At 43.4% G+C, this 128,238-nt stretch overlaps 1 protein-coding gene across 10 annotated transcripts; it reads left to right on the top strand.

The window, feature by feature from the left end:
- The first annotated feature begins 24,487 nt into the window (after positions 1-24,487).
- Positions 24,488-99,909, top strand: DICER1 (dicer 1, ribonuclease III). Of its 10 annotated transcripts, XM_061395229.1 has the most exons (30): positions 24,489-24,578; positions 47,216-47,279; positions 48,320-48,420; positions 48,934-48,961; positions 52,474-52,662; positions 53,470-53,632; positions 54,610-54,740; positions 56,460-56,594; positions 57,043-57,203; positions 59,353-59,521; positions 60,809-61,281; positions 68,746-68,878; positions 70,143-70,385; positions 70,920-71,071; positions 73,647-73,779; positions 74,445-74,520; positions 75,198-75,337; positions 77,203-77,382; positions 77,618-77,831; positions 78,033-78,186; positions 79,637-79,819; positions 80,084-80,189; positions 80,694-80,869; positions 81,830-82,613; positions 85,362-85,517; positions 88,539-89,427; positions 91,105-91,373; positions 94,682-94,844; positions 94,951-95,026; positions 95,352-99,909. In XM_061395229.1, exons 5-30 carry the CDS (start codon positions 52,519-52,521, stop codon positions 95,515-95,517), a joined length of 5,769 nt encoding a protein of 1,922 aa, XP_061251213.1. In that variant the 5' UTR covers positions 24,489-24,578; positions 47,216-47,279; positions 48,320-48,420; positions 48,934-48,961; positions 52,474-52,518; the 3' UTR covers positions 95,518-99,909. The 10 variants fall into 10 exon arrangements, 9 of the variants coding, with proteins under 9 accessions (XP_061251215.1, XP_061251213.1, XP_061251212.1 ...); XM_061395228.1 differs by lacking the exon at positions 48,934-48,961; XM_061395230.1 differs by lacking the exons at positions 24,489-24,578; positions 48,934-48,961 and adding an exon at positions 41,913-42,188.
- Positions 99,910-128,238: the final 28,329 nt, after the last annotated feature.

Raw genomic sequence — 128,238 nt, 5'->3', positions numbered from 1 at the left:
CAGGTGAGACAGACATAAACGAAATAGGTAAAGTATATAGCATGTCAGATACCTATCAAGATGTGATGCAAGAAAGATCAGGTCAGGAGCATTGGTTTGGAGGTAGATGGGGAGGTGATAAAGTGTTAATAGTCAGGGAGGCCTCGTTGAGAGGGAGACATTAGACCAAAGACTTGCAGAAGATGCAAGGACAACTCGCTTGAATAACTGGGAAAGAGCTTTCCAAGCGAAGGGAAAAGCAGGCGCAAAGGCACCGTGGTGGGTCATGGCTGGTGTTTTTAGGGGACGCCCAAGAGCCTGGCATCGCTAAGCACAGGTGATGGAGGCGGGAGAGAAGCAGTAGAGGGGTTCACTGGGGCGGGGCGGGTAGGGCCGTGCTGGGTGTTTTAAGGACTTTGGCCTTCACCCTGAGTGACCTGGACTTCCTGGAGGATTCTGAGCACATGTTGAGCCAGGCTCACCCTGGCCGCCGTGAGGGGAATAGACTTGGGAACAAGGGCAGAACCCGGAGGCCAGCTGGGAGGCCATGGCGACAATGCAGGAAAGAGGATGGTGGTGCAGACCAAGATGGGGGCCCTGGGAGTGAGGAGCGGTGATGAGCTCTGTCTGTATTATCAGAGCAGACTCTTTGGGTTTGCTTATGGATTGGGTGTAGGGTGTGAGAGAAAGGGAGGATCTAGAAGAGCTCTAAGGGGACTTCTCTGGTGGTTCAGTGGCTAAGACTGCTCTCCCAATGCAGGGGGCCTGGGTTCATCCCTGGTTGGGGAACTAGATCCCATATGCCACAGCTAAGACCCTGCACAGCCAAATAATATATATTTTTTTCTTTTTGGTAAAAAAGAAAGGCTCTAAGTTTTGATCCGAGCAGCGGGAAGGGTGGAGGCGCTCTGGGCTGAGATGGGGGAGTCGTGGGGGGAGGAGGTTTGGAGTGGAATGAGCACACTAAGCTGAGATGCTGGGTACATGTCTCCTTGCCCTCTCCTTGCACAAGTGTGCCAACCCTGGGATGGCCCAGCCCCGATAGCCCTTAGCTGCTCTGCTGCTGCATCACGTTAGAGGCTTGGGAATCTCTGATGGGTTTTGGGAGCCCAGGTCCCCAGTGCATCAGGAGGCTACTCCCTCAAGCCAGTCCCTCTGTCCTTCCCTTCCCTCCTCTTCCCCTGTTTCTTCATGTGTTTAATCTTTTCAACACAGAAGAAACCTTCCTTGACATGTGTGGAGGCTGCTCCTGCTTGAATGGAGAAACAGGGTGGAAACACATCAAACTAACTGAACCACATTAAAAAGGGGGGTGGGAGGGTAACATGATAGCAAGGGAGACCACGCACTTGGATTGCTGAAGCCTGAAACCAGCTGCGTGCGATCACGTTTGAACCTGGGGGCTTGAGTTTTCATTTGGACAAGGTGGTGATACTGCTAAGTGCTCAAAGAAAGATGGGGGTGACATTTTTCTTTCCAGGATTGCCTTAACATTTAGCTTGGGTTTCAGCTGCCTCTGACAGAAAACCCACAAAAAACAATGGTTTAAACATGATGGAGGGTTTTAGTCTTGTCTCTCTTGAGAGAGGCCATTGATCTGGGTTGGTTTTACAGCTTCAGCTGCTCCTGCTGCCCCGAGTGTTCTTTTAGCTGCGTCGTACCCAAACCACTGAACTCGTCTGCATGGTCCACGATGGCATCTGTCCATCCAGAGCATGCGTCCGTGTCCTCTGTGGCGAAATGGAAAGAGAGGAGAACTGGGCTGCCCCCTCCTATAAGACTTCCCGGGAAGAACCACACAACACGTCAGCTTTCATCCCATTGTTCAGCTGCCAGGGAGGCAGGAAGCGGGTCCTTCGGCTGAATGCTCTGCTCAGTTAATTGCCAACAGGAAGAGACTGTAGGTCGGAACGGGCAACTAGCAGCGTCGGTGACACTTGGCCCAGTCCTGGTGGTCAGATTGGGCCGGATGTGGGCAGTTTCTTCATTAAACAGTCTTGTACAGAGGGCCTACTGAGTTTCATGGGGGCTCAGCATCACTGCTAAAGACAGGACTGAGATCAAATCCATCCTCGGAAATGGCTCGTGGAGGAGCTAGAGAGGCGAGCAATGCTTATGGAGTCCAGCTACCATTTCTTGAGCTCTCGCCCAGGTGCTGGACTAGGGCCTCACTGAATGATCATAAAACTCTCAAAACATCTCTCACGTCCCGCCCATGAGAAGAGGTAGGAAAAAATGAATGTGGGGAAAATGAGTTCCTTCACGTGCTGCCCAGCAGAGTTAGAATAAGAACCTGGGGCCACCAGACTTTCCCCATCATATCAGCCTGCCTTCTGTGGCCCTGAAAGGGACCCTTGAGAGAAAGTGACCCCCCCAGGAGAATGTGGACTGGGGCACAGGGTCCACGGCTGCTCCCAGACAGAGCTCACAGAGGCTCAGGGGGAGAGAGAAATCACCCATTCCGATCTGAGACCCACGTCCTGCCGTGGGGAGGAAAACAATAGGGGAGCTTCCCTGGGCACTCTGAATCAGGGGTCACCTCTCCCAGGGACCCTAAGCAAGTCTCAAGTCTCCCAGGCCTCAGTTCCTTCAAATGTGGAATAAAAATAATAACAACCCCAATGTGAGGCCTGAAATGACCTACTGTCTGTGAAAATACCCAAGAAATAACCCTAAATAAATGTTTATGGTTTTATCAAGAGAGCATCCTCCTTCCTTCCTCTCTTAAACAACAGAATCCTAAAGGTTCAATTATTGATTTCTTTAAGAACTCAGCCCGCTCCTACCCAGTATTTATCATCAGCAGACTCTTTGGTGCCATTGCCGTAATCCTCGTGATGTTCCGACAGCCTCGAATGTTCTAAATGGAGCAGCATTTCTAGACTACAGCTCTCTCTGGCCCTGGGCAGCAATGTCCCAACCACTGAGATTTGGCATGAAGGGACAGAATTAATTACCATGAGAGCTGCGCCTCTGCCGACAAAATCCTTGTGTTAGGTCAGTCCTACTGGGTTATAGCGGCCCATCTGTAGTAACCACACACACACACACACACACACAAACCTAAAGTCTGAGTATAGTATTTAATCTCATTCCTGTCGATTGATTGTCTATTCGGGGGTGGGGAGATAGGCCTTCTGTACAAGACTGTTCAATGAAGAAACTGCCCATATCCAGCCCAACCTGACAACCAAGCCTGGGCCAAGTGTCACTAAAAGATCAGATCACGTTGCTGGGCAGTCACTAAGTTGTGTCCGACTCTGCGATGCTGTGGACTGCAGCACACCAGGCTCCTCTGTCCTTCACCATCTCCCAGAGTTTGCTCAAACTCATGTCCATTGAGTGGGTGATGCTATCTAACCATCTCATCCTCTGTTGTCCCCTTCTCCTCCTGCCTTTATTCTTTCCCAGCATTAGGGTCTTTTCCAATGAGTTGGCTCTTTGCATCAGGTGGCCAGAGTGTTGGAGCTTCAGCTTCAGCATCAGTCCTTCCAATGAACATTCAGGGTTGACTTCCTTTAGGATTGACTGGTTTGATCACATAGGTGCCATTTTATGGGAAATTACTGACTACGAAGTATTAGCTCAGTCTCTGGAGACTCTGGGAGGGTCCCAGACGACACCCCTTGCAGGAAGGTGCACTTACAGATGGAGATTGGGTAGGAGTGTGGACAGGAGCCCTGCCCATCTGAGCAGAGTTCCCTAAATCAGAATCTATGGGGAGAAACTCTAGGCTTTCCCAAGGTATCTGGATGAAGGGCCTTTTAAAAAAATGTATTTATTTCTAGTCTCTTATAGACCGAGTTTTGTAAAATACATTACACATTAAGTACCTCAGAAGTGATATTAAAAATGACATGAATAATACAACCGAGCCATGTGGCTTTTGGGGTCTTAGTTCCCCACCAGGGATTGAACTCAGGCTCTTGGCAGTGAAAGCCCAGAGTCTTAACCACTGGACCACCAGGGGATTTCCCCTAATTTTTTATAATCAAATGTAATAGACATAAAATTGTCCTGTAACATCCCTCAAAGATGAATTTACTTCTTTGAGGCTCAGGGACCTACAAGAAGCCAGAGACAAACCCCTGAGTAGCATTGCCTGAACCCAGCTGCACCTCCAACTTTCTAAAAGGAAATGATCATCTTTGTCTTAACGCAACCACAGTAATTTTTCATTAATAGGCACTGCTTATCTAAACTTCTGGGTCACAGCTGACTGGTTTATTTTCTAATAATTTTCCATTTCCTTGTAAGGAGAATAAGGCCCTCACAGATATGTGGTCTAATTTTGTTTTGCGGGTATCTCACCAAGTTTCATAAAGGCATGTGGTATTTCTTATTTGACTGATACAGCTGGACTGAGAAAGGTCATCCGAGTTGATGAGGCAGGCGGGAGAAGAGGCAGCCCCACTGGATCACACACTTGAAGTGGCCGTCAGAACCAGCCCAGCCCCAGCAGGGCTGCCCAGAGCTGCCCATCCACTGCGGGAAATGGATGACGAAAGACTCACGGCAGTTTCATCCCAACAAGCCTTACTGGGTTTGGTTCTGAGCCTCCACTGAATTCAGGTCTGGCAAGCAGGCTTGTCCACCACTAGAAGAATTACACCTGCCAGGGCAAGACACTGCCCAGGGCCTGTGGTTATCAGAGATGTGGGAGATTTTGTCCCAACTGTCACCCTTGGGATCCAGGTGAATGCCTGGCTTCAGTAAGCCTGCATCCTCCAGCATCGTCAAAACACCAGACACGACCAAATCAGGTTTCTCCCGTCCTCTTAAACACTCAGGGATTCCCTGGACACCAGTTGGGAAGGGGGTCAAATTCCAAAATGTCCTGTGTACAGCAGGTGAAACGGTAGCTGGCATTGCACTCCAGGGACCAATGAAATCTGTAACCAGAGACAGACAGACCATTTCATAGATGCTATGGGAAAATATTTAGTTTTTCTAAATCTATCCAAAAATGGTATCTTTCACTTTTACCATCTATGTGATAAGTAGGATAAAAATCCAGGCTGCCTTCCCCTAGCACATTCTGTAACTCATGTTTCAAGGTCATTAGTAGTGGTAGTGTTAGTTGCTCGGTCATGTCCGACTCTTTGTGACCCCATGGACTGTAGCCTGCCAGGTTCCTCTGTCCACGGAATTCTCCAGGCAAGAAGACTGGAGTGGGTTGCCATTCCCTTCTCCGGGGAATTGAACCTGGGTCTCCTGCATCACAGGTAGATTCTTTACCGTTTGAGTTACAGGGAAGCTCTTCTTCAAGATGACTGCTGCTGCTAAGTCGCTTCAGTCGTGTCCGACTCTGTGTGACCCCATAGATGGCAGCCCACCAGGCTCTGCTGTCCCTGGCACTCTCCAGGCAAGAACACCGGAGTGGGTTGCCATTGCCTCCTCCATTGTGTGAAAGTGAAAAGTGAAAGTGAGGTCGCTCAATCGCGCCCGACCCGTAGCGACACCATGGACTGCAGCCCACCAGGCTTCTCCATCCATGGGACTTTCCAGGCAAGAGTACTGGAGTGGCTTGCCATTGCCTTCTCGACTACTAGGAGCTAATTCATTGGGTCCATGGCCTGATAGGTGTGGTCTTCACATCAGTTAGGGATTACATTCAGCTGCATGTTACAGAACTCTGACTTTGATGCTTTCACCTTCCAGGGTTCGTTTTTCACACCGGACATTGAAGCAGGTGGTCCCAAGGTATAGTGGCTCCATGATACCACCACAGGCTCAGATTTCTCCCGTCTTCTGTTCTGCCGTCTTAGCATGGTCTCTTCTGGTCATGAGATGGCCTCTGCAGCCCCAGCCTCACATTCCTGTGCTAGGAAGGTAGAAGGAAACTACACAGAGAATATAAAATAGTTCCCATAGACGTTCATGTAAGAACCATTGACCAACACTGTGAAACAGGAAGCCCTGTGCTGCAAGGGAGGTTGGGAAATGTAGTTCTGTAGCTAGGAATTTTGCTGCCCCATGAGAAAGAAAAATCTGTTGTTAAAAAGGGAAGAATGAATCCTGGGGAGGCAGCCAGTCCTATCTACTCCAGCCTCCTCTTCTCCATCTTGGGAAGTGGATTTAGCTTGTTGTTTTCCCAATGGAACAGCTGATAAAAATGACCATTATTTAAATATCTATTATATATATACATACATATATATATCTTTCAGAAAAAAAAAAAAAAAACTTTTGTCTGTTTATGTCTGATTTTTCTTTAGAATTTTTGGTCTTCTACTGCTCAATTAAAAAAATTTTTTTTTTTTTACCTCATCCCACAGTATTGTGGAACCCTAGTTCCCTAAGGAGGGATTGAACCCATGTCCCCTGCATTGGAAGGCAGAGTCTTAACCACTGGCTCACCAAGAAAGTCCCTAAGTATCTATTATAAACCAGAAAGTTTGTCAGACCCTTTATGTTCATTTTCTCCTTCAACCTTCACAATAATAACCTCGGAGGTAACTTATTATCATTTCCATTTTATAGACAAAGAAACAAATGGAGGCTGAGAAATATCAAGTACCTCATCCAAGGTGGGACACAGGAAACTGATAACAAAATCTAAATTTTAATCCTCAGGTCTCTGTCCCTAAAATCTAACTTTCCACTGTAGCTCAACATACATCTTAATGGTTGTCTCAGAGGAAGGGCTCAGCATCTTTTGTATCCTGGCTGTTTTCCTCTGCTGCCTGTCTCATGGGTTAATCTCACTAATATTAATATAAATAATCTGGTACCCAGTCTCAGATGGACACTTGCATTATTTTGGTTTCCACAGACATTTTTGTAGCAAAACTCCTATAAATACAAGTGCTAAAAAGTTCACCTGTCTCTTGGAGTCCAGTGAAACCTGAGTCTTAAGTAAATTGATCAGTCAAGAGTCTTAGTTCCAAGCAAGAGAGATTTATTCTGGATGATTAAGGAGAAATAAGTTAATGAAGATGATAGGGACAGAGTAGTTAATAATGCTGGGGAGGGGGCAGAAATGGTGTTGTTTGTTCATTCAATTTGTATAATTAGCTATAAACTCTTCCAAAGTAAACTAAATAAGTAAATAAAAGGACATGGACTTGTTCATAGAATTGTTGGGAAAGGTAGAGAACCAGATTTGGGAGGCTAAAGCTTGGTGAACAATACCCAAATCCGATGAGAAAATCCTACGGGGGGTCCTGTCCCACCAAGTCCTGGGGAAAGGCGCAAGGGCCCACCTTGTCTCTCTTCTCTCCTCTCCTTTCTCTCCCCTCTCCTCATCTCCCTCACCGCCTGTTCAACACCAAGACCTCAGCTTTGCAAGCCCCCACCACGGCTGCCTCTCTCAAAGCCAGATAGCCCCATCACCACCAAGCCAGCAACACAAGAGCCTCTTTTCTCACTTTGCCCACTTCCAAATCAATTTTACATGGATGTGCCCATGTACTAGCTTCAATCTGAGTTCTCATTCTTATAGTGGGAGGCAGGACTCTAAAGGCAGGAATTTCCCTAGGTGTAGAAAGACCATTCAAAAGATGATGGATCTGTAACATAAGGGATCCTTGCAGTGACTGAAATTTTCTGTATCTTAACATGTTAATGCTAATATCCTGGTTGTGATCCTGCACCACAGGTGTGCAGGATGTTACCATTGGGAGAAACTGAGTTAAGGGTACAAAGGACCTCTCTGTATTACATCTTACAACCGCATGTGAACCTATAATTATCTCAAAATAAAAGTTTAACTGTAAAAGACATTAAGAGAATGAAGACAAGCCATAGACTGGGGGGAAAATGTTTGAAAAACATATCTGATAAAGGATTTGTATGCAAAATATACAAAGAACTCTTCATATTTAGTAAGAAAAAAACTCAATTGAAACTAAAAAAAAAAAAAGATCAGAATGGACCCCACAAATGAAGATGTATAGATGGCAAATAAGCACATGAAAAGATGCTCAACATCATATGTCATAGTGAATTGCAAATTAGAACAACATGAGATGCCATATATACCTTTTAGAGTGGCTGAGATCCAGAACACTGGCATCACCAAACGCTGGCAAGGATGTGGAGCAACAGGAATGCTCGTTTGTTCTGGTGGGAATGCAAAATAGTGCAGCCACTTTGAAAGACTGTATGGCAGTCTCTTACAAAATTAAACATAGTCTTACCATAAGATCCCAAAATCATGCTTCTTGGTACTTACCCAAGTGAGCTGAAAACTCATGTTCACCAAAAAAAAAAAAAAAATAGCACCTGTTCATGAATGCTTATAGCAGCCTTATTCATAATTGCCCAAACTTGGAAGCAACCAAGATGTCCTTCGAGAGGTGAATGGATGAAGGAACTGTGGCACATCTAGTCAATGAAATATTATTTAGCAGTATATAGACATGAGTGGGAATTCCCTGGTGGTCCAGTAGTTAGGACTCTGCACTTTCACTGCGGAGAGCCTGAGTTCAATCACCAGTTGAGGAACTAAGATTCCAAGATCCCACAAACCAAGAGGCATGAACAAATAGGGAAGAAATGAGCTATCAAGTCATGAAAATATAGGGAGGATTCTTAAATGCATATTGCTAAGTGAAAGATGCCAGAGTAAATAGGCCACATACTGTATGATTCCAACTACTATTTGACATTCTGAAAAAGGCAAAACTACAGAGACAGTAAAAATATCAGTGGTTCCCAGGGTTCACGGGGAAGGGTGGGAGGGATGAATAGAGGGAATATGGGATTTTTAGGGCAGTGAAATTATTCTGCACAATACTGTAATGGTGAATATCTGACAATATACATTTATCAAGACCCTCTGAATTATACAACACAAAGAGCGAACCTAATATAAACTATGGTTCCTGGACTGTAACAAATGGAAGCAAGATGTCAATAGCAGGGGAAACTGTGGAAGAAAGTAGGGTATATGGAAACTCTTTGTACTTGTCCCTCAATTTTTCCTTAACCCAAGACCTGTACTACAAAATAAAGTTTACTAATTTTTAAAAAAGTTTAATTACAAAAAAGACAAGGGACGGCCATGATTATAACAGGAGTTATTACAGAATTACCTAGAGAGGTTAGAGGGGTTCAGCATTAGAGGCTTAGACAATCTAAACGATCGAGCCACATAGGAGAAAGCATGAATTGTAAATAAATATCCAGGTGGAAATTATTTAATACTACTTTAAGCACAGTAAATGAACAGAATGTAAATAAAGGTACTTTTTCACACTTGCTAAACTAGCATACAACTTCAAATATGCCCTGGTGCTCACCAGGCTCTGAGGAATGTGACACGATAATACCTAACCAGTGGCGGTTAGGTAGGTTCTGGAGAAACACCTCTGCTTGTCAGTAGTGAGCAAAGGCCATACAGATAGACGCTCATGCCCTTTAACCAGAAAATTCTAGAAGTTTATTTTAAAGAATGATTCCTGAGGACCTATCTCAACAGAAGTTAAAAATCTATTGTGGCATATTACTACTCAGGAAAAATGACCTAGTCTCTTTAAAAAATTGATGGCATTTAAAAAAGCAGGTGTTGGAGAGATGTTACAGAATACAGGAGACATAAGATATAACACCCAAATGCAGTGTATGGAGTTTGGACTCCATTTGAATGAACAACTATAAAAAGCCTGTGGGTATTTTTTGGATATTGTTGTTGCTATTGTTATTTAGTTTCTCAGTTGTGTCTGGCTCTTTGCAACCCCATGGACTGTAGTCTGCCAGACTACCGGGTCCTATAGTAGGACCTATCCATGGGATTTTGTGGGAAAGATTACTGGAGTGGGTTGCCATTTCCTCCTCCAGGAGATCTTCCCCACCCAGGATAGAACCCACCTCTCCTTGTCTCCTGCATTTCAGGTGGATTCTTTACCACTGAGCCACAGGGGAAATTTTTAGTATGGACTGGAAATTAGGTGATATTAACAAACTATTAGTATTGTTCTGTATAAAAATGGCAGACAATTAGATTTTTAAAAGTCAGCATCAGAGAGCATTGTGAAGTATTTATGGATAAGATGTCATGCTAAAAATAACCCAGCTTTTATGTATGTGCACAGTTGGCCTTCTGTATCTGCAGACTGAACCAAATGTAGGCTGAGTTCCATCTGGGGTTGGTTGAATCCACAGATGCAGAATCCATGGATACAAAGGACCACTGCACTACACCATTTATACAAGGGATTTGAGCATCTGTGAATTTTTGTATCCATGGGCGTCCTAGAACCAATCCCCGGCAGATACCACAGACTGTATTTTACCACAATTTTTTTGTTGTTGTTGTTTTTAAACCGGCGGGGGGCGGCGGGAAGTGCAGGCTGTGGGGAAGTGAGCAGTATGAAGCAAGGATGGCTAATGTGGCTAATGGTTGGAGATGCTTGATGGGTACATTGAAATTCATTATACAATTTTATATGCTTGAAAATTTCCATAATAAAAAGTTCTAAAGCATCATATTGTGGCAGGATACTAGCAGTACCTTACTATCTGTTGCAGATATTTAGCTCAGCATGTCGCCTCCTAGCAAAGATGATTTCCCAGCCTTCCTTGCAACTGCATGCATCCTTTGCTGTTATCAACATCCTTTACCAGTGGTGCATTTGTTACAGCTAATGAACCTACACTGACACATTATGATTACCCAAGTCCATAGCTTAGGAATTAAGGTTTATCTCTGGCATTTAATAATGTCTATTACTTGTTCCGATTACTTTTGATCGTAGTACCATTTTCAGGGAAACTCTTGAATAACATTTTAAACCAGTTTTTAGGTAGCAAGGATAAAGAGGGCAAAGTGAATCCCATGGCTTTTAATTTACTTAATCAAAAAGAACTGACAGCTGCTGAAATGTTAATAATTTCACATGATATATGAAATACAGAGTCGATCACAGTGGAAATATATAGCTCCATCTACTGTAAATACTTTGAATTGGATATCCCTGAGTTTTGTACTCGATGGATCCTAGGTTGTTTTCATGATGAATTTAGGAGTTTTGTAAGTGATGTCGTGCTCGGAGCATTTTGCAGGACTCTGAGTGATATAATGAACAGGAGGAGGCAGCCCTCAGGAACACTGAGCAGTGGAACAGCGTTCAGGCAGCCTCCAGCCCCAGCTGACATTTGGTGACCTATTGAGCCTGTGTTACCCAAGAAAGGCTGAGGTTTGAGCATATAAAGGGAGCTACACTGCTTTCCCTCAAGCCACAGTCATCGGGATGGGCTGAAACAAAATGACCCTTGAGAGGGGAAAGGATTTTTGGAAAGTGTTGGAGAGATGGGAGGGAAATGGCAGTCCAAGGGTGAGGGTAAGGTAAGGTCATGATATTCCCTGGCTGACCAGCATTTGAGGGTAACAGAAGGACATGGTCAGAGGTGATTGTTGCATGTGGGGTCAGGTCAGTCATTCACAGCAGTTATGCCCAGCATGGACCAGACAGTACGTTCTGAACTGAGAGAACACCCAAGCAACCACTGTCGAGTAGAGTAAAAAGAAATTCCCTGTAACCTGTAATAAGTGCTAGAATAAAAGTATATTCGATGTGCCTTGAAGGGAGGGAGAAGGAAGACCTTCAGTCTGTTTCAGGAACAGGGGTTGAGCAGAGTTGGCTTTAGGTCTCAGAATGGGGTGACCTCACAAAGGAGGAGACAGTTGAGACAGACACTGAAGAACAGGAGGCTTTCAAAGCGCACAGGAAGAGAGGAAGGGCATTTCGGGCAAGAGGAACAGCATGAACTACTGCACAGAGGTGTGAAATTTCATCGTGCGTTGAAACAGGAAATAGGGTCGGCTTCTTGGCTGAAACTTAGTAAGACGGTGGGGCAAGAAGGACTGAGAACATAAGTAGGGACAAGCTTCTCCAGGACCTTGAACTCCAGGCTGAAAAGTGTGCAGACACTGGGGAGCATTGAGAGCGTCGAACAAGGCAGAGACGAGGAAACAGTCATCTGGACGCAAAGCAGAGGGTAGATTGTAGCCAGTTAAGACTAGAGGTCAGAGATGCTGGTTAGGAAGCTACTGTAAGGAGTTCAGAAGAGAAACAGAGAATCAGAACCAGGGCAGGGGTGTATAAGAAGGACAAGACAGAATCTCGGAGGGAGTTCAAGTTCACCTCGGAAATGGGTGGCACTGGGCCACGGACTGGACTTGAGTGACAAACAGGACATACAGCGGAGCGGCCAGGCATCTGATTACCATCCCCCTGTTGGCACAGTAAGTGACACATAAAAAGTGTTCTATGCATGAAATCTGTTGTTATTGCCTCTATTATTACTATTCTTATTTATCTCAAATACTACGTCATCTCTTGTTGATTTTTTTCAGATACTGACCTTCATAGCTATTCTGTAGGAAAGTTACATAATTGGGTTTCCTCATATAGAACAAAATACGACCCATAGAATCACAGAGATCATTGGTTTTATTGTGTGTAAGGTCATTAAACCTTAAATCAGAGCTTTTGTATCTTAGTCTGTTCAGTGTTGTCCCATAAAGCAACTGCAAAGCATTGGGGAATTAACTCCACCTAGTCTGCCTTCATCTCCTGCCCTCATGCTGGACGGAGAACTCCCCAAGGTGAGACCCTAGATCTTACTTGCCATTGTCTCCCCAGTCTTTAGGAGAACATTAGAATATGGCCAGTGCTCCAAAGACCTTTGTTGAAGAGGGAATAAATAAATGTATGGATGGATGATTGGAACAATTTAAAAAATTATATCTTAAAAAAAACCCTTCTTTTGGATTAAGTGTAATGTGTATCATCTTTGAAATTGGTCAAATGACCAGCCAAAGGGAGGACTAGAATGAATCCTTGACAGATGCTTAGACACGGTGGACTCGACTCTACAGTGAACAAAGGCCAGTCAGCTGGCCACCCAGAAGTAGCTCAAGTAAAGCCACCCACATACCCCATCTCCATAGTGAGATTCATCAAAGAGGGCAGGTTTCAGCCCAAATAATTTGGATTCATTGCCCAATATTGCTCAGATTTTCTGCAGACGTCACAGACTTTTTGTATTGGGATATTGATTCTTCTACCAGAACAAAACCCAAAATGCCAGTGGTTCAAACAGTACACAAGGGTATGTTTAGGCTCTTACTGCTGGCTCCAATATACTGTATATTGAGATTCCAGGTTTTTTCCATCTTGAAGTTCTGTCACCGTCAATGCTCAGCTTCTATCATCTCATTGAAAAAATGACAGATCTGGTCCCCCACCACTGTATGCCCCACCTGATTCCTGTCCCAAAAAGGGGCAAAAGAGGAGGTATGTATCAGGCTCACGCCTTACGGTCCGAACCGTAAGGCAGTGCTCCCTGACCTTTTTGGCACCATGGACCACTTTCCTGGAAAACAGTTTTTCCACAGACTGGGGCAGGGGGATGGCTTGGGGCCTATTCAATTTATTGTGCAGTTTTTAAAAATTATCATTACATCAGTTCCCTCTCAGATCACCAGGCGTTAGATCCTGGAGACTGGGGACTCCTGCCTTAAGGCATAACCAAGAAGTTGCACACATTATTTCTGTTCACATCTCATGAATCAAAACCTGATCACATGGCCACAAGTGGCTTCCAGCAATGCTGGGAAGTGAAGAATTTAGCTTCCCTAAAATTTCTATCAGTCTAGAGGAGGACTCCTTAACCTTTCCCATGCTATCGGCACCTTTGTCCATCTGATGAAACTGCTTCACAGAATTCTCAAGCAAAATTTTAATTTAAAAAGTTTAAAATACTTAAAAATAATTATGGGGGCTTTGCGGTGGTCCAGTGGTTAAGATCCACCTGCCATTGCAGGGGACATGGGTTTGGTACCCGCTCCAGGAAGATGCCGTGGGACAACTATGCCTAAGCATCACAACTGCAGAAGCCCACGTGCCTAGAACCTGTGCTCTACAACAAGAGGAGCCCCTCCTCTCTGCAACTGGAGGAAGTCCGCGTGCAGCAAAGAAGACCCAGCAGAGCCAAAAATAAAATAAGGAAATAAATCTTAAATAAATAATTGTAAGAATAGTTGCAACCATGATTATTATTGCAAGAATAACAAATATAGCAGCTGGTCTAAATCACTACTATAACTCCAAAGTTAAGATGAGCATAAGCAAAATTTCAAGGTCTCTGCCATCATAATGTGATATAAAAATATCTGTGATTCCTTCTGGTAACAAAGTTACATACAGTATGAATCCTACTATGACCATCACTTACATTCACAATTGAAGGAAATGCTGAATTTCAGTTAGAGGGCAGTCAAGACAAAGATGTGATTTTTTTCCTCAGCCTGATGCATGGACACCCTGAATTCTATTTAAAGGCTTTTGGGGGTCTATGTGCCTAGTTTAAACCCTGCCCCCCTTCAATAGAAGAAGAGAATGGAGACTGAGTAGCATTAACAGTGCCGGTTACATGCCCCATTGCAGTAGATGCTCAGGCTTTGTGATCGGTACTCTGTGTTAATCATGGTTCAATGAAGAAATAGACTCTTTGCCACCCCATGGACTGTAGCCCGCCAGGCTCCTCTGTCCATGGGATTCTCCAGGCAAGAATACTGGAGTGGGTTGCCACGCCCTTCTCCCAGGGACCTTGCCAACCCAAGGATAGAACCCAGGTCTCCCCCATTGCAGGCAGATTCTTTACTGTCTGAGTCACCAGGGAAGCCCGAAGAAACAGAAAGCACAGAGAAATTTGAAAGGGAAATTTTAATATAAAGAATTATTAAATGAAGCAGGCTTTGGTGTCATGAGAGATTGATGAGTAAGAAGAGATGCTAAAGAACACAGGAACTGCAGATAAAAAAAAAAGGCTGAGAGCTGATATCTGGAAATTGTCAGAGGGCAGGGCAGGCTTCCTGAATGGCCGAGCAGTTGCTGCAGTGTCACGCTGGGGGAACTTGTTGGAAATTCATCTGCTAGATGCTTGGGAAAGCTGCTCTTGGAGTGGTTCCTCCTGGAGGCACTATAAAACCCCCAGTGGGAGATGGCGGGTGCAGGACGCCAGGGACTGCTGACCACTGGGTCCTGAAGAAGCCAGGCTCTGGGGAAGACACGCACACTGAGAAGGAAGCCAGAATGTGTCCCCCTAAATAGGCCACTTTGGCAAATTGATTGTTTTGAATTAAAGGCATGTGAGAAACAGCAAATACTAGGACACTCTGACCCTCTTCTTGCTTCCTGAAAGGAGATAAATCTCCAGTGTGAAAGGTACCCTCCCCGGATGAGGAGGAAAGAAGACCTTCTTATCAGCACAGAGATAGCACCAGAGGAATCTGCAAATGAACCTCAGTCCCTTTCTTTCCTCCCATGTATTTTATTTACTTTCCCACCTTCCAAGTTTGCCTTCCTTGGGAGCCTGAAGCTGCTCTCCTTTGTCCTGTCATTTCTCTACAAATTATTTTTTATTGAAGTTGTCGAATCTCTGGAATTCTAAATCACAATCTGAGTTACTTTTGGTTTAATCGTCTCCCACATGACGCGTGTTGCACATTTTAACTGTTTTTCTCTGCTAATCTGCCTTTTAGTACAAGGGTGTCAGCCAAGAACTCAGAAAAGTAAAAAGAACATTATTCTTCCTTCCCTACAGCTGCAAGGCGGGGCCCTGGGGGAGCTGGGAACTGGATGCTAGGAGACCTGCCTGCCCTGGGGTAACTGGAGAGATGCTCTAAGCTGGATGGCTTGTCAACAGTCCTTGTTGGATCACTAATTTGAAAGTTTCCTCCAGATTCCAGCCTTGTTTGCTCCCAGTCTATGGTTCTGAGCCTCTGCCCAAGTTCTTGGTTTGTCTCCTGGTTCTCTAAGCAAAGGTTCAAAAACAGCCCTGAATCCTGCCGACTGGGCTAGAACTTGAATACTTTGCTCAGCCTTTTCTATCTCATTTCCTGGAGCCCCAAACTATTATCCAAATATCCTCACTTATCAGTTGGATCCTAATCAATCTAGAAAATTATGTGAGGTCATAATGCTGTCTGAGAACCTCATCAGATACTGGGCCCCATCCTGTAACTGATTAAGTCCTCTTGGATCAAGCCCAGGCCTGTCAACGTCTTTTGGATCCTGGGAATCTCTCTGACTCCAGTTTACAGGTGCTCTGTGTGCACGCCAAGTCACTTCAATCACATCTGACTCGTTGTGACCCTATGGACTGTAGCGTGCCAGGCAACTCTGTCCATGGGATTCTCCAGGCAAGAATACTGGAGAGGGTTGCCATACACTCCTCCAGGGGATCTTCCCGACCCAGGGATTGAATTGGTGTACTACTTTGCAGGTGGATTCTTTACCACTGAGCCGCTAGAGGAGGCTTCCCCGGCCTCCTTTTATAAAGGCACTAATATTGTTCACGAGGACTCCGCCCTCATGACCTAATAACCCCCAAAGGTCCACCTCCTAAATACCAGCAACTTGGATTTCAACGTACAAATTTTGGGGGACACAAATGTTCAGATCACAGCAGGGAGCTACCCTGGTAGCATTTTTATTCTGATTTGCTTTGCTCATGTCACATGGGGAAGATGTCAGAACTGCATGGAAGAAAATTTGTGAGAATGAGAACTAAGAGGAAAAACCATAGTAAATTTAATTTGTCTAAGAAAATGGTTTGGAAGAGAGGATGAATGATAAAGTTACTAAAAATCAATTTTAAAATCTGTAGTTCTGTTTAACCACATTAAAAATAAATCTGGGCGAGCTTGGTTTTGTAATTCTAAGGTCCTTTAGAAAATCATTTATCAGAAGTACTAACACTGCATGAATGTGGTTTACTAAGTAATAATTCAATATAAATTAAGATTACATGTTTCCAAATGAAAAAGAGCGGAAGCTGAGATATAGGAAAACTGTTTTATTCCAGCTGGTGGGGAAAGTCAATCCAATATTGTGACACTGATATGAGTATCACATGCTGTAATCTTTCTGTTGTTTTATTTTTCCCTGTGGGATTGAAAAGATACTGAAACTCCGTAGGAGAATTATTTTGGGTACTGGGAAAAGCAGAAAGTGGTTTTAGATAACTTCTGGTAAAAGATTGCATACTCTGAAGGTCAACGTTCTTTAGCTGTAAATTAAAACAGTCCTCAGGGGTTCAATACTGATGTGAAGGCAAAAACATCACTGAAGTAAATGCCAACTCCCCCCAAAAAAGATGACAAGAAATAGTTAGTTAATTTCACTGAAGTCAAAAGAGAGGCATGATATAACTATGATCTGGGACAATGAAAAAGATATTGAAGGTGCCCAACTGGTATATTTTTTCCATTTTATTCTAGCTGAAGATGCTGTTTGAGTAGGTTAAGATTTGTGTTTTGCTGTTTTAAGTATTTTGTTAAACACAAAGCAAAATAACAATAAAAGTTTAACCCTGTGACAAAGACTGTTAATCACAGTTAACAAAGCTCTGCTGCCTGGCAGTGTGTTATCCTAACTGCACCTTCAACTTTCTAGAAAATAGAGTCTTGGTTACTTTGAAACCACAATGGAGAATAAAACACTCACATTTTACCTTCCAAATATCTCTAATTCAGCTTCACCTCACTCCCACAAAGCCTAAACTCATCAAAGCCACCACATCTCTTACACTATTGTGAACAAACACTTCAGTTGTGCTCTTCTACATTTCCTACACTCGGGGAAATTAACTTTAAAATGTGAGTCTGGGGCGGCAGGAGGGAAGCTCAAGAGGGAGGGGACACATGTATAGTTACGGCTGATTCATGTTGTTGTACGGCAGAAACCAACAGAACATTGTAGAACAATTATCCTTCAATTAACATTTAAAAAAAAATTTAAATCTGATCATATCACCTTTGATTCAAAAACTTTTCTACAGTTTCTATAAAGCAGTAAATCCTTAAATAAAACACACACCCTTTTGCGTCCTGGTGCCATTTTTCTCTCTCTCATCTCTGGCTCTCTGTTTGGGTCAGTACTGGACTTTCAGATCCTTGAATGGGCCATATCTCTTTGCCTCTAGGTTTCGGGTATACTGTTCCTTCTACCTGGACTGCTCCCTATCCTTTACCTGGCTACCAGTATTCCAGTTTCCTGGTGTCTTTTGGTGATCAATTCCCTCCTCCTCATCTTTTGCCCCCATCAACCACAGATTTCATTTCTTTCCCTCTAGTTTTGCCTTTTCCAGAATGTCACATAAACAGGATTCTACAGGATGTAACCTTTTGTCTGGCTTCTTTCACTTGGCGTAATTCTTTTGAGATTGAACAGTGCTGTTGCATGTATCAGTAGCTCTTTCCCTTTTTATTGTTGCATAGTATTTCATTCTCGGGATGAACCACAATCTGTTTCCTTATTCACCAACTGAGAGGCATTTGGGTCATTTCCAGTTTTTGGCTACTGTGAAAAAGGTTGCTATAAACATTCACACAGAAGTCTTTACGTGGACATTTGTTTTTCATTTCTTTAAGGTAAACAGCTAGGGAATGAGATTCTCAAGTTATATGGAAAGCATATATTTAACTTTATAAGAAACGGCCATACTGTCTTCCAAAGTGGTTATTTGCATTCCCATCAGTAATGTATGAGAGTTCCATTAATAATTGTCCTGTATTCTCATAGACACAGGAGATGTGGGTTCGAGCTGTAGGTTGGGAAGAACCCCTGGAGGAGGAAACGGCAACCTACTCTAGTGTTTTTGCCTGGAAAATTCTATGACCAGAGGAGCCTGGCAGGCTGCAGTCCACACGGTCAGCCAGCAGTCGGATATTACGCATTAGTCAGTCTTTTTAGCCACAAGGCTATTTTTTTTTTTTAGCCATTCTAGTAGGTATGCAGTGTAGTTTTAACCTGCATTTTTCTAAGGACTAATGATGTTGAGAACCTTTTTATGTTTTTGCTATCTGTATATTTCCACAGGTAATGCTTATGTTCAAACATTTTGCCCATTTTTTTTAGTTGGGTTGTATTCATTATTGAGTTGTAAGAATTCTTTATATATGCTGCATGCAAATAATTTATCAGATATATATTTCAGAAACATCTTTCCCAGTATGTGCTTGTCTTTCATTTTCTTACCAATGTCTTCCAAAGGGCAGAAATTTAAATGATCAATTTTAAAATTAGGGAGTCTAACTTATCAATTTAAAAGATTTTCTGGTTCATAGTTTTTGTTTTTTTTTTTTTCGTATCAAACAAACCTTGACTTAACCCAGTGTTACAAAGATTTTCTCCCATGGTTTGTTCTAGAAATCTTACACTTTGAGGTTTTAAGTCGATGATATATTTGCATACCTCCTTCTCCTTACAGAAAACAGTACAATGGGAAAGACTAGAAATCTCTTCAAGATAATTAGAGATACCAAGGGAACATTTTATGCAAAGGTGGGCACAATAAAGGACAGAAACTGTATGGACCTAACAGAAGCAGAAGATATTAAGAAGCGGTGGCAAGAATACACAGAAGACCTATACAAAAAAGATCTTAATGACTCAGATAATCACGACTGTGTGATCACTGACCTAGAGCCAGACATCCTGGAATGTGAAGTCAAGTCGGCCTTAGGAAGCATCACTACGAACAAAGCTAGTGAGGTGATGGAATTCCAGTTGAGCTATTTCAAATCCTAAAAGAGGATGCTGTGAAAGTGCTGCACTCAATATGCCAGCAAATTTGGAAAACTCAGCAGTGGCCACAGGACTGGAAAAGGGCAGTTTTCATTCCAATCCCAAAGAAAGGCAATGCCAAAGAATGCTCAAACTACTGCACAATTACACTCATCTCATATGCTAGTAAGTGATGCTTAAAATTCTCCAAGCCAGGCTTCAACAATACATGAACCGTGAACTTCCAGATATTCAAGCTGGTTTTAGAAAAGGCAGAGGAACCAGAGATCAAATTGCCAACATCTGCTGGATCATCAAAAAGGCAAGAGAGCTCCAGAAAAATATTGATTTCTGCTTAAGCCTTTGACTATGTGGATCACAATAAACTGTGGAAAGTCCTGAAAGAGATGGGTTAATACCAGATCACCTGACCTGCCTCATGAGAAATCTGTATGCAGGTCAGGAAGCAACAGTTAGAACTGGATATGGAACAACTGACTGGTTCCAAATAGGAAAAGGAGTATGTCAAGGCTGCATATTGTCATCCTGCTTATTTAACTTATATGCAGAGTACATCATGAGAAATGCTGGGCTGGATGAAGCACAGCTGGAATCAAGATTGCCAGGAGAAATATCAATAACCTCAGATATGCAGATGACACCACCCTTATGGCAGAAAGTGAAGAACTAAAGAGCCTCTTGATGAAAGTGAAAGAGGAGAATGAAAAAGTTAGCTTAAAGCTCAACATTCAGAAAACTAAGATCATGGGATCTGGTCCCATCACTTCACGGCAAATAGATGGAGAAACAGTGGAAACAGTGGCAGACTTTATCACTGCAGATGGTGACTGCAGCCATGAAATTAAAAAATGTTTACTCCTTGGAAGGAAAGTTATGACCAACCTAGACAGCATATTCAAAAGTAGAGACATTACTTTGCCAACAAAAGTCCATCTAGCCAAAGCTATGGTTTTTCCAGTATCATGTATGGATGTGAGAGTTGGACTATAAAGAAAGCTGAGTGCTAAAGAAGTAATGCTCTTGAACTCTGGTGTTGGAGAAGACTTTTGAGAATCACTTGGACTGCAAAAGGAGATCAAATCAGTCAATTCTAAAGGAAATCAGTCCTGACTAGTCATTAGAAGGACTGATGCTGAAGCTGAAGCTCCAATACTTTGGCCACCTGATGTGAAGAACTGGCTCATTTGAAAAGACTCTGATACTGGGAAAGATTGAAGGCAGGAGGAGAAGGGGACGACAGAAAATGAAATGGTTGGATGGCATCACTGACTCAATGGACATGAGTTTGAGTAGGCTCCAGGAGTTGGTGATGGACCAGGAAGCCTCGCGTGCTGCAGTCTGTGGGGTCTGAAAGAGTAGGATATGACTGAGTGACTGAGCTGAGCATTTGTTGTTGTTCAGTCAGCCAAGTGACCCAAGTGGGGTCACTGTTTGTGACCCCACAAACTGCAGCATGCCAGGCTTCCCTGTCTTTCTAGTATCTCCCAGGGAGGCCTGGTGTGCTGCAGTCCTTGGGGTCACAAAGAGTCAGACACGACTGAGCGACTAAACTGAACTGAACTTATGTCTATATATTGAAACCTTTGAATTCACATCAGTACTTCCAATTCCTATCCAATCTGTCAAGCTTTCTTGCTATTCCCCTTTCTGTATCTTAATCCCCTTCTCCAACAGTGAGAAATCTGGCTCCCCTCATCCTTTACATAGTATTCCTTTGGGAAGTCCTCTCGTACATGATAAGTCACCTGACTTTGCAGGACCGATTCCCCCACCTTCCTTGCTGGGCTCTGATCCCGACTCTGAGCTGACTTCCTAGCTGAATATAGGGATGCCTATATTCTCCTATGAAGGTGGAAAAGCAGGGAGATCAGTCAGGAGAGTGAGATGCACAGATGAGACAGAGACACAGAAAATTAACCACAGAATAAACACACAGAAAGTAACTTCTGGGTCCCTGAAAGCTTTCCAACTCCTGGATCTAGTCTTTTGCTAAGATGTAGCTGAATGCCTGCTCTGGGCTTTTGTAACAAGTTCCTGTATGCTTCTGATAAATTCTCCCCCTTTTAAACTATTTCAGGTTGGTTTCTTTACATGCAAACATAGAATCTTAAACAAAGGTATATTTATATCCTGGCTTGTTCTACAGAATATGAAACAAATTGTGGAAATAATCAGGGCAAAGGGAAAATAAAAAATTAGCCCACAGAAAATGCATACCACATGGTACTATACTATTGCTTACTGTGGGCTGAAATATTAGCTCTGAGATTTCTAGTGATGCAAACAAAGTGCGAAACACTATCCCTTGTAAGATTTTATGTCTCCAGATTTAAAACAAACCAGCAATTGGAGCATGAATAGATAGACCAATGGAACAAAACACAGAATCTAGAAGTGAACTCTTCAGCAAATGGCTGATAAATGGCAAACTCTGTAGCCATCTGGGAAAAAAAGTATTTTGATTCATACCTTATCCCATATACTCAATCAATTATAAATGGATCAGTGTTCAATTACAAAAGACTGGAAGTCTAAATGTCCATCAATAGAGGACTGGTTAAATTATGTGCATATCCCTGCAATAAAATGTTATGGAGATTTGAAAAAAAATAGCAAGGAGTTCTGTATCTATTGCTATAGACGTATATTCTTGATACATTGTTACAAAAAGCAAGGTAAGAGTTAGTGTATGGCACACTATCATTTTTGTAAATGAGGAATGTCTTGGCTTCTACTGTATAAAAAAATCATCTGGGAGAATGTGCAAGGAACAGTGCTTACCTGTTTGGAGCACGGGGACGGGTGTGGGAGAGTCTTTTTACTGTATACCTGTTTATGCTTTCTACTGAATGAACCATATATGTAATACTCTTTTTAAAAGTTAAAAAAAAAAAAAACCCTGATGAAAATCAGACAAACCTGGTGAAGGAGAAGCTCAGCTAGTCTTGACAGACTGAGAGGACAATAGGAGAGAATGAAAATTTTACCTGCCCACAAATTTCCACTATTAGTGAACCCCAGTGCCTATCCCTACCCAGAGATGTCATTCTTCTTACTAAGGATCATCTCCAAAAAGGCTTTACTGAGCAACCTGGGGAGGCCTTCTGCCTATAGTGCAATATAAATGCTTGATACATATAAGAAAATTATTTCTATGGAGACCTGACAAAGAGTGTTCTACTTCCTAATTTTGCCCATGAACATTCTATGTTTATGTGAAACATCTTGCCAACTGACAGTATATATAACGATCAAAATGTGAGCACTGTAGTACCAGCCCTGAAGCCAGATCCCCAGGGTTCAAATCTAAGTTGTTCACTTATTGGCAGCTTACTTGCTAGAGGTTATGAATTTCTGTCCTCTGTTATTATAAAATGGAGGGCAAGCAACAGCATCTGCTTTACAGGATCCACATGAAAATCAAAGCTTACAACAGCCTGTCCAATAGCAACATAATGCTAGCCACAAAAGACATTAAATACTTCCTAGAATTCAAATTAAAAAAAACCCCAATATTTATCCCAATATGTCAAAAACATTATTGCTTTAACATGTAATGAATATAACAAATAGTAGTGTGGTTTCATATTCTTTTTTGGTAAGGAAAACATACATCTGATTTTCAGGTCTCCTATCTCAGTTAAGACTGTGCTGTGCTTAGTCGCTCAGCCGTGTTCGACTCCTGTGACCCCATGGACTGTATGTAGCCTGCCAGGCCCCTCTGTCTACGGGGATTCTCTAGGCAAGAGTACTAGAATACTAGCGGGTTGCCATGCCCTTCTCCAGGGGGATCTTCCCAATTCACGAATCGAACCCCGGTCTCCCAAATTGCAGGCAGATTCTTTACCGTCTGAGCCACCAGGGAAACCCCCAATCAACACTAGCCGTATTTTAAATGGTCGACAGCCCTCTTTGCATCAGCGCAGCCCTAGACGTGTCTAGCACACGGTAGGTGCTGTGTGCTCTTAGCAGAAGCATGGTTGCGGTTATGCTACCTCTTTTGGAGTAAACCAGTCTATCAGGTGAGCCATCTGGAAGACATGCATATTTTGGAATAAACTAATGCGATTTTCTTTTAGCCAGTCACTTACTGGACCTCCATAATAATTCACAGCTACAAGATAAAGTGCAAGGTTCCGATCTATTCAAATAAACTATTTACATAAGTGGGGCCGCTGCCCTCATCTCATTTTCTGGTCATCCTAGTTCCGGGTTGGGGATGGGGTGGGTTGGGGGAAGGAGGTGGGGTTAATTGTCTTCCCTAATACGGAGGGCCCTGGACCACTAACCCTGGGGAAATGCAGGCGAGTGGGACGGTCCTTTAAAAAGGGGATGGGGCGGTGAAAAAGAGCGCCGAGCTCTCGGGAGAACAATTAACGGCCAAGGCGAAGGGCCACGTTTAGGGGGCGGTCCGTGCCAGAAGGGGCAACCATGAAGGCGGACGAATTCCGAGCGCCAGCAGAATTCTCGCCGAGCCAAGCGAGCGTCCGCAGGCCGGGCGTGCAGGCACCGGGCGGGCGGCGAAGCTGCCTGGCCTCCGCGCGGGCCCGCTGAACGTCCACGTCCAGCCCCGGCTCCTCCGGGCCGCAAACACCGCCAGGGGCCTCTGCCGCTCGCGTCCACTGTCTCCCGGCTCCTGAGTGGCTGGGGGGCCGGGATTAACCTTTCACCGCCGCGCGCTGTCCAATCACAGGCTCGCTCTCATGCCGGCGCGGGGCGAGCGGGGGAGAGCGGGGGCGCGGGCGCCGGGGAGATTCTCCAAGCCGCCGTGCGCCGTTGCCGCGGGGCCGTGCGCGGGCCGCGAGCGAGCCGGGCGCTGCGCAGTCTCCGCAGGCGCCGGCGGGAGGGGTCGAGGCTCGGAGGCGCGGCGCGGCGCGGGCTGCTCCAGGCCCCAGGTTGGATGGAGTGACCTGACAGCGGGGACGAGGCGACGGCGAGCGGGAGGACATGGCGGCGGCGGCGGCGGCGCCGGGCGGCACCGGGAGGCCTGGGCTGTGACGCGCGCGCCGGAGCGGGGGTCCGATGGTTCTCGAAGGCCCGCGGCGCCCCGTGCTGCAGGTGAGGGGGGCTTCCCCCGCCGCGGAGCCGCTTTTGTGTCCCGGGAGTGGGGGGCGGAGCGGGGAGCGTCTCCGCGCGCCGCCGAGGCCCGCGTGGGCTCCGGACTCCGGTGGGGAGACCGGCGCGGGGCATATGGCGCGGCCTCCTCGCAAGGTCCTGGGCGGGGCGGGTCCCCGCGCCGCCGGGCTCGGCGCAGCCCCGACTCGCTGGCGTGCGTCCTGACTCGGCGCTTCCCGGGGACTTTGTGCGCGGGGTCGCCTGGGCACCGGGTGGGCACGTTGGCGCCTCCGCACCCTGAGTGGAGCGCGCGGGGGGGTCCTCGCCGCTCACTCACCCACCCCCGGCCCGCGGAGAGCTGGGCTTTGACAGGTCCGGCTGCGCGCACCAGGGTGGCGTGGGGTCCGCCGCCGCCGCGTCTCGGGAGCATCCCCGGGAGGCTGCGCGGTGGCCGGCGCTGGCCTCCTGGGTGGACACCTTCGAGGGGGCCGGGAGGGAAGGCAGGCTGGGCCCTCCTGCGCTGGCAGGAAAGCGCGAGCCTTCGGGGGCGCGCCCGGGCGAGGATTGTTCGTGTCTATTGGCAGGTGACCAGCTCTCTGGGTCCCCAGGGGGCGGGTGGCCGAGGCCATCTTTTCGCCCCTCCTCTCCGATTTTTTTTTTTTTTTTGGTGCCAGCACGCCCCTGGACCCTTGCAAAGCGAGGCTTTGGCAAAGGGTTTTTCAATCCTTGGCAAATCAGTGTATGTTTTAAGTTAGCACTGCAGATTTTTTTGGGGGGGGGGTGGGGTGGGGGTAGACTTTTCAGAAAAGCTGAGTTCCTCCAGGGTTTTGCCCGCAGTGTAGAGCTAGCAGACCACTTAATGTGTCTTTTTAATGGCCTGAAGATTTGCAAAGACAGATGAGTGAAGGAGTATTTACTGTAGAGTGTTCAGTCCATGCTTTTGTGGAGAAAGTCATGCTTACAGGGACACCTTATTTACCCAGATGATCAGTTTTAAGTATTGAGGTGACTATATTTACAAATATTCAGCTGATGAAAGAGTTTTAATTTGAAGTCTTTGCTTTTTTGGTGCTTTGGATTTTGCTGCTGCTGCTGCTTACTCGCTACAGTCATGTCCAACTCTTGTGCGACCCTATGCTATGGATTGTATGTAGCCTGTCAGGCTTCTCTCTCTGTCCATGGGATTCTCCAGGCAAGAGTACTGGGGCGGGTTGCCATGCCCTCCTCCAGGGTGTCTTCCCAACCCAGGGAGCGAACCCGGGTCTCCTGCATTGCAGGCAGATTCTTTATCTCTGAGCCACCAGGGAAGCCCCTTGGATTTTTCTGGATCTTCACAATCCTGATGTTCAGTTCTCTTCCTGTTGCTTGGTTTTCATGTGCAGCAGTGAATGGAAATGGGCACAGATTAGAAATAAAGTAACGGGGGGAAAGAAAAATAAAAAATATATATAGAATGTGTCTTAGTAAAGGTTAACTACATTGAAAATATATTGGTATAAACATTACATTTTCTAAATAAAAATACACATTTTAGCCAAGGGCTCCAATAATTTATTAGAGGATGGATGGTACAGATTCTGAATAAGGGCGCTAGTGAATAGTAATTTTAGTATTAATATCTTTGGGAACTAGGTGGGCATAATCAGTTTATTTTGCAAAACTTGTTAGTAGCTCTCTGTGGCAAATCATATTACATGTAATATATGCTGTATATACTTAGATATAATTTTTCAAATTTTCATTGTGGGACATATTTTGTAATACTGTAGATTAGAAGCGCTACAAAGAGTGCTTTTAATATGATCACTGTGAACATTTCATGGATTTATTCAGGGCATCAAAATGCTGTTTTAAGAAAAGATGTACACATTGAATTTGGGGAGAAAAGACCTTTTTCCTACAATTATTATAATAAGGGTTTGCTTTACCTTTTATGCTGTCATCTCATCATGAAAGGTTAAGTTCTGTCTACTGTGCCATACCTGTGGCACTGTGAATGAGTTGTCAAGCATGGTGGTTTTGCCATTTCTGAATGTTATTGGCTTGGTTTTAGAAAACATTTTATTTTGGTGTGGCTCAAATGATTCCTATTTGATAGTGATTTTGTGGCCGTGTATAGTGGGTTGTACTTTTAGTGTAGTGCTGCCTTTGAGGAAGGGTGACTTTTTGACATTGAGAGATTTATACCCTGCCACTGTCTGATGTATGAGATGCTTGTTTCGTTTGAGAAAGTAGGTATTTCTTTGACATTCTCTCACTTGTGACCTTAGCATCCTGTGGTCATTACTTGTGGCTAAAGAGCAAAGGGAAACATTTATTAATAAGTTCCTGGTAATATATGCCAAGATATTTCAGGTTCTTTTATCTATGTTCTTATTGAATCCACACTGTGACCCTGAGACAGATTTAATATTGTCTTATTGTGTGTACATGCAAGGAAGCTAAGACTCAGAGAGCTGTGAATCTAGAAGTGGCAGAGCTAGCACTGAGTCATGGCTTGATTTCCGAATCTTTGCATGTGGGCTCTTTTCCCAACATTACATTGCTGTTCCAAGTGAATTTTAGGGGAACAACCTGCATAAGTTGCAGGTAAGCCCTTAATTAGTACTTGTTAAAAGAATGAAACTCTTGTCTTAAATGTTCATGGGGCCTTTGATTATCTGAGTAAGATTCTTTCCCCCTTTTTTTTTTTTTGTCGTAAAATACAACAGAACATACCGTTTTAACCACTTTTGATTGTACAGTTCTGTGGCCTTAAGTACATTCACATTGTTTTGCTCCCATCACCACCAGTCCATCTCCAGAACTTTCTCATCTTCCTCAACTGAAACTGTACCCATTAAACACTAACTCCCCATTCCACCCTCCTCCCAGGCCCAGGCAACCACCATTTTCTTTTCTGTCTCTGAATCTCCTGCTCACGGATATGTAGGTATGTGTCTGCTTATCCATTAATCCCCCCATGGACTCTTGGGTTGTTTGTATCTTTTGGCCTTGTGAGCGATGCTCCTATGAACAAATAGCAAAAAATATTTGTACAAAGGTGAACAAATACCTGTTGGAACCCCAGCTTCTTCTTCTTTGGAGTATCTCCCCAAAAGCGGTCCAGTTGTTTCTTGATCATCAGCACGTTTGACTCAGAACTTACTGCTGAGTTTTCTCAGGGTTGTTCAGACGGTTATACTGTATTACAAATAGGAACTGTTTATTAATAAAGACTTTAATTTTCTTGAAACCCAGGATTTACTAATTTTTATGATCTCAGTTCCTACCAGCATTTGGCAGGTAACTGCATTCATTCAGTTGGTCCATCATGGAGCTCTGTTGGATGGCAAAGGAAGGTACCGCTCAGGTCCATGTTTAACTTGCATAAATATTAAGTTGGAGCTGAGTGACTTGTCCTTGTGCTCTGCATTTTGGATATTCCAGCGTTCAGCTCATTTTCAAAGCCCGATGGGTGTATGTGTTTTATTATTTGCCTACTATGAGAAAGGATTTGAGGTGGTCTTATAATAGATGTTTGAGAGGACAGTGAAAATAATGGTGAAGGTTGAAGGAGGGGTAGGGTGTGGAGGGAGCTGGAGAGAATTAGAAGAGAAGCTTACGACAAGGATAATTAGTGTCTGCATGTCACTAAAGGTTTTCATTTTTTAAATATTAATAAAAGAAAAAGAGGAAGCAGGACTAATTATAGTTGATATTGATTAATGAAAGGAAGTATACCAGTTAAGCAGGAAAAAGCAACCTTTTCTCTTGTATGATGAATACGCATCTGAATTCTTATGTAAAATGACATTAACAATATGTAGAGAAAACTTTTTACATTTTACAAATGATAGAGAAATATTTCTCACATGCCATTTTAGAGAAACTGGATAAAGGCCTCAGGCATAATGGAAAAGCTTTAGTAATGTAGATATAGACATTCTGGTGATTTGATTCACTAGAGTTTAGTTAATTTATCCTTCAGACGATATCCCTAGTAGGTCAGTTGTGTTGTTCAGGCTTTTGACAGATGTTGAATAATAATTCATTCACAAATGTACTCTTTTCCGGATTATATAGGCAGTCAGGATTTTCAGGATTCTGTCTGCCAGTCTTCAGGAATGTGTGTTGGTCTCAAAAGTAGGATTGCTTGTGTGGAGGTATATACTCTGTGAATGAATACAGAGAGAAAAGCCTTATTTTTGAGGTTCCAGTTTAGCTCTTTCAAATCCTGAAAGGTGATGCTGTGAAAGTGCTGCACTCAATATGCCAGCAAATTTGGAAAACTCAGCAGTGGCCACAGGACTGGAAAAGGGCAGTTTTCATTCCAACCCCAAAGAAAGGCAATGCCAAAGAATGCTCAAACTACCACACAATTGTACTCATCTCACACTCTAGTAAAGTAATGCTCAAAATTCTCCAAGCCAGGCTTCAGCAATATATTGCGAACCGTGAACTTCCTGATGTTCAAGCTGGTTTTAGAAAAGGCAGAGGAATCAGAGATCAAATTGCCAACATCCGCTGGATCATGGAAAAAGCAAGAGAGTTCCAGAAAAACATCTATTTCTGCTTTATTGACTATGCCAAAGCCTTTGACTGTGTGGATCACAATAAACTGTGGAAAATTATGAAAGAGATGGGAATACCAGACCACCTGACCTGCCTCTTGAGAAATCTGTATGTAGGTCAGGAAGCAACAGTTAGAACTGGACATGGAACAACAGACTGGTTCCAAATAGGAAAAGGAGTACGTCAAGGCTGTATATTGTCACCCTGTTTATTTAACTTCTATGCAGAGTACATCATGAGAAACACTGGACTGGAAGAAACACAAGCTGGAATCAAGATTGCCGGGAGAAATATCAATCACCTCAGATATGCAGATGACACCACCCTTATGGCAGAAAGTGAAGAGGAACTAAAAAGCCTCTTGATGAAAGTGAAAAGTGGAGAGTGAAAAAGTTGGCTTAAAGCTCAACAGGCATCTGGTCCCATCACTTCATGGGAAATAGATGGGGAAACAGTGGAAACAGTGTCAGACTTTATTTTTTTGGGCTCCAAAATCACTGCAGATGGTGACTGCAGCCATGAAATTAAAAGACGCTTACTCCTTGGAAGGAAAGTTATGACCAACCTATATAGCATATTCAAAAGCAGAGACATTACTTTGCCAACAAAGGTTCATCTAGTCAAGCCTATGGTTTTTCCTGTGGTCACGTATGGATGTGAGAGTTGGACTGTGAAGAAGGCTGAGCGCCAAAGAATTGATGCTTTTGAACTGTGGTGTTGGAGAAGACTCTTGAGAGTCCCTTGGACTGCAAGGAGATCCAACCAGTCCATCCTAAAGGAGATCAGCCCTGGGATTTCTTTGGAAGGAATGATGCTAAAGCTGAAACTCCAGTACTTTGGCCACCTCATGCGAAGAGTTGGCTCATTGGAATAGACTCTGATGCTGGGAGGGATTGGGGGCAGGAGGAGAAGGGGACGACAGAGGATGAGATGGCTGGATGGCATCACTGACTCGATGGACGTGAGTCTGGGTGAACTCCGGGAGTTGGTGATGGACAGGGAGGCCTGGTGTCTGCAATTCATGGGGTCGCAGAGTCAGACACAACTGAGCGACTGAACTGAACTGATGAAATTGAAATTTTCAGTCATGTAAGAAATTTTTTTAAATTTTTAAAAATTTTGAGTACAAATTGTTTTCCTATTTTCCCTAAAATCGTCACTGAATTGGTGGTTCTTTTTAAGTATGCAAGGCTGCTATCCATTTTAAGTAGGTGACTAAGAAGATGCCCCAAGAAAACTTGTCTGAGGATGTCAGTAAGAGTAACTAGATTCAAGACATGGAAGACTTGAATTTTGGCCTTAGTATTCTGATTTTTGAAGCTCATGGTAACATTAAGTGTCATGCTCTGTTAAATGTACTATCCTTTCAAACAAATAGAATTGTAAGGATAGTAAGGGTAGAACAGAACGGTGCTGACATAAACAAGGTGCTCAGATTTGCCAAGTGAATAAATTAGTTTATTTTATATTAGTTTTTAAAAGACTTAGAAGCTAACAGTTCTATGTAAAGTAATAGTGCTTAAATCAATACTGTTCTGATTTTGGACAGATCATGCTGCCTGGTTCTTCAGGTGAGGACACATGATCAGGTGTATGGAAGCATTATGGACAGAGAGAATTAAGAATTTCATAGAAGAAAATCGCTATTAAATTGGGAGTTTTCCTGGTGGTGTAGGCTTTCTTATTGCTGAAGCTGGCTAACCTGATAGTTGTCGTGGTGGTTCTTTTTTAGGTGACAGCTCAGTGTGTGCAATAAAGTAGGAATTTAGAAAACATTTGGAAATTCTCTTGGGGATTAGAACATGTCAGCGAACCAGAATTTTAAAATAAAGTGTTTAAAGAGCTCAGATAATGAGAGAAGGATCTCAGTTTAAGAGCTGATCTTTGACATGATGTAGAAAGGTTCTTTGATTAAGGAGTTAGGTCAGTAATCCTATTTGAAGGGAAAGAGAAAGGCAGTGGCAGAGACTTTTTTAAGAGGGTAAGTTTAACATGATGAGCCGGAGTTTTAAGTGGTATCTCCTCGTGCCTGTCCCGCTGCTTGGCCGTCACTCAAGAGTAGCTCCTATTAGTTGTATTTTCAGCTATTTTCCTTTTGCAAAATTAAATATATTAATATTTTATCAAAGCATTATAAGAATGTTTAAGAGCAAGTCTTTGGTGTCAGAGGGGTTCAAATTCTGCTTCCTTCAGTTTATCCATGAGGAGCACAGGGTGTCTGGTAGTCTTTCTGAGTCAGCTCCCTCATCTGAAATCCGGTCTTGATAGTAGTACCTATTTCTTGAGATTGTAAGGAAAAATTGAGTTTCTTAAACCTTTAGCCCAGTTCTAGCCCACAACCAGCATAAAATTTAGCTGATATTGCTTCCAATATGTACATTAGAGGAAATCTGTTCTTAATGTGATTTGATTATGTTGTGATTTCTCCCCAAATTTTTGAATATTGAGATGTATGTTTAGTTTTATAATGGAAGATGAAAAAGAAAAAGGGCTTGAGAGCAGTATTTCACAGATAAGTCTTCTGTGTGAGGGCTTCTCTGTGGCTCAGCTGGTAAAGAGTCCGCCTGCAATGTGGGAGACCTAGCTTTGATCCCTGGGTTGGGAAGATCCCCTGGAGGATAGAAAGGCTACCCACTCCAGTATTCTGGCCTGGAGAATTCCGTGGACTGTAGTTCATGGGGTCACAAAGAATTGGATAAGACTGAGTGACTTTCACTTCATTCTACGTGAGGCTTGTCTGTAGTGGATCAGATGGTTCAGCTTAGTTGGGTCCCTGTAGTAGTGATACCAAGCGTAACAGAGCCAATTGCTAACTTTCCTACATAACCGTCGTTCCTCTGTTATGTATGAATAAGTGCATTATCCTTGAATCTATATTTTGAAGCAGCGTAAACTTTTTATGTATGTCATGTGTACTTGATATAGCCCTGTGGGTCTTATTCTTTGGAGATTCCTGATTTGACAAAAGATATGAATCTTATCCCCAGAAAAAGTGTACATGTGCATATTCAGAATTTTATGTACATTCGTAGGAGGTACAGGGACCCCTGTGGGACCCCATCCATGGATGCCAATTTAAACTATATGTACACAAATAAAGAGAAGTAGTTGGTTAACCAGGGAACAACACAGTTCCAGAAAACTGAGGCAGACATGATCAGTGGGATGAATGAACAGTGTAAAACAATGAGTGGTTAGGAAACCTGTGTCCTAGTTTGGCTTTACTTCTAAATAACTAGATGTGTCTTTAAGGGCAGGTCGCCTGGCCTTTCTATACTTAGTTTTGGTTTTCTCACTTTTAAACAGAGAACATTTGTAAGTCTCCAAGTCTTGTGGTTGGTAATCTTTGAAGCACTCATGTAATTCAGAGACTTCTCCGTTTCAAGCTGAATCTAGATTAAATGTGAGACCTGGAAAAGAGAGGCTGCATTTGTTAAGAAGCGTGGAGGTCAAATGTAGCGACCGTAAGAAAGTAGTGGTGGAATCATGAGATGTTCTGAGCGGGAAACTTAAGGTGAAAACCTCGGGAAGTAAAGCTTAGAAAGTAGATCAGGTCGGATATTGCCTTAGGATGGCAGAATCTTTCAGAGAGAATTGAGTCTTTTCATCTTTTATCTCTGCGTCTAGTACAGCTTTGTTGTTGTTCAGTCGCTCAGTCGTGTCCGACTCTTTGTGACCCCATAGACTGTAGCCCACCAGGCTTCCCTGTCCTTCACCATCTCGCGGAGCTTGCTCAAACTCATATCCATGATTTGGTGATGCCATCCAACCATCTCATCCTCTGTCATCCCCTTCTCCTCCTGCCAGCATTCTTGCCATGAACTGTATGAGAGGTACAGCTTAGTAAATGATTATTAATGAATGAGAATCTGATAGGAGCTGTTTAACTTTTGATCTGATCCTTATGATGAAGAGCAAGCAGCCCACTGAGAGGCCTCTGATACTATGAATGAGGAAAAATATTTGATAGGCACTCTTTTATTTTAATTTTGAAAGCTTATTAAATTTTGCATATAACACAATACTGGGATTACCTGCCTTTGTCCATAGACTTGTATATTGTATAGCTGAACATTAAAAAGAAAAAAAAAAAACCTAATTTAAAAATCTTTATATGTACCTATCACATATAATAAACCCAGGTAATTTATTTGTGTTAGATCAAACATAATTTTGGTGTTTGGAGGAAAATGCATAATCTTGTTGGTATATGAACAAATAATAGAATAATCTAAATTAGACATTTAAATGCAGTGTGTATATTCTACTGGAGTTAAGGCAAGCTATAATTTCCAAATGCTATTAGTACCTAAAAAGAGTAATTCTTTATTGCTTATGTAATATACGGACTTCAGTTTCCAGCTCTTATTCAATAAAATATATGAAATGAAGCATTGTTAGAGGGTGCTTTCTTTTGGGGATAATTTGTTAAAAAATAGTTTTCATTGACATATGACAGAGTTCTGATGAAGAATACTATTATTATTTATAATCAGTCTTTATAAATCTCTACCTTTTTTGTTGCCGAACATTAGGAGAATTCGGGGTAGCTTTTTACATATGAGTTGGGTCCATATTTTGGCCAGGAGTAGGGAAATAAATAATTTTCCTAAGGCCTCAATAGCACGCATACACTTAAACACATACATGCATGTGTGAAGTCTGTCTTGCCTTAGCAGCAAATGCTCTGGCAAAATGCTTACCTGTGTTGTCTGTGCTGAGTGGTGAAAAAGTTACATAGTACATTGCAGTTTCCATAATATTAATTTGTCTAATTATTTCACTATGTCTGAACCCCCTTTATGTTAATCATCTCTCTTAAAGTAGCACTTATTTATTCCACTGGAGAAGTCATTAGGTAGCGTTTGTATCAAGGAGTAAATCATGTTTAGTCTTCAGCTAAATGTGATAAAGATACTGAAAAAAATGGTGAGATACAGTCTGTTTGTGTATTTATTGAGTACCTATGTTCCTAGACTAGAAAGGCCAGGAGAACTATCCATGGACAGGGCTGATTTAAGCTGTTACAGCTTTACAATTAAAACAGTATTTACTTATCTGTGTTTGTGCAGATTCAGTTAAAAATAAAATATCCATTGGGCATCTGTTAATCTTAAATTGGGTCCATTCTTTTTCAACCCCCTGGAGAGATCAAAAAAAACATATCCACATAGATACTTTGATTGGTAAGTCCGTGTAAACTGACACTTCCTTTGAGACCATGGTGTTTTGTATATTGTGGAAATAAAAGCTTGGAGTCAACCAAATTCTAAGTAGAATCCCACCTCTCCTATTAGTCAAATAGTCTTGGGCAAGTTATTTCAAATCCTTGTAAAGTGGAGTTAATTCTTGTCTTAGTGTTGCTTTGTGGATTAGACCAGATGAGAGACTGTAAATGCTTAATAAAAGTAAATTTTCTCATTTTCCTTCTTTACTCTGAAACTGTACTTACCATGGTAAATGAAGACTTTATTACACATTGTATTGAGGATTGTTTACTTCTCCTTGAAAATTAGCTTTAAGTGAAATCACTTTCAGTTGTGACACAGGAAAGCACGTGAATCACAAGGACACACAAAGTGAACGTGCTTGTAACCAGTGCCCAGATGAAGGAACACGTATGACCCGTACTTTATAAGGTTTTGTTTTATATTGTATTTTGTAAGGTTTCTAAATGGCCCCTCTCAGGCACTTCCCTCTCCCCTCACCAGCCTCTTCCAAAAAAGAGCAAACATCATTCTGACTTAATTACTTTTCCTTATTTTTAACTTTCTATCATGGAAATTATATGGTAAGATTTTGTGTTCAGTTTCTTTTTTTTTACTCAAGAGTTTAAATGTGTGAGTCATTCTCTGTTGCATCATCAAGTTACAGCATTTAATCACGTGATACGTCAGTATTGTCTATTTTATTGTTTTTAAATTTAATTAATTTATGGCTGTGCTGGGTCTTCATTGCTGTGTGGGCTACTCTAGTTAACTTGCATGGGCTTCTCATTGTGCTGGCCTTTCTTCATTTGTTCAAGAAGATCGTGCTTGTGCCTGAACTTGGATTGGTTCTGGTTATAGGGATTATATGTGTTGCATTTCCTAAGGCCTCTTTAGCATCACACATTTAAACACGTATGCATGTATGAAGTCTGTCTTGCCTTAGCAGCAAATGCTCTAGCAAAATGCTTACCTGTGTTGTCTATACTGAGTGCCGAAAAAGTTTTTTAACTGTGTTTTAACTGAAGCTGTTGACTTTGTGACACCAGACTGAAGATTGGGGAGCGGATAGCAGGGGATGGTGCGTGTGAAGGCTCTGAGCTGGGAAGGAGCTTGACGGAGGGTCTGAGTCCTGTGACCAGCAGGAGCTGGGGGAGCTAGCCCGGCCAGTGGGGGAGAGGGAGGGGCAGGTCGCCACAGCAAGGGTTTTAGATGTTATCCTAAGCTCAGAGGGGCTCCACTGAAGGCTTTGAGCTGTCTCCCTGTCCTGGTTTGATTCATCACGTTTCCCCTACCTGACAGATCCGTCTTCTGCTCTTAGTGGTGGATACCCTGTGTCAGTCACTTCGTCTGCTTGCCATTCAGGCAGTTTACTGAGGGGATCCCTTGGAGATGCCGGACGTTTATCTTTGCAGTCGCGTGTAAGCAGGTCCTTATTGGGTGTCCTCGCAGCTTCCCTCGTGTTCAAACAGTATAGGATTATAAACATGAGCTTGAGGATACGGTAGCTGCCGGTTTTGTCTTTTGGTCCAGGGTGGGTAACTGCCTGTTTTTTTTTAAAGAGGAGAACGAAAATCCCGAAAGATGAGAGCAGTTGTAGTTTCGGTTCTTGCTCTTCTTCCCATTCCCTATAGTCCCAAGATTTGTAAACCCCGTAGCTTGCTCTTGATTGACCTCCAGGGAGGGTCAGAGGGCTCAGAGAGCCTTCTCGAGTGTGGCTCCTGCAGTCTCTCACCGCCTCTCCCAGTATGTGCAGTTTTTTTTCCCCACATCAAACATCTTAACCTGTTGTTTTTTTTTTAATTTAATTGGCATCGTTGACTTAGCTAATAATTAAATGTTTGTGTTGTGAATTATGCAGGGGAGAAGGAGTGAGCCAAGGGGTTGCCATCTGTGTCGGTCCTGTTATAGAAATGAGACTCAGTGAGAGAGGAGTTACTTACCTGCAGTCTTAGAGCTAACAGATGGGTTCATTCACCACCCTGTCTTTGGAGCCTGTTTCCTTTCCTGTCTTATCTGGATTTTTCCTGTAATATGATGTATATTGGGTTTAATTGTAACATAATCGGGTGAAATAAAAGTTCCTACCTTGTGTGTGTTTGCGCGCTCAGTCATGTCCGACTCTGTGGCTGCATGGACTGTAGCCCGCCAGGCCTCTCTGTCCACGGTATTAATATTTCCCAGGCAAGAATCCTGGAGTGGGTTGCCATTCCCTTCTCCAGGGGATCGTCGCAGCCCAGGGATCGAACACACGTCTCTTGGGTCTCCTTCATTGGCAGGCGGACTCTTTACCACTGAGCCACCAGGAAAGGAAAGCCCCTTAGGAGACTGCATTTATTCTGATGCTGCGTTTCTTTCTTGAAACATCTCTGGAATTCTGGTAAGGGAAATCGTGTGTGTGTGTTGGGTGGTGGTCTTTTGTTTTTTTAAAAAATTGCATTTAGCAGTAGCAGATCTTCAGCTTTCTTTTTAGATCAATTGTACTTAAGGAATTTTGGGGAAGGCTCCATTGAAAGCCAAGTGAGGATCTCCAAGTGGAAATATGCTACAGGCAGGCAGGGATAGTGAATTGGCGCTGGAGATGGGGTGACCTATGCTGTGGTTCATCCGTGGTTAGAGTGAGTGGGTGGGTGGTTCCTGGGATAAGGGATTGCAGTGCTCCAGCAGGGATGGTTCCAGGCAAACCAGTATGTGTAAAGGCAGTGATTGCAGCCAGGAGAAGGAGGGTCCCCTCTAAAGGAAAGAGGCAAGCGAGGAGTCTCTTGCCTTGTGTTTAGATGTTCTTGTCAGCGGGCCTTGATAGAGGCTCAGGCCGAGATTAAGTCGGTGACAACCCTTGGTGTGTAGTGAGACTCAAAAGGCTCACGGGATGAGCTTCTGACCCTGTAGAGCTGCGTATAAGGCCCTTCATGCTCTTGCTCCTGCTCACGTGCGACGGTCTTGCCGTTCCCCTGCGGCCGCACACTGTGCCACGCGGCTTGTGGTTCCGCCGTCGCCTCGCCTGTTCAGGTGCTTCTGCGCATGCTGTCCGCTGGTCCCCACGATGCCTGTGTGGGCTTCTCCCCGAGCAGTGCCCTTCCCGCACGTTCTTCAAAACTCAACTCAGGTTCTCATATCCTATAGGATACAAGTCTGCCTTAGGGATGTTTTGCTTAATAAATATTTGTTGAATGAGTGAACAAATAATTTAAGGGTCAGAAGGTACGATGAGAGTTTTGCTTGTGTTCTTAAGTGGGGAAGACTGAATACTACTTTTTATACTGTTCTGAGATAAAATCAGACGTGTTCCGTTTTTCTGTGTTCTTCTAGTAGTCAAACATATAGGTCAGTATTTAGCAGAGTTTTGTTTTTGACTTTTATGTTTCAAAATAGTTTTCAAATCTATGAGTTGTAGCAGTCGTATAAAGAATCCCCTATTGTTGGCCTTCGTTTTGCTAGTAGCTATCATCTTAGGCGGGGGCGGAGGGGACAGAGAGTCCCACTTGTGTCTGCCGTCTCTGTTGCCTTAGTGCCAGGTTGGCACATTCAGGGCTGGCATCTTCTGATCCTCCTTCATCCCCCAAACGTCCGCTGTAGCAGTTTCCTTTCCCTGATACAAGACTCGGTACAGGAACGTACACTGTGTTCAGTTGTCCTGTCTCTTTTCTCTTTTAATCTGGAATAGTTCCTCAGTTTTTTTGTTTCTTTTTTTTTTGTGATAGTGACATTTTTGAAGAGCATAAGCCAGCTGCTATGTAAAATGAGCCTCAGATTTTGTTTTCATGTTTGCTCAGGATTACATTCAGGTTTTGCACTTCTGACAAATGATATTTCTTTTCTCAGTTCATCACATTAGGAGGTACATATTGTCAGTTTGTCCCAATATTGGTGGTATTAACTTTGTCCCTTGAGTTAAGGAGGTATTATTTGTCAGGTTTAAGCATCCAAGCAGCAGTGAACAAAACCCCCTCATTTTTACCATGTCTTCTAGCCACCTTCCCTGGTGGCTCAGATGGTAAAGAATCTGCCTGCAGTGCTGGAGACCTGGATTTGATCCCTGTGTCAGGAAGATCCCCTGGAGAAGGGAATGGCTAGAGAATTCCATGGACAGGGGCCTGGGGGTCTATAGTGCGTGGGATCACAAAGACTCAGACATGACTGAGTGACTAACACTTTCACTTTTCCAGTGTAAAAATAACAGTTTTTCATTTGAATTCAGTTCAGTTCAGTCACTCAGTCATGTCCGACTCTTTGTGACCCCATGAACCACAGCACGCCAGGCCTCCCTGTCCATCACCAACTCCTGTGGTCCGCCCAAACCCATGTCCATTGAGTCGGTGATGCCATCCAACCATCTCATCCTCTGTTGTCCCCTTCTCCTCCTGCCCTCAATTTTTCCCAGCATCAGGGTCTTTTCAAATGAGTCAGCTCTTTGCATCAGGTGGCCAAAGTATTGGAGTTTCAGCTTCAGCATCAGTCCTTCCAATGAATATTCAGGACTGATTTCCTCTAGGATGGACTTGTTGGATCTCCTTGCAGTCCAAGGGACTCTCAAGAGTCTTCTCCAACACCACAGTTCAAAAGCATCAATTCTTTGGCGCTCAGCCTTCCTTATAGTCCAACTCTCACATCCATACAGGACCACTGGAAAAACTATAGCTTTGACTAGATGAACCTTTGTTGACAAAGTAATGTCTATGTTTTTTAATATGCTGTCTAGGTTGGTCATAACTTTTCTTCCAAGGAGCAAGCGTCTTTTAATTTCATGGCTGCAGTCATCATCTGCAGTGATTTTGGAGCCCAGAAAAATAAAGTCTGACACTGTGTCCACTGTTTCCCCATCTATTTTGCCATGAAATGATGGGATTGGATGCTATGATCTTAGTTTTCTGAATGTTGAGCTTTAAGCCAACTTTTTCACTCTCCTCTTTCACTTTCATCAAGAGGCTCTTTAGTTCCTCTTCACTTTCTGCCATAAGGGTGGTGTCATCTGCATATCTGAGGTTATTGATATTTCTCCCAGAAATCTTGATTCCAGCTTGTGCTTCCTCCAGCCCAGCGTTTCTCATGATGTACTCTGCATATAAGTTAAATAAGCAGGGAGACAATATACAGCCTTGACGTACTCCTTTCCAATCTGGAACCAGTCTGTTGTTCCATGTCCAGTTCTAACTGTTGCTTCATGACCTGCATATAGGTTTCTCAAGAGGCAGGTCAGGTGGTCTGGTATTCCCATCTCTTTCAGAATTTTCCACAGTTTATTGTGATCCACACAGTCAAAGGCTTTGGCATAGTCAATAAAGCAGAAATAGATGTTTTTCTGGAACTCTCTTGTTTTTTCATTTGAATTAGTAGGTAGTATATACAGACAGACTTTGAAACTTTCACCCAATAGATTTGTCATCCTTTAATGATTCTTAATGAAAAGACTGTATGTTGTCACCCTGCTTATTTAACTTATATGCAGAGTAATCATGCAAAATGCCAGGCTGGATGAATCACAAGCTGGAATCAAGATTGCCAGGGAAAATATAAATAACCTCAGATATGCAGATGATACCACTGTAATGGCAGAAAGTGAAGACGAATTAAAGAACCTCTTGATGAGGGTGAAAGAGCAGAGGGAAAAAGCAGGCTTAAAACTCAACAACAAAAAAAAACTTAGATAAGCTCATCTGGTCACATCAGTTCAGTTCAGTCACTAAGTCCGACTCTTTGCGACCCCATGGACTGTAGCATACCAAGCCTCCCTGTCCATCACCAACTCCTGGAGTTTACTCAAACTCATGTCCATTGAGGTGGTGATGCCATCCAGTCATCTCATCCTCTGTTGTCCCCTTCTCCTCTAGCTTTCAGTCTTTCCCAACATCAGGGTCTTTTTTCAAATGAGTCAGTTCTTTGCATCAGGTGGCCAGAGTATTGGAGTTGCAGCTTCACCATCAGTCCTTCCAATGAATATTCAGGACTGATTTCCTTTAGGATGGACTGGTTGGATCTTCTTACAGTCCACGGGACTCTCAAGAGTCTTCTCCAACACTATAGTTCAAAAGCATCAATTCTTGAGCACTCAGCTTTCTTTATGGTCCAACTCTCACATCCATACATGACTACTGGAAAACCATAGCTTTGACTAGACGGAGCTTTGTTGGCAAAGTAATGTCTCTGCTTTTTAATATGCTGTCTAAGGTGGTCATAACTTTTCTTACAAGGAGCAAGCGTCTTTTAATTTTGTGGCTGCAGTGATTTTGGAGCCCCAAAAAATAAAGTCTGTTACTGTTTCCATTGCTTCCCCATCTATTTGCCATGAAATGATGGGCCCAGATGCCATGATCTTCGTTTTTTGAATGTTGAGTTTTAAGCCAACTTTTTCACTCTCCTCTTTCACTTTCATCAAGAGGCTTTGGTTCCATTACTTCAGGGCAAATAGAAGGAGAAAAAGTGGAAGGCAGTGGTTTTTGCAGTAGCTTTGTACAGATGTAAGAGTTGGACCGTAAAGAAGGCTGAGTGCCAAAGAATTGATGGTTTCAAATTGTGGTGCTGGAGAAGACTCTTGAGAGTTCCTTGGACTGCAAGGAGATCAAACTGGTCAATCCCAAAGGAAATCAACCCTGAATATTCATTGGAAGAACTTGGTGAAGCTGAATCTCTAATACCTCGGCCACCTGAGGTGAAGAGCTGACTCATTGGAAAAGACCCTGATACTGGGAAAGACTGAAGGCAAATGAGAAGGGGGTGGCAGAGGGTGAGATGGTTAGTTAGCATCACTCACTCAATGGATGTAAATTTGAGCGAACTCCAGGAGGTAGTGGAGGACACAAGAGTCTGGCGTGCTGCAGTCCACGGGGTCGCAGAGTCGGACATGACATAGTAAGTGCACAGCAACAGTGGTTCTTGTCTCAGTTACTAACGTGATGGTTAAAAGTGGTGATTTTCCTGTCATTTTTTCCTACATTTATTGGTTGACATTAAATAGTTTTGTCTGAATTTTAAACCTAATAAAATAAATTCTAAAGTGAAACATTCATGAGAATTTTATAGGTTGGGAGTTACATGAAAAGGGCCAGGGTGGGAGAATGGATATAGTTGGATGGTGTCAAAATTATCACATTGATGCGTCTCTTGCTTTGATCGTTTCAGGTCAGCCCTGAAGTATTCTTTGTTGGGGGAGGGGCAAGAGCAGGGGTATTCCACTTGTTGGATCGTCTGGGTTGTTTAAAATCTTTTAAAAGTAGGAAGTGTCTAAACTGAATTTTCTGTTTGGTCACGAAAAGATGCAGGTTAATTTAGGTTTAGATCAATAAGGTTCATTTTCAACATAGAATTAATGAATGAAAATATTTTTATGGACACTGCCAGGTTTCCTCTATGTTAGTCAAGTATGAGATTATCTTTCCTTTCAAAGGTCTTAGGATTTTGGGGGGAAGGAGCAATGGCAGTAACATCTAATGTGGAGCATATGTAATGAAGCCCTGATTTGGGTGCTGTAGGGAGCCCCCACTGTGCTGGAAGAGAGGAGAGCGGAATGATGGGGGCTATTAGGGAAATCTTAGGGGTGGGGCGGAGGGCTTGGGGCTCCAGAAATAGAGACTCATGCTTGGGGAGTGTGGTACACCCATGGTGGAGTCACGGGAACGCAGAGCACGTGCGTGGTCGCACGTGGCTGTGATGAGGGCTTTGCCTCTCACCCGAAACTTTAACACATTTGCTTCCTGACTCAACACTGACTAAGCATTTGTTACCCTTAGCAGTTTCTTAGGCTCCTTTTGTCTCAAAACTGACCTCTCTTTTACTGGTGAAGTCTTCGCTTTGTGTAGTGTCTTAGAGCAGCCTGTCAGAACCGTGACCCTTTTTTCCTCCTGGACATTCTAACGTGGTAAGAGGAAAGATTGCTGAACATTCTAGCACTTGTTTTTTATTGAGTGAAGTACAGAAACTTCAAACCAAATATTAACCTAAAAACTCACCTTGAAAGTTAGTGATGTATTAAATGTTCACCTCTCTGAAAACAAAATTGCAGAGGAAAGGTCATTATAGGTGAGTTGAAGGGCAGAGGTGGGTATCAGTGCCCTTTTGATGCGTTGGAATGTTGTCTTTTTAAGAAGTATTCCAAGTAAGTGCACCATTGGCTGGCAGCCTAGGGTTACTTTCTATATGGAGATTTTGGTGGATGGAATTTGTTAAAATGATATTTGACCTGTATTCAACTTCAATTTTGGACAAATTTAATTTTAGGCATAATTGCATTGAAATGTAAACATAATATGTTTATGTTACAGATTTTAGAGAAATGCAGGAATTTGTTTGGTTCATCGAGTAGTGCAGGAAAAGAAAGCTGGTGAATTTGTGGTGTCAGTTATACAAACGGGCGTAAATCTTCAGCCACATTCAGTGGCTTAAGAACGGAGTCCTCCTCGCCAGTACTTAAGACAGAGTCATATGATGTTTATTGTCTTCATCCTCAGTTTAAAACTTTGTTTAATTTTAAATGTAATAAAGTGTCCGAATCGTAGGGAATTTTAAAATACAGAAGAGCCTTAAGGAAGAAGAAATGACTTACGTTAGTAATCCCATGCTCAGTTTTGGGGGGAATTTTCTTTTCCTCTGTTCCTCCCTTCTCCCCTTTCTTCTTTTCTTTAGTTTTTAACTTAAAGACACAACCAGATCTTCCTGTAAATAAAAATGTTTTTTTTCACTGAAGCCCGTAACATCAGCATTTTTGTTTATTACAGACTGTCATCACTGTAATAGCCCAGTCGAAGTGCACCCTGTAAAGTGAGCGGTCTGTGGTTTACCAGAGCACTCCCTCATTTGTCCTTGGACATTGCATTTTTCGGGAAGGTGGGAGGGGCCCTTTTTGCTCTTATAAGTGATAATGCCGAGGAAGCATATCTGAATGTAGCTTGTGTAATGTAGGCTAGATAAAATATGCAAGGATTTCTAATTAATAATGATAGTTATGACAACAGTGAAAATAGAAATATTCCTGTTGTGCTGTGTATTTACCTAAGACTAAAAATTACAGTGTTTAAATTCTTGAAATTATTGTCCTTTTTTCTCTTTGGTCTCTCAGTCTTTGATTTGACTGTAGTCTTTTCATAATCTGTATTCACCAAATAATGGTTGGTAAATCCTTGAAATCTTTATTTCATGTATCATGGGTATTTTGGTTATTTCCTATCTTTTTGTTTTCTCTTTTCTTGCATTTTATATTTTGCAAGCTTGTCTACTGGATGGTAATGGTGAGGATGATTACTTGCCCAAGCATGTGAACCATTTCATTGCCTCAAAAACAGTTAACTAATGTTTTCAGTGAAGTTTGGGGAGCCAGACAGAAGGAGCACATAGTATTTTTTGGTTTTTGCTTTTAAAGAGATCGGGCAGAAAGCTGTTTAATTTTATTTTACATTATATACCATGCTTTGTGATTTAAATTGATTTTCATTTTATTGTAAATTCATAGTGACTAGTAGTTTGGAGTTAGTGGTTTTTCAAGTTCATCTGGTTAAAAATACTGTATAAAATTTTGTATAGTTCTTCAACTTTGAGAATGCTTTTTTTATATTGAATCTTAATATTAATAAAACATTTTAGGTTCTTTAAAGGAGTTCCTTAAAGTCTTAAGAGTTCTATGAAAACAATGATTATAGATAGAGATGGGAGTGTGGCTTCTTTCAGTTCATTCACTCAGTCGTGTCCGACTCTTTGTGAACCCATGGAGTGCAGCATGCCAGGCCTCCTTGTCCATCACCAACTCCTGGAGCTTGCTCAAACTCATGTCTGTTGAGTCGGTGATGCCATCCAACTGTAGCATCCTGTTGTCCCCTTTTTCTCCTGCCTTCAATCTTTCCCAGCGTCAGGGTCTTTTCCAGTGAGTCAACTCTTCTTATGAGGTGGCCAAAGTATTGGAGCTTCAGCCTCAGCATCAGTCCTTCCAATGAATATTCAGGGCTGATTTCCTTTAGGATTGACTGGTTGGATCTCCTTGCAGTCCAAGGGACTCTCAAGAGTCTTCTCCAACACCACAGTTCAGAAGCATCAATTCTTTGGCACTCAGCGTTCTTTATAGTCCAACTCGCACATCCATACATGACTACTGGAAAAACCACAGCCTTGACTAGATGGACCTTTGTTGGCAAAGTAACGTCTCTGCTTTTTAACATGCTGTCTAGGTTAGTCATAGCTTTTCTTCCGAGGAGCAAGCGTCTTTTAATTTCATGTCTGCAGTCACCATCTGCAGTGATTTTGGAGCCAAAAAATAAGGTCTGTCACCTGTTTCCACTGTTTGCCCATCTGTTTGCCCTGAAGTGATGGGACCGGATGCCATCATCTTTGTTTTTCGAATGTTGAGTTTTAAGTCAGTTTTTCCCTCTCCTCTTTGACTTTCATCAAGAGGCTCTTTAGTTCCTCATCACTTTCTGCCATAAAGGTGGTGTCATCTGCATTTCTGGGTAAGCACTTTTTCTCTATCAAGGTTAATATGCATTCAATTACTTAATCCTCATACTAGTCAAGTGTTCTATTTTATAGGAGGGAAACAAACTTAGAGGTGGTGGAGTTGGATGGGCCTTGGTCTTCCTGATACAGATGGTCATCTGCTAGCATTCAGATGATTTTAATAAAATATTCTTAGAAAACACTGCCTTCTACATCCCCAGAGGCCTTACCAAGTGTCCTGCCTTATCAGAGGGCCTCCGTGAGGAGGGAGTGACTGTATGCCCCAAAGTATTAAGAGGGGAGCTCATCGCCTTTACTTATGAATTAGCTTAAAACAGCTGACTCTCTTTCTCCTTTAACTTTAATTTCGAAAAGGGAGGTTGGTGGGAGTTGTTTGTAAACACTTTGGATCCTCCCTGTGTGCAGATTCCTTTTTAGGGATAAGAGGAGGTGTTTGCCAACTTTTCATTTTGAAAACCGTTCTCTCCAGTGCCATTAGGCAGCATAGTTTAGGATTTCTTTACGGTTTTAAATGTTAAGAAAGGGGTTTTGTTATTTATCATGTATACCGCTTGAGAGTTGAACTTTTTTTTTTTTTAAGCTGATGCTGGGAAAATATAATTAAAAATGACCTCCTCTCAACCAGAAAATCTCTCCAAAAACGTAGAAGGGGAGGAAACAATTTTATTGAGTAAGCGTTAAACCAGAATGTGATGTGTATCTAGGCTATCCACTAAAGAGATCGCAAAGATAGAAGTCTTAATCTTTCGTATGCTAAGTGGTTACAACACTTTATGTTCGTGTTTTCAAGATAAAATTTCCAATTCTCTCGTATCTTTACGACTGGAGGTAGGTTTTGCAATTTGGAGTCGGTTGACAAATTAGGCCATCCTGGGAAACTGGGAGATTGGGCATATCTTTCTTGGTGATTACATATCTTAAGGAAACATTCCTGGGAAGTGAGACTGGCTAGAGGCTTACTTAGCTTTTAGAAAGATTCAAGTACAGCCGACACGGACTGAAAAGAGTTCTGAAAAAGAAGGAAGGGGGAGGGATGCCTTCCCCTTTGTTTTCAAATGGGAGAATTAAGCCACTTATTTTTAATCTGTGCTTATATGAGCAACCTGTATTCTAAACCTGTTATTTTATATCCATAGCCAGGGATGCTTTTAGCATTTAGGCTTGGTTGGAGTTAAAATTAATGTCTTGGATCTCCATAGCATAGTTGTCAGTAGGGACTAAAAGCTCGTCAAGACATTTTTAGTTTTATATGTTAGCTTCCAGAAGCACTTTCAACAGTGTCTTAATGTCACAGTATCGATACTGTGTGTGTGTTTTCTTTTGTTCACTCTGGGACTTCATGGTGGTTGCGCGTTTTGGACTTCATGGGTGTAGAGATGAAATCGGGACACTGATATTCGTAAAGTTAGTAGTATCAGACTCTGATACATAATAAAATGAACGAGTTGGAGGTTTTCTGTTACCAGTTTTGAAAATACGCAGCAGGAAGCTCTAGATGCCTTTGATTTAAGACTAGGAGGGTTTAGCCATTGTTACAGCCTTTGTCTGAAAGGATACAGCCATATACGGGATTTAGATGCTAATTAGATTAAATTTGTTGGTTTATACTGGAACTTGACTGAGCCTGTGGTCTGTGGTGTGTCTTTTGCAGAGTTATCTTAAAGAGCCCTATCAAACACTTTTTTTTTTTTTTGGTAATTTAAATCATGATCATCAATTAAAATTAGAAAACTTGACCTATTAGCTGTGTAGTATGAAAATAAAATAAATTATCACTGTGCTTGGCATGTTAACTTTCTAATGTCTCTTTATACAGAATTGTTTAGGGAAGTAATTTGGATAACTCAACAGTAATTTTGTAATAGTGTAGTTGCAATGAATTTTCAAGGGTTATCAGCTTATTATTTTGGTGTTTCTAGAATAGAGGTGAATATTACTTGAAAAGATGTCTAGTGCGACATATCAGGCCAAGTTGTTGTATTGAATTTGCGTAATATTAGGTGGCAGTGTAGAATGGAATTAAAAGTCAAAGCATGAGGTAGTTTTAGAAAACATAAACCAACTCCTTAGAAGAGGGGTTGTAAGTTCATGAAAGCACGATATTGACTTAGTGTAGTCTTTAAGTGTTTTTAAAATCAAGATTTTACTGGGGGAAAATGTAATTTACTTCCAGAAATTCTCCCTTATATATCTGATTGGATTGTGCTAACAGCTTTTAAAATTTTTCAATTGTAATAGAACATCATAAATACTAATTTTAAAGGGCAACTCTTTCATACATATACTGTGTTCTTGACTCCCAATAAATAAATACAAGAAATGTTTTTATCAGAGATCTTACTCAGATAAGTAAATTATGAAAATCTTGTCAAGTAGGAAATTTCTTAAAGTTGTTTTTTAAAAATGAGTTGTATGTTCTAAAATACTCTCTCTGATTGCTTTTAGGTTACCTAGGGTATGAATTAATACAGACTTGGAAACTGAAAGAACTTAGAATCAGCATTTTGAGGTAAATATGTAAATACTAAAGTAGTGTTAAGGTTCCCCCATTCTGCTTTGTTAACTTATTAGCAAAACCAATTTATGTATGAAATGAGAAAGTTTAACCTCTACGTGAATGTCCTTTAAACTGCTATAGACTAGACCAGATGCAAATAAGTGAGAAGAGACCGCTGCCAATTCATTTTTTCCTGAGCCTGTGGTAATAGAGGCGTTGAAGTTAAGGAGCATAAATTAAATCTGGTACCAGATCTAGGAAAATCAACATTTGTTAATTGAATTAAGCTTTTCACATCATTGCTTTATGCTTCTTATTTGATATCTAGTCTCTTAGGATTATTTGGGACCACCCTTAACTTTAAATTTCTCCACAGTATTAACATTCTTGAACTGTCTTCCTGAATTCTTTTATTCATACATGAATTTAGTGAAACTTTATAGTTAGATTAATTGCTCTTTAAGATCATGTTTTAAATTTTCTTTGAGAAATTTGAATTGCTGATAAGACTTCATACATGTGGTGAAGACTTACTTAGCACCAGCTGATTTGGATTACTGGGACAAGTACCTCTTCTGGTGGCCTTCTGTACTTCTCTTGTGTATACGGATTTAGGAAATAACACATCTGGGCTGCAGTCCATGGGGTTGCAGAGAGTCAGACATGACTGAACAGCTGTGTGCACACGCGCACACACACACATTTATTTATTTATTCCATTTTCCTAGTCATTCTCTTTAGAATTTTATGTACTTGGATTTCGTTGTATTCATTTTAAGATCTTTCCTCGAACTTTGCTATAACCCCACCTCCTCCCTGCCCCTGATCTCTGGAAATTAGGCATGCTGTTGTTACAGCTCATTGTCTTGTTCTTTGTTTTAGAATAAGACTTAGTATCCTAAAATAACCCAGATGTCTTTTGTTTAAAGTTTAATACAAAATAATGGCCTTTTATTCAACTTTTCATATCAATGGGACTTTCTTGTAGATGTGTTTATATTCAGTTTAAGCGCAAGAATCTTAAACTTGGCTATTTTTGCCTTTATTTTTAGAGCAGAAGCTTGGGTATGCTGTGATTTTCCAATAAACTGCTATCACAATGTCAAAATGCAGTTCAGACAACAGCAACACAGAGATCTCAAACATTAAGACGGTAAATCTGGGCTTTATCCTATGTGGAAAAAGGAAGAGAGTTTGTTCATGTGTCTTACTAAGTTGTTTCTAAACGAATCATCCAAAACTATGAAAGTGTTACCACTTTGATGAGTGTTAATTGTTAAAATCTGTGATCGGAAAATAGTCACGTAGATTATCCTGTTGGCTCTGCTGAGACAGTTAACTATAGGCAGTTAATCTATGAAACTCTAGAACTTTTACTTACCAGTAGGGATTCAGAGCTTTTCATTAAGGCCAAGTTAAGAGAGGGAAAATAAAAATCTATTTAAACATGCCAAAGAAAGTAAAAATTGGCAAAATTATAGGCTTTTTGAGTTTTCACATTATTGGATTACTTGTTGAGTTTTCAGTGTTGGGTTTGCTTTTCCCAAATAGATAGTATATTACTGGGGCCAGTCATTGTGCGAAGTGAATGAAAATTAGTTTAAATATTGTGACCTAATGGGAATGTAATGGGAGGGTTCAATTCCTGTTCTCCATTTCCTTGCAGATTTTCTCTCCTGTATCTGCCCTTCAGGGTGAGTAGGAGTCGGGTGGGTGTGCATTTCCAAACCAAGTACTGTAGAAGTCTCTTTTAAGCTGTCTGTGCTTCTGTTGTGTATGCTATTGTGTGGACATTCATGAATCTCTGATTGAGTTCATCACGTTTTTATTTAGATGTGTATATATGACACACGTACGGAAATTTAAGAGCTGCAGAGAATGAGACACACGTCCTGTTGTCATGGAACGTGTGTGCCAGTCAAGAATGAGCCGCGTCCGTATGTGTCTCTTAGAATATGTGCAATGTGACATACCTGATGAAGGGGAAAGAGACGCCGTGTGAAGGCGTCTGCCATGCACCTAGGCGCTGTCTTCACCCTCAGCCTGTATTGTTTGTTTGTTATGTCTGGGGTGTGATTTGGTTTGGTAGGTGATAGAAGTGTGTGTGAGATGTACAGCTCCTATACTCAAGGAGATGCTGGTCTCATGGGTCATATTGAACTATTTACTTTTTAAAACTCTTGATTTGGAAGAACTTTCAGACTTACAGAAAAGAATAAGACTAGGACAAAGACTGCGTGCTTTGCCTGTTTTGCTCCATTCGCTTTGTCAGTCACACCCGCTCTCTATTTCTATGTGTAGTCTCTGGTTCTGAGCCATTTGAGAATAAGTTGCCTGCATTATGGCCCTTTCAGTCCTGAATGCGCCTCTGTGGATTTGCCAAGAATAAGGGTGCTCCCTCCGCACTCATGGCGCGGTGCCCAGCTCCGTGAGCGTGACAGTGCGTTGTCTGCGGCCTTATCGCTGGACTCTATAATGGCCCTGATAGCCTTGGTTCTGTAACAGGAGAGGATCTAGTCTGAGGTCAGTTACTGCGTGTAGTTGTCATGTTTCCGCAGTCTTCTTTAATTGGGAACATTTTTAGTTTTTCTTTGTATTTTATGATACTGATAATTTTGAAGAATATCAAGTGCCCTTAAAAAAATAGAGCATCATTGTATTTTTTAGACTATTCTAAGCCTATTCTAAAAATAGATTTTATTTTTTAGACTGAAGCGTGTCCGACTCTGTGTGACCCCATAGACGGCAGCCCACCAGGTTCCCCCATCCCTGAGATTCTTTAGGCAAGAATACTGGAATGGGTTGCTTTTTCCTTCTCCAGTGCATGAAAGTGAAAAGTCAAAGTGAAGCCTCTCAGTTGTGTCCGACTCTCAGCGACCCCGTGGACTGCAGCCTACCAGGCTCCTCCATCCATGGGATTTTCCAGGCAAGAGTACTGGAGTGGGGTGCCAATGCCTTTTCCAACTTTTATATAGTCTATAATAAATTTTTAAGTATTTATAAATAGATTTTTTAACACTGTTCTAAAAATAGAACATTCATTTATGTTTTAGACTTTTCTGGCTCTATCATTACTACTAATGTTGTCTACATCAGAAGAAATGGTGACAGTGGTAAGAAGGAGGGTTCCTGGAGGTGGAGGAGGTGTGTTTGAGGATTTACACAGCTGCCCTCTTTTCTCCTTTGAGAATTTCCATCCACCAGCAGGATTTGGGCTTTTTTCCTGATCCCTCCACCATTTATTTGTTTGGTCTTGGATTAACATTTGGGCTGGGTGGGAAGTGAAGCATCAGGCTTAAATAATCATACCAGTGAGTGGCCTGGAGTAGTGAAGAAGTACAGTTGTCCCTCCGTGCCCATGGTGAGTGGTTCCAGGACCCTCTGATGCCCAAATCCCCGGGTGCTCATGTCCCTTGCATAGTACAGTTGACCCTCTGCATCCGTGGATTCATCCAACCAAGGATAGATTGACCTGTGGAAGTGGAACCTGCGCATAAGGAGCACCGTGTGGAGATACCTCAAGAATGGGTAGCCATGTGGGAAGTGCCTGCAGGTCTCAGCCTTGGGCCTTCAGCATGACCTGCTGGGTCTCAGGCTGTTAGGTAAAATAGCCTTCCACTTCAGGTTCTCTGCCCCCAGCTTGAGTAGGAAGCTTGACTGATCAACCCGAGACTGTTTATCCTGTGGGCCTGCAGAGTTGAGAGAAGTGAGTGCTGAGTATAGAAGAGGTAGCAGGAAAGGCTGTTGGGACTTCGGTTCAGTAGAGAATGAGCACATTATTTCTTGTGGAAAATGTAGTTCTGTTTGACCCCGGCAAAAGAAGGACTTGATGGTTTTTCATCGTGTACTCTGGAACACTCTGCTTGCCTTCTTCCTCTGAGAAGGATACTGAGAATGGTTGTGCTCTCTGGTCCACGAACACACCGCCTTGCTGAAGCCTGAGGCCCTGTGGCCATTTATTGGAGGTGCTACTTGTATTAACTGGATGTTAAATTCTTGTCAGCTGAATTAAGCTCTGAAATCAAAATTTTGGTGTTAAGCCCATGCATACAAGAGACTGTACTCTCGAGGCTTCTTGGTGGATTAGACACAACAGTTAAGTCACTGTGTTGTACCATGGTTATAAATTTAACAGGTCAAGAGATTCAAAGTTTTTGTTCTCAAGGAACAAAGAGTGGGGATTCTTTCTTTCCAGTTTCATAGAGTAATAACAGTGAACACTGCAGACAGTACAAGGGGAAATTCCCTTCTACGGGCAAGTCAGTCCTGCGCCGGTGGGCTTTCTCATAGAGATTTGAACCCTAACCCTTTATCTGCAGCTTAGGAGTTTTAAAAAGCCTGAATTTCTGTTTTATCCTTTTACATAATCAAATTTATCTTTGGGGAAGAATATGTGAAATATAGAAGAGTGCTTAGACTCCATGAAGTAGCTCTTATTTCACAAAATGGTGTTGCCTTGTTTTAATTTATCTAGGATATGCATAATTTTAAAGATACTTAGGTAAATAGTCAGCTGTGCAATTGTGATAAGGTGTCAATTAAGAAAAATGACCTTCTTCTATATTTATGGTCCTTTGATAAAATGACCAAATGTTGGTGGCATTTGACTCCTTCCTGTGTGTACACGGTATGAAATGCCTTTCATACAGTTTTCTCATTATTTTATCAATAATAGCATCATAGAATTTACAGATGTTTGAAATATATTTACATATATATTTACATGTTTTGTATATAAACACATTTATTTTAAAGAGCATCATAGTATACAAATTTTCTTTTAAAGGTATTTTATGGACATGGTTCTATGTCAGTAAATATAGATCTGTATTATCTTAATGGATTTAAAGTTTTCCACTTTAAGACTAGACCATAATTTACTTAGATAATTGTTTATTAATTCATTTTAAGGTTATTTCTTGTTCTTAAGTAATAATGTGACAGTAAATATTCATGTGTTTACATCTTTGTGCATCTCCCTAACCCTTTCAGGCAGGTTTCTGGGTATAGAATTGCTGGGTTGGCGAGTGTAGAATGCTTGACTTTTAAAACAGATCCTCTTAGATCAAGAAAAAGCTAAAACAATTACAGGAAGAATTTGAAAAGGCCCATAGGAATGATATTCTGATGTTTCTCTTGTTTCTGTGCTTTCTTTTGTTTTTAACCCTGCATGGTTGTGTAATGGTATTCTTTTTCCCTTTTGTAGTAAGCTGTGCTAGAACAAAAATGCAATGAAAGAGACACTGGATGAATGAAAAGCCCTGCTTTGCAACCCCTCAGCATGGCAGGCCTGCAGCTCATGACCCCTGCTTCCTCACCAATGGGTCCTTTCTTTGGACTGCCATGGCAACAAGAAGCAATTCATGATAACATTTATACGCCAAGAAAATATCAGGTACTAATGAGAACACTAATACTGGAGCATTTTCACTAAAATGGAATAAATTTGCATATAGTTGACACAACTTCTATAAAACTCCTTTACCTTTTTAAGCTTTCCTCTTCTGATTAATTTTCTCATTCCAAATACTTTTGTTCTTAATAGTCATTTTCTTTCCTAACATCTGCTGGGTAATTGATTTGATAGTTTTATTGATGAAATTTCTTATCTTTTTTACCCTGTGAAAACCTCACTGTTCCTGAGTATCTATTTGGGTGTGTCTGTCCTCATGATCTGGGTAGGAATCGAGATTGGTTTGAACAAACATAGACTGTCAGAACTATGGTTATAGTCTTTTTTTTTTTTTTTTTTAAAGAAACAGTATATTTTATTACAGTTGGTCTGAAGTGGTAAATAAGAGTAGATCAGTATAATAAGCAGTAGTAAAATCATTAATTTTCTTCTTTACTTTGACTTTGCAAATGAATTTTAAATAACCACTTATTTTCCATTAAGTTATAGTGTTTCAGTTGTTCATATCATTCTAGAAAAGTTTCTGTTCCTGTGAAAATGATTTTTAAAGAAATTGTAAATGCCATTTCTGCATATTTATATAGCACGGCTATGTGTAACTGGCATTTTAATGCCTCTGATTATTATTATTAAATAAACATGTAGAAGGTAAGCTTTTTGAAAGGGCAAATTTATTGGAGGAAGATTTTAGCAAATAGTGGAATTTTCTGAATTGAAACAAAATCCAGTTTTTAAAATTCTGTACTTAGATAAGAAGTGTGTAATCTTTTTTCCCCACTGTATTTCTAGGTTGAACTGCTTGAAGCAGCTCTGGATCATAATACCATAGTCTGTTTAAACACTGGCTCAGGGAAGACGTTTATTGCAGTACTACTCACTAAAGAGCTGTCTTATCAGATCAGGGGAGACTTCAACAGAAATGGCAAAAGGACGGTGTTCTTGGTCAACTCTGGTAATAAAGCACTATTTTATCAAATTGTATGGAGGAAATTGGATGAGATCTTATGGTTAAGCAGATTTGCTCTTGGGGTATAAAGTTAAAGTCTTGAAAGTATAGAGAGGTTGATGAATAATGTGCTTGTTGAAGCAGAATATCATTCTGTCTTACTTGTTAACTTTAAATAGTATTTCTCTTAAGTGATAGTCATCCTATTTCATAGATGTTAAACGTTAGCTTTCTTCTTAAATGGAACTGCATTTAATTCTGGCTCTGCATTTCTTTTGAAGGATTCCTTTTGGAATATAATCTGATCTCAGTAGTTAGTTATTTAGTTTTTAATGTTTTAGTTTCACAAAATGTATCATAAGGAGCTTGATTGTAGGTAACTTTGTGATTTATGATTTTGCTATGCCAGTTGTAGAAAGAAAGAGGCTTTTGAAAGTTAGATATTCAGTAAGAGTTTAAACTATAGGTTTTTATGTGTTTGGGGTTATGTATTAAAATAAAAAGTATAAAATGTGAATATAAACAGCTCAAGTACTAACATAACCATGTCACTCCTCTCCTTTTTTTCTTTTCTTTTTAGATTGTTTCAGCATGTGATGTTCTCATGTGCTTTAAATGCATATCAGTCTGTGTTATTTCTTGGTGATATAATCTGATTTTATTGAAGAAAGCAGGAGGGGTGGATAGTAGTTGCCTTTCTAGCCTAGAAATTGTGTTCTTAGATTGGGGAAAGGCACCTTAAAGAAGGAAAGTGATCTAAGACTTTGTAAAGTGAGTGACAGAGAGGCAGGGTGGTGAGTATAAGAAGCATATTTTGGAGATAACTGTGAAAGTATGATTTTAAGTTGGCTATGTAAAAAATTGGTGGTTAGATATAATATATAATAATAAGGATTTCCCTTAGCTGTTTAATCAGTTGTTGTCCAGAGAGCCATGTAGGGAAGAGTTCTTGCATTTACGTGGAATATTGTATTTGTAATCAGCAAACCAGGTTGCCCAACAAGTGTCAGCTGTCAGAACTCACTCAGATCTCAAGGTCGGGGAATACTCAAACCTAGAAGTAAGTGCATCTTGGACAAAAGAGAAATGGAACCAAGAGTTTACTAAACATCAGGTAAGACTCATAAATGAAGAAATTTCACTTAATAAATCTGTACAAGTCCTTGATTTGTAAGATGACCTGTAGCCCTCGTTACGTGAATTAGGTTTGAAGACTCTACTTTCCTGTACTTAGTCAGCCTAGAAACTAGTCCTCATGCATTTTCTTACTATAATCTCATCCTAAATCCAAATAAGCTAGTCCTTTGTGTTGCTGTTACTGAATAGAAAAGAAACAACTTTACAGTATGATTTTTTGTTTGAAAATGAAAATTCCCATGATCTATTTCCATCTTGCAGATAACTTGCTTTCAGAAAGTTTACTCTTGAGTTAAATGCCTTGACATTTCTTGGTTGAGATCTTAGTATTTTTGATGGAGACTTCCTGTAACTTGGCTTCCCTTGTGGCTCAGCTGGTAAAGAATCTGCCTGCAATGAGGGAGACCTGGGTTTGATCCCTCGGTTGGGAAGATCTCGTGGAGAAGGAAAAGGTTACCCACTCCAGTGTTCTGGCCCGGAGAATGCCGTGGACTGTGTATAGTCCATGGGGTCGCAAAGAGTCAGACACGACTGAGTGACTGTCACTTCCTGTAACCTAGACGTTTCCATGTCACCAGCTTGTGTTGAGGGCCTTTCACGTGTTGGTGAATCTGAAATGGTTAAGAGATGATGTTTCCTAACTGACCTCAAGCAGTCCCTGGTCTGCTAGTATGTCTTACATATTGGGTTCAGTCAGTTCAGTTCAGTCGCTCAGTCGTGTCTGACTCTTTGCGACCCCGTGAGTCGCAGCATGCCAGGCTTCCCTGTCCATCACCAACTCCCGGAGTTCACTCAGGCTCACGTCCATCGAGTCAGTGATGCCATCCAGCCATCTCATCCTCTGTCATCCCCTTCTCCTCCTGCCCCCAATCCCTCCCAGCATCAGAGTCTTTTCCAATGAATCAGCTCTTCACATGAGGTGGCCAAAGTACTGGAGTTTCAGCTTTAGCATCATTCCTTCCAAAGAAATCCCAGGGCTGATCTCCTTCAGAATGGACTGGTTGGATCTCCTTGCAGTCCAAGGGACTCTCGAGAGTCTTCTCCAACACCGCAGTTCAAAAGCATCAATTCTTTGGTGCTCAGCTTTCTTCACAGTCCAACTCTCACATCCATACATGACCACTGGAAAAACCATAGCCTTGACTAGATGGACCTTTGTTGGCAAAACAATGTCTCTGCTTTTCAATATGCTGTCTAGGTTGGTCATAACTTTTCTTCCAAGGAGTAAGCGTCTTTTAGTTAAGCTCTCTTAATAACTCATTTAAAATCCACAGAATGATAAGCCATTAAAAAAACTAAGGAGTCCATGTCTTCTTCCAGAAAACCTTGTCAATTTGACAGGAAAAAACTGTGTGAATTGTTTTGTGATCTGATAAAACTGACAGGTCTCATCAATCAAATTATGAGGAAGCTGAAAACCTGAAGTGGATTGAGTAGATTTATCATAAAAACTTGGTCTCCATTATCAGTATTTTTTTTCTTGTCTCTTTCCATGTTTTCCTTGTTTTACATCTTGAGTCTCAAGTATGAGCTTCCATACATTGAGAATTTTTGTTGTAATTTTTTTGTTGTTGTGATTTTTAACGATGACTTTCTTAATCCTTACCTAATACAGTAGTTCCCTAATCTGATTTCATAGAAGTATATCCAGACAGGTGAATGGCTTGTTTGTATACTGATAGCAGTTTTATTTTAGGTTCTCGTTATGACTTGCTATGTCGCCTTGAATGTTTTGAAAAATGGTTACTTATCACTGTCAGACATTAACCTTTTGGTGTTTGATGAGTGTCATCTTGCAATCCTAGACCACCCCTACCGAGAAATTATGAAGGTAAGTTTTTAGATTTTATCAGTGTTAATAATGCAGGTCAGATTACTGAGTAAAAGCAGTGTTTTTATATACCAAAAGCAATGTTAGTTACCACTTTTGGGAACTTGGTTTCAGTGTAGGAATGAGTGACTGAATATTAAACTAATGTTCATTTAAATCTGTAATTTATAATATTAGTACATTTATAACTTCTAAATCTATAATAAAATTTAAACAATAAAAATCAGTAAATTATGTGATCTATCATAAGTGAATTGCATAGTTTATCATAGCATATTTAAATGTTCCTTTTTGATAAATTGATCTTTTAAGTAAGCTACAGTAAATTCCGTAAGTGACCATTTTGGTATTTGTTAGGTCTTTTTGACATGTTTAATCAGGATGCTGTCTCTTTGGTTGGGGCCTTGCAAAATGAATTCCTTACTGTCAGTATCTTTTGTTACATTAGCTTTGTGAAAATTGTCCATCATGTCCTCGTATTTTGGGACTAACTGCTTCCATTTTAAATGGGAAATGTGATCCAGAGGAATTGGAAGAAAAGATTCAGAAACTGGAGAAAATTCTTAAGAGTAATGCTGAAACTGCAACTGACTTGGTGGTCTTAGACAGGTAAGCACTTAGGATTAACTAGGCTTCAGTGAAACCTGCTAGGGTGGTTTTAGGCCTTTGGTTCCATACTCCCTTGGAAGACCTAAGAATTCCTTATCAGGACAGTCATCTTCAGATGCAGGAATTGAGCCTTGTTTCCAGAAAGCGTAACAGATGGCAGTGTTTCACCCTTAAGAGGGAATGTTGGATACACGTGGTCCCAGCCTGTCTGCTCATGTTGATGAGGGCTGGGAACTCAGTAGGAGATCTGTGTCCTTTTCTGTCAGTGTGTGCGTTTTTTTGTTCTGACCCAAACATCCCACATGATGGTTTGAAAGAACATTAATTTATTTACATAATTCAGTATTTTACGGTCTGATTGAAAATAATGGGAAGCATCCTCTGATTTTGAAAATGGGTGTGAATTTCTGACCTGTTTCTAGGTTTGTCTCTTTGAGGAGGTTGCTATTTTGAGTTTCATTGAAACATATAACACAGCCTTTGTAATCTAGGTTGGTAGAAGGGAGCCTTTATAAGTTAGGTTTTTAAATTACAATGACTAATTCAGTTCATATTAAATTATCCTTATATCCTTGTTAGGTACAGCCTTTAACAAGGTTAATGATTACCAAGTAGTGGTTTTTGAAACAGTTACACTAGAGAAGACTTATTTCTCAGATTGTGAAGTTAAATCACACATGGGTTTTGAGGACTGGCTCCACTAATGTGTGACTTCAAGTGCGTCATTTATTGTCCCTGAGCCTAAAAAATGGCATTACCAGTGGTTTCAGGGGACTCTTGGGTGATCAGTTACATTGACATGAAAACACCTGTCACTTGGTAGGAATTTGGAAAGAGTTCTCTTTGTTAAATGAGAAGAAAAGGTAACATTTAGATTCATGGAAGTTAGATGTGATATGAAATACAAATCTGATGGCCTTTAAGGCGTTTAGGTAAAAAACTGATAGATATTCTATTGCGTTTGGCATTACTTAGCTCTCAAAATCTCACTTATAAATTCTAGTTGGGAATAATGAACACTATCATTTTAAAACATATCTTTAATATATTTATTTTCCTTAATTATTATATATGCTTTTAGGATTGTATGTGTTGTTGTCATATTATGAAAGGCATGAAAGATCCAAGGAATGATACTGTGGTGATTGATTGAAATGTGGGGGAGTTTTCCTTAAGGGGGCATGTTAAAATATGACTCAACCCTAAAAAGGAACACATTTGAGTCAGTTCTAGTGAGGTGGATGACCCTAGAGCCTGATAATACAGAGTGAAGTAAGTCCGAGAAAAGCAAATACCATATATTAACACATATATATGGAATCTAGAAAAATGATTACTGATGAACCTGTCTGCAGGGCAAGAATAGTGGCTCTGACGGAGAACATGTAGAGAACAGACCGTGTACACGGTGTGGGAAGGGGGGTGGGAGCTGAGCGAGCAGCACTGCAGCACGCACAGTGCCGTGTGCAGAGGAGGCGGCGGCAGTCGCTGTGTCACTCGGAGCTCCGCCCACCGCTCTGTGACAGCCTGGGGCTGGCGGGGAGGCTCAGGAGGGAGGGCTCGTGTGTGTGCTTGTGTCTGATGCCTGTTGCTGTGTGGCGGAGGTCAACACAGTATTGTAAAGCAGTTATCCTCCAGTTAAAAATAAATTAAAAGATTTATTTAAAAACCAAGAAAGTTGACATTTGCATTTGCTAAATGTTTCAAGTAGTTTGGAAATAGATATGTTTAATGATAATACTTCCTCCTTATGATCTCCTCCTGCCTTCCCTATTTCTGGGTCTGAGAAGTAATCATTGTTGAGTTTCTTGTCTATTTTGACAAATTTTCTCATTCTGGGTGATGCCTTAGGGGGCAAAAGGTGAAAGTCTGAACCTAAAAATCAAAATGAAAAACCTGTGGTTAACAATGAAACAACAGAATTCTTTTGACTGTTAGCCTTATGCATTTATTGACACTTAGCCGGCAAATATAGTACAGATAGAAGTGGGTACAACTTGAGGAAGGCTTGTTGTGAGCCTGCGTGTTCTTCCAAGTAGTTACACAGCTGAAAAGAGGGAGTTTCTTTTTTTGGCTTGGATATGTAATGGATGGTAATGCTGTAGTGAATTTATTGTGGTATTGACGACTTCTGTTTCTGATGTTAAAGATATACTTCTCAGCCATGTGAGATTGTGGTAGACTGTGGACCATTTACTGACAGAAGTGGGCTTTATGAAAGACTGCTGATGGAGTTAGAAGAAGCACTTAATTTTATCAATGACTGTAACATATCTGTACATTCAAAAGAAAGAGATTCTACTTTAATTTCTAAACAGGTAAGCCTATGTGAAGTAAGTACAGAGTATAATAAAAGGCTTTGATACATTTTTAATGTTGAAATGAATTTTCTTTTAATGAGGCTGTTTTATATACATTTTCGCTTAAGGCCTTACCTTCTTGTATCTTTGGACATTTTTCATTGAGTGTATCATATTGGGTTGAGTTTAGTGTTACCTGACCGACATTTCTATTAAGTGGAGACCTCCCTGGTTTAAGGAGGTGTCATGATTGTTTGAATATAAGAAGTGAGTCCCAGTTTTTTTTTCTTAGTCAAATGAGTTAGTTCCTGATCAAACCCTGAGCTGAAAGAATTCTTCTGTTGTTTCTTTGTATGTAATTGGACATGAGCCCATCATCTCCGAGTAGGGCAGCTTTGAGAAGCGATTCCTTAGGACAGTGGTCCTCAAAGTGTGGATGCTGCTGGACGAGCAGCATCAGCTTCCCTCTGGAACTTGCTTGGCATGCACGTGAGAGGCCCCACCCTTGACCTGCTGGATCCGAAGCTCTGGGGTGGGAGCCAGCCGTCTGAGATTGGAAGCCCCTCAGTGAATCCTTTTGCCTTTAAAACTTGAGAACCATTGTCCCAGGACAATTTGTCAGTTGTCCCAGCCAGCCGTGAATGTTACTACTGTGTTGGATCGAATCCTTAATTCTCTCTTGCTGATTTTCTCTGGAGCAGCCATGCCCAGACTCTGTTCAGCATCTGTCTTCTCATTAAGTCCACGTTCAACCCAGTGGGTCTTTCATTTGCCTGCAGAACTGGCAGTTACAGCCCCACTGTGGGTTTACATTCCAGTCTGAGCTAGGGTTGTAAGTTGTGGCACTCTGGGGCACAGATACAGTTCAAGGAAAATCATCTTGCTTTTCTTTGATACCTAAAATAAAATGACATACTCTGCTGCATGTGTACACACATTTATATATTCTGCTATGTAGTTCTTGCATATTTACCTGGAAGTAAATGACTTAGTTGTACTTCTGACCACAGCTCTGAGGTTGCTTTATTAACCGTATACAGTTGCCTCTCTTAATTTCTGTCATTTGATTATTTTCACTGGGGAAAACAGAAGGGTGGTTCTGGGCATGTGTATGAAAAAGTAGAGCTTGGAAAGACTGCTGACCCCTCTCCCTAACCTTTTAAGGAATGAACCCCAGTGTTGATATTAGTGGGGTAAGTTTATTTTGAAGGGGCAGATTGAAGACAACTGAAACCCTAGTTGGACTCCACGTGAAGATTCTGCAGGAGTATTGTTTCGCATTGGAGTCTTTACCTTTTTTTGTAGATACTCTCAGACTGCCGTGCGGTCCTGGTTGTCCTGGGACCCTGGTGTGCCGATAAAGTAGCTGGAATGATGGTCAGAGAGCTGCAGAAACACATCAAACATGAGCAAGAGGAGCTGCACCGGAAGTTTCTGTTGTTCACAGACACTTTCCTACGGAAAATCCACGCCCTGTGTGAAGAGCACTTCTCCCCTGCCTCGCTTGACCTGAAGTTTGTCACTCCTAAAGTAATAAAGCTGCTTGAGATCTTACGCAAATACAAACCGTATGAGCGGCAGCAGTTTGAAAGCGTGGAGTGGTATAATAATAGGAACCAGGATAATTACGTGTCCTGGAGCGATTCTGAGGATGACGAGGAAGATGAAGAGATTGAAGAGAAAGAAAAGCCAGAGACAAATTTTCCTTCTCCGTTTACCAACATTTTGTGTGGAATTATTTTTGTGGAAAGAAGATACACAGCCGTGGTCTTAAACAGGTAACTCTCTGAGATTAACATTTTTTCCCCTGTAGTAGAACAGGCAGCTTTTTGTTGTTCTGTGAAGTGATACCTTGTAATAGCTTTAAGAGCTGGGCAGAAGGCTTAGGGACGCGTCCTTCACTTGGCACCATCACGTCAGAACTCAACGTGTAACGCTATCCTGGGATCAGCAGGATGTTTGTATATACAATCACTTGACTGAGGTTTTGTTCTTAAAGGATGTTAATCTTTTCTAATCCATCTGAAATCGAGTGCAAGTACAGAAAAATTAAGTTGACATTAAAGTAAACCTTCCTTGTTCGGTATTCAGTTGTTAGATTTAGTTCAGATATTTATTAACCTGTGACTATGGTGTGTTCGGAGAAGGCGGTTGCACCCCACTCCAGTATTCTTGCCTGGAAAATCCCATGGACGGAGGATCCTGGTGGGCTGCAGTCCATGGGGTCGCTGAGGGTAGGACACGACTGAGCGACTTCACTTTGACTTTTCACTTTCATGCATTGGAGAAGGAAATGGCAGCCCACTCCAGTGTTCTTGCCTGGAGAATCCCAGGGACGGGGGAGCCTGGTGGGCTGCCGTCTATGGGGTCGCACAGAGTCTGAAGCGACTTAGCAGCAGCAGCAGCATGGTGTGTTAGTGGAGAAGGAAATGGCAACCCACTCCAGTGTTCTTGCCTGGGAAATCCCATGGACAGAGAAGCCTGGCAGGCTACAGTCCACTGGGTTGCAAAGAGTGGGACATGACTGAGTGCACACACATGATGTGTTAGGCGTGGTTTTGAGCATTTCACACCACGCTTTCTCCTTCAGGTGATATTAGGATAAATTGTATCAGGATATTGCTGTGGCTAGTTTTTCTGTGTTAGCTTTTTTTCTTAACAAATGCCTATTCAAGTTTGCACATTTGCAGTGAAAAGCATGTAACAGCTGGGTTTGAAATTTGAATTGGTTCATAGACTACATATTAAAATTTTCTGAATCAGAAGATAATAAAAATGTTAGGGAGGAATTCAGAGAATACTGGCAAAGGTGGCAGTGAATGCCAATTAGGTTGTAAATTTCCACCCTACCTCCTTCTTCAGTAGAAGTGTATTTTTCCTGAATATAGACCCAACCAAGGAGCTTCACTTCAAATTTGTGTCACGTGGTCACTTAATGCATATTTCTTTTGATTTGTGGATGGTTGCTCTATTATTTGTAAGGGCCAAAAAGAGTCCTTATTTAGTACTTCAAACTACTTGTTTCTACAAGATCTATTAATTGGCCAAAGTTGATCCCTAAGAACCTTTTCTGCAAGTATTGATCTCTGAGGAGAAATTAAACTTTGTTTCCTGAGGTAATTTGGGGTTTAAAAAAAAAAAGAACTGCTTCTGACTTGAGAATGTACTTGAGTAACGAGAAATTGGACTCTGGGGTCGTCATCTGGCGGTTTTCAGTCTGGAAGTTTTCTTAGTCATTGGGCCTGATCCTGATGATGGATATGAAGTGAAATAATTTTAGGTAGTGAATTACATTGAAATCAGAAGTTTAAGATTGGAAAGGAACTTCCCTGACTAATCCAACCCACTTACTCTTATAAGCAAAAAAAAAAAAAAAAAAAAGAGGAAAGCGTCCAGAGGATAAGTGATTTGCTCTGAGTTAAATTGCCAGTCAGTGGCAGAGACCATTCAAGAATCCTGATATTCTGCCTCCTCGTTTCCACTTCTTTGTATAATCATCATGCCCTTGGGTATCACAGAACGCTAACAACCAGAGCTTTACAGTGGGAAGACTGCCAGGAGACAGTCCAGGGAGTGCACGACTACTCAGGTTATTTTTTAGAATGGGGGAAAGGCATTTTGGGGGTCAGAAAAGTTTAATGTTGGCACAGTTCTAAGCCGAGTTCTAGACGGACTCCCTGCCCCACACAGGATGGGTTAAGAATTAAGTACATTTTCTGGGGCTTGGAGAGGACTGGGGGTTCATTTTCTTCCTTTTTTCCTCTTTTGTACGTGTGTTTGTAAGTATGGAGATGTGCCAGTTTTCACTGAAGGAATATTAGCCTGAAAAGGTTTATCAGAAATCAGTGTTACTTCCTGTTGACTTTGAGGATCAGATTAATTGCGATCAACTTTCTTAAAGTGTGCCTGGCATTTAGTGTTGGATGATGAATCAGGAGTGGTTTGAGGGTTTACTTTATGGGCAGCTAATTAAATGTACAATAGAGGTCTTGTTCCAGTAAGCTTTTTAATAAGCTTAGAAAAACTTCCTGAAATCCAGATTCTTTCCTTCCATCAATTTAATGGGAGGAAAAACCACTCTTCAGCAAACAGTTTCACGGGAGTAGAAGCTATTGTAATACATGGGCGGTTTTCTACTCTCCTAATCAGAAAAATAAAAAACAGCTACTTCTGTTGTATGTGTACAGTCTTGGGTTTACAGTTTTTCTTTTGCCTTATATACTGAAGGCTTTATCGTCTATAATTTACCTTTTGTATCATTCAGTCAGTTCAGTTGCTCAGTTGTGTCTGACTCTTTGCAACCCCATGGACTGCAGCACACCAGGCCTCCCTGTCCATCACCAACTCCCGGAGCTTGCTCAAACTCATGTCCATTGAGTCGGTGATGCCATCCAACCATCTCATCCTCTGTCATCCACTTAGTCCTGCCTTCAATCTTTCCCAGCATCAGGGTCTTTTCCAGGGAGTCAGTTCTTTGTATCAGGTGGCCAGAGTATTGGAGTTTCAGCTTCAGCATCAGTCCTTCCAATGAATATTCAGGGCTGATTTCCATTAGGCCTGACAGGTTTGATATCCTTGCAGTCCAAGGGACTCTCAAGAGTCTTCTCCAACATTGTGGTTCAAAAACATCAGTTCTTTGACACTCAGCTTTCTTTATGGTCCAACTCACATGCATATACATGACTTCTGGAAAAACCACAGCTTTGACTATACAGACCTTGTCAGCAAAGTGACGTCTCTGCTTTTTAATGCGCTATCTAGGTTGGTCATAGCTTTTCTTCCAAGGAACAAGCATCTTTTAAATTTCATGGCTGCAGTCACCATTTTCAGTAATTCTGGAGCCCAAGAAAATAAAGTCTGTCACTGTTTCCTTTTTTCCCTATCTATTTGCCATGAAGTGATGGGACCAGATGCCATGGTCTTAGTTTTTGAATGTTGAATTTTAAACCAGCTTTTTCACTCTCCTCTTTAACTTTCATCAAGAGGCTCTTTAGTTCCTCTTTGCTTTCTGCCATAAGGGTTGTGTCATCTGCGTATCTGAGGTTATTGATATTTCTCCCAGCAATCTGGATTCCAGCTTGTGCTTTATCCAGCCTGGCATTTCGCATGATGTACTTTGCTGCTGCTGCTGCTGCTGCTGAGTCACTTCAGTCGTGTCTGACTCTGTGCGACCCCATAGATGGCAGCCCACCAGGCTCCCCCGTCCCTGGGATTCTCCAGGCAAGAACACTGGAGTGGGTTGCCATTTCCTTCTCCAATGGATGAAAGTGAAAAGTGAAAGTGAAGTCGCTCAGTTGTGTCCGACTCTTAGCGACCCCATGGACTGCAGCCTACCAGGCTCCTCCGCCATGGGATTTTTCAGGCAAGAGTACTGGAGTGGGGTGCCATTGCCTTCTCCGGATGTACTCTGCATATAAGTTAAATAAACAGGGTGACAATATAGAGCCTTGATGTACTCCTTTCCCAGTTTGGAACCAGTCCATTGTTCATGTCTGGTACTTTTATATAGTTTTAAAATTTCAGAACACTCCATGAGGGAAGAAGATAGATGTTTTTACTCTATCATAGATGATATTTCTCCCAGCAGTCTGGATTCCAGCTTGTGCTTTATCCAGCCTGGCATTTCGCAGACCTCCTGAAATAACTCAAGGATCAAGTGGCAGAAAGTGACTTCCACTCTCCAAGTTTAGAGCTCTTTTCACTGTGTGATTTATGAGTATCGTGTGACTTTGGCATTGAACAAACCTGGGTTGATGTCTTCTCTCTATCCCCCATCCCTCCACCCCTTTCTTTTCCCAGTAGCTTTGTCTTTACAGAGAAGTTGCAGGGATGTACTGAGTACCCTTACCCATTCTGGGTTTCCCCCATGTCTTATGTCAGTAACATCTTACCTTATCAGGGTACGTTTGTTGCAACCAAGAAACTAACGTTGGTGTATTACTATTAACTAACTTATAGACTCTATTGGATTTCCCCAGTTTTCCCATTAATGTCTTCTTTTTAATCCAAGGTGTACCAGAGTTCATTTAGTTCTATTTCCCTAATCTCCTTTGGTCTCTTACGGCTTCTTGTTCTTTCCTTGTTTTCGACGACCTTGATGTGAGGAGGACAGGTATTTTGTGGACTGCCCCTCAGTTTGAATTTGTTTGATGTTTTTCTCAGGATTAGACTGGGTTTTAGCATTTGAAAGAAGGCTGCGGATATGAGGTGCCCTTCTCGTTGCTGTGTCTTAGGGGGATTCGTGGTCTCGACACAGACCATCGTGGGTAATGTTAAACTTCATCACGTGATTATGATTGCACTTGCCCATTTCCTCCACTGTGAAGTTATTATTTTTCTTATTTCTTACTTTATTCTTTGGAAGCAGGTCACCGAAGCTGGTTTATCTTGGGGAGAGAGGAATTCAGCTTCATGCCTGGAGAGGGGCTTCTCTGTGTGTGTTACTGAAATTCTTCTGTAAGGGAAACATGTTTCTTTTATCCTATTTATCTGTTTATATTTGTTGACTCATGTTCTTTTATCACTGTGGACTTGTGTTTGTTTATTTTATACCTTGGTTATGATCTGATGCTGGGTTAGTTTTCTGTATAAGTTATTCCACCGTGGGCCACTGGGGGCTGTTGGAGGTTAGTGCCTATGTCCTTTTGACATGCCCCGATCCTTCTGATTTTTGAACCCTGCCTGACTTTCTGGTAGAAGAATGCTTCAGCCATGGAATCAGCCATTTCTCCGAGGAGCCCTGGTTCTTTTTATCTTCACTCACTTTTTAGGTGTATATTCTGTGCAAGTTATTTCACTTTTTAGAGCCTCAACATCTTCATCTATAAGATAATAATAATACCTCCCTTTCTTACTGAGTCGTTAGTGAGAGACAGTGTATACAAACACCGCCGTCTTACCGCCTGATATTGTGCTCGGGGAGGCTGTGTGCACGCACAGGGTGGGCCTGTGCCGGCCACGGTGAGGAAGGTACAGAGGTGGACGGTAAGCACCAGCTCTTTTAGTTTTTAGAGTAAGTTATGTCTGCTGAATATGATTGTATTTATAAACTCTTACATTTTTATGTCTGCTGAATATTATACAGTTGCCATTGAATTTTAATACTTTTTAAGTTATGTTTTCTTAGTAGTTAATTTTCATGGAATTTTACAAAAATACTGGTTTCAGGTGAATTTGAAAACAGGAAAAAAAAAATCACTTCCTTGCTAGAGATTGTTTGAGGAACTCTAGTGAGCTGCTGTCTATGGGGTCGCACAGAGTCGGACACGACTGAAGCGACTTAGCAGCAGCAGCAGTGAGTGTTTGCTGCACTAGAGAACAGCATTCTTTATCAGACAGCTTGCTTTTGGAACAACTCACATAAACTCAGTGTAAAATTAAAAGAACGAGATTCTATCCTGGCAGTTCTGTGGTACCGTGAGATCTCAGGGCAGATAGTGTAGCCCTTATTAATACAAGTGCCCTGACAGCAGTAGACCTGGGTTTGTTTTTCTGGAAGCCCATAGCTTGTCTGTAGGGATTCCTTACACGTATCTGATAAAGAAATTTTTGCTTTTTAAACATTGTGAGCATAGGTATGTAGCATTTAATTGCTGCTTACAAGGGACTTTGTCTTTGAATGTGCTCATTGTTTCTTCCGTTCCCTGCAGTCCTGATGAGAGTCTCATTAAGGAGAAATAAAAGTATTCTTGGTGCTTCCAATTCTCAGCTAGTTGAAGTCTACCAGATTTATTATTTTAGGCAAATTAAGATACATTCTCTGCCTAATTAGGAGTAACTGGAAATGCATTTTTAAACCTCTGTTTTGTTCAAATTGCTTGTTTACATAAACTAAAGTTTGGAAGTACATATTATTTCTACAGTAATTGATTTCATATTTTAGATGTTGGGGCATGCAGTTTGCGTGTAACACTGTTTTCTGTTACTGACATCATAAGTTCATAATAACAAATCTTTGAACATATTAAAAAACTTTCTGACTTTGAACATTTTAGGTACTTGAACTATAGAGCAGACTCTCAAACCAACCTAGGCATGCCAGTGTTTTACTGATTTGGAGACAGGAAGATATTCTAGATGGCCATTCAAGGTTTTTCCCAGGGCTTTGATATTAGTCTGTTTCATGTACTTATTAAAAAAAAAAAAGAATGGTTTGACTTAAAAATGCAATTTTCTATTAGGAATTTGTGCTACGTTGTATGACTTCAGAGGAACCATATGGGATCACTTAGGTCAGGTGTGGAACCATTTATCCTGTGTGCTGAGTTTTCCAATGTGGATATTTCCAAAATAGCTGTAATGGCAACACTAACTGTTAACCTTCTGCACCCATGTAACGTGAGCCTGTCCCGTAGCTCTTTTTCATTTTGTAGCCGAGGGCCCGCTTTCAGGGACAAGCTTTCTGGGTTGATAGAGAGGAGCAGGCAGGAAGGGGAACGAGCTCAAGAGCCTATCCTAGTTCCTGCCCGGATGGGAGGGGAGTTATCTCAGCCTTGCAGGGAGGCACGCTCTGTCAGCCTTGCAGGGCTGAAGCTCAGTGGCCTTTCATGCAGCACTGTGGTCAGTGGCCGTCCGCAGGGCCATGAAGTGTTGGGAATGGAGATGCTTATCAGCGGATGGAGGCTTTCCTTGCCCTGGAGCCCTCCTTCCAGGGGGACAGGGCACTGGGGTAAATCGAACAGAAATAACATGCTTCTTTCTTTGCACATGCAGCTAGGACTCTTACCACACGGAAAGAGAGGAGAGTGAAGTTTCCCTTGGGGTGTTTGGTACTTAACTCTCGGAAAGCTTGGTCATAGAGACGGGCATGACCAGTGCGGCAAGTTGTGCGTGCGCTTAGAGTGTGTGTGGCTTTTTCATTATAGGGCTTGGCCTAAAGCCAGAACACATGGACAGTCCATGTTTCTCTCTGCTGAGCGCTGTCACTTCCCAGGCCACGTTTCTGTGAAGGTCATTACTGCCAAATTAGAAAGTTTGAGGGACTGTGACCATTTTGTTCACCCGTGTCGTGTAAATCAACCCTGTCTTTGGTGTTCTGAGTATTTAGTGCACAGATTGACACAGAGAAGAGCGATGGTGATTTCTTTTTAAGCTAGAGGAGGGAAAATCCCAAGACTGGTTTGTTAGGTATGTGGGCAAAAAAATTCCTGTTTCCACTTTAAGAGAGACCCTACAAACAAAAGTTTAATTTTTTTTTTTTCCCTCAGCAGTGCTTAACTTCCAAATGTGTATAATTTTCTTAGATTGATAAAGGAAGCTGGCAAACAAGATCCAGAGCTGGCTTACATCAGCAGCAATTTTATAACTGGACATGGCATCGGAAAGAATCAGCCTCGGAACAAACAGATGGAAGCGGAATTCAGAAAACAGGAAGAGGTAAGCTAAGTGAAAATAATTTTACAGTAACAGTTTTCAGAACATATATAAACTCTGCCCATAGGAACCCCCTCTCTCTATAGTTCCTCTGCATTTTTTTGGTGATATAGAGTACTCGTAAACAGAGACTCACTGTTTCCCTTGAGGTAGCCGAACGATGATTCTCATGTGTAGAATTAGAATACCTGTCTGGTAAATCAATTTTGTGTCTTAATTGCCATCGGCCGTTTTATTTTCCTTTATGGGGCTGAGGATACACAGCTACGTTTCATAGAAGAAGACAGCTCGTGTAAATATAACTCTTGCTGACTTGTTATGATTCTGAAGCAACAAACTGAAATCTTTTTCCTAGAATGTGTTTTGTTTGCTATTCAAAGTCCTACCTTGGTTGACTATTTTAAAAACAACAATATATTTTAAAGATTTTTGGTTTAATTTTTTTTCATGCTTTTTATTCAAGATTTGATATAGGAAATAGCACTGTAAAGATGATAAAAACCTAACATAGTGTTCCTGGCTTGCAAATAAAAACTTTTTATGTAAAATTTGTTGTTTAAGTTAAAAGCAGAATCATTCATGTTGAAGTCATTTTTCTTTGATAATACTCCAAGTTTGGGGAGTTCAGTAGCCAGAGTCTTGACAGATCAGTCTAAAACCCAGCTTAATTTCTTATTTAACTTACGCTGAATTGGGAAATGATGTTACCTTAAATCTAGTATGAAAAAACTTTTCAGTTAAAAAAAAAATCATTTCTGATCCGTTAAATTAAGTATGTCCCAAGATGTTGGAAAATAAGTGATGCTTTGCTTGTAGTTTTTAATTCCAAGTGATTTAGGGATTTTAGTGACACAGTTTTGACATCTTTGGAGGGATGTTGGCATAGGTGCACAGACATAGGTCCCATAGGGAGGCACAGAATATCCACAGGATTTCAGAAGTGAATTCATTTGGTCACTCTGGTGGTTATTAAAGAAGCCAGTGTCTTTAGCCAAAAGACTGTGATTTGTCCATGGGTGCTTCTCTAAAGTAGAAAGGCATTTTGATTTTTTCAAGTCATGTTCAGCTGAAAATGTCTTTGAATCAGAGTTTCTTTGTCCGGATGTTCATGGCGTCTGGAGTTTTGTGTGATACTCATTGTTTTTAGCCTGGCCTGAATTACGAGTGCTCAGAGTACTGTCACAAATGACAGTTGTCCCTTCATTTCACTGTGCTCTTTTCTTTGGAAACTTTGTTAGAATTCCTTTTCTTGGTGGATTTTTTTCAGGTACTTAGGAAATTTCGAGCACATGAAACCAACCTGCTTATTGCAACAAGTATTGTGGAGGAGGGTGTTGACATACCGAAATGCAACTTGGTGGTTCGTTTCGATCTGCCCACAGAGTATCGATCCTACGTTCAGTCGAAGGGAAGAGCGAGGGCACCCATCTCTAATTATGTAATGTTAGCAGACACAGATAAAATAAAGAGTTTTGAAGAAGACCTTAAAACATACAAAGCTATTGAAAAGGTAAGATGTACATGTTATCTGTAAGTTATTCCTGTGCATATAGAAATAATAAAAACAGTTGTATCTTCAGAGATTAGTCTCAACAGAGGTGTGCAGTGGGTAGATTATTAGACAGTTGAGAGTAATTGCACAGAGCCAGCAGTATTTTACAATAAAATGGCAGTGAAAATGGTCATATAGGTTACTGGGGAAGATTAGGAAGTACACTGTTCACGTGGACGGTGTCGTCCTCGTTGACTGAGTTGGAGACTGGTTTGAGAGTGATGACACAGCCCAGATACTCATGTAAGACTGGTGATCGCTTGTGTGCTGGTAGGTCGGTGTAGTTCAGTGTCTTGTTCCCTGTATGGGAACGTCTCCATATGGCTGGAGCTGGGAAGGATGCATTGGGAAAAACTGTCTGCAGCAGGTGGCTCTGGAGTATTGAGGTATGTGTTTAGGAGAGAGAGATATTTCATGTCAAGAGAGCTTTTTCTTAGGTTCAGTGGCAGGAAAGGCATTTGTTCTCATAAATTCTGTTCTGAAACTGCTCAGATCTTGCGAAACAAATGTTCCAAGTCGGTTGATACTGGGGAGGCCGACACGGAGCCCGTGGTGGATGACGACGATGTTTTCCCACCGTATGTGCTGAGGCCTGAGGACGGTCCCCGCGTCACGATCAACACAGCCATTGGGCACGTCAACAGGTACGGCCGCAGGCTACGTGGTAGCCAACCTGTGAGAACCGTGAGATTTCGGTCTGACTCTATAAGTATTGTGTTGTTCACCATCTGCAAGCAATAACCAATCTCTCCGTTTATGGCCTGTGATGCCTCAGTGACAGAAAAAGAAGTTGCTTTTTTCTGTTCCTTGTTTTTTTTGGTCAGAATGCAAAACTAGTATTGTGCAGAAATAAATATTTCTAGTATTGTGCAGAAATAAATGTTTCCCTTCTCATTGTTAAGGCTGACCTAATGAATGCATACATCTTTTAATTGGATTGAAATTAATTTTGCAACGCTCACTGTTCTTTTCTAAATCTTAAAACTTGTTTTGTGTCAAGCGTTGGCGGCCATTGAATTTTCCTTTAGCAGAAACGGGAGACTTGATACATTAACTTTTTTTTTTTTTTAAGTATATGCCATTTTATCCGTACTTTGTCCTGATTTGGTGATAACATTTTTAAGAACTAAGGAAAGCAGATGCATAGCTAGATTACATATCAGTATAAATTTCATGCAGAGGCAAAATCGAGGAGCAGAAAATGTAAGCGTTTCTTTTTAACTTTTTATTTGGGAACAGTTTTAAACTTTAAAATATTGCAAGGATGCTTTAAAATGTTCCAAGAATACTGCAAAGAACACCCAGAGAAGATCCACTCAGGTTTCCCAAGAATGTTCTCTGAAGGGAAAGGGTCCAGCGCAGGGCCATGGAGCGTGCTTGTTTTCCTCGTCTGTCTGGTCTGATTCATCCTGGCAGCTTTCTTCAGTCCTTCTTGGGCTTGAATGACCTTGAACGTTTACAGGATGGCAGGCCAGTCACTGTGTCGTCTGCCCCTCAGTGTGGGTTCATTTGGTATTTTCTCATGCCTGGACCCCGGTGCGCGTTTTTGGCCAGCACGTCAGCGAAGCGATGCTCGGTTCCTTGCATTCTGACCGGGTCACTCTGTGTCGGTTTGTCCTCTGGTGACGGCGGCGACTGTAGTCACTTGCGTGAAGTCGGCCAGCTTTCTCTCCTGCATAGTTGCCTTTTCCCCCTCCGTAATTCATGAGTATTTCATGGGGAGACATTCTGAGATTATATAAAATTCATCCCTCTCCTCAGTTTTCACCCATTGATATTTCTTGCCTAGATCGATTATTTCTGTGATGTCTTCCAAATGGGGATTCTCTGACTCCCTAATTCTTTCTGCATTTATTAGTTGTCATTTTGCCATGAGAAAGAGCTTTCTCTTTTCTCTGTTTATTTGTTCCTTTTATTTTTTTTATCCAGTGTGAACTAATGGACTCCTGTTTGGCTCAGTCATTTTTAGTCTTTTACTCTCGTTTCTTGTTTATTTTGATGTGAAAATTGTGTAAAATTTGGCTGATGAAGACCCTTTCGGTGTAACTTCAGTGTCTTTTTAACACATCACCATTATTCTTTGGACATTTCTGTATTTTAAGGCACACAAGATGTTCTAGACTCACAGTTTCCCTGCCCTCAGGCTAGATATTGGCTATTTCTCCAGAAGGTCCTGGCTCCTTTTAGTGGAGGATGAGTTGTGTTTAGAAACCGAGGTATGTTCATTGCCTCTGGAGTATTATTGCTGCCGGGCTGTTTGGCAAATGGAGCTAGAAAATACGTCCGTGCCTTTTCACGCGTGTTACACCTGTATCTGACTGCCTGTCTGTGGTTAGCTCCAGTTTGACTGTGACTCCAGAGGGTTTGTTCTTGCTGTCCCCTTTTCCATCTTTCTCCCTGGCTGTCTTGTTTAATAGTGAGAAATCTCAATTCCCCTTGTCGTCAGATAAATTACTGTTTAGGCTCCCCATACGTAGCGGTCTCCCTCCTCCAGGGGCTGCCCCGTGTTCAGGAGCCCTCGTTTTGCAGGTCCTGGCCTTGCAGCATCGCGGCCCATCCCACTGCCCTCCTTGTGTGCATCCTCTTCCCCGCCAGGTTGGCTTCCTGTCCCGGCCCCCTCCCTGCTCGGGCTAAGCTCCCTCAGGGCCGGCTTCCTGCCTGCCTTCCTTGTGTTGTTGTGGGGTGGCCCGGTTGTTTTCCTGCCCTCCTTGGGTGAACACCGGGCCCACTGCTGATGCCTGCCTTGCACAGGCCCCCACAATTGTTGGTGATCACTAAGGAACAAATAGCGGTTTGCTCCCTTAATGGATTCTGAACAATACTTTCTGCACTGTCCAGTCATAGCTCTAGACCTATACGGCTGTTGATGCTCAAGTATCAATTTTAATGAAAATTAAAGTAAAAAGTTTAGTTTCTTAGCTGCCCTTGCCACAGTTCAAGAGCTCAGTGGCTTCTCTGTTGAACAGCACAGATATAAAACGTCATCTCAGAGTTTTATATATATATATATATATATATATATATATATATAAACATACTAGTCCATCTTATTGACAGTTTGAAGCAGTGACGCTGAAACCACGCATATAAATACCTATCCAGTAGAGGGAAAGAGGAACATAAAAAATCAAAGTGTAGAATGCGAATATCAGTTTTTTTCCTTCTGTTTCTTAGTTGTAGACTCAGTGTTACCATTTCTTTTTTTTTCCCCCCCCACAGATACTGTGCTAGATTACCAAGTGATCCGTTTACTCATCTGGCTCCTAAATGTAGAACCCGAGAGTTGCCTGATGGTACATTTTATTCAACTCTTTATCTGCCAATTAACTCACCTCTTCGAGCCTCCATTGTTGTAAGTTTAGAAAAAGAAATGATTGTGCCTTAAAGTTAATGTCGTTAATGGATTTGTTTTCAGCTTCTCTAAGGCTGTGCAAGTTATAGGTAAATTTGGCTTTAAATCTACTTTAAAAAGTACATTTTAAAATCTCTTTTGTAGTCAACTACGTGTTCGAGTCTTCAATAGACTATATATATGTAATTTGTAGACTCTCTGAATTAGGCTAGACGACCTCTGAAGATTCCTCTAAAGTCTTTTACTCTGAACATTTCTGGCGGCATCATTCACTTGTGGCTTTAGATCCTTACAGTGACACAGAATTCATTAAATACATTTGGGCTGTTCTAGTGATTTTGTTGTTGATTGGAAAAATACACCTTTATACAATTGCTGTCCTTGGTCTCAATGCTGATATATTAAATTCTTACTGAAATTTAAATTCATCAAGATTGTAAACTCTTTATGATAACCGGTGTAGGTTTTACTGGGCAGGATTTTGAAAGATGGCTTTCAAATATAGACAATAGTATCTTTTAAAACTGGCTGATGTTTTTCACAGTGAAGAACTTTGGTAAATTTCAGCTTTAAAGATACTAGGGCAGAGGTTTCATCTGTGTTTTACGCGCCGATACTCCAGCTCCATGCATATACTGTGGACATGTTTTTTTTGTAACTTCCAGGGTCCCCCGATGAGCTGCATTCGGTTGGCTGAAAGAGTCGTGGCTCTCATTTGCTGTGAAAAACTGCACAAAATTGGTAAGAGTGTGTGAAAAACACATGTAAATAAAAATAAAGTTAAAGACATTGTATAACAAAAGCACCCCAAGGGCTTTATGGGTCTCCAGGGTTTTGTGAACGCCTTGCTGGTGGTGTGCTTCGGGGAGGATAGATGTAAGTGTGATGTAACTTGAAGACCCTGTAAGGTGGAAGAGCTCTGTTTTTCACAGCTGAGCAGCTGTAATGTATTTGCTCTCATTTCTAACTCCTTTTAAATATATAAATGTAATAAGGCCTTCTGACTGTTGAATCGTGAACATTTATGTTTTGTGTTGTAATGTATCAGTTTCTCAAATTAGTCTATATTTATGTACAGATAAAAGTTTTTTAAAAAATGGGTGGACTTGTTTTCCGGTGGCATTCATAAAAGGATGATCTGATACTGTTTTCCTGTTTACATGTTTTTGTTTTTGAGTCTTAAAACAGAATTTATAATCCTCATCATACTGAATATATGAACCTCACAATCGACTTTGCCTTCAGTTATCACACGTGATTACTCTTCTGGTGTTAAAAGCACAGATGCTTTAGTTTTTGTGATTTGTCCAGTTGTTTCCCAGCACAGAGCTGCTCTGGATGATCCACTGATTAATTAGGCAGAATCAGGATTGAGCATTTTATTACAAAATCACGTTCCTTCTCTTTACATTTCTCAGGCGAACTGGATGACCATTTGATGCCAGTTGGGAAGGAGACTGTTAAATATGAGGAAGAGCTGGATTTACACGATGAAGAAGAGACCAGTGTTCCAGGAAGACCAGGTTCCACAAAACGAAGACAGTGCTACCCAAAAGCAGTAGGTATTGGTTAGAACCAAATACAAACCTAGCCTTTCTGACTTGCTGTTGCTTGCTGTATCAGGCCCGGATTCCTTTGCTTGGCTTCCCAAACCCGTGCAGTGCAGCCCACCCCGTGGGTCTCAGCTTGTCTCCCGGCCTCGTTCACAGCTCTGCTCACAGCAGCCCCGTCGCTGTCACATGTACAGCATGTGCCCTTTCTCACTTCAGACATCGCTTTTGTTTTTCTTCTCAAAAGGATTCTTGTGTTTATCACATTCTATCCAGAATGAGTTAATGTCATTTAAAGAGACAGTCTTTGTTTCATTCACTTTAGTGGCCAGGTCCTCGCTCTGCCTTACACTGGGAACTAAGACCTCGAGGGTATGTGTGCTAAAACAGGCATGTGCCGTACAGGGTGAGGGGCGCACGGCAGGTGAGCCCGCGACTTGTCGGGAGTCAGGGTGTGGCCTGACGGGCCATAGTCAGCTTTTCCCACGTGTCCTGTCTAGCTGTAACCATGCGGGGCTGGAGTACTTATTTTAAAAATATTAGTCAATATTTTTACCTTACTAAACCCCCAGACAAAAGCAGAAATTTGCTATGTACTTTGATCTTAGCTTAAATATGATTCTTTTTATTTATTTTTTTGCAGTTTTATTGAGTTTTTACTTTTTTTTAAAAAAGTTTGCACCCAGCTAAGCATTTTCAAGATTCAAAATCATGTCACTTTTTCAAAAATCAGGAATTAAGTTATCCGATTTTCTGAACTGCTTATTTTCTCATATCCAGTTTTCCTATTCTAACATTACCCTAGAGGTTCTTGGGCTAGTTTCATGTGACAAATGTTACCACTAATAAGTGTTTTGAGAAGCATAGTACTGCTTTGCATCCTGTGTAATTAATAGGTGCATTCTGTACTGTCTGATACTCTAGTAACTATATCTCTTAGCCAGCATTTCCACACCTTTTAACTATAGATGTAATTACTTATATTATTGAGCCTTGGAAACTATAGACTATTGGGTGGGGTTGTATGAATATTAGAAGTTTAGAAACTTAGTTTAGTTTAAGTCATAGTTTACTCTTTAATCAGGCAGCCATTAAAAATAGTACTGACTTGTATTGACCCTGAAAGATATTCTCATTGTAGTAACCGGAGCTAAAAATCAGTGATACATTTGTTTTGTGGTTCCATTTGTAATGAAAAATATGTATGTGTATATATTTATGTGCATTTATTCTGGAATGTATACATTTATTCCAGAAAAGTCTGGAAGATGATATGGTATGTGACAATGTTACTAAAGGTTATCTGAGTTTCAGGATTATGTAGGATTTTTAAAAACTTGGCTAGTTTTATTTTCTGACATTCAACAGTGAGTAAAGACTCAGAAACCCAGGGAAGAAAAGCTTTATTCTCTAGTCAAAAGAAATAGATCAAATGAAATGTTGCTGTTTAGTTGCTAAGTTGTATTCCAACTCTTTTGCAACCCATGGACTTTAACCCACCAGGCTCCTCTGTCCGTGGGATTTCCCAGGCAAGAATACTGGAGTGGGTAGCCATTTCCTTCTTCAGGGGATCTTTCTGACCCCGAGATTGAACCTATGTCTCCTGCATTGGTAGGCAGTTTCTTTACTATTGAGCCACCAGGGAAGCCCACATCAAATGAATAGTATTGTGTTAAAAGACCCTGCGGTGTTTGATGGTTTTGTATGCTTCTCCGGTGAGGTTAAGTAAATGAGGAGGTCTCCTGCCTTGGGTCTTAGTTTCCTCTCATCAGCTTTTAGTAAAGCCAGGAAATAAATTTGTTTTCTTGCCAACATCTGGAAAAGAGGTGAATACGCTGGCACTTGTTGCTTACATTTTTCTTTCCACTCCCAGATTCCAGAATGTTTGAGGGAGAGCTACCCCAGGCCCGGTCAGCCCTGTTACCTGTACGTGATCGGAATGGTCCTGACGACACCTTTACCTGATGAGCTCAACTTCAGAAGGCGGAAGCTCTACCCCCCTGAGGACACCACAAGATGCTTTGGAATACTGACAGCCAAGCCCATACCTCAGGTGGACGTTTCATAGTGGCCTTTTATGTTGGACTGTCTTTTTTTTTTTTTTTTTTTAAAGGAAAAGTGACTTTAAAAGTACCTGTCTTTTGTTACCTCAAAATGGTCACTATTTTACACTTGGAAGTGTCTCTCCTGTTCCCCTGATAGAAAGCATCATTCCTCTTCTGAAGTTAACTGTTTATAATGAACTGAAATCTTGGCTAACCTTGGGCTTTATTTTTCTCTCTCTGAAGATCCCACACTTTCCTGTGTACACGCGCTCTGGAGAGGTGACCATATCTATTGAGTTGAAGAAGTCCGGCTTCACGTTATCTCTGCAAATGCTTGAGTTGATCACAAGGCTTCACCAGTATATATTCTCACATATTCTTCGGCTTGAAAAACCTGCACTAGAATTTAAACCCACAGACGCGGACTCAGCCTACTGCGTTCTACCTCTTAATGTTGGTAAGAAGGACCCAGACGCTAAAGCGTTGTCTGTATAGTAGCTAAAAACCCAGTGTTGCTTAACAGTGAGCTTAACTGAATATGGTACAGGAATCTCTGATAACTCTGAGCTAGGCACATGGAATGAACGTAGAGCTTGAGGGAGGGTCTTACCCGTATTATTACATTTTAACAAGCTTAAAGATCTTTTTCTTCCCTAAGTTAATGACTCCAGCACTTTGGACATTGACTTTAAATTCATGGAAGATATCGAGAAATCTGAAGCTCGCATAGGCATTCCCAGCACAAAGTATTCAAAAGAAACTCCCTTTGTTTTCAAATTAGAAGATTACCAAGATGCAGTTATCATTCCAAGGTAAGGTGTTAAGTGGAAATCAAAGTGGAGGTGACACTTGCTTTTGAAGATTCCCCCTGGGCACGTGGGGCAGGTGGTGGGCTGTGACCCTGGCATGGCCATGGCCAGTAGAAAATTTAGGTATCTCCCAGTGGTAGGCCTGTGCCGCCCAGTTTACTTACATAAAAACAAAGCCTGAAGTGCGGTTGGTGAAAGGATTTTACTTTGTGAAGCTCAGCTCATCTAAATGATGTTGATAGGCTTTCTTTGTAAAACCTCCATCCTTTTAATCCCCACAGTCTTAAAGAATTTGGTTATAAATAACAGTTTATTAAAGTTGTTGAAAGGCATGGTGTTATTAAGCGGATGAAAGTAGTTAATTACAGTGCTTTGCTGTATGTGCCCTAAGTCACGTTGGTCATGTCTGACGCTCTGTGACGCTGTGGACCGTGGCCCGCCAGGCTCCTCTGTCAGTGGGATTCTCTAGGCAAGAATACTGGAGTGGGTGGCCATGCCCTTTTCCAGGGACTCTTGCAGACCCAGGGATTGAACCCGAGTCTCTTATGTCTCCTGCATTTGCAGGCAGGTTCTTTACCACTAGTGCCATCTTTTTGGTAAAAATTTAGGGGATAAAGTTTTGGAGCATTAAGATTAAATATCACATTTTTTAAAGAATTAAAATACTGGCTGCAGTTGTCTTAGGATTTTGTTCTGTTTTGTTTTTTCTGTTCTCACTTTGTACCTCAGTGCCACGTTTTAAATGTTTGTTAACAGCAGCCTGTCAATATCAGAAATGGTGCAGTAACATACGTTTTGTGGGGCAAGAATCTTTTGTGTTTAGCGTTAGTAATATATAAACTATTTACTTGGTTGCTTGGATATTGAAAGTTTTCTATACTGTTTATATTGATGAAATTAGAGATATTTAAAGGAGCCATTTAAGCTCCAATATTTTGGCCATTTGATGTGAAGAGCACACTCTTTGGAAAAGTGCCTGATGCTGGGAAAGACTGAAGGCGACAGGAGAAGGGAATGGCAGAATATGAGATGGTTAGATAGCATCACCCAGTCAGTGGACATGATTCTGAGCAAATTCTGGGAGGTAGTGATGAACAGGTGCTGTACCTCATGGGGTCGTGAAGAATCAGACACGACTTAGCAACTGAACAATGACAAAAGGAGCCATTTGGCTTTCATGTGGTATCAAAGTATAGATATTTAGAATAAGGATGAGATATTTAGAATAGGAGAGAATGGAGAGTCAGGTTTTCACTTGATGTAAATATAGTTTCTCTTGGCTTAAATTCACTTGAAATGTATTAGAGTTGAAGTGTCATTGTTGTTATATATTTTTAACCTTTTGAACTCTTACTTTAAAATCATAATTTGCATTTCTGTATTCAAAACAGTTTGTGTTTTGAGAATAGTTGATTTAAACCATAAAGTCACTGGAACTGTTTTTCTTGTTTAGATACCGCAATTTTGATCAGCCTCATCGATTTTATGTCGCTGACGTGTACACTGATCTTACCCCCCTGAGTAAATTTCCTTCCCCTGAGTATGAAACGTTTGCGGAGTATTATAAAACAAAGTATAACCTTGACCTGACCAATCTCAACCAGCCGCTGCTGGACGTGGACCACACGTCTTCACGGTAAGGCACTCCAGAGACGGCACTTGGGCTGTAGCTGTGCCAGCTTCCCCAGGTCAGCAGGCAGGTGGGGGGGCTTGTGGTCCCCGCGGCCCACCTGTATGTAGACCTGAACTCAGGAGGTCCTTGGCACACAGTTGCCCAGAGCCTGGTCCAGGGGTCTGCAGTCTGAATGAGCTCTTCCAGGGAGCTGCCCTGAAGTCGTAGAGCCGCTGTCAGAGTGCACTTGTTTTTGTCTTTGATAAGATTATTTTGAATTTTTTCTAGACTCAATCTTTTGACACCTCGTCATTTGAATCAGAAGGGGAAAGCTCTCCCTCTGAGCAGTGCTGAGAAGAGGAAAGCCAAGTGGGAGAGCCTGCAGAATAAGCAGGTAGCACGTCCACTGTCACTGGCATGACTTGGTGTTTTGGAAGGCGCTTGAGTTTTATGTCACCAAGTGAACTGAGCGACTTAGGAGTTTTGGGAAGTTGCCCAACACTTAGGTTTTGTTTTGCTTTAATTAATGTGGCATATTGACTTCATTTGAATGTCTTTTTTTTAATTAATTTTTTTTATTGAACAGTAGTTGCTTTACAGAATTTTGTTGTTTCTGTCAAACACGATGAATGTCTTTTTGGTAAGCATGAGAGGTTTGGTCTTTATGCTTGGTCCGCTGGTAGCCATTCTGTCATGAAATTCTAGGATAAATCCTGTTTTCCTTAAAGGGTTAGTTTTTAAAACATTTCTAAAAATAAGATTTTGCTAGTGTTTCTGATTTTTGTCTTTATTCATCAGTGAAATTGATTTTTAAGTTTTATTTTTATTCTCTTGTGTGCTTGCTTTATATTTACCTCTCCACAATTTACACTCATCCACATGTTTTGCTCACTCACAGATACTGGTTCCAGAACTCTGTGCTATACATCCAATTCCAGCATCACTGTGGAGAAAAGCCGTTTGTCTCCCGAGCATACTTTACCGCCTTCACTGCCTTCTGACTGCAGAGGAGCTCAGAGCCCAGACGGCCAGCGACGCTGGTGTGGGAGTCAGGTCACTTCCTGTGGATTTTAGGTATGCCTGTGCTGTGGGTCAGAAAGAACATGGCTCATGAAATCCCGTTTGCAAAAAGCACTGACTTTGGTTCACATTTTAATTTTATGTAGAATAATTTTTTAAAAGATTGGAAAGAAAATGTGGTATCTATTTAATACCTGAAATAGTTGCATCATTTGACTCCTGAGTGAACATCGGTATATTGAGTCATCGTTTGCTGATGCTCAAAGGGAGAGGAGAGCCTAAGGTCAAAACCAATGGTTCCCTTTTCAGTGGTGGCAGTTCAAGTAAAAATGGAAAGAGTTGTTTGTCTCAGGGCTGACATTTTAAGGCTCTTCCTCTTTTATAAATCAAATATGTGTTAAAGAGCAGTTGCCTCCGTGTGCGTCTTCAGTTGTTCTGTTCTCACTAGTCAAGTCTCTGCATTCTAAGGAAATTACTGGTTTAATGACTCAGATTTATTTTGCTTATCCAGTTGGCAAGAGCAAGTTGCTTCAGGAACTGAGGAACTTGTTAAATAGTACCGATCACTTACTACCGTGTCAAACACTGGTTTAAGCGCTATAGCTTATGTTAGATGATTTCATCTTTAGGATAGTCCTGTGAGGTAGGAATTATTGGTTCCTCTTCCAGGGATGGTGGCTAAGGTACAGAGACATTGAGTCAATTACTCGAAATTCCCCAGCTAGTCACCCCGCTGGCCTGGAGTCCCAGTGCGTGCAGTCTGTGGCCCTGGGTCTGCTAGGCTGACCCGAGGCTTCATGAGCTCCGCCCCCCCAGAGCTGCGGGGTTGGGAGCCGTGTCCCACTGTGTGGTTTATGTTGTGAAGAATTCCCAGTAGTGCTGATGTCTGCCTTGAAACTTTATTTCTCTTCTAAGGTAGGAATATATTTATACTGATCTTTATTTAACTTTTACTCAGATTGCACTAGCCTCTTTGAAGGGTCTGATGAAAAGTTATAAAAAATGTCTTTGCAGATACCCTAACTTAGACTTCGGGTGGAAAAAATCTATCGACAGCAAATCTTTCATCTCAATTGCTAACTCCTCTTCAGCTGAAAATGAGAATTACTGTAAGCACAGCACAATTGTCGTCCCTGAAAATGCTGCACATCAAGGTGCTAATAGAACCTCCCCTCTAGAAAATCATGACCAAATGTCTGTGAACTGCAGAACGTTGTTCAGCGAGTCACCTGGTAAGCTCCAAATTGAAGTTTCAACAGATCTGACAGCAATTAATGGTCTTTCTTACAATAAAAGTCTTGCCAATGGCAGTTACGATTTAGCTAACAGAGACTTTTGCCAAGGAAACCATCTGAATTACTACAAGCAGGAAATACCTGTACAACCAACTACCTCATATCCCATTCAGAATTTATACAATTACGAGAACCAGCCCAAGCCCAGCGATGAATGTACTCTACTGAGTAATAAATACCTTGATGGAAATGCTAACACATCTACCTCAGATGGAAGTCCCGTGACGGCTGCCGTGCCTGGTACTGCAGAGACTGGGGAGGCGCCCCCGGACAGGACGGCTTCTGAGCAGAGCCCTTCTCCTGGGTACTCCTCGAGGACACTTGGCCCCAACCCTGGGCTCATTCTTCAGGCTTTGACCCTTTCGAACGCTAGTGATGGATTTAACCTGGAGCGGCTCGAGATGCTTGGCGACTCCTTCCTCAAGCATGCGATCACCACGTATCTCTTCTGCACTTACCCTGATGCGCATGAGGGCCGCCTTTCCTACATGAGAAGCAAAAAGGTAAGGAACTGTCCTTTAACCCTTGCGCTGCTGCTGCTAGGTCGCTTTGGGCATGTCCGACTCTGTGCGACCCCATAGACGGCAGCCCACCAGGCTCCCCCGTCCCTGGGATTCTCCAGGCAAGAACACTGGAGTGGGTTGCCATTTCCTTCTCCAATCCATGAAAGTGAAAAGTGAAAGTGAAGTCGCTCAGTCGTGTCCAACTCTTAGCAACCCCATGGACTGCAGCCTACCAGGCTCCTCCGTTAATGGGATTTTCCAGGCAAGAGTACTGGAGTGGGGTGCCACTGCCTTCTCCAAACCCTTGTGCAGTTAGAGGAATTACTCAGGGTGGCTTCCAGCATCCGTGGTCCAGAGGACTCACAGGTCCTGCTGCAGGGGCCGCCACACCCGACGGGGCAGCGGGGGCCTCCGGAGCACGTGCACGGGAAAGGGAGAGTGCTGGTCCCCAGTCATGCCCGGCTCTGTGCCACCCCACGGACTGTAGCCCACCAGGCTCCTCTGCCCATGGGATTCTCCAGGCAAGAGTACTGGAGCGGGTTGCCATTGCCTTCTCCAGGGGATCTTCCCGACCCAGGAATCGAACCTGGGTCTCCTGCATTGTAGGCAGATTCTTTACCAGCTTAGCCACCAGGGAAACCCCGCACAGGAGTGACACTAAATGTAGTGTGGAATTAAGATTCAGAGAAGAAAAGTAATGAGGATAAATATTTAAATGATGATGAGAGAGGGATCACAAGGCGCCAGGTACCTGCTTGGCATATAACACACAAAGCTGCTGAGCACTTGGAAGGAAGGGCTATCACTTGTGATCAGGGAAGGCGTTAATGGAAGGATGTGCATTTATAGTGTGTAAACAGGGAACAGATGGCAGAGCGTGTCAGCACTCGGTGAATAAACCGTGGCAGCAGTCAAAAGTGTGGAAATACGTGGCATGGCCTAGACAGTCCGGCTTTAGAGACCTTGCTCTTGACCATGACACCGCCCTCCCCTGCTGTTGTCCGTGACACTTGGCAGTGCACTGAGCGGGCCACAGACGTTCTCCATCCGGTCTTCTCAGCGAACCCCTGAGAGGTCGATGATAACACGGCCCCATCCTGCAGATGAGGAAACTCTTGCCTAGAGAGTTTTGTCGGCTCGTGCAGTTCACCTGGCTGGTCTGGGATGGTCAGGAGCGTGGCTGAGGCTGGAGTCCAAGCCTTCCACACTCTTCCCTGCAGCCTCCTTAAGTAAAGAGGGTGCTTGCTGCAGGAGTAACCCCCAGGGCAGCCGGGCTCTGAGGGGCCAGTGCTGGGGGAGGCAGGAGTGTCGGAGTCAAAGTGAAGTTTAGGGCTTTCTACTTGACAGACTTGGCGGGGGAATGTTCAGGTAATTAAGAATGCAGGACTTAGATGCGGTCTGGGGGAATCGTCTTTTTAAGAGTGCTAATTGAAAGCAAACGAGATTTCCCCAGGGTGGTTGCAGAGGTTGAGAGTGAGTAGAAAGTAACTTCATCCTCTTAGGTAGGAAAGAGATTATTTTCCGTTTTGAAAGTTCTTCCATCCCGCTGCTCAGAAAGCTCTGACTCCTTACTTGGTGCAGAGATCATCGTCACTTGTGCAGCAGGGTGCTGAAGGCCCTTTCGGCGTGCCCGCCCCAGCCCTGCCATGGCCAGGCGGCCTCCCCGGCTGTCTTTCCCGGGTCTGCACACACCTGCTGCTGCTACTCTGCTGCTCGCCTCATGTCTCCATGTGAATGAGGCCCGCCCCACCCTGTACCTCCCGTGGGCCCTCTCTGAGCTCTTTCTCCCTCCTCCTTCCGAAGAACCATTTCCACTGACTTTGTAATTTCCATCCAAGTGCCTGTCGCGCTTTATCCTCTCGTTGGCATCTGCGATGCCGTGGTCCCACGGAGTGGAGAGGGAAACCAGAGTCTACTTAACGCCATGCGGGCGGCGTGGGAAAGCCCTTCGGCCCAGAGTGAGCCTCGTGGGGGGCTTCCCCCCAATCCTGCAGGCTTCAGGGACCACTTCTCTGTCTCACATCCCAACCAGTGCCTCTCCAGCATGGGTGCTTATTCAGGGGTATTGAGTTACGTGGGGGAAAGGGACTCATGAAGTGCTTAATAAAAAGGAGCCCTATTTTCGGAAAATGAGATCGACAGTTCTAGACCTTGGTGTTCAAGTAAAAGCTAGGCAGAGACACAGCGATTTGAGTAGATTATGGAGGAGATGAAGGCTTTAGAAAAAATGGACCAGAGGGAAGACAGTAAAGCTGGTTTACTGATGTCAGTAAACATGGAGTTTGTCTTTATTGCCTTTGCTTTGTTTTAAAATAGTTGAAATACCTTGAAATGCCATCCAAAACAAAAGAATGATATTTGGAAAAGCATTGTAGTTGAAATCATATTTATAGTTTAGGTTCAAGGAACTTAAAAAATTACTTGAGTGCTGGTTTTATTTTATAGCTAGAGTTTATGGTACCTCGCCTTTTATTTCATTGAGAATATTGGGACATTTTGGACTTGGTGGATTTCGATTATTTCCTATTTTGATAGCTCCAATCAGCAGTTTGAATTTTATATCTTCAGATTACATGAGAATTTAATATTTCCTATCATGAATAGGTAGAAAAGCTGTTCAGTCTGTGTAACTGATGACCAGTTATGGAATATGAAGAATCTTTAGCTAAAAATTACATGAATGTCTTATATGAGTTTCCACAGCGATCATTTATGGATAAGTGTTGCATAAATTTTTTTCTGCTGCAGGTCAGCAACTGTAATCTGTATCGGCTTGGAAAAAAGAAGGGGCTGCCCAGCCGCATGGTGGTGTCCATATTTGACCCCCCTGTGAATTGGCTTCCTCCTGGTTACGTAGTAAATCAAGACAAAAGTAACACAGAGAAATGGGAAAAAGATGAAATGGTAAGTTTTTTGTAACTGAGTGGATTTATTTTCTGGTGAGGGGGCAGAATCTTGTTTTATTAATTTTTTGTTTCTTTCCCAGTGTGTTTATAATCGAGTAGAAATTCTATATAGTAAATTGATTTCTTTTCATTGAATTTAGAACAGTGTTGTAACTGTGATAGAGAACAGTTTCTATTATCTTCCCTTGCCAAAGGCAAAAGAGTATCTGGTGTTGTGATTAAAAAAAAAAAAAAAGGGCTTAACTCTGTGACATTTAACTTGAATATGACATATTGCGATTTATCATAGATCCTTAGCTCTGTTCAGTGAAATCAGTAGCCTATAATCTCCAATTTGTCTGTGAAATGATTTCAGTAAAATCTTGCTTTTGCACCTCAGGGCCTCCTCAGGACTATTTCTCCTCTTGCGACCTTAAATAAAAATACGTAAAGGTTGTAGTTTCCTGGAAATAGTTTAAATCTTGCCAACAACTTAAAAGCAGCCTGCAAACGTTAGCTGCTGCTGCTGTGTTTTCTCTCGTCTGGAAGGCCACCAGAGGGCAGCTCGCAGGGCCTGGGAGCCCGGAGCTGTGGAAGCCCGCCGTCCAGGGCGGTTGGCTGGGAGGCCATCTTGCCAGCCGTGTCATTTTTCAGACATTTATTTTGCATTAATGATGAACTGGTTAATTGTTACTTCATCTCTACTTCAGATCAGCAATGAGAATACCGTTTCTTTCACAAGTTTTGTTTTCTACATGTATTTTTTTTTCCTCTCATCTTCTTTCTGACGTGTATGCCCTAGACAATCTGTTTTTAAGTATTTCCAGGTAGCATGCTCGGTGACCCTGTTTTGATTTTTTAACCTGTTCACTGAGAATGTTTTTATACTTGTGCAGTATTTGACTACCTGGCAGAGCATTGAGTATTTTAATGCAAGTTGGGTTAGAAAAATTATATATGTTCTTTAATTAGGAATAGAAGCTTAGAGGAAAGTGTGTATGATTTTGAGAACTTCAGAGAAAATCTTGCATGTCTATGACAAAAGTTCCAGAAACACTTACCCTGCCTTATAAATAGTTTCATAGTATCATTGGTGCTTTAAAAACTTTTTCTTTTTTAGCATAAAGGGGATATTAGCATGTCCTTTTAATTAAAAAAAAATTTTTTTTTAAAGATACAACATAAAGTTCTTATTTATTTTCTTTAGCATTTCAAATGGCCTGGTACTTTGATTTTTAGATTGCATTAAAATACTGCTTATGTTTTTATTTAATAATTTCTGCATCTCGAAATAGACTGTTAGATGATATTGGGAAACTTATGCTTAGTCCACTCCTATTCTGCCTGCTTCACTGCTCAGCAAGTAGGTTTACATGAAAGCTTTGTGTACAGATGCCAGAGGTGGGAATAGCTTAGGTGGAAAGTGAACTTGAACTGTGAGAGCAAAGAGTTTCTTGCTAGTGTTTTTTTGTTTTTGTTTGTTCTTAAGGAGCTGGAAGTGCTCCTGGAAACCATTTAGTAAGGTAGAATCCCACTATTTTGCAGATAGAAAAACTGAAACCCAGAGGCACTAAAGAACTTTGCACAAGATCACACAGCTTATTTGTTGATAAAACCCCAGCCTTTTTTGCACTTTGCCAATTTTTGGTTATGGTAGCATCTTACTAAAGATACATAAAGATTTTTTTTAATGAAAATATTGTCTTTTTTTAAAATCAAAATTTGGCCTTTTTTTCCACCCCCCCCCCACCCCACCCCACCCCCCCGCCCTTATGGACCAGATAGTCAAAAACATCTCATGTTACTCTGGGAAAGTATAAGGTTTTTATTAGGTAATAGTCCCTAGAGGTATCCACCATTATAGCTTTTTTTTTTCTTTTTTCTTTTGGTGTTCTTCCTTATTCTTGAAAAGAAATCGTAAACTTTTTAATCAAAAAATATAAAGAGAGATAGTTGTGATACATGGCTTGGTTCATTGCACTTATTTCTTTTCAGACAAATGCACTGTTTGTATCTCTCTTGAAAAAAAACCCACAGAAAGCTTAAAAACCTTTTTGTCATAATACTCTGCAAAGTTGTCACTATCAGAATTGAAGCACACCCTCCTGCCTTTCTCCCCAAGTAAAGTCTTGTTTATTTTTTTTTTTTTCACTGCACAACAGAAATTTGGTGTCTTTCTAGCATTGCAGAAAAGTTCCATGGTTACTGAATCCTTGCCCATTATTAAGATTGTCACTCACAAATAAGCTTTGGCCAGAGAAACTGGAATTAGCAAAGACCTTCTGACAGAAATGGGATTGTTGTGTTTCATGTTAGTCTAAATTGTCTTCTATTTTTGTCAGTTATGCTATAATCTGTTACCCTGAAGGGAAAAGCATAATTTCTCAAATTCATAGCTTCATGGTGATCACTTTTAGTTTCCAAGCAAGGCAGTTTGGTTTCACACTGTAGCAACGTGCTTGGATTTGAAGTGGCAGTAGGGACAGACGTTCACCGTGAAGCCCCACTGTGCATGTTAATGTTATAAAGAAAATAATTTTATCTGTTTATATGTTATACTCTTACTGAATTGCAGAAGTTATGCTTTTTCTACACCTGGAATTTAATTTTGTTAATTTGAAAATCTTAAAAAAATTTTTTTAAAACTGTCAGCAAAATTGAAGAGCTCTGTGATCAGCATATGAGAGCTTTCATTGTGTATCTTGCCAGAGTTATAATTCTTAGCTGAAGTTTTGCCTTGTGAGCCTTAATTTTAAACTTTATATCCACGTATAAAATCCTTAACTTAAAGCTTCATACTAGATAAAGGTCATTTTATAACTTAGAAAACGAACATTCAAAGAACATGTTTTACTTTGTTTATATGATTAAATAACTTATTTTATGTTAATTGAAAACAAATGGCCGTGATTTGAAAGTTGCCTTTTAGTATTTGTGGTTGTCATTTGAAATTATCCATAACCCTTGCTTTTATTGAGTCTCAAACCCTTTTAAAAACAGCAGCTATGTCTCCCCTCCTTCCCCATTCCCCCTTTTCCAGACAAAAGACTGCATGTTGGCTAATGGCAAACTGGACGATGACTTCGAGGAGGAGGAAGAGGAGGAGGAGGACCTGATGTGGAGGGCTCACAAGGAGGATGCGGACGACGAGGACGACTTCCTGGAATACGATCAGGAGCACATCAAGTTCATAGATAATATGCTGATGGGGTCAGGGGCTTTCGTCAAGAAAATCTCTCTTTCTCCTTTTTCTGCCACCGATTCTGCATACGAGTGGAAAATGCCCAAAAAGTCCTCCCTTGGTAGTCTGCCATTCTCATCCGATTTTGAGGATTTCGACTACAGCTCCTGGGATGCGATGTGCTATCTGGATCCGAGCAAAGCCGTTGAAGAGGATGACTTTGTGGTGGGGTTCTGGAATCCATCAGAAGAAAACTGTGGTGTGGACACAGGGAAGCAGTCCATCTCTTACGACCTGCACACCGAGCAGTGCATTGCCGACAAAAGCATAGCCGACTGTGTGGAAGCCCTGCTGGGCTGCTATTTAACCAGCTGTGGCGAGAGGGCTGCTCAGCTTTTCCTCTGTTCGCTGGGGCTGAAGGTGCTCCCAGTAATTAAAAGGACTGATCGGGAAAAGGCCATGTGCCCGACCAGGGAGAATTTCACCAGCCAACAAAAGAACCTTTCAGGGAGCCGTGCGGCCGCCTCTGGAGCCGGCTACCGAGCCTCTGTGTTGAAAGACTTGGAGTATGGGTGTTTGAAGATCCCCCCGAGGTGTATGTTTGATCACCCCGACGCAGACAGGACACTGCGTCACCTGATCTCGGGTTTTGAAAATTTCGAAAAGAAAATCAACTACAGATTCAAGAATAAGGCTTACCTTCTACAGGCTTTTACACACGCCTCCTACCACTACAATACGATCACGGGTAAGGAACCCCAGACCACAGGTTGCTGCTCTGAAAATGAGACCTGGTGTTAATTGGATCGACCCGTAAAATAATGTAAAGAGAATAATCTGTGTATGTACAGACTTAGAGCTTAATATGCACGGTGGGGGGAGGAAGCGCAGGCAAATGAAAGCGGTCCTTTTTTTCCCCTCATCTTTCTGGGCACTACACTGTTCCTAAACTTTGATAGTTGGGAGCAGAGCTGTCCTAGCAACTCGTGTCATTTCCTACGCAGCATAATTAGGTTTGAGCCTTAGTATTGTGATGTGTTTTGCCATTTTATCCCACCGCAGTGCCTTTATGGTGTCCAGCCACTGCTGCTTCAGGTTCTTAGATAATTTATTCCTATATCCTGGATGTGTCTCCATGTCTTTTTATTGTTCTTCCTGAACAAAAAGGCCCCTCTCTTAAGGTCTTTTAAAGTCTAAAGAGGAATCGATTAAAAGAAACTCTTATCACAGGAAGGTTTCATCGCCCTTGCTCTGTTTTTCCTGTCACCTGCTTTGCAGTAAGCTCCATGTTTCTTTCTCTCCTTTATTTAATCGACTCCCAGTCCATTCGATTAGAAGAGAGAATAGGCGCCTAAAACCAAAACCAGCTTCAGGTTGTGAAACAGCGAGAGTCTGTAGTTGTGTTTTGTTTTTTTTCTCTATGTCAGAGTCATAAGCGCTTGAATTCAGAAAACCAAAGCTGAGTATAACGTTTGTATAAGAAAAACAATGTAGGTTAAGATGATCAGAAGAATGTAAAACCAAAAGTGAAAAATTATCTGCTCTAGACTAGAAACACTGGTGAAACTGAAACCTGTTTTTCTTTGTGGAGAAGAAATGAGGCCTGGTTTTGTACCGCACTCTACTGGAAGGAGCCCTGGGTTCTATTCTGTCTCAGCCCTTGCTTCTGAGCTCACTGGGGATGAGGGGGCCACTCACCCTTAATCTGTTCCCACCTGGGTTTCTACAGTTAAACGGTTCCTTTTAAATCAGTGTGAGAAAATAGAAGTGTTGGTTAGTGTCGATAAGGTCTCACATTTTGACATTGATAATTTTTGCCTAAGGTCTCTGCTTGCCCCCGCTATTCTCCTTGATTTGTGTCAAAGTCACCATTTTTTATTCAGTTTGAGCAGAAGGTCTTCTTGTACCAAGTGTTATCTTATGTAACAAATGTAACCCAGGAGTGGTGAGGCATGTACCACTGCCACACTTTCCAGAGTGTGAGTGGACAGTGCCCAGTGGTGGTAGCAGAGCGTGGGGAGGGGACCTGTGCAGGTCTGACATTGCGAGATGCCGATCGTGATGGAGGCTTTAGAATGATGCCCCAGCAGAGAGCCAAAGGAAAAGGCTCAGTGAAATGATGTCACTTGGGAAATGCCTTTTTCTTAAAGAGTGTTAGTCTTTTGGCAACTTAAGGGTTTTATGACCCCAATTTATGTATCAGAAATGTGCTTAATTTGCCATTAAAATTTAATTTCCAGAAGCTTCAGTAGGATGTCATTCACTAATTCGGTCATTTAAGAATATATGTGTAAACGGAACCCCCTCCTCAATAAAGGTCTTTTCAGTGGGTCTTGGGGGAATCCATCCTTTAACTGAGTTATTATTTGGAATCATGTCGGTGGTTTTGCTGGCGTTCATGGCTTCCCTTTGAATCTTCCTTCAGATTGTTACCAGCGCTTAGAATTCCTGGGAGATGCAATTTTGGACTACCTCATAACTAAGCACCTTTATGAAGACCCACGGCAGCACTCCCCAGGGGTCCTGACTGACCTGCGCTCTGCTCTGGTCAACAATACCATCTTCGCGTCGTTGGCTGTGAAGTATGACTACCACAAGTACTTTAAGGCCGTTTCTCCCGAGCTCTTCCACGTCATCGACGATTTCGTGCAGTTTCAGCTCGAGAAGAACGAAATGCAAGGAATGGATTCTGAGGTTAGTGCTGTTTTAAGATATGTTGAGTTCAGTGTTTAAAATAAGCCTTCCAACTAGGCTTCTCAACACAGCCATCCAAAGAGCTGGCTGAAGGCCAGGGTCATGGTCCTCAGCACGCTCTGCGTTCTCCAGGAAACCTACGTGGGTCATAGTCTTCAGGCAGCCCTTTTAAACTTGGCCACAGGTACTGTGGTCATTCTGGTGAGGAGAAGGAGCCAGGGGCTTCCAGCAGCTTCATCCCCAGTCCTTGACGTGGGCTTCTGGTATTCAGGCATTCCAGAGAGGTGCACCGTGCCCCCTGCCCCCCAATGTGGGCTTCCTGTATTCAGGCATGCCAGAGAGGTGCACCGTACCCCCTGCCCCCCAGTGTGGGCTTCCTGTATTCAGGCATGCCAGAGAGGTGCATCGCACCCCCTGCCCCCCAATGTGGGCTTCCTGTATTCAGGCATGCCAGAGAGGTGCACCGCGCCCCCTGCCCCCAATGTGGGCTTCCGGTATTCAGGCACGCGAGAGAGGTGCACCGCACCCCCTGCCCCCCAATGTGGGCTTCCGGTATTCAGGCACACCAGAGAGGTGCAGCCCACCCTTCCCCCCCCCGGTCCCCCCAAAAGCTTTAACCTTAGTGAGAGCTAGGCATGGTGGATTCTGTCCTTTCTGTCTGTTTAAAATAGATCAGAAATATTTGCTCTATCTCAGGTAAGCATCACGAATGTACATCCTGCTTCACTTGAAATGGGGAAATCTCATTTAAAAAGCAAACTTCTAAAATTCTAAGGATTGGAATTTGAGAGACGTCTGTTGTAGGTTCAGCCAAAGGTCCTTTTGGTGATGGAGCTAATTCTTGTGTGTGTGTGTGTGTGTGTGTGTGTGTGTGTGACCTGTTTTGAAGTTTTGTAAGAAAAGATTTTGCTGAGATCTTTCCAGCCTCTGATTCTCCACTAACATCCATCCACATACCTGGGTACCCAGGAGAGTACTCTCATTTCTTCTTCTCATTCTGACTCCTTTGTTCTTTCCATAGATTTCTTGCGAGAACTCAGGGAATCCATTCATAACTCTGGTAGCCACTGTAATTACTCTTTCTTGACTATGTGCCTCCCTGTTGTTAGTTACACAGACTTTGTTAAGGAGGAGTGCACTTCCTTGGCGTCCTGTGAGAGAAGTGGGGAGCCTGGGTTTGGAGGTGGAGCCACAGGGCAGAGGGTCAGGTGGTGAACTGGGTGGCGGGTGTGCTGAAGGAGGGGCATAGCTGGTACCCTTCCTGCCCTCTTCCTCCTGGTACACTCTTCCGAGATTAGGGGCCTGAGGTGGAGTACAGCCAGCAGTGAGACCAGGAGTCACAGCCACTTCAGATACATTCAGTATTGCCTCTAGTCTCCTCCTGTAGAAATATGTAAGCTTAGAAGTTGAGGAATTAGCTAAAACTAAAGTTATCTTTTGACTTCTCTGGTGATTCAGTGGTTAAGACTCTGAGCTTCCAATGAAGGGGGCACAGGTTCAATTCCCTCCTTGGAGAACTAAGGTCCTTGGTAAAAAAAAAAAGCTTTCGATGACAGTTGGACATACTGGCTTTTGCTAGTTTTTGTTCATTCTTTTCCTGCCCTTTGTTTGTATAAACATATGTATGGAAGTTACGAAAAAGTGATGGGGAATGTCATGGTCTGGCTTCTCTAACTTACTGTTTGATCTTAAGAAAGTCTCTTCACCTTTCTGGGCCTCAGTTTCCTCATTTGTAAAAGAAGAGAATTAAACTTGGTGAAAAAAAGAAAGTGAGGTTGCTCAGTCATGTTCGACTCTTTGCGACCCCGTGGACTGTAGCCTACCAGGCTCCTTCGTCCATGGGATTTTCCAGGCAAAAGTACTGGAGTGGGTTGCCATTTCCTTCTCCAGGGGATCTTCCCAACCCAGGGATTGAACCTGGGTCTCCCGCGTTGCAGGCAGATGCTTTTCCATCTGAGCCACAAGTAGATGCTTATAAACTTGGCAAGTTTTAAAATTCCCATCCACTACAATAAGTTGTCTTGTTTTTCCAGTAGTCGGCATTATAAATCCACTGTATAGAATTTTGTGTGGCTAAGCAATCCATTTAGAAATGGCTCTCCCCTCTTCTTTTTATTTCTCTTTCACAAGTAATTTGTATTTTATAACATAACCAAAATTATCATTTTGTGATGTTTCGTTGCTAATGTATATAAACATAAACTTAGATAACATACGAAATGAAATTCTATCACGCATACCCTGTTTTTTACTTAATATACTGTGGGTGACTTTCTCCAATCATTATTAATTGGGATTATGACTTTTAGTAGGCTACATGCTAGTGAATATATGGCTGAAGTATAATGTGTCCAAACAGCTCCTTCGTTGCTGAATGGTTAACATATTTTTAGTTAGGGTTTTAATAAACATGTATGTGATAAATATACTTAAATATCCAGCTGCCCTCTTAGGACAAACTCCTGGAGACGGAATTGCCACGTCAAAGAATTAGGAACTTTTAAAAGGCATTTGCTACAGATGTAAATTTTTATTCTATTAATTTGAATACCTACTATGTGTCAGGTTCTCTGTCAGAATGATTTATTAAGCAGTTTAATAAAAGGAGAGCTGGGAGGAAAATACCTTCCGAGTAGAATTTCCCTGTCAAAAAGTGGCACTTTACCCTCCCCGCAGCAGTGTGCGCCCTTGCTCACACTGCATGGATGAGGATTCTGCTGGCTCCTGGCTGAGCTGCCGGCAGGTAGAGCTATTTCAGCATTCCGTTCTGTGACTGTGCATGAATTTGAAATTTTTTTTCATAAATTTATTGACTGTTACAGTTTGTGTTAGTGTTGTCTTTGGTTTTATTTGAAAGTAATCTTTTTTCCCTTGTTGAATACAGAATACTAAATAGAGAAGAGCTTTTTTTTTCTTAAGTGAAAAACTTTTTAAGATAAGGTAATGTCTGGACTCATTGGGAAAAACCCTGATGCTGGGAAAAACTGAAGGCAAAAGGAGAAGGGGTGGCAGAGGATGAATGGTTAGATAGCGTCACGGACACAATGGATATGAATTGGAGGAAACTCTGGGAGCTAATGGGGGACAGAGGAGCCTGGCGTGCTGCAGGCCGTGGGGTCTCCGAGTCGGACACGACAGCAGCTTTTACGGAGAGCCTATTACAGTGTCGTTGGCCTGTCATAAACGCTTGATGTTGTTACCCTTGTTAAAGAGATAGTAGCAGTCACATCCGAGAAAAGAAAACATCTCTGTAGACTGCCTTTCAAAGAGGCCTTTCCGCTTACGAGTTTCTCTTCTCACTATAAAAGCTTAGGAGATCCGAGGAGGATGAAGAGAAGGAAGAGGATATTGAAGTTCCAAAGGCCATGGGGGATATTTTCGAGTCACTCGCGGGCGCCATTTACATGGACAGCGGGATGTCGCTGGAGACGGTCTGGCAGGTGTACTATCCCATGATGCGGCCGCTGATCGGTACGGTTGGCTCCCCTTCGAAAGAAGTAGGATCACAATTAAAAGCAACTTAAAAAAAAAAAAAAACAAGCGTATTAAGCACATTATTCTTTCGTTTTGATTACAGAAAAATTTTCTGCAAATGTGCCCCGTTCCCCTGTGCGAGAATTGCTTGAAATGGAACCAGAAACTGCCAAATTCAGGTAAGCAAAAGTGTGCATGGAAGAGCGTTAACTCACTGAAAAACAAGGGGGAAAGTCCTCAGAGATGCCATAAACTCCGGGTTTTGAAGAAATGCTCACCCTGGGATGTGCTGTCCTGCGGTTGCAATTTGCAGCCTGATTGGCTGGCTCTTTTTGCTCCTGGGACGTGAGAAGAACGTGGCAGCACCGTCTGTTGGCAGTGGGCAGCTGTCAGAAGGCACGTTTCCTCTGTGCGGTGTCAGCCTGAGAGTACGTACTGGGTGCTGATTGACAATGACAATAAATACGTCTGACTTCTCATTCGAGCTGCTTGGTTCTTTTGCAGCCCAGCTGAGAGAACCTACGATGGCAAGGTCAGAGTCACCGTGGAAGTGGTCGGGAAGGGGAAGTTCAAAGGCGTTGGCCGAAGTTACAGGATTGCCAAGTCTGCAGCAGCAAGAAGAGCCCTGCGAAGCCTCAAAGCTAATCAACCTCAGGTTCCCAATAGCTGAAAACCCCTTTTTAAATTAAAAAAAAAAAAAAAAAAAGGAAAGCAGAATTAAGGTGGAAAATATTTAAGTTGAAAAGGATGATTTAAAACTGATAGTGAGTGGAATGAGTTGAAGGCAGAACGTAAAGTTTGTTTGATAACAAGATAGATTACAGAATAAAACATTTAACCTATGTATAAAAATTTTGGAACTAACCGTAGTTTTAGTTTTTTGCGCAAACACAATCTTTCTTGTCTTCTTTCCTCATTTCTGCTTTGTTTAAATCACGAGAGTGCTTTACTGATGACATTTTCGCAAGTGTTCAAAGTGATTCTTGACAGTTTTTGTCTTGTTTCATTTTAGTTTAATTTCGGTCGGTTTTGCTTAGAGTTAGGAGTCCAAGGAGCTTAAACCTGAAACAGCACCCCCCCCACAACGGGTTCTGTTGAGAGCTCTGGGCAGCCATCAGCGTGCGTGGCAGAGCCCGCCCTGCGGCGTCGATAAGCCGAGCAGAGAAATGCGGTTTGAGAGAGGAGTGTGCTGGTGCTGTCTCTCCTTTCCACGTTGTGTCGCATAAGACGATGCTTCCCGGTCACTGTTGCACTTACTAGTAAGGGACAGACTGTTGATCAGCATGGGCCGGCGTGTTGGCAGATCACATTCAAGTTTTCTCATGCCATGCTATCTTGCATAAAAGAGGTTCTTGCCTTAAAAGTAAAATCCTTGTGGATATTCTTTCACTTCTGATCTTTCTGGAACAAACTGTTCACATTCCCTTCATTCTGTCTATTATGCATTAGACCTCGAGACAGCGTGATACTTAACGACTCACTAGTATAGCTGTAACCTAACTAATGACAGGATTATATGAGAATTTCTGTCAGGTGTACTGAAGACATTTTCAAAACCAGAATATGTAACCTATGGATTTTTTAAAAGATACATCATAAGAATCATCTTTGGCTAAATACCCCACTTTTACTAGAAACCTCCAGCTAGGTAGTTCCACGGATGGAAATTGTCTGTGGCAAATAAACCTTGCCCTGTAGGCTGTTGCTCTAACAAAATAAACTTTATACATATCACACCTAAAATATGCTGCAGATCTTACAATGGATTGATTACTTACTTAAAGAAGCAGAACAGAGCACCTTACCCTGAGTCTTCTCACATACATTTCTTACTGTGCTTTTCACAGTGTTGCATGCAGACTTCACCTACCAAAGCTGTGCTGTTAATGCCATGAAAGTTTAACGTTTGCGATAAACTGCCGTAATTTTGATATGTCTGTGATTTAGGCCATTAAAAATTTAGGTAAACTAGCTCATTGTTTCCATCTTTGGAAAAGGAAGAAAAAAGACACTTTTAGGCGTTTGCCTAAGTTTCTTTAATTAGACTTGTAGGCACTCTTCACTTAAATACCTCAGTTCTTTTCTTTTGCATGCATGTTTCCCCTCCCCATTTGGTGCTACGTTTATGTATTATGCTTGAAATTTTAATTTTTTTTTTTTGCACTGTAACTATAATACCTCTTAATTTACCTTTTTAAAAGCTGTGGGTCAGTCTTGCACTCCCACCAACGTACCAGTAGAGTTTTGCTGCAATTGCCCCTTAATTATGCTTGAAATTCAAGAAAGCTGAGCAGAGGTGTCTCGTAATTTCCAGCACATCATTCTGAACGTGACGCCTCATATAATGCTGCATTGATATTTTGAATTGCAGTCGAATACTGTACTTCTCGCTTTATCTGCGCCACCCACCCCCAGAGAAACACCTCTGCACACGTGTACCCAGAAACCTGTCCGCTCCGCTTTCTAAGGAGACCCGAGTGAAGGGAGCATTCAGCTTCTCCCACATGATTTGTCGTCTCCAACCTTAAACTTCCACTGAGATCTCAGTTACTAAACGAGCTTTAGAGCAAATTTATTTGGATGGACATGTTTTTTAAAAATTTAATTCTGATTTGAAACCTTTGATTTCTATTTGATTTTTTTTTTTAAAGACACCTCCATGTAAGATCTCCTGACAATGTAAAACCAGGCGCTTCTTGAATTACATAACTGTAAATGTGTCAGGCTGGATATGAATTTTCCTTGTGAGGGTGATTCGTGATAAAGCTGTATCACAAATCTCTTGATAATTATAAACTACCTGCTGCCAGGAGCTTAGGGCCTTGCGTTGTGTCTAATGCACTAATCCCAGTGTCGAGGCGTCCTCTGGCCTCCTGGCACCAAAATCAGATTGTTTCACAGTTACAATCCCCGTTGGGAGAAAAATGCCTCAATATATTTTGTAACCTTAAGAAGAGTATTTTTTGTTAATACTAAAAAGTTCAGACTTGGATAAGATTAGGTCACACAGTCTCAGGGGTTCAAATTTCCTGCTATCATTCAAAATGTTTTATCAACAGCAGACTTTAGCTATTGCTTTTTTTTTTTTTTTCTCCTTTTGGTTGGAGGACAGTAGCAGATTTTAGTTTGTGACTCACACTTTGAAGCAATCTCTGATCCCCTGGTTCCCAAGTTGAAAAGTCAAAACTCTGATGTAGATATACGAAATGGTTATGAATGCTTTTGTGCTGCTGATTTTTTAATGCTGTAAACTTCCCCCCAGTTTAGCTTACTGAAATGTTTTGCATCCATTTAATTAAGGGACAAAAAAAAAATTGCTCTCTGTCACCCACTCGACCACCTTGTCTGTCATCCTTTTGTTCCTGTGATTGCCACGTGAGACCCGGTGTGATCTGGAAGCCCCCCTGGTGGGCGGTGTGGTTGTACGGCCAGCACACGCGGGAAGGACTGGGCGGGCACGTTTTGAGAAGCAACTGCAGAAATTCCTTACGATGATTGTGTGGAGGTTAGTTGGCATGAACCTTCATTGTAAATGTTTTTTGATTTTTTTTTTTTAAATAATACTTTCAGCAGTCCTGACTATGCTGCGTTTTGTAAAAGCTTTTTCCCCCTCTGTTCTGTTCATGTAGCACAGATAAGCATTGCACTTGGTACCATGCTTTACCTCATTTCAAGGAAAATATGCTTAACCGAGAGGAAAAAATGTGGTTTGGCCTCGCTGCTGTTTTGATAAACCGAATTTGAAAAAAAGATAATTATAATGCCTGCAATGTGTCATATACTTGCACAACTTAAATAGGTCATTTTTGTCTGTGGCATTTTTACTGTTTGTGAAAGTATGACAAAGATTTGTTAACTGAACTCTTAATTATGTTTTAAAGATGTTTGTTAACTTTTTCTTTTCTCTTTTACGTTATGTGAAATGATTAAATTTAGAACAACCTCTAACACTCCTGTAAATTATCTTTTAAAATGCTAGTATTTTTCCTCTCTTAATAATAGCTTGCCCTCAGAAAGATTCAAACTACCCTGCCTAAATAGCAAGAGACTGGAGGCTACTCTGGTTCTGTCGGTTCAGTTCATAAGTACAATTATTCACACAGCAGTCGGCTCTTGGAGTCATCACCTGACATTGGCCGGTGACTGCAGAGTGCAGAGACTGATCGAGATGCAGACCCACCTCAGTTCAGTCTTCAGGCCCCGTTGATTTAAAACTTTCTATCTTGTTCTGTTAGGGTATCTAATCCTTTTACACAACATTTAAGCCACCAAACTGAGACCTTGATATCTTCATTTGAAACAGCATCTGAAGTTCTGTTAGCGCCCTGAACCAGTTTGTGTTCGCTACGGAACTGAAACTCATGTCTTGTTTATTACCTATATGGTTATTTTAATTACATTTAAATAGGTATATTTTTTCAACCACTGATTGCTTTTCAGGAACTTAATTATTTCCAGATAAATTTCTTTATTTTATATTGTACATGAGAAGTTTTTAAGATATGTTTAAGACCAAGAATATTGAAATGATTTTAAAAGTTGTTGGAATTTGCCAGTAGCAATACCTAGGGAATTTGCATTGAGACTATTGTATTTTCCACTAGAGGTGAAAATGATGTTTTGAAACTAACTTGTAAATATATTTTAATCATTGTGTTTTTGTTTTTTTTCCCCCTCTAGTCCATTTTTATTTGGACATCACCCACCATTTAAATTTTCTAGATGCACTCAGAATTCACTGCAGCAGCAGGTTACGTAGCAAAAATGCAAAGGTGAACAGAAAGTGAAATTTCTGGCTTTTCTGCTGTAAATAGAACGAAAGAAAAATGACTAAAATCAAGTAAGACTAACATGTATAATTTGACAATAAAATACTTAGCATCACATGCTGCAGCTGTTTTTAAGGAACATGATGTGATTCGTTCATACAGGAATCATGCTGCAGAAGTTCGCAGTCTGCACCTTAAGGGTCACGATTACCTTTAGTCGTTTTTTGTTTTTGTTTCTTTCTTTTGTAATAATTGTAGCCAAGTAAATCTCCAATAAAGTTATGGTCTGTTCACTTTGTGTCCTTTTGACTTTTTATTTTCTTGTTTTGATTCATTTGGAGTGGATGATAGCACCTAGATAGTTGTAGCAGAAATTATTTTTAAAGTGTTTTGATTCCATGGTCACCTGAAAATGTGTCCTTTAAAAGGATAAAATGTTGTTTACCAAGTTCTACTTTATAGGCTGGTAGAGTTCTACATCATCTGCTGGTAGCGTTATCAGCTAACACTTGCCTTGTTCTTTTCAGACTTAAATAATGCCAGTGTGATTTTCTGAAATTCTGCCACATTGACTGATGGGTTCCAGGTCCTGGATTATTTATGACACGTTTGACACATTCCTTAAGTAAATTTAGTTATTCTGAAGTCAAGTGGACAAAAGGTTCAAGCTTCTAGATTTTTAGGAGGCGCTTTCAGTATATTATCGGTTAAGAAAGAATTCTGTTATTTCAGGCTTTGACCTAACTTTTTCGTAACTCAGTAGACCAAGCACTAAAAGGAATGACTTGGCTGGAGGAACAAGATGACAAGTAGAAGTTTCTTAAAATGAGAAAAAAAAAAATTCCATTTTCTTTTATAAGGGTTTAAATTAATCTCTTCCTTTTCTCTCCCTCTGACTTCTCTAAACTGAAGAAGAAAAAGTACGTGTTTTTTGAAAATTTTATTTATTTTTAATTGAAGGATGATGGCTTTATAATACTGTGTTGGCTTCTGCCATACATCCACATGAATCAGCCGTAGGTGTATGTATGTGTCCCCTCCCTCTTGAACCTACCTCCCACCCCATCCCACCCCCTTAGGGTGTCACAGAGCCCCCATTTGAGTTCCCCGAGGCGTACAGCAAATTCCCATTGACGTGTTTTACAGATGGCAGTGTATGTGGCCCCATGGTATTCTCTCCATCCATCCCACCCTCTCCTTCCTCCCCCCGCCCCTGTGTCCATAAGTCTGTTCTCTGTGTCTGCATCTCCACTGCTGCCCTGCAAATCAGTTCATCAGTTCCATCTTTCTAGATTCCAAATAATATGCATTACTATGTGATACTTGTTGTTCTGTGTAATAGGCTCTCGGTTCATCCACCTTATTAGAACTGAGTCAAATGTGTTCCTTTTTATGGCTGAGTAATATTCCGTGGTATGTATGTACCACAGCTTCTTTATCCATTCGTCTGTCCATAGACATCTAGGTCGCTTCCATGTCCTAGCTATTGTAAATAGCGCTGCAGTGAACATTGGGGTACCTGTGTCTTTTTCAGTTTTGGTTTTCTCAGGGTTTTTGCCTAGTAGTAGGCTTGGTGGGTCATATGGTAGTTTTATTCCTAGTTTTTTAAGGAATCTCCGTGCTGTCTTCCAGTATGTTTTCCTCCTGAGGACTTTTGCTCAGTGTTGTGTGCTTGCCCACGTCGGTCTTACTCCCCCGAATCCACTCTGTGTTACAGACCACGCCTGACACCACAGCCCTCTCCCTCCCCCTGGCCGGCCCCTCCCGTGGCTGCAAGAGGGGACACGGGCAGGCCAGGCAGGTCAGCGTACAGGTTGTGGTGTGCGTGGAAAGGATCCAGATAGAAGTGAACTTTTCCTTTTTGTGGATCCATGAGCGTATAATATAGGTGTTGGGTGGAAAGGCAGATGCTGGTCATAGCCCCCTGGGGTGTGGACTGAGTTGTGACCCCTGCAGAGACACCAGGAGCAAGGGGTGCCTTCACGGCAGACAGGCAGCCAGGAGCGCTCCTGACCTGTGTGTAAGGCCATGTGGGAACAGCTTGTAGATCTTGTTGGTTTTCTTTTTTTCTTTCTGTGGCAAATTACACATAAAACTCACCATAGAGCCATGAAGTTTAGAATATACTGACACTGAGTACATTCACATTCACATTGTTCTGCAACCATCAGAACCTGGTTCCAGAACTTTTCTTCATCCCAAATCTGAAGCCTATCCCTGTTAAACACTAACTCCCACCCCTTCCTTACCCCAGTCTTGGTATCCACCCGTTCTATTACATCAATACTTGCTGTCTCTGAGTCCGACTGTTGTAGGTACTTACATATAGGCGGAACCAGGCAATATTTGTCCTGCGGCATCTGGCTTGTTTATCAAGGGCCAGCTATGTTGTAACGTGTGTCGCATTTCCTTGTTTTTAGGCCTGAGTACCATTTCTTTGTATGTTTGTAGAGCACGGCTTCCAAGGTGGCTCAGGAGTAAAGAATCCGCCTGCCAGTGCAGGAGATGTGGGTTCGATCCCTGGCCTAGAAAGACCCCTTGGAGAAGCAAATGGCCACCTACCCCAGTGTTCTTGCCTGGGAAATCCCACGGACAGAGGAGCCTGGTGGCCTGCAGTTCAGGTCGCAAAGAGTTGGACACACTTCACGACTGAACAACAGCAGAATAGAGCAGATTTTGTTGACCCGTTTGTCTGCCGCTGGGCGTTTGGGTTGCTTCCGCTTTTTGGTTATCGTGATCATTGCTGCCATGAACACTGGTGTACATGTACCTCTTTGAACACCTTTCAGTGCCTTAGCGTGTGTATCCAGGAGTGGAAATGCTAGCTCACGATAATTCTGTGTGCTTTTCTGAGAAGTTGCCATCCTGTTTCCACAGCACTGCACCATGTTAGATGCTCACCACCAGCACGCAAGGATTCCAATTTCTTCACATCCTCACCAACTCTGGCTTTTATTTCTGTTTTTGGTTGTAGTTACCCGGTGACTGAGAGCTGCTTCTTACTGTAGCTCTGTGCTTTTTACCCTGTGTGTGTCTTTGGAGGCTTGCCTCTTTAAGCCCTTTGCCCATTTTTGAATTGGGTTGTTTTTTGTTGTTGAGTTTTAAGGAGTTCTTTATGTATTTTAGATATTAAACCTCTATCAAGTTTATAATTTACAAATACATCTTTGCATTCTGTGCATTGCCTTTTTGCTCCCTTGAAAATTCTCCTGAAAAATTCTAAATTGCAAGGTACATTGGCCTCCAGGATTTTAGATTAGGGCTGTCAGACCTATACTAGCTAAGATTTATTGAACATGTACTAGGTGCCTGATCCATACTAAATGTTGCACACATTTTATGCTGTTTATTCCTCACCATGAATACGGAAACGGCTGCTTTTAGAGAGAAGTAGGGCATAGACATTCACGTGGAGAACACGAGTCAGAATGTCTGGTTTCCAGCACTGTGTGACTTCGGGCAAGTTATTAAACCACTCTGAGCCTCACGTCCTAGCCTTTTCCATGAGGAAGGGACATTGGGATTCAGTGAGAGTTCATGTAAAATGCTGGGCACAGTGTCCCGCACATCCTAAAGCCCGCAGCAGATGCTCACTGTTACTGTAACCCTCATTTTACAGATGGGAAAAACGAGGCACAGAGAAGGGAAATTGCTTGCCTGAGGTCTCAGTAAGACCTTGAACACCTGTTTACTTAAAAAAGAGTGTTTACCATTCAGTAATTCTCTAACTTACGTGGCTCCTTTAAGATAAAGATGGAAGTGCGTGAATGTATGTGGATGTCATAGGGTTTTCCCATTTGAGGAGAAACCCACAACCGTGGTTGGTGACTCATGACCAACACGGGCGCCCACTGCAGGATTTGTGTCTTCGTTTTGTATGTAACCCTAGTAGCTCCTGAGAAGAAGATTCATGGTCTTTGTTAGAGAGTCAGGGCTAAAACCTACCATTACCCTATTACCCAGCTCACTTTAGTCTGAAAGACTAGGGACATGCCCAGCGCCCATTTTGGGTCTGTGCACAAAGTCAGTAGTCTTGGTAGGAGAAGCCATTGGTTTTTAGTTTTAAGTAACACTCTTCCTGGTCCAACAAGTAGCAGGCGTTTATTTTAATGTCTTGCTTTTTTCCCCTCCTGCTTTTGCATTCACTGTATTTTGAAAAGAAAGCACTTTTCCTTCAGTAAAGGCTCTCCCGTTACACCGTAAGGTGTCCTTACAACAGAACCAAAATGTGACTGAAGCTGGACTTCAGTCCAGAGTGTGTGTTCTCTGTGCGTGCGCACACACACACACACACACACACACACACAGCCTCACAACAGAAGCATGGCCCATGATGGGATTTGTGCCCTGCAGAGTGAACAGGATCTTTCCTGAGCTTGGGGACCTCCTCCCAGCTGTCCGTGTTTGGGGGACTGGGTGTGGTGGGTGGTGCGTGCATAACCTCAGAGCTCGCTAGGAAGCTTTCAGATGATGAAGCAGTACTTCAGCCATGTGCGCTTAGTCGCTGTCACGTCCGACTCTTTCCGACCCCATGGACTGTAGCCCACCAGGCTCCTCTGTCCATGGGGATTCTCCAGGGAAGAATACTGGAGTGGGTTGCCACGCCCACCTCCAGGGGATCTTCCCAACCCAGGGATCAAACCCAGGTCTCCCGCACTGAAGGCAGATTCTTTACTGACTGAGCCACCAGGGAATTGAAATTTTTTTCTAACAATTTTGGAGAATAATTTTTGGTGAGTTGCTTACTAATGTTGGGTGTTGCTATTCTGAGCATTGCCTTTCAACCATCCCTGCTTTCCACTCAGTGCCTGACTCGACCCTTGAGTTCAAGACTTAAAGTAGATTCCAGGGATGATATGGCAAAAAAAAAAGGTTCCATAATTAAGTTTGGGGATGTATGGGTTAAACACAGTGTTCTTTGCAGGACTTCTCAGGTCCTTTATTAAGCTGAAGTGCCTTTGGCCTCTCCTAGAGAGGTCTGTGTTTCCCATACTTATCAGACCACACACAGATAACCTTCACAGTAAATCTTAGATGCCAGCATGCTGAGCAACACACATGAAGACTTGCCCTGCCAAGGACCTGTGAGCTTTGGTGAACCACATCTCTGATGGTGCCCAGAGTGCCAGGGCACTCTGATGGTGCCCCACCTGTGGTCTGTCACATGAAGGTGACCAGCAGCCCCTGCGGTTGCTGCTCCAGAAGGGACCCTAAGAGTTCTGATCGCTGGGTCTCTTTGGCTCCCAGTCATAGGTGAGTCCCATGGTCCTGGGTACTCGTGACTTGCTGTCGGCAGTCACAAAGTAAAGTCCCATTAGATGTGTTTTCTGGTCCAGAGCTTGTTTACTGACAGTTCCAGAGCAGGACACACTCCAGGACGTTCTCCTCCTCCCGAGGTCTGCGCCTTGGCTGTCCCAGCACAACAGACCTTGACTTCCCGATAGTCCCATCCGCAGGGAGGCCATTCTGTGTGCTCTGCTGTTGTCCAGTTGCTGAGTCATGGCTGACTCTTTGCGACCCCATGGACTGCAGCACGCCAGGCTTTCCTATCCTTCACCATCTCCCGGAGTTGGCTCAAATTCATGTCCATCGAATCGGTGATGCCATCCAACCATCTCATCCTCTGTCGTCCCCTTCCTCTGCCTTCAATCTTTCCCAGCATCAGGGTCTTTTCTAATGAGTCAGTTCATATCAGGTGACCAATTATTGGAGCTTCAGCATCAGTCCTTCCAGTGAATATTCAGGACTGATTTCCTTTAGAATGGACTGTCTTGATCTCCTTGCTGTCCAAGGGACTCTGGAGTCTTCTCCAACACCAGTTTATAAGCATCAGTTCTTCAGTGCTTAGCCTTATTATGGTCCAACCCTCACATCCATACATTACTGTAAAAACCATAGCTTTGACTAGACGGACCTTTGTGTGCTGCTGACTCTGCCTAAGACCAATCCTGGCCCTCCTCCACCTCTTTCCTCATTCACTGCTGCCCTTCCTTGTAGACAGAGCTAGCCCCCAGCCCCCTGGGACATAACTTCCCATACCCAGCACCCCCCTCCCTAGCCTGGGTGTCCACCACAGACCCCTACCCTTCTCACAGCACAGCTCACCCCATCGCCCCCGACCTCTCACCATCTGTGAGCCTCTGGAATGAAAGGACTGCATCCTAGGTACACTGGCCACCGGAGAGCCTCAGTGCTCATCTCAGCTCCGTGCTCTGTATCCTCTGTTTGCAGGTGCTGATTCTCCAGGAGACAGCTGATGGGCAGGGTCGGGAGGGGCTGGGGGTGACAGGGCAGCAGAGTGGAGAGCGGGGAGGATCCCTGCCTTGTCCTGCGTCTTGCTGAGGGGAACAGGACCTGGTCCTCCTGAACATTGTGTCGTCGCGTTGGGTGGAGAGTGTGTCTCCTGGCCAGTGGGACACAGCTGCTTCACGTAGACCTGAAAACCCTGTCGAGAAATGCCTGAGAGAGCCTGTGCTTTTTCCTGAAGATCAGGCTTGCAACTGCTTTTCCTTCCCTTTGTGCTTTGTTCAGTTGCTCAGTCGTGTCTGCCTCTTTGTGACCCCATGGACTGCAGCACGCCTGGCCTCCCTGTCCATCACCAACTCCCAGAGTTTGTTTAAACTCATCATGTCCATTGAGTTGACTGTTTGGCAGCTAAGAGCCAGATTTGCAGCAGGCCTGAGGGTCGGACACGACTGAGCGACTGATCTGATCTGATCTGAGGGTCTCGTGTTCACTGAAATATTCGTGGGGCACCATCTGTTCATGGCACTTTCTAGGCACTGGGGGCAGAGCAGCAGGGGTGCGAAGGCCTTCTCATAGGCAGTCTCATGCCAGTGGGGAAGACAGGCCACAGCCAAACCAACGGGTAGTTAACTTTCTGGGAATAAAACCCTGTGTTTGTATTAGCAGTTTCTCATTTCCCTCTGCCCTGGTTCCCCTCACACTCCATCCTGTCCTGTTAAGACATCTCTACAGTCGTTACCATGGATCTTGGGAATAGGATGGGCTGTGACAAGCATATCCATACTCCTCGGTCCAGAATATATGTCTTAAAGCAGCTACTAAATATTCCATGTGGAGCTGACCTAGGTGGGGAAGGTGGTTCTTGAGAAGACAGGTAGCACCACTGAATCACAGCTTTGAACCTTGTGCTGGTTTGGCTGCAAGGTCCCAGTGGGCCGGCCTGTTAAATGGGTCCAGCCACAATCCACACGCTGTTCCGTGAAGACAAGCAAGGCGACAGCCAGCCGTGCTCTCCCCCAAACCGGCATCATGCTCTCTGGGGCCCCCCAGTCCTGAGCCCAGGCTCGAATGTGGGCAGACACAGTGGGACACAAGTTGCTTTTATGGGAAAGCATGTTTGAGCTTTATGTTCTTTTAAGAGCTGTGAGGCCACTTTGGCTTTTGTTTAGTGGTTAGTTATTTTTACTTGTATTTACCTATTTTGGAATAAAGGGCTGAATCAGTTCTCTTAACAAGCTAGAATTCCAACTTGAGGTTATGTTTATAAATAGAAAATCGAGGCTTTCCAGAACTAAAGCTCACTAAAACCAAGTTTGTTGACAAAGAGGAGGTCCTGTAAGCTAGTGGTCTGAGTGTTTCGAGGCATCTGGAATTCCTGAGTCCCAGACACGCCCCCAGGGCAATGTAGCTTTAACCCTCCTGCACCAAGGATGCTGCAGAAGCCAGTCAGCCTATACCTGGGAGCCTGCACCTTGGCCAAGTCATTAACCTCCCACAGCCTCTCCCTCCTCTCTATATGCTAAAGGAGTTGGCAGAGGGTCTAACGGCTGATAATAGTCAAAGCCACAGAACTTGAACCTGTGAATGCAGAAGTCATAGAGATCTGAGTCATGGCTGGTCAAGACCATGGATTCCTAGAAGCCAGGGTCATGATCTTGTTCTTTCACTCGACTCATCAGCTATGCATTCATCCACAAATGTCACTTCACCATCCACTATGGTCAACCCTGTCTGGGCTCCTAGAGTCAGTGGGATTGGGAGTCATTTAGGTCTCACATTCACAGAAGCTTACATTCCAGTGGAATGTAATGGGAGTGGGAGGGGAAACAGATCTTAAAGCAACCTGGTAGTTTTGGAAACAGGTGGAGTGGTGTGGCCACAGATTACAATGATCAATAACGTTTAGTGAGTGCTTACTGTTCTAAGCACTGTCCCTGTGTTTCAAACAAGGGTAGCTAAAGATTTCCAGATGGGCAAAGATACACAGAGGGGCTTCCCTGGTGACTCAGATGGTAGAGAATATACCTGCAGCACAAGAGACTCAGGTTCAATCCCTGGATTGGGAAGGTCCCCTGGAGAAGGGAATGGCTGCCCACTCCAGTATTCTTGCCTGGAGAATCCGATGGACAGGGGAGCCTGGTGGGCTACAGTCCCTGGGGTCGCAAAGAGCTGGACACGACCGAATGACTCACACACACAACACAAGGGTATGCAGAAATGCTGCTGCTGTCCTTGAAAATAAAACACAGACCCTACATTCAGGGCTCAAATTGTGGTGGGGAAAATTGTGTATAACCAAAGAGTTTCAATCCAGTGATGCCTGCTATAAAGGGCTGGCCAGGATACCAAGGAAGAAAACTGGAGAATTAATGGAACATTTATGGAAGGGGATGACACTTGAGCTGAGTTTTGAGGGATGAGTAGAAGTTTCTCACAGAATGTCTCACTGTCTACTGGTCCATGCTTCCACTGACATTCGAGACTCCTTAACAGATCACGTATTTCTTCTGCATGATTGATCCAGGGAGCTTCCTGAGATGTGGGTCATGTTACATGGCCATTTCAGGGAAGAGATCACTATAAATCTTCAAAATTAACTCACACATTTTAACCTAGGTTTACAATGTCAATGTAGATAATGACATCCTTGCAAACATACTGAGAGCAGGCTGTATTTTTCTGCCTTGTAGCTTTAAACCTGTGTTTCCTTAAGCAAATCTCACAGAGTCTTGGGTTCCTCGGGTTCCTCACACACTGTGGGGGTTCAGCCACACCAGTGAATCTGAGTTAGCATCACTGAAACCAGAATGTCTGTGGTGAGGCCCAGGCATCTGCGTTTTAAAAAACATGTTGCCCAGATGATTGCAAAGTGTAGCCAAGGTGAGGGGCCACAGGAGTAGAAACAGGGTCTCCCCTGTGCCCTGCAGAAGGCGGAGCCATTGCAATAGAATCTGTTCTGTTTACTGAGCTTTCTTACAATGGGGCGTGGGAAGAAAGGGCCCTACTGCCAAAACTAATGTTTGAAAACCAATGAGCCAGAAGCTGGCTTGGACCCTCTGACTTTACATCTGTGGTTCTCTGCAGGGTTTTTCCCCAAGGCCTGCATCTTGGTACCACTTCTGCTCTCTGTAAAGCAGCTGCCTTCTCTCCCAGCTCTGGCTACTTTTCCTTGATAGGTGAGCTAATCCCTGAATGTGACGGCGGCAGCCTTACAATGAGGGTTTTGATTACCTCGTTATGAATTACGGCGCAGTGCCCTGGTGAAGGGTCGAAGGTATTTGAGATCCTTTGGGATCAAATGCGAGATATTACTAAAACGAGACTCCATTTAATAGGTGATAAATCTTGATATTGTAAGTTTAATATAGTTTGATGGTTGTAAATCCAGTGAATCTACGGTAGGAATTTGGTGTGCATTGCATTTATGAAATATTTAGTCAGGTGTTTTTAAAGGTATGATATTTCTCATAAGGTACTAATTTTTATGGGCTTAACAAGCAAATTTCATATCGGTGTCAAATATGCTGCTGTTCACAGGCCTTTGAAATGAAAAAAAGAGAAGGCATTGTAGTCTTTTTTTTTTTTTTTGTATTATAAGAAAGCTCTTAGATAATATTCTCTTTGCAACCCTATAGTTTGTAGCCCTCCAGTCTTCTCTGTTCATGGAATTCCCCAGGCAAGAATACTGGAGTGGGTTGTCATTTCCTTCTCTAGGGGATCTTCCCAACCCAGGGATCAAACCTAGGTCTCCTGCATTGCAGGCAGATGCTTTACCATCTGAGCCACAAAGGAGAAGGGGATGACAGAGGATAAGATGGTTGGATGGCATCACCGACTCAATGGACATGGGTTTGGGTGGACTCCGGAAGTTGGTGATGGACAGGGAGGCCTGGCGTGCTGTGGTTCGCGGGGTCGCAAAGAGTCGGACACGACTGAGCAACTGAACTGAACTGAACTGAACTGAACCACTGGGGAAGCCCTGATAATATTCACAGCAGTAGCCAAATCAAGAAGTGGATTTTAGTATATTTCAGAGTATATTTTAGGGTGAGAAAATGATTGAATAAGAGCAACTTAAAAATCAGCTTATATTTGATGTATAGACTGTGAATATGAGGAAGGGGTACATATATGGGGTTGAAATACGACCGCAGTGTGAATCTTGGGGCAAGTTTACCAGGCTGGTGGACAGGAGAACCTGAGTTCATTACTAGCCAGGCATATTGGTTTCTACTGCTGCAAATAACCATGCCTTTGATGGGTCAAGACAACATGAATTTGTTATCAGTTTTCATGGGTCAGAAGTCTGGGCACTAGCTTAGGTGAGTCCTCTGCTCAGGTCTCATGAGGCTACAGTCAAGGTGTTATCTGGGCTCAGGATGCTCCCAGGCTCACATGGTTGTTGGCAACATTCATTTTTTTGCTGATGCCAAGCTCCTGGCAGCTTGCATCTTCAAGGCCAGCAGAACTCTCCCACTTAGATCCTTCTTTTCAGGGAAGGCTGTGACCCACCTAGGATAATCCACCTGACTTAGAGTCAACTGATTAGGGACCTTAATTACATCTGCAAAATCCTTGCACGTTTGCCATGTAACATAACCTGATCACAACAGCGACATCTCATCGTGTCCCCTGGTCTTGTCCACACTCAAGACGAGAAACACACAAGGTATTCCTACCAAGGGGTGGGAATCCTGCGGGCATCTTAGAATTCTGACTGCCACCCCATATGTGTGACCCCACACCTTTCCTTTAGATCACTGTCACGGGGGAATGGTAATTCTACCTGTCTTGGAGGATCGTTGGTGGCCTCAATGAGATAATGTGTAGGAAATCTGGGGGCAAGGTGGGCAGTGCCCAGGTAGTTTGCCACATGCCTTTGGCAAGTGGAAGTGCCTAGTGGAAGAGTTAAGATGTAAAGAGTATTACCTGCTTTGGGCTGCAGGTGCCGTTGAATACATTGAATGGATGTGAAAATGCAGACAGCAGGGACACATCTTCAGTTCCCTTCTGTTTGGTCAGTGGCCTGGACTGAGCACTGAAAGGCTTGTAGTTCACTTCTCAACATAGTTGCTTTTCCAATCCTTGCACTCCCATAATAATAACCATGACCTCTTTTCTGGATTAGGAATGGTTGCAGTGTCCAGTTCTTTACTTTGACTCCCTAATCTCCTCTCAGCCATTCATCAAGTTCGGAAGGATACCATGATCTACAACCTTTGTGATCTGCCAAACGAGGGGCATTCAATGGGACACGTTTGCCCCCCACGTCCCCCCACCTACCCTCTGGCTTCCCAATACTCCTCCCGCCAATAGTCCCAGTCCATCACTTTCTATTTTGCAACTAATGCAGAACCCAATTGGAGACAGGGACAAACGAATTTTTACACAATTGCTGCGGGTCACTGGTTAAGTTATTGGTCAAATCATATTTGGCGTCCAGATAGCTGCTTTTGCCATCTCAACCCAACTCTGCACGGCCATAATTACAAACGCAGGGAAATGGAGGGAAAATCCATCTTATTTAAAAGTGTTTTAGTGTCAGCAAACACACTGCGATGCCATTAAGAAAGTTTTTGTTAAGGACACGCTCGACTTGAGGTTTTTAATTTGTTTGAAGTATTTTGCTAAAACAGAATTATGTTGGAGTTTACATAAAAGTAGAGAATGACATGAAAAGTTTTAACTTAAGCAGCAAAATATAAAGGCTAATCTTATTTAAAAGTAATATGTATGTCTTGATTGAGTGCCCAGATACGCTCAACTGGGACTTTTTAGTGGAATCGGGTCTAGGCAGTTACACTGAGTTATACGGAGAAGGCTTCCCTGAGCTTATATTGCCAGACCTGAAATACTCTTGTGGCTGCATTTAATAAAGAAACGAAAGTCTTGAGTAAGGGGATATGATTTTTTATGACAGAAGGAATGCAAATAACTTTTAGTCTCATTGCCTTGACCGGGTTTGGTTTGATTTGATGGAGTTTAATAATGACTTATAACCTGTGCTGACAATATGCAGGCCCGCACAACGTCATTTAACTCATTTATTCTGCTTGCTGTAAAAACAAAGAGATGGCAAATAAATATATGGAACGTACATTGTTTGTCAGAGGGCCCAAGCCAAGAGTTTTCAGTGACCTTTTAAAATATGGTCCCAGGCTAGTACTAAAATGTCTGTCACTCAACACACACACTTGCATGCTTTGGCCTTTTAACCCATGCATCTCGTGTTTTTCTCGTTCAAATGGCTGTATGAATTTCCAATCAGCTGCGGCGATGTAGGCTTTTGCATCGGAGGATTACTGTAAATTGCAGCCTGACAATTACAATAGGCAGGGCACCGGCGAGTTATTAATGGGCTCGCCTACTGACGGCCTTTCAGCACAGCCTCGGACCTGCTGAACCTCAGCCTAATTAGATCCAGGGGTAGAGGCCCCGGCGGATGAGGCCAGTGGGGAGGGGGCTCCTCGAGACCCCGCCTCCAGCGGAGGAAGATATCAATTGATTATGGATGGCTCCTGTCCGCCATGTCGGATCTCTAATTCACCTCCTCCTTAATGACTTGTATTGGCTTAAGGAGCTCTGCCTGATTTGACAGCGTCAAGCTCAGCTGACAAAGACCAGCAGGTGACTTTAATTGAAGACTTCTATGGCCAGAGATTTTATGCAAGACAGAGCAACAGTTCAACAGACACAAAAGAGGCCTGTAAAAAAAAAAAAATAAGTCTGCAGCAGTTGTGCAAGGAGACCAGGACCAGACCTGGAGTTAGCTACTTGCTTGCGTTTGGTTTACAGTTTTTTCACCCCTCCACTGGTGGGATCAGGAAGGGAGACCCCCTCGCCTACCCCCGGCCCCTGGAAATTCTGCAGCCGTCTCTCCTCTCTTGGGTTTCAATATTTATCTTTAGGGATGAATTATGTCCAGGCATAAATTATGTTTGACACATCTCGATGCTGGGGGAAAAAATTAAATTTTTCACCGCTCAGGAAAAACATTCCCCAGAACCCATCACACTCCGATTGCGTCCTGAAAGAACTCAGCATGCTGTTTAGTTTTACAAAATTAAATGGACGGCCTGTCTGAAGCGTCGGAAGGGTGGAGGATAATGATCAGTGAATGAATGAAAAAAAAAAAAAGACGGCTGATAGAATCCCAGACTTGGAGCCCCAGGAAAGGAGGGGAGGAGGAGGCTAAGGAGGGTCCAGCCAGAACTCTCCTCCCTGGTAAGGTCAGTTAGAAAACGCCTTAAGAGATGCCTTGGTGTTTTGGAGGGTTGAGACAGCTACAGATATCGGGTCATTGGGGTGATTGCTGGGCCAGCATCTGCTGGGGGGCCTCTGATGCAGCTGCCTTCTTGGACACTATGTGGGCAGTTCATCTGATCCAGCCTTTTACCAGTATCCGAATACACCTAGAATTCTCCAGCCTCCACCCTTTGCTTGTGCTACTTTCTCTTACTGAATTTCCTTTCCTCCTCCCTCTGTTTTCATCTTGCAAACTCCTATCCCCCCTTCAAGACATAGTTTGGTCACCTCCTCCAGGAAGCTTTCCAGCTCCTTTCTTGCCCTCCTGCTGGAGTACTCTGACTCCAGAGACTGCCCTTTCATCCATTATGCCATGCTCCCTCCTACAAAGGGGTGAAGAAATATTTGAATATTCTACTGACCAGCCAGAACACGATTCACACCCCAAGGGAGGTACCAAAGGAGTCCCAAAGTTAGAAGAACGTGGTGGACTTTGGGGAAGGTGGATGGAGGTGGAATCAATGCAGGGGGTGGTTCCTGGGAAGAGGGATGGACGCTGGCAGGACTCTGGGGTCGTGGTAGGGAGCAGGTTTTCCAGGCAGAGCTCAGACTCTGGAAGTCAATTGGGCACCAGTGCCAGACAGTTTAAGGGCTGGGAATGTTGCCCACAAGAACTGATTTGTAATGATGATGTGATTAGAAAGCTCCGGAATCCAATAAGACTGATTGTGTAGCTTGGTCCTTATGTTAGGAACAGGTTGGCAGATACCCCAAACCTCCGAAACAAGCAAATCCATACACTTCAGCCTCCCCATACATACCCAGGGTTATGGCCTCAATCTCCCAGCTTCTGCTCTGCAGAACAAACCTCTCTCCACTTGGCTGGCCCCACCCAGCTCTCAAGGAAGCCCCTTCCTGGCCCACCACCGGGAAGGTTTCCTGGATTCCTCCTCTTGGTAGAATCATTCCTTAGGTATGCCTGCCACACACATCTATCACATGTTATCAGTCTTACTTTTTGCATTCCTGGATCCCCCTGTGAGCCACTTGGGGGCAGATTCATCTCTGTATCTGTACCCAGTGGGGCTGTTGTTGTTGAATGAATGTGAAAACAAAATGGAGAAGCTGATCCCAAAGAGTTACCTTCAGCCACAAATGTGGGGAGTTAGGTTGCTTAAAAAAAAAACCCAACTTGAAACAGTTTAATGGTTATTTGTCAGTGGGGACCTTTATTAGCTAACAAAGAAGCATAGTAATCAAGATTATTTTATTTGGTTGCCCAGCATCTATTGCATAATGGGCCCTGTGTATGTGTGTGTGTGTGTGTGTGTGGTGGGGGTGGCTTCTGTCACACCAGTCCAGGTGGGGAGGTTATGCACAGAGGCAACCAGATAGAGATCCAGCAAAGAGAAATCCACACCCAGACCTGAGGGATGGAAGTGTATGGAGATGGAGGTGGGTGGAGATGGAGTTGGAACAGAGAGGAGGGTGATGGAGATGGGGGATGACTGGGGACAGGGTGATGGAGATGGGGTGGAGGGTGATGGGGCAGATGGAGGCGGCCGGAGATGGGAGTGAGTAGGGATGGGGGACGGATGGAGATGAGGATGAGGGAGATGGAGGTGGATGGAGACCAGGGTGTCTAGAGATGGGAAATGGAGATGGGGGTAGTGAGAAGTGGGGTGTTGGAGATGGGGATGGCTGGAGAAGGGGGTGATGGAGGAGGCGATGTAGATGAAGGTGGGGGTGATGAAGTGTGAATAGAGACGGGGGTGGGTGGAGATGGGGGAGGATGGAGATGGGATAATGGATATGAGGGGCATGGATGGGGTGCTGGAGCTGGACTGAGGCCAGGGGGTTGAGATGAGGGCATCCTGGGGCTTGTCTCAGAGGAAGGAGGGAGTGAGGACTCTGAGCCATTATCCCTGGTGATGGGGAATCTGAGCTCGTCAGTGTAACAACCAGAAGTCATCTTTGTCTCCCTCTGTGTCTAGTCCAGAGCCTGAAACAGGAGGCTTTCAGTACATATTTCCTGAATGGAGGAATGAATGTTGAATATGCAGAGTGGATCCTAAGTCCACATTCCAGCCTTAACATTTAGCCGCAGGTTGGTTTGCCCAGTGTTTACCCAGCTTTCTTTGAACCCAGCCCCTGCCCGAATGACCCATTTTTTCCCTGCTTTTCTTTGCTGGGTTGATGGGCCTGCTTTTCTCCACCTCCAGAAACACCAGGCCACCTTCCCCTGTGCCTGTCCTCACTTCTGCCTGAGAAATGCCTCCCCTTGCCATCCCTCCACCACCATTCCAGGCTCTGCCCTCCTCCGGAGCCCACCTGGACCTTCCTCACCATTCCCAAGCCTCAGCCCCATCCTCAGCCTTCCTCTCCTGCTGGCCCTGTCCTATGCAACTGGCAGAATTATTGCACAAAAACAGCCCAGATCATGTCCAACTCTCCTCAAACAGTCCCCCCCTCATCTCCCTTCTTCCTGCTCCATCCCTGCCCACCCCGCCCACTCCATCCCTCGGCCTCAGCAGGGCTATCTCCACTGCCATCTGGATCCAGCCTTACTCCTTCCCCTCCTCTTCCTTCACCCACTTTCATGTGGGCTGTGCAGGGACTCGGCTCCATCCATTTGCTGAGTGATCTGGGGAAGGAATTTAGCCCCACCCGACCTTGGTCCTCATGTTGCTGGGATGCATGGGTTGGTTGGAGCAGGTGGTCGGAGATGCGAGTGACATGACATTACAGGGAGAAGCATAGTTTTGGACTCAGGCAGGGTTGGGTACGAACCCAGATTGTGCCACTTAGCAGCTGTCTAACCTCCCCGCATGAAAGTGACCATGATTGTACCATAACAGAACTGCTAGGGTCCAGGACAGAGCCTGAAACAGTGTGTATGCGATAAATATGCCTGTTTTTATTGAAATCCCATCTCTATCTGCAAGATGACTGTGCCTCCCTTTCTGTCACCCCCAAGGTGCTCTTAACTGCACCCCCTTTTATTTGGGGGCCACCTGACGTTCCTTTTTCTGAAAGGGCACAGCTCTTGGGAGCCATGAACACTGGAGCAGTTCAGAGTTGCCAGGCTGAGCTGCAGTGGATTGCCGGACCAAGGCACGGCGAGGTCAACTGCTCCAGGACTGAGCTGGTCCCCTGATGTCCTCATGCCCTCGGCCTCCTCTCCTTGCAGCCGTTCACTGGAAGCGCCTCATTAGGCAGCTTCGGGGAAGGCGGCTGTGCCGGCCTGTCAGACTTGATCTGCCCAGCATAACTCAGGCCTTGGCTGGGCCCCTTGCCCTGGGCTCAAGGGGGCCCCTGGGCAGCTCGAAGTCATCTGTCCCTTCGCTCATCACTCTGGGGAGGGGAGTGGAGCCGCCCTCCTCCCGGCTGGGAGCCTCCTGGAGGAGGGTTTGTGAGTTTCATTCTCCTTCCAAAGTCGCGGCTGTGATGGATGCGTATTTTCTGGCCAAATCCAGCTGAAGTTGGACCTTGCATTTTGAAGTGTCAGGCTGCAAAGAGCAAGGCAGGGAGGGTGGAGGGTGGGGAAGAGGATGTGGCAGGAACGGGGGCAGGAAGAGGGCAAGCTGGAGATGTCTGCACTCAGGAGCTTGCCCAGGAGGGCACAACCTGGAGGGTGGCCCTGCCGGTGTCCTGTCCCTTCAGAGACCAGGGCACTGACGGTTCCATGCATGAGCCCCCTGGGGCCCGTGTAAGGAGGCTCCAGTGAGAGGCGTCCAGAAAAAGGAAAATGACCTGTCAGGAGAACTGGCAGCTGAAACCCTAATCCCCCAGTGGGGTGTGGAGATGCAGCCTGGATTTTAGAGTCTGGGGGGCTGTGTGACCATTTCCTCTACCCTCTTCAAGGAACACCCGGACTAGGGGCCTCCCTCCCGCCTCCCTCCTTCTCATGCTCTTGGAATAGTGCAATGTGAGAACTGTATTGGGCTTTCATATCTTCCAGCATAATCCTTCCTTCTCTCCCTTTGGACCGTTCTCTAAACGAGGAGCCCAAGGTGCAGAGAAGGGAAGTATTTCGTCCTGTATCCCCACCTACCTGGCTGTAGAGCTGAAGCAGCAGCTTGCCCAGGCCCCTTTCACTTTACATCATAGGCCACGTTCTTCATTTCTACTCCCAGCCCCCATCCTGCATGTTTTATGTGTTTCTTTTCCAGGACCCTTCTGTTTTAGCATCTCTGAAACAAAAGGAAGTGGAGACAGACGGGGATTTGAAAAGAAGTGCCTGCATGAGAAACAACTGGAAAGGGGCAGGGGAACAGGAGAGAAGCCCCTGGAAGACAGAAGCCGTCTCCTGGTGTGGGGAAGGGAGGCTGGGGAGGGAAAAGGTGGTGTGAGACCTGCAGAAAGAGAGGGGGATAAGACGGGGAAAGGAGGACCTCTGAGGAAGGAGTTTGCAAACCCAAGACTGTGGTAGCTAAGGTGCCCTAGATTGTTTTTGAAATAAGGTTGGGTATAAACAAATACATGACAGAGATGGTGATGATGGTGGTGAAACTGTGATAAGATGATGGTGGTGGTGGTGGTGCTACTGATAATGACGTGCTGGTGCTGGTGGAGGTGAAGAGGGAGATGGTGGTGGTGATGCTGAATCATGGTGATGCTGGTGGTGGCGTTGAAAGTGCTGATGACGGTGGTGACATGGATGATAAGATGATGTTGATGATGGTGGTGGTGGTGGAAGTGCTGCTGCTGGTGGTGATGCTGAGGACAATGGTGAGGGTGATGGTAGTGGTGACGATAATGATTGTTTTAAGTCTCTGTATGACCTTGGGTAAGCCCTTTATCCTCACTGGGACTCGGTTTCTCCATTTATAAAACAGAGGGGTTGAACTTCTACCTCTTTCTTCCTTTGGGATTCCATGATCCAAAGAAATCAGCAAATGTAGGACAATCATTTAGGAAAGAAAGAAAAGGGTTGAGGGAAAGCAGGCAAGTTGGGGCCAAACAATCAGATACAGAGGGGGAAACATTTGTGCAGTCCTGACACAGAAGAGTCCCCTTTCCTGAACGTCTCTCCCATCCCTGGATGGGGAAGAGGGTACCCCGCTTCTGGGAGATGGAGAGTTGTTCCAGCTGGAAGGGACCTGGGTTAGCGGCACAGCCCACCGCGTGCTGCCAGAACCCGATTTCCCAGCCCAGCGAGTCCTCACCTGCTAATTACATCTACCAGGGCTGCCTCCACCATCACCGCCCCACCCCCCAAAGGGTCTGGAGCAAATCATTAAAATATCAGGTTTCCCGCCCCTGGGGGATGAGTAGGTGCTAAAAAGAGGCCAAGCTGGATTTGTCAAAAACCAATCAGCTCTCACGCACCAAATATCCCCACTTGGTCAAGCGACCGGCTTGGTGTTTAGGGGTGTGAGAGGTGGCGGGAGGCGGGGCAGACAGAGGCTCTGGGAAAGCGCTTAACCCCAGGGCACCAATTAGCTGCCCTCAGGGCCAGACAGAGCCACAGGGAGCCATGGAAGGGCCCAAGTATCCCCCAGGATGAAGGCAGGAGAAATTAGGCTGTGAAGTGCCTACAAGTTCATTTCTCCATCAACTGCCGAAGGTTTTGAAGCCTCGGGGTCAGTCTTGCCTGCCCCCGGCCAAGGGTCACATGGGCCCAGGGCTATGGCGGGACTTCGCGAGCCACAAAGCACTAAGGAAATGCAATTTGTTCGTGCGCCTTTTCAATCAAAAAGGTCATCTTACAAAGACAAATACTGTATGAGATCACTTGCACATGGAATCCAAAAAATATAACAAACTAGTGAATAAAACAAAAAGGCGGACTCACGGATACAGAGAGCAAACTAGTGGTTACCAGTGGAGAGGGAAGTGGGGAGGGCACAATGGAGGTAAGGGGATAAAAGGGTTATTAAGAGTCCAGCTGCAACGCAGGAGACCTGGGTTCCATCCCTGGGTTGGGAAGATCCCCTGGAGGAGAGCATGGCAACCCACTCCAGTATTCTTGCTGGGAGAATCCCATGGACGGAGGAGCCTGGCAGGCTACACGCCATGAGGTTGCAAAGAGTGGGACACGACTAAGTGACTGAGCACGCACAGCACTTGGAATATATGAAACCACATGTGTGAAGCTCTTGAAGACTGTAAAGCTCTACAGAATTTAAACAATTTTTCATAAAAAAAAAAAGTCATCTTAGAGCAAGAATGCATGCCAGCCCCAGGGAGCCTCTGAGACCCTAACATTTTGCCCTCAGCCACTTCATCCTATCTTTTTAAAAATTTATAGTTTAATTAGATATTGGGTGAGCTGATTCATATTGTTGTACAGCAGAAACTAGCACCTGTCCTTTTTGATCAAGGTTCTCCCTCGGCCACTGTGACCACACTTAGTCATCTACTCTGGCTCATCTTGTGTTTGACCTTGGATGTGGGGGCTCCTCTGCTCTGGGCTCTGCTCGCCCCATCTCTGGTCTCTACTCTCATGGGTGTAATTACTCTCAGTGGCAGGGGGTCCCCCAAGTCTGCGTTCCCAGTCCCAGCATCCTTCCCACTTCCAGACTCATCTGTCTGTCCATCTCCTGGACGCCCTCCTTGGATGGCCCTCAGTGTCAACTCAGGAAGAACCAGCCATCTCCTCAGTGCCCCCAAAGCTATTCCTACCAACAGCACCATTGAGAAAATCGCTGTGACAACAATAAATGTAGCTGCTGATTAGCATGCTCCCAGTTTTCCATGCATGGTCTTCACTTAATCTCCCATTTAAAGCCTTCCTTGGTGGCTCAGATGGTAAAGAATCTGCCTGCCATGCAGGAGACCTGGGTTTGATCCCTGGGTCGGGAAGATCCCCTGGAGAAGGGCATGGTAACCCACTCCAGTATTCTTGCCTGGAGAATTCCATGGACAGAGGAGCCTGGCGGGCTATATAGTCCAAGGTGTCGCAAAGACTTGGACATGACTGAGCGACAAACAAACACTGGCAATCTCCTGTTTCCCTACAGTAGGTACTATTTACAGATAACGGTGCTGAGACTTAGCTCACATGCTTACCAGAGGCCTCACAGTCCCTGAGAGCAGAGCTGGGATTCTGGTTTTCACAGAGTCAGGAGCCCATGTTCTGTCCTGGAGGCAAACAGCCACTTTGACCAGAGCCCTTGGTGGAATCATCTGGAAGTTTGTTGTCAGGGAGAGCGCTGGTGGCTGTAATCCAGGAGGTCTCTACATGGATTCAGGGTGTGCCCGCAGCTGCTGAGAAGGGATCCTGTGAGTCCAGGAAACCTCTTGGCCCATCATCCCATCCCACCACTCTTGGAAACACTGCATTTTTTTTTTCTTATTGAAGTATAGTTGATTTACAATATTGTGTTAGTTTTAGGTGTACAGCAAAGGGATTCAGGTATACACATATTTGTATGTCTCTATATTCTTTTTTGAATTCCTTGCCATTATAGATTACTCAGTTCAGTTCAGTCGCTCAGTCGTGTCCGACTCTTTGCGACCCCATGAATTGCAGCACGCCAGGCCTCCCTGTCCATCACCAACTCCCAGAATTTACCCAACTCATGTCCATCGAGTCGGTGATGCCATCCAGCCATCTCATCCTCTGTCATCCCCTTCTCCTCCTGCCCCCAATCCCTCCCAGCATCAGGGTCTTTTCCAATGAGTCAGCTCTTCGCATGAGGTGGCCAAAGTACTGGAGTTTCAGCTTCAGCATCAGTCCTTCCAATGAACACCCAGGATTGATCTCCTTTAGAATGGACTGGTTGGATCTCCTTGCAGTCCAAGGGACTCTCAAGAGTCTTCTCCAGTGCCACAGTTCAAAAGCGTCAATTCTTCGGTGCTCAGCTTTCTTCACAGTCCAACTCTCACATCCATACATGACCACTGGAAAAACCATAGCCTTGACTAGATGGACCTTTGTTGGCAAAGTAATGTCTCTGCTTTTGAATATGTTATCTAGGTTGGTCATAGCTTTCCTTCCAAGGGGTAAGCGTCTTTTAATTTCATGGCTGCAATCACCATCTGCAGTGATTTTGGAGCCCAAAAAAATCAAGTCTGACCCTGTTTCCACTGTTTCCCCATTTATTTCCCATGAAGTGATGGGACCAGATGCTATGATCTTTGTTTTCTGAATGTTGAGCTTTAAGCCAACTTTTTCACTCTCCTCTTTCACTTTCATCAAGAGGCTTTTTAGTTCCTCTTCACTTTCTGCCATAAGGGTGGTGTCATCTGCCTATCTGAGGTTATTGATATTTCTCCCAGAAATCTTGATTCCAGCTTGTGCTTCCTCCAACCCAGCATTTCTCATGATGTACTCTGCATATAAGTTAAATAAGCAGGGTGACAATATACAGCCTTGACGTACTCCTTTTCCTATTTGGAACCAGTCTGTTGTTCCATGTCCAGTTCTAACTGTTGCTTCCTGACCTGCATACAGGTTTCTCAAGAGGCAGGTCAGGTGGTCTGGTGTTCCCATCTCTTTCAGAATTTTCCACAGTTTATTGTGATCCACACAGTCAAAGGCTTTGGCATAGTCAATAAAGCAGAAATAGATGTTTTTCTGGATCTCTCTTGCTTTTTCGATGATCCAGTGGATGTTGGCAATTTGATCTCTGGTTCCTTTGCCTTTTCTAAAACCAGCTTGAACATCTGGAAGTTCACGGTTCATGTATTGCTGAAGCCTGGCTTGGAGAATTTTGAGCATTACTTTACTAGCATGTGAGATGAGTGCAATTGTTACTACAAGATATTAAATATAGTTCCCTGTACATTAGGGCCTTGTTGTTTATTTTATATACAGTAGTCTGTACCCCTCCCACTTTCCCCTTTAGTAACAGCAAGTTTGTTTTCTATGTCTGTGAGTCTGTTTCTCTTTGGTAAATAAGTTCATCTGTATCATATTTTAGATTCCACAGATAAGTGATATCACATGGTATTTGTCTTTGTCTGCCTGACTTACTTCACTTAGAATGACAATCTCTAGGTTCATCCATATCCCTGCAAATGGCATTATTTCATTCCTTTTTATGGCTGAGTGGCAGTCCATTGGATACATATACCACATCTTCCTTATCCATTCATCTGCTGATGGACATTTAGGTTGCTTCCATGTCTTGGCTATTTGAACTAGTGTTTCTATGAACACAGAGGGGCACATATATTTTCTACTTAGAGCTTTCCTTCTTTCTGGATTGTATGCCCAGGCAGAAACATTGCCTTTCTGACTGACCTCTCCCTTTCCCACTTGATAGAGGCACAAGATCCATCTCACTGTCTTCTCAGCTTGCCGGAAGGAAACCCCAGCAGAGGCCCTGGAAGGATGCTAGCGACTTCCCAGGAGGTGATGTTGGTTCCACTTGGCCAGGTGGGATCTTTTTAGGAAAACTCAAAAATCCAGATTTCCATATGAAATTTCCCCCCTTTAAAATGTTGGCCACTATCTAAAGACACTTAAAAATCACTCTTCAGTGTCCCAATTAATCCCACGTGGGGGGCTGAATTTTGCCCAGGGCCCACCAGTGAGTGACCCTTGCTGAGACCTGCCACCAGCCCGGGCATACAAGGGTAATGGGAATCTGTGTTACCCGTGGCAAACCGAGGTCCCTCCCTTCTGTCACAGAGAAGGGAGGGACCCATTCTTGCGCCAGCCACCCGAGGGATGAAGCCTTTTGCTGGTACCCCATGTGAGCGTAACCAGACCTCCCCAAGTTGCCTGGGAAGCTGAGGCCGGCAGGGCAAGGAGGTGCAGAGTTCTCATCCTGCCACCATCAGCTGAGTTAGAGGAGAACCCGCTGTCCCTGCTCTCCTTGGTGGTGTCTCCATGGCTGGTTTGGCTCCGGCAGGGCCATGGGAGGTGCTTGGGTTTGGGCAGCCGCTGTGGGCGACCCCTCGCTGGCCTCTGTGGGTGGCTCTGCACATCGGTTAGTTTTCAGGGTCTGGGGCGGTGGAGTTTGCTGACAACTGCCAAAGCCCCGATGAACAACGAGCCACCAGACTTTGGGGAGTGTGGCTGTTTATTTAAAGCCTTGCAGACACGACTGAAGTGACTTAGCAGCAGCAGCAGACAGTTTACAGCCAGTGGGGCAGAGTTCACAGGCCAGGACTTCCCTGCGCGGCGGCCCTGAGGGGCTACAGAGAAGACAGACATCAGGCTGGTGCTCACATGCTGGGTATGTGCTTGCTGGTAGGGCCTCTGGGCTGGGCGGCACCAGGAGGGCCCTGGCCCCCGCCTGGCCTCACACACTCTGGGTGCCCCCCCGATGTGGGCTGAATGGTGATCCTTCAAAAATGCATGCAAGTCCTTCCATCAGGTATTGATACTGTGACCTCAGTGTGACATTATTCGGGGATAGGATTTTGTTTTTTTCCTTTCCAAGCATATTTTAGCTTTTTAAATTGGAAGGTAATTGCTTTACAATGTTGTGTTGGTTTCTGCTGTACAATAGTGTAGATCAGTCATAGTTATATATGTGTGTATATATATATATGTGTGTGTGTATATATGTGTGTGTATGTGTGTATATATGTGTGTGTGTATATGTGTGTGTGGGGGTGTGTGTGTGTGTATCCCCTCCCTCCCGTCTCCCCATTGCATCCCTCTAGATCGTCACAGAGCACCAGGCTGGGCTCCCTGTGTTATCCAGCAGCTTCTCGCCAGCTATCGATTTTGCAGACAGAAGTATATGAAAATTAGTGCTGCTTTCTCAGTTCATCTCATCCTCTCCTTCCCCTGCTGTGTCTACAGGTCCGTTCTCTACGTCTGCATTGGAGATGGGATCTGTGCAGATGTAGCTGAGTTAGAACAAGGTCACACTGCCTTAAGCCCTGTGACTGACGTCCTGATGAGACGGCTGGGCTGAGACGCACAGACACAGAGAGGAGAGAGCCATGTGGAGGTGGCAGCCGACGTTGGAGTTGAGCTCCCACAAGCCGAGGACGACTACGGGCTTCCAGGAGCCACCAGGAGATGGGGGAGGCGAGGAAAGACTCCTCCCTCGAGGCTTCCGAGAGAGCGTGGCAAGGCCCGCACCTCACTGTCAAGCTTCTGGCCTCCAGAACTGAGAGAGAAGACATTTCGGCAAAGTGAAGTCTCCCAGCATGTGGTTCGTTGTCACGGCCGCCCTAGAAAACTGACGCTTGGGTCCCTTCATGGCTCACTCCCCTCCTACCTTAGTGCCACTCAGCCGGCTCTACCTGGACGCTCCTCAGGCCCCGCGGCTTCCCGCCGCAGGGCCAGCTCCGCTCCCGTGGTGGCCGCGGGCTCCTGGAGCAGCTGAGCAGGAACTCAGCAGGTACCACCCGGGGGCCAAGAGGCTGCGGTCCTGAGCCCGTCAGTGCCAACCTGCTGGAAAGCCTGGGGACGGCTGAGGATGGGGTTGTGGGGAGAGAAGGGGGAAGGTCTGTCTCAGTGGGGGTGGGGACAGGTGAGAGGAAAACTCTTTGGTGGGGGTTCCTGTGCTCCTGGTCCTCCCAGGCAGGATCGGCAAGCCTGACACTCTGCTGGGCAGGGCCTGCAAACCCCTTGCCACTAGGCGTGGTCACCGGCCAATAGCAGCGGCCTGCTGGACTGCAGGTTCTTGGGCTCAGCCCAGATCTACCTAATGAGAACCTGCATTTGACCAAGATGCCCGGTGACTCGCAGGCACATGATGTTGCAGAAGCTCCAGGTCTGGGGCTGGGAGGGTACTAGGGTGGCTGGTCTTGCTTCTCCCGCACCTTTGGCTCAGCTGCGTTTTTCCACAGCAACTGGGGTGACTGCTCCAAATGGGATACGCAAGGGTTGATCTTGAGAAGAAATGAGAACATTCTGGACTTCAGGGACCCCAAACTTGTCTTCCTCCACTGTTTCCACCCAGTGCTTCAGGTAGAAACCTGTCCATCACCCAGAAGCCTTCCTTCTCTTGAGCTTCCACCCTGTCTGGTCACTGAGCCCTGACTGTACCTCCTAGGAAGGGAGGAGGTCTGTCCTCTGTCCATACTCATGGTCAGTCTCTCCTTCTTGCCTGGATGACTCTTATAGGCCCTAAAGTTCTTGTGTCTCCTGCAGACCTGCCTCTGAGCCACTTTCCACCTAGCATGCAGAATGACGAAAAACTCCAGCTCTTACCACATCAGGCTCCTGCTTAAACCTCAAAACCCCAGCCTATGGCCCATCTTCACAGAAAGACCCAAATTCTTGACAGAGCCTGGGCTCCTGGCCCGTGTTGGCCCTGCCTCACATTGTGCTGCTCTCCTCCCACTTCTTGCTTGGCAGATATCAGTCTCCTCTCACCTGCCGATGCTCCAAGCTCGCCCCTTTGCCACATGTGGCCTTTGTCCACTTGGGTCCTTGGCCTGGTGCACCTTCCCCTCCCCCCTTTTCCTCTGGTCAATTGCTATCTCACCCTTGAGTTGCCATTTCCTCTGGGAGGCCTTCCTGTGCCCCAGATAATACCAGGACTTCCTGACCTTTGCATCCTGCACCCCATGCTTTGCCCCTGGGCACTTGTCACAGTGCTGATTCTGGGGTCGTGCTGTATGCACCTGCTGGGGGCTGGTGAGCACCAGGAGTGCCTTCCTCCTGCATCCCCTGCCTGGTACCCTCAGCACTGCAGGCTCCCCTCTGGCAACCCCTCTCCACTGGCACTGGAGTGATTTGGAAGAAGTGCCAGCTCTATTGTACTGTGCTGGCACAAAATTCTCTGGCGGAGCCCAAGGGTCACTGAGTGGATGAATGAATGACTGAATCATGAAGGAATCTACATGGGAAAAAAGCATGCAATTTCCAAATAGTGATCAAGACAGTAAATAAAAGAGGAGTAGTGTTTGCCTCCTCCCCCTCAGCGCATCAGCTGTGCCACTGACCTCCGTGCAAGAGGTGCTCCTGTCACCATCATTTTATTCTAGCTATTTGTGTTGAGGCCTGATTTACTCATGTTAAAGTGCAGGAACCATCAGGGCTGAATTGGATGCATGTTACACCTGTATCCACCAGGTAACCAGCACTCAAACTCAGATGCAGGATGTTTCCGGCCCCCTGAGGGTCCCCTCCCAGCGCCTGCCCCAGCCCAGAGGCAACCACTGTTTTGGCCCCTGTCACTTCAGGAGTTTTGTCTGTTCTTGAACTTTACATCAGTGGAGCAATCTTTTATGCCTGGCCTTTTTTAGTCCAACGACTTCTGTGAGATTCAGCAAGTTGTGTGTGTGTGTTTCACTCTTGTTCCTTGCTGTGTAGTATTCCACTGCACAGATCTGTCACTACTTGTCTTTGCCTGGCATCTTACAAGGGACAAAAGTGGAGCATATGGGGTGTTTGCTAGCATGTCTGTGCTCACACATTTAGTAAATTCTGTTTTCTGTCAAGACTTGTGCTTATTCTTGACCTTCCCACCATCTTTCTGGACAAAGTAGGTTGATTGGGAAGCAGTTATCCAGGGCAGGGCAGGGCAGAGGGTTCCCAGGAGCAGAGAGAAGGAAGGAAGCGTGAGCCCTGGACATGATGACCTTGGCCACATCAGACCATCTCCCCCAAACCGCATCCCCTTCCCTACACTGCTGGGAATGGCCTCCTTAAAAAAAAAATCGGTGTGTGAAAAACTAATTCAAAAAGATACATACTCCTTTATGTTAATGTGCTGTGCTGTTGCTTAGATGCTCAGTCATGTCCAACTCTTTGCAATCCCATGGACTTTAGCCCACCAGGCTTGTCTGTCCTTGGGGATTCTCCAGCAAGAATACTGGAGTGGGTTGCCATGCCCTCCTCCAGGGGATCTTCCCAACCCAGGGATTGACCCCATATTTCCCGCATTGCAGGTAGATTCTTTACCAGCTGAGCTATCAGGGAAGCCTTCTATGTTCATAGCAACTCTATTCTCAATAGCCAGGGCATTAGAAGCAACCTAAATGCCCATCAACAGATGAATGGATAAAGAAGATGTGGTGTATATACACAATGGAATATTACTTAGCCATAAAAAAGAAAAAGTCGCACCATTTGCAGCAACATGAACGGACCTAGAGATGATCCTACAAAGTGAAGTAAGTAAGACAGAGACAAATGCCGTATGGTATCACTTATGTGCGGGATCTAAGAAATAGTACAGACGAGCTTATTTGCAAAACAGAAATAAACTCAGCAATGTAGAAAACGAACTTATGGTTAACCAAAGGGGAAATGGAAGGGGAGGGGTAAAGTAGGAGATTAGCAGATGTGTGTGTGTGTGTGTGTGTGTGTTCAGTCATGTCTGACTCTTTGTGACCTCATGGCCCCGCCAGGCTCCTCTGTCCATGGAATTTTCCAGGCAAGGATCCTGGACTGGGTTGCCATTTCCTCCTTCAGGGGATCTTCCCTACCCAGGGATCAAACCTGCATCTCTTGTATCTCCTGCATTGGCAGGCTGATTCTTTACCATTGTGCCACCTGGGAAGCCAGGATTAGCAGATACACAATACTTTGTATATAAAATAGATAAATAACAAGGTCCTTCTGTATAGTACAGGAAACCATATTCAATATCCTGTTATAAACTGTAATGGAAAATAATCTGAAAATATATATATATATATCCAAATCACTTTGCTATACACTTAAAACATTATAAATCAACTGTATGCCAATCAAAATAAATTAATTAACAGAAAAGAATCAGTGTGTCTTCAGTAACATCAAATCTCCAAACAAGTGAACAAATACGCCGTCTTGCTGTGTGATCTCCGGCGGTCCCCTTCCTTCTCTGGCCTCTCTGGTCACCTCCTCCGAGAAGCCGGAGGTGGGCTCTGCCCCGGGTCCCAGCCGCCCTCAGTCTGTGAGGCTCTGTGTCTGGGGCCTCTTGGGTCAGGTGATTTGGTCTGAGACTCTGCTGCTCCGCTGGGCCAGGCGGAGGCCACGCCGGGGCAGCGAGGGCCACGTTTGTTTGACTTGAGTCCATCCCCTGGTGTCGGCGAATTCACTTTTGTTTATTTTCCTGAGAAGCTACACAAGCCAGTGAGACTAAGCAGTCCACGCCAGACGTGCGTTTTCACTGTAAAAATATTTTTGCGGGTCAGAAAATTGCACCAAAATGTTTTTACAGGGAAAACGCTGCTGTGTGCCGCTTGGCCCTCTTGTCTGGCTGGCTGCAGCGGATTGGGCTTCGTATGTGAAATGTGTCTGGGACCACATTTCAATAATAATCATAACAACAAACACG

The sequence above is a fragment of the Bos javanicus genome, chromosome 21 (assembly GCF_032452875.1).
Source record: "Bos javanicus breed banteng chromosome 21, ARS-OSU_banteng_1.0, whole genome shotgun sequence".
Classification (NCBI taxonomy): domain Eukaryota; kingdom Metazoa; phylum Chordata; class Mammalia; order Artiodactyla; family Bovidae; genus Bos; species Bos javanicus.
This window is presented reverse-complemented; position numbering and strand designations above follow the sequence as displayed.

Excerpts from the sequence above, each read along its gene's own strand:
- DICER1 (XM_061395231.1), top strand. The coding sequence starts at position 52,519 with ATGAAAAGCCCTGCTTTGCAACCCCTCAGCATGGCAGGCCTGCAGCTC. Across the intron at positions 68,879-70,142 it reads AATTCAGAAAACAGGAAGAG|GTACTTAGGAAATTTCGAGC; the intron begins GTAAGCTAAGTG and ends GATTTTTTTCAG. Across the intron at positions 80,190-80,693 it reads AGAGCCTGCAGAATAAGCAG|ATACTGGTTCCAGAACTCTG; the intron begins GTAGCACGTCCA and ends GCTCACTCACAG.